Source organism: Cydia amplana, chromosome Z, assembly GCF_948474715.1.
Source record: "Cydia amplana chromosome Z, ilCydAmpl1.1, whole genome shotgun sequence".
NCBI classification, from domain to species: Eukaryota; Metazoa; Arthropoda; class Insecta; order Lepidoptera; family Tortricidae; genus Cydia; species Cydia amplana.
In genome coordinates this window covers 5,101,402-5,236,706 of record NC_086096.1, presented here as the reverse complement: position 1 = coordinate 5,236,706, position 135,305 = coordinate 5,101,402, and the positions used below count along the sequence as shown (strand labels likewise).

At 39.2% G+C, this 135,305-nt stretch overlaps 5 protein-coding genes and 1 long non-coding RNA gene across 7 annotated transcripts; 3 read left to right on the top strand and 3 right to left on the bottom strand.

Annotated features, from left to right (window-relative positions):
* Window positions 1–6,207: 6,207 nt before the first annotated feature.
* Window positions 6,208–7,443, top strand: LOC134660722 (uncharacterized). The gene has a single exon (XM_063516506.1). It carries the CDS (start codon window positions 6,302–6,304, stop codon window positions 7,391–7,393), a length of 1,092 nt encoding a protein of 363 aa, XP_063372576.1. The 5' UTR covers window positions 6,208–6,301; the 3' UTR covers window positions 7,394–7,443.
* An 11,051-nt stretch (window positions 7,444–18,494) lies between these two features.
* Window positions 18,495–33,743, bottom strand: LOC134661152 (nuclear pore complex protein Nup153). Its single transcript, XM_063517100.1, has 7 exons — window positions 33,327–33,743; window positions 30,177–30,386; window positions 28,824–29,118; window positions 28,317–28,673; window positions 22,656–22,818; window positions 18,829–21,613; window positions 18,495–18,694 (listed from the first exon to the last, which is right to left on the bottom strand). Exons 1-7 carry the CDS (start codon window positions 33,390–33,392, stop codon window positions 18,542–18,544), a joined length of 4,029 nt encoding a protein of 1,342 aa, XP_063373170.1. The 5' UTR covers window positions 33,393–33,743; the 3' UTR covers window positions 18,495–18,541.
* A 3,348-nt stretch (window positions 33,744–37,091) lies between these two features.
* LOC134661929 (peptidyl-prolyl cis-trans isomerase-like 1) lies at window positions 37,092–37,840 on the bottom strand. The gene is made up of 2 exons (XM_063518182.1): window positions 37,629–37,840; window positions 37,092–37,553 (listed from the first exon to the last, which is right to left on the bottom strand). Exons 1-2 carry the CDS (start codon window positions 37,697–37,699, stop codon window positions 37,109–37,111), a joined length of 516 nt encoding a protein of 171 aa, XP_063374252.1. The 5' UTR covers window positions 37,700–37,840; the 3' UTR covers window positions 37,092–37,108.
* Window positions 37,841–39,416: 1,576 nt separating this feature from the next.
* On the top strand, window positions 39,417–58,586 carry LOC134660902 (rho GTPase-activating protein 1). Its single transcript, XM_063516771.1, has 9 exons — window positions 39,417–39,763; window positions 39,832–39,957; window positions 45,881–46,002; window positions 48,367–48,521; window positions 52,469–52,786; window positions 53,265–53,500; window positions 55,255–55,455; window positions 57,061–57,167; window positions 58,379–58,586. Exons 1-9 carry the CDS (start codon window positions 39,715–39,717, stop codon window positions 58,547–58,549), a joined length of 1,485 nt encoding a protein of 494 aa, XP_063372841.1. The 5' UTR covers window positions 39,417–39,714; the 3' UTR covers window positions 58,550–58,586.
* Window positions 58,587–80,163: 21,577 nt separating this feature from the next.
* LOC134660880 (PHD finger protein rhinoceros) lies at window positions 80,164–116,233 on the top strand. 2 transcript variants are annotated; one of them, XM_063516724.1, is made up of 6 exons: window positions 80,164–80,508; window positions 81,367–81,689; window positions 96,228–96,422; window positions 98,717–98,933; window positions 108,217–108,406; window positions 108,489–116,233. In XM_063516724.1, the coding sequence occupies exons 2-6, from the start codon at window positions 81,514–81,516 to the stop codon at window positions 115,574–115,576; spliced, it is 7,866 nt and encodes a 2,621-aa protein (XP_063372794.1). In that variant the 5' UTR covers window positions 80,164–80,508; window positions 81,367–81,513; the 3' UTR covers window positions 115,577–116,233. The 2 variants fall into 2 exon arrangements, with proteins under 2 accessions (XP_063372794.1, XP_063372795.1); XM_063516725.1 differs by lacking the exon at window positions 80,164–80,508 and having other exon boundaries at window positions 81,084–81,689.
* A 9,464-nt stretch (window positions 116,234–125,697) lies between these two features.
* On the bottom strand, window positions 125,698–125,990 carry LOC134661887 (uncharacterized). The gene is made up of 2 exons (XR_010097995.1): window positions 125,894–125,990; window positions 125,698–125,807 (listed from the first exon to the last, which is right to left on the bottom strand). It is a non-coding gene; the product is annotated as an uncharacterized LOC134661887 (long non-coding RNA).
* Between the last annotated feature and the right edge of the window lie 9,315 nt (window positions 125,991–135,305).

Genomic DNA, 135,305 nt, shown 5'->3' with positions numbered 1-135,305 from the left:
CCTTAGAGCATTTAGTAACTGGAGACGCCTTGTCTGTCATTTTCTGTATAAAAAAGGCTGCCAATTTTTGCGGGGGAGGGGCCCGTCTAATGTATGGCTAATCGTGGCGATTTGTATTGCACGTCAGATAATCGTCAGTCCATGTAAAAGTGTTTGCACAATTGTGCAAGGTTTTCGGCAAAGGCGACTCCGGTTAGTAAATGCTCTAAGTTGATCCCGTACGTACCTATACGAAATCACCGTAAACGACTGTTACCGATTATCGGTAATTTTTCGGGCTTAACCGTAACCGGTTAGGAACTTTGACCGGTTGTTGCATTCCCTAATATGACAGTGCAATTTTCTATTTCTATGTTCATAAGATTGCAGTAACAAAAAACTTTAGTGAGAAAAAGTATGTACCTATTCGCCCTGTGCTTCAAGTAGTACCTAGTCTAGTTTTAAATGTGAGCCAAATTCGGATTTAAATCACCCGGTTGGTACATATTTACTATTTCACTTTTTTAGCTATGTTATGTTACCCTATTTTGTGTGGTAGATTCCCTACTCATTTGACTCTGGGCCCGATTCGGATTTTGAAATAGACATCTATTAGATATCTTTTAGACATCACCAAGATACGATAACGATATGTTTAAGATCTAACCTGTCAAATTTGACATTTGCGCGATTCTGGAGATACTCTTGAACGATTTCCACAAGATATGACTTAGAGATCCAATTCACATCTAATAGATATCTAACTCTATCTAACGTAAAAGTGACATTGGTTGCCCGAATTGCGCTGCAAAAGAGAACTAGTTGAAATATAGAAATAGAATGGATCTAGTATGTGTCGTCTCTTGTGAATATCTTGAAGTTCGAATACGGCAGTAAGGTACATGAGAGCGTACCTAGGCGACTTCCGGGGCACGTACATTAGGGCGCAGACTGGACACAAGCGGCGTGGCGCGGCTTTATTTTTCCGCTCGTCGCTTGCGTCCCGTCCGCGGCCTAAGTGCCTTAATTTTTCCCAAAACAGCTAATGCATGCCTCTATAAATATCAACTAAATACTTATGAATATAAAGAATACCCGTGTACCAGTGACACACGGACATCCGTTGGGATACAAATCAACGTGTTTATAATAATGGATGCTATTTCAGGCCATACTATTACTTAAAGGTTAGCTTCCTTAAGGAAGAGATCCCTTAACGGGATAAGTTCGCCTTTGTACACATTTACTGTATTCTCTCTGTGTTATGTACATGTTTTGTACAATAAAGTGTTTACTACTACTACTACTACTATTCCAATTGACGGGAAAACCTATGCTGGCGCCATCTGTAAAATACTTCGACCGGGCAACCCCATTCTCTGAAAATATACTTATGTTTAAAACTTTGCTCGTCAGATGATCGGCAATACCACTAGCTATTTGTCGTGGTCTCCTAGAAAGTTGGCGTTTAAGGTGACATTCACACACTTTGTCATGGCAGAGTTAAGTTCTTTCTCCATCTCTTTCTGAATAGGAGCGAACACTCAATATAGTCAGTTGGAAACACAATATATATTCTAACGATGTATGCATGTAGATAATTTTCTACGTGACTCGAGTCGATAACGAGTTAGCAACTTGTTAGTAACTCAAACTGAAATACATTGCTCTGATTTTATTTTTAAAACTTTGCTGTCATGTCATCCCGTTTTGTATTGTTGATTATAGCGAGTTTAAAGCCGTAAGTGATTCTTTAACTCCCTTAGGGCCGGCACAGACGGCCTGCACCCCGACTGCAACTTGTATTGCCGACGTTGCAGTTGGCGTGCAGTTCGCAAACAAATTGCAGTTGGGTTGCAGTCCGTCTGTATCTGCCCTAAGTACTATAAGAGCATTTTCACATCGTCCAATCCGGTATCGAAAAATAGATGCTAGAACATGCCCTAACGCATCAAGCCCTTTTAATTTTTCATTAACGCTTTATTTTCAACAACAAACAAATAAAAAACCGGACAATTGCGAGTCAGACTCGCCCACCGAGGGTTCCGTACAAATTGAGTTTTTTGAAGTGAAAACTTCTTTAGCGGCGCTCTGCACTTTTTGTGATGGGGAAAAAATGTTAAACCCGCGAACCGCGAAGACAGGTCACGTGACCGTAAGATTCGTCAAACGTAAGACGGACACGTGACCTGATCGAAAAACTGTTACAATGTCATTGAGTTTTCACTTCTGCCGGCACTCCCGGAGTGCAACCCGTTGTTTTTTTCTTTTTTTCATTGCATGTTTAAGGAAAGCACTATACCTTTGCGTGAAAAGAGGTTGCCAGCCTCATAACTGTCCAACCTCGCTACGCTCAGCCGTCTACATGTACTCGGCCGGCAACCCCTTACTTCCTGGCCTCTGTAGTTATGTAAAATCAAACGGCAATTTTGATCGTCGACCGTGACTGCATAATATACCTATATTATTTACGCCGTCTGATATTAGAAATCCTATAGTCCTCGGCCGGTAAGAAGTCAATTTTGACAGTTATAAATTGACCCTTATATATATGATACGAAGGCTATCAGTTAAACGGTAGGTCTTAGATTCGTAAATATAAGGGTCAAATTTGACTTCTTACTGGCCGGAGACTATAACATATAGGGCTATTATAGTTAGGTGTAGGTACGCTTCACAGTACCAGTATCATATGCACTGTGGGCTGGTAATACCCGACAGATTTTAACCACGCATTCCTGAGGTCATAAGGAGCACAAAATTTTATATGAGTTTATGTCAAATTCAGCAAACAAATTGTAGATTGTAATAGCCAATAGTCTGAGGCTGAAATGATGCCTTTCACCCGAGTTAAACACTCTACTTTTCATTTCGAATACGAGGAAAGTAAAATGAATGTGTTTTTTTAAAAACATGAGAAAGTAGACATTTTTATAGTAAATCTTGAGGGTATTTTCAATTAACAATTTAGGCAAAAGTATCGTTAGGTATTTATGGAATGGGAAGTTAAATATTAAAATGGAAATTGTATAACGGATCCATTAAACCCAAATTCCACCTGCGTATCGTAAAAAAAATAATATAGTCGTAGGTGGAACGTAAAATGCTCTAGTGCAGAAATGTATAATTTTCTGCACACCTTTTAGAACAACAATGACCCTATTTCAGAGCATGAAAATAACTATCAAAATAACAGACCAAGTCAAAGAGACTTAAATTCGTTCATCGACATAGCAAGTAATAAAAAGCTTGACATGTAAATCTTCAGGTACGTAGAAACTGAGTTTAATTACGGGCAGGAAGCCGGATTACGAGTATGTACCCCAAACGAGGCCCACATATGCCAAAATACATTTAAATCCAAGTGCGCTACCGCAGCAGACTTCATTTTGCAGACCAGAGTAAACTGACCTCGATGGTTCTGGCTCATTATCCTTCGATATTTAAAATGTTGCCTCTGTTTTCAACTAACAGTTGATATGTGAATCGCTGTTTCGATGAGGCTATTAGAGTCGGACCAAGCTGACTCTGCATAGCATAGTGTGGCAATATCATCATTAAATATTATTACGTATCGCGCTTGCATTACACCGCCACGGCTGCTGAAGTGGTGGAGTATGTGCACCAGAAGACCGGTTACACGCTGAGGGTGTTCCCGCTTCGATCGCACCACTACGTGCACTTCAACTCTTTTGTGGTGCGCGTGCCGCGACCGCTGCAGGGGACCATCGAGTGCGCCGACTTCTGGCCGAAGGGTGTCGTGTTTCGGAGGTTCCGGGGCAAACTGCCGAATCCGACACAGGAGCAGCCGATGCAACGGAGCCACGCCGTTTTATCGACTAAATAACTAGTGTTTAGTTTTAAGTTTATAAAATACATATGTATGTTAGTCTGTAAGGTATTTGTAATATGGGCCTTGTTGCCTGAATTAAATTTCTGAATAAAAAATAAATTAATTAATTAATGTCATATTTCGATGAAAATTCGACTCTTGTAAATACATTCTCAACTATATTTTCTGTTAAAGTCGGTACAAAGTTAGCTTAAACGGATTTCAAACCCCTCATCTTCCCCGCCCACTATGGGGACGCATAGGTATTAATCACCTCAAATTACATTGGAAAACCAATTAAACCTGGGATTTGTTATAATACGATAAACAGTTGAATGTGTTTTCAAATGACACTCATCTTCCTCGCGTTGTCCCGGCATTTTGCCACGGCTCATGGGAGCCTGGGGTCCGCTTGGCAACTAATCCCAGTAATTGGCGTGGGCACTAGTTTTACGAAAGCGACTGCCATCTGACCTTCCAACCCAGAGGGTAAACTAGGCCCGTATTGGGATTAGTCCGGTTTCCTCACGATGTTTTCCTTCACCGAAAAGCGACTGGTAAATATCAAATGATATTTCGTACATAAGTTCCTAAAAACTCATTGGTACGAGCCGGGGTTCGAACCCGCGACCTCCGGATTGCAAGTCGCACGCTCTTACCGCTAGGCCACCAGCGCTTCTTGTTTTCAAATGACACTAAAAGAGAAAATCCCACCGGTACCTAGATGTGTAGATTACACTTGCAATCGAGGTCCACCGAATTGAGTTACAACTGTAGGGCGTAGGCGGGGTAGTGTTGTTGTACTTATTAAAGAAATCAATAAAACATACGTAATATATTACATATGCCTGTAGTAGTTAGGTTATAAGTACATACTATAAGACGATCCGAGGCGCTGTTGTGCGTTATATTGTATAGTGCAGTACATCAGAACGGTCAAATAAATATTCACCACTTAGACGGTTAACAGTCCGCAACTGTGGATTTCTCCAGAAACTTCCTACCACGCACAGCTAAACTGTGGAATGAACTGCCGCCTGTGAAAACTTACAAGAAAAGAGCGTAGCACGGCGAGGTCCATGCATTACAACTCCTCAGATGTTGCAAGGACGACTTTTGCCTCCTATAAAAAATTAAGCCTAGTTTATCAAGCAATTATAATAATTAATAAGTTTAATAACGCTACTACGCCGTAGGCGGTAGCCTACGGGTACGCGCAAAAGGATACTTTTATAATATAATATGATACTACATATGCACTGGAGAGTGGCTACTTTAAATGTAGTTAGCACGGCGAACATTTTCAATTTTCAAACAACCATAAACATCCTGCCCCCGACGCAAAAGGGATGTTATAATTATACGTTTGTCTATCGGCGTGCCTGTGAGGATATTGATTTATCTTACATAGGTACCTAGTTAGGATTTCATTTTGAATACTGACTTTTTATAGAGTTTGGTGTGCGTTGGATGATTATCCGCTCTTTAGGATGAAAGGTTATTTAGTATTCAATTTAGGTAATGACTGATAAATGTTGTCTGAATAAGCTTAACTAAAACTTAAGGCCAATTCATGGGCTCGGGCAGTTCATGGTTCGCGCTTTCATTTCTCTCGTACTCGTTCGTAGGTATAATCACCTGCAATAATATGTTACACGGCGAACGCCGCAAAAATATCTGACACGATCTTATATTTGTAGAGTCATAAGAGCGTCACATATTTTTGCGTCCTTCGGAGAGTAACATATTATTGCAAGTGACTGTAGGTACATGTGTTGGCATGAGTGTGTAGTCTCATTAAATAAATTCCTTTAGGTAAACTGAATAGAACTAAATGTAAATGTAAAATTAAAATTACATGTCCATGTAGTTTTACATTGTACACACTACACTACCTACATGACTAAACAGCCATCTCGTGGCGGCTCAGGACCGCTTCGGCCTCAGTTTCATTTCGTCATCTCCATAAATCGTCCACAGTGCCATTGCCTTGTAAGGTACGAACATAGCAGATAACGAATGGGTGCTAATCACTGTACGAATAAGTATAACGAATAAGTATGACGAATACATTATAGGTGAACCAGGATCTATTGAGGGTGCGCCATGTTGTGGAATTTCACTGGAACTAATTTTTTCATACTACACTGAATTGTCACCCTATACATGAGAATAACAGCGCCCTCTTGACAATTATCATATATTACTGGTCAGGCTATACATTCGGGCTTTGCAGTAGTGACAGTTATTCTAGCTTTAAGGGTCTTGTGTACGGAAATATTAGACCTTTAGTTTAGTAAGTATTCTGCTCCTCTTAAATAAAATAAAATCCAAAGATCGCAAGATGGATCTTTGTTGCCCCCAAATCGAAATCATTTTATAAAAAAAGTAAAATGTCAAATTTCAGTGTGTGGTGTGTATGTGTCATTTTCACTTTTAGATAAGTATTTACTTTTATTTGATTACGTATAAAATACACTACATACCAAAATGGTAACTAGTATTAGGGAACAAAAAAGCAATGACCCGAAGACAAGACCTTTCGGATTTGGCTCTTCAGCCCCACGGTTTGGCAAAGTGACCATACACCCTAACCTAGACCCCAGCGGACAGTTCAAAATACAGGAAGAGGCGTACGATCCTTGCCGCTACCACCCTATTCCCATCCATGAGATATACGCCGTAAACAAGAACACAACCGACACCAAAGACGTATGGCGCTTCAAAGCCGAAATGGAAGATTGGAGCAAAAACCTGGGGTACAGAAACCAGAGAATTCTGCAATACCGGCGCTGGATGCAATCCGTGGGTGGGCCGGCATGGTGCCAACCTCAGGACTTGCCCAAATATGAAGCTGCCTGCAAAAACGTGGGCTTTGGTAGAGCCCCGCGCTTTATACCAAAAAAATGCTCCATCCCCCCTCCAGGCATGTACTTCAAAGCCACTCCCTACAAAGCCCCCTACGGCCCTCATTCTACTTTGCCCTCCTTTGAATACGGAGAGCCCTGTCGATTCCCTGATAGAACTCACAATTGGAGCCTTGCTCCTAACCGTTACACTGTCGTCGACAAGGATAGCATCGAACAGAAATCCAAAAAGCTAGTCTCGCTTCGGGGTCCGTACGATCTCTTCACGGGGCCGAGGGACGTCAGTACCATAATAAGTCACTTTAACGGACGAAAATATCCAGCCGCGACGTGGCCAGTTGCTTTGCCGGGATGTTTCGAAAAGTTTAAGAAGACTAGATTAGGGGTGATGAATAAAACAGGGAGAGATAAATCTTACAAAGGGCGAAACGCTTTGGTGGATATCGCAATGGCACCGCGGAGACCGAGCGACCCAGGGCCATTAGACACGAACATCGACAAGCCTAAAGTGTTTAAGCTGAACAAGTGTGGATTCAACAGTTCTTACGACCGCCCGCCTGGCTATCAGCGTGTCATTGTGTGGCCCGGCGTAGGCCGGTACCGGGCTCACCCTGTTAGCTGCGGCATCAAAGGCCAGGGTCACAAACATGTGTTCCTGAGCAAGCAACAACGCACAATTGGCTCTTATTTACCGGAGCCTATGAACACTTTCTAAAAATAGCTACATTCAGTAGCACAAGAACCTACAGATCTACCAACCTCTATTTACTAGAGTACTGGAATAAATAGACTGCTAACGTGGCCAAATATAATATTGTAACCCACCTTTGTTACCATACAAATAATTAGCCAGCTTGGAAGTCACTGTGATCGTTAACCGACACAGAATCGTCCATCTACCAGAGGCAAACCGTGCGCGCTCAATTAATTATAAATTACAATTTATAACCGTCTAATTCAGTTTGTAGGTATGTATTAGATACATTTAATTAATATTTGAAGTGTTACGAGGTTTTAACTCCATCAATTAAATATTATGTCTGATATTAATAAATAATCGCTTTGATTATAATGAATACATTTTGAAATATGATAAAATATGGCCAAATCATCTCTCAAAAAGAAGAGTTGTGTTTGTGGTGGTGTGCGAGTTGGTGACAAGTTCTGAAGGAATCCAATTCCATTCTCTTGTAGTCGGACCACACCACGCTAAGTAATCATGTCTAGTGCTACGTCAAGTTAGTAAAGTGCTTTGGGGTAAATCGAATTCGAAAGGGGGGTAATTTTGAAAATGGCAATGATCTACTAAACTAGAAACACTTTCTACTGTAGCAAAAGTAGGTACGCAAGATGCCATGAAAGCGTTGCAGCGGCGTAAGTGTTGCTAAAGTATGATTATTGATTAAGTGTTTCTAGTTTAGTAGATATGTATGTATTTGCTATTTTCCAAATTACCCCGCTTTCGAATTTACCCCAATGCATTTGACCTTGTAGGAGTTGTAGGAATAGAGTCATCGATTGCGCTAGTTTCCGTCCATGATCTAGTTTTCGTCCAATTGACGGATTAGCAAATATATATTTCTTTTTTTTTATTTGATACTTGCGAAGTATCATTTTTATGTAGATGGATACTTATATTGTTTAGAAATTAAGGATTGCAATAAGTCCATACTTGTGCAGCATGACCATACTAAATATATGGTGTACCGAACTATTTAGCTACTTTGGTTGCTACAAAATATTTGACGCCGACTGTAGGTGGGTTTACGTATATTCAAATTTCGTTAAGTGGACGAAAACTAGCGCGATGACCCTATTTGTGTGCATTCTGACTTCCAAATTTTTGTTTAGTTAGCGTGGTCGGTCTAATTTTTTTTTTCTGTGGGAATATACTTTTGAAAAATGAACTGGACTCCTTACATAGGTAACGCGGATCCACGTTAGTATCTAATTCTAATTAATAATTAATGTTAGTACTCAAAACCTGCGCGGATCCATGTTCCAGCATACGAGAGGTTAATCAAAAACATATCCTAGTAGGAGGTTTATGAAAACAACAGTGATAATTTTGATGGCAGTTTCATTGAGGAACAAATCTAAAGCATTTATAAATCAACGATCGTAATTATCATTTAATTCGTCAACATTAATATCAATCCGCGGAAGTATACAAGTTTAGTTTTGCTCCCCAAGTTTCCATTATTCTTTATTGTAATATTCACTGATAGATCAGTTAAATACAATAACATGTTTTTACATTACATTACTTAGTGACTCAGAGTAGTGCGCATTTGGAGGCCTTTTGATTTAATTTGTTACTTATTTAAAAAAAAAACGATAGTTACTAAGGTCCAAATGCGACTACAAATCGCGAAATGATTCAACTCAACTAACTATATACAGAAATAATTACTAAACAAGCAAAATATCGTAACACTCAATGGAGCACATATATAAACAAACTTATCTCGTTATAAACTTTAATTTTTCTTATGAATTACTTTTTTAATATACAAAATATCGATCCTAACGAGTCTTACACGAGCCTGTTACAATGTTTTGCCTGACCTTGTTCCATGCTGAAGATACTTCTAAAACTTAAAGATACCTACAAAATAGGATGCCTATTACAATGGTAGCCTTCCTACAAGGGGTGTCCTTAGAGCAAAACTACAATAAAGGAGATACATATTTGTTTTTCCTTACTTATTCCAGGAGCGGACAGCCCGTCCGTCTCGGTCGCCGGCCATCCACTCTCGTACGAGCCGTGCGAAGGCCGCCTATACCAACGACTGGGCATTTGGCTACCTCACAGATCCCATTCGCCACTCATTATCCTTACATTATCTTCGAGACCCGCACAAATTACAATTTTCAATTATAAGTACTTAGTTACATCGCCTGCTACCTCACTTGTGATTCTTCAACATTATTCTGAAAGACCAGCTTCCATACATATAATCGTGAATTCGGAATGATAGCTAAATAGAGTTAGAGCTTTACTGTCTCCATCGAAACTGGGTACTTAGATAGTAAACCGTTTAATACAATGGTTGTTTGGTGCGGTGTCCCAGCTTTTGGAAAAGCAGCACGTCTCTTGTCTGAATAAAATACAACCTAAGCGGGCGCCCCTTTGTCAAATTAAAGTAACAATAAGAGACGTTATCATGAGAAAATATCAGACTATATTCTGCTGTTAAATCAATGTATAAAATTAAAATACTAATACAATCACCGTCTTACGTGACACCATCAAGTATGATGCCATTTAGTTCGGTAATTTTACAAAAGTAGTTTGAGTAAAATTATAACTTTATACCTATGGAAGATATCCACTAACAAAATTTACAGAGAAACTTAGAACTAATTAGTTTTACAATAGGTAATTTACGCAAGCTCATATTCCGCATGACATCGCGGGTAACATTATACTTTCATGAAACTAATTTAATTCTCAACAAAAAAAAACGTACTTACCCAAAAAAAGCTAGCTTCTGTAGCACATAATAATTAGAACAGATTAGGCGCAATTAGTGGTACATATTTCTACTTCGCGTTTACACTATAAGGCTATTGATAAGACCAAAAAAAGTTTGCAGCGATTTTGATAGCCCACGCAGTTCAAGTGTTATTTACACATCATAAATTCATAAAAGTTTGACGTTTAAAATGACACTTGCACTGCGTGGGCTATCAAAATCGCTGCAGACTTTTCTCGGTCTGACTCTAGGTACCTATACACCGTGTATGTATGAGCAACTTTATAATGCACAATATCGAAACGAAATTTAATTTCAAGGAGTGAGTGAGTGAGACAACTATTCAAAATTATCAATTCTAAAGTTCTACGAACCGGCTACTTCAGACGATTCGTCTTGTGTTGAACAATTACATTTTTCTACTAGGAAGAATCACTTTGAAAAGTGGCACTGGCATTTTATCCTACATGTAAATTTCAGTCATCGACGTAAAATAATAAATTAACGCATTTAACCAAAATACTTAATCACTATGAATAGTACAATAAGCTTCATAATCGCTTGGCGTCTATGAAGTTGGGCTAATATGTATTACTGGCACTTCACATGGCTGTATTGGCAAATATTAGTGTTGCATCCATCGTTTTGTATGTCAAGATGAAAGAGATTCAACGCGAATATTTGCCATATACAACCATGTGAATTTCATTTCATATCACAACTTAAGACGAACCGTTTGAATATAATGCAGTCTAAACACAAAACTAATCACATTGAAATATGACAATGAGCGGAATTCTATTGTAAGTTTTTAGAAAAATATTCCTTTCTTATTTTGCTAAACAAGTGTACGTCAATTAGCACAATGATTTATTTACCCTCTTATTCATAAAACTTTACGGGCCTGATTTAGTTAAATTGTGTTTTATCATTTTCTTACAAATGCATAAGTCAAAATGACAGATAAGGACCAACGATTATTAGCAAATTGAGGTTTGTAACTTTACGGGTCTGATTTAGTTAAATTGTTTTTATCATTTTCTTACAAATGCATAATTTAAAATGACAGATAAGGACCAACGATTATTAGCAAATTGAGGTTTGTAGCATGTTTATGAATAAGGGGGTTAGTTTATAATACAATATATAAACGAGTAGTCGAGTACATGTAGAGTACGACTGTCGCGAATGAAAATAAATTGCGCTGCTCTGAATAACTGTAAGATATGAATTCATAAATTTTACAAATGTATTGGTTTATATTTTAAGAACGAAAAACAAATAACAATCGACAACAGCACTTTCAGTCTATCACGCAATAAATAGAATCTGACAGCTCACTATTAGAAAAGAAAACCACTGGCTGATTGCTAGTCAAATAAGCAATTGCAAACTTTACACAGGATCTATCTATTAAAGCAGAGACGCTATCGAGATAGATGTTCGTACATTGACCCAAGTGTTGCTATCTCTATTGCTAACTCCAACAAAGTCATACTTAGATGGGTACTAGGGCACTCCGACATTAACGGAAACCCACACCCCTGGTCGGCCCAGGACCGTTCTGTGGAATCAACGGGATGCATATTCTCTGCTCAGCAACTTAGAAAAAACGAGAGCAATCGATTGGTGGAAGTTCGCTAAAGGACAAGAACACTCGAAAGCTGTAATCAAAGGGTTGAACAGCAAAATTGCTAAGGAGTTTCTAGGGCTCAAAAGGCACAAAACTTGCGCGGTGACTAGAATACTGACTGGACACTGTGGTGAACAAGCACATGTTTCAAATTGGCAAGAAACAAGATGCTACATGCAGGTTCTGCCAGGAGTCAGAGGAGACTGCAATGCACATTCTTAGGGCGGCACGTATTGCAACCCTATGAGGTACAGAGCATTACGGCCCAAAGAATCTATAATTTTCTGGATGCAACGGGCATTAGTAATGAACTTTAAAGGGCCGTTAGAATAGATCAATACTTGGTCGACGCAGCACTCAAAGGCCCAGTATACCACCCCAATAATAAATAAATAAAATCTCTATTGCACGCGCATAATTATATTGCTGTCGATGTCACTGTGCGAGTGTGACAGCAATATAATTATGCGCGTGCAATAGATAGCAGCTGGAGGGTCAATGTACAAGAATATATCTGGAAAGCGTCTCTTCTTTATATAGGATGGCCCATAAAATACGTTGGCAACATTTTTTGCGTTTGTGTATCAAAGCTAAAGGAGAATATTTTGAAGACAATACGTTTTGCTTTAAGTAAATGATTTTAAATTCTTATTGACATTTTGTAAAGAATTTATAAGAATATTTTTCTCACTTACACGTCAAGTGAGAAAACATTCTTATAAATTCTTTGTCAATGTACTTTTCGGCTACCCTGTCTGTACATATATTTGACCCCGACCGCCTTGTCACTGACAAACGTGTATTTCGGAAAAATCTAAATTTGGTCAAAAAACTAACTGCTATCGGGCGGCAACAACGCGGCTTTTAACAGTAATATCTTTTTATTTTTTTAAAGCCTCTTAGTGTGTCCCACTGCTGGTCAAAGGCCTCCCCTCTTTTCCTCCACATACATATCATTTAGTAAGTTTTTATCTGATAAGTGCAAGTGCATGTTTCTACACACCTATGTCAAATTTTGCAAAGGAGTATAGGGTTGGTGATCATACTACCTACACTTAATTTTGATACTACATTAAAATCGGTCATTCATTACCAAAACTTGTATGATAACTAGAGATGCAACGGATAGTTGTTTGGCCGGATATCGGATACCGGTATCCGGCCGCCGGATATTCAGCCGGCGGAACTATACCTATATTTTGAGTTTAGCAGGTACGCGTCGTGCAGGTTTCGACCTGTTTCGTAGTGAACGTTCGCGCGGACACATTTCTATACTCTATCCACGTTAACGAGCTAGTACCAGAAAACTCAGACTGCACATGATGAAAACAGCCGCCGTTATCAACCTTTGCATGGTATTTTCTCTACCTGGTCACAAATGCTCACTAATTGTTATGATAACAATAACTTTGAATCATTTATAGTATTTAGTTTTTTTTTTGCAGGCAAAGGAATTGATCATAAACATGCAGTTGGTTAATAAAATTTAACTAAATAGAGTATAAAATAAATATTATAAGCATAAGAAATGTATAAAAATAAATAATCAAAGCGACGGCATGTAAGCCGTGCCGGACAGCGGGGTGCCATTGTTTACGCCCACTGCCCTTTTTTGTCCCTTTCATCTGCATACAAAAGTGCAAAAGAGAGAACGCTATACTAGTTCGTTAACGTGGATAGAGTATAGGATCGTAACGAGTTTTATCATGTCATTACGTAGTAAGTTCGTTTATAGTTACAAGTTCGCGCGCGTATTTTTGTGTAAACAAATAAGTGTATTGTGTGATATTGGTTACTCATTTCTATCTACTGTGTCGCTTATGACCGTGACTGTTTTTTAAATACCATTTTTTGCCCCCAAAATATGTTAATTTTACTATCCGGTATCCGGTTGGATAGTAGGTCACTATCCGGTATCCGGCCGGATACTAAAATAACGGCCGGATAGGTCAGATACCGGATAGTAACCGGATATCCGGTGCATCTCTAATGATAACAGTCCAAGTTGCTTAATTGCAGCCCTTGTTGCCATATGAATTTAGGATGTATTGCGATATATTTGGCCACATAGGCAACTATTAGATTTTGACTGTACTGTACTGTAACTTCTTTAGCGGGATTCCCAACCTGTGAGGTGGGGTCTGCCCATTGCCCAAGAGGACAGAAGAGAGGGTTAAGTTTTATAGTGTAATTATTATATGTACGTTTGTGTCTATGAATGATGTGACGATTTAAAGTGATATCTTTAAGTTCGCCGCCGGCCTACGGCCCTTAAAAGGCCCAAAAACACATTTTGTATGGGAGGTACCCTAAAAAAATATTTTATGTAGTTTTTATTTTACCGTTCTGTCGCCATGCCTGATTTATGTCTGCACTCTGCATGCCAAATTGCAGCTTTCTAGCACTAACGATTACGGAGCAAAGCCGCGGACGGACGGAAAGACGGTCATGGGCGTCATGGCGCAACTATAATTATAGTTGGCTACGGAACCCCAAAAAATAAGTTCACCAAGAGGGGTGAGAAAAAGGCTCGTGTTTTCAAAACGATTTCCTATTCCTTTTATTTGTGTAATGAGCAAAATGAAGGGGGTCATGACAGCATTTCTACTACCAGGCGAGGGTCGACGCAAACAGGTTGGGAACTAACAGCGCTTAAACCGGCAGCGCTACTTACGCCGCCATTTTGAATAAAGGATGCGAGGCAAGATGGCCGCACTACAGACGCTTTATCGGTTGAAACGTAAACCATGTACTGACAGCTATTTATTAATACAATATATTTTCTATGTGCAAACAGTTACAATGTACTCGGAGCGGCTGATACCTTATACGAACGGTGTACTAGAAGGCATTGCAGTTAACATGTTCTATATATCTGTTTTAGTTTTTTAATTCATAAGTTTTGATACAAAATTTGCTTTTACATTTCGAAGCTACGCGTTAGATCGTAATTCTGCTTTCAATAATAATCCGGTAAATTGAAATTACAATTACAGTGCTCAATTCAAGTCGCATGTTAGTCTGTCAAATCTAAATAGCCCATTTTTTAATTCCAAGTCAAATTTAGGAACATGCAATATACATGCATAATTATCTAACTTTACTATGGCACCAAATCAGAAATGGACCTACGACGTGAATAAGTTACGTCAAAATATAAAATAATTAAAAAAAAGTCTGTAGGACAGATACATTTTAAAGTTTCAAAATGAAGGTTTCAGATTTCTACAGATTGATTTAAGAATCGTGACCAGGAGTCAACTTCTGTTGTCAGTGAACATTCTAAAAGAATCATCCTGCATAATGATAGACTGGGCAATAGGGATGTTGACATGAATCGCGAATATATATTATGTTATGTTTTTACCATAGCAGAGAATATTAGAACGCGGAAAATAATATTTTGCAAGTGTAAATCTGCGTAATAAATAAATTAAAAATAATCAAAAGTATTTAAAATAATGCCCAGTATCACGTGACTGCAAACGCCAATCGGAGCGCGTGACGTCATAACATCGGAATCACCATAGACAAGTCGTCAAACCTGACCGTAATCCATACGACACCACCAAAGAGTTTGGATGTTCAAAAACTGTATATATATTTTATTTCGACATTAGACATTTATTACATACAAAAAATATTAATACATGATATAAAGTATATATTTGGTTGTTATTAAATAAATGAAATGTTATATTATTATCGTATTCGATATTTTACTAATTTTTTTTAGTTATTTGGCTGAATAGAACTATCATTACCACGTTGGCTGTGGGAAACAGATTTTTTTTTTAAGTATAACCGGCGACCGCTATTTGTACTCAAAATTTAGTTGTATCAAAATAATTCATCTTAAATTGTAACCAAAGTGTTTTTGTGTGAAATCAGTTATTGTGATTAATTATTGAAATGTATTTATCATCCCTGAATGTAATATGTATACATTGTTTTTTTTGTCATGTTTTTGTTCAATAAACATTAATGTCTGAATAAAATGTATACATATACATAGTGCGCAATTAACAATATCATTCAAGTCAAAATTCGTAAAGCTTTGGATTCCTCCGAAAACGGTGCCGTCATATTACGGCCGCTATATAGCGTTGACTGACGTCACTAGAACGTTGTCTATGTAAACAAGATGGCGCGGTTTCCTAGACGGCGTTACGTTACGTTGATTGTCAACGTAACGTAAGATGACGGCCGTCATGACGGTGTCGATAGTTTCGTGAACGTTTTATTAGATAGCGGTGACGCCATTTTGAATAAATGACACGAGATTTGAATAAATGATTCCGTACTACGATTATTTTCCTCTTCTGATGATATTTCATCCTCCAAGTAAATTATAGATGATCAAGCAAATCTTGTCAGTAGGAAAAGGCGCGGAATTCAAATTTTCTATGGGACGTTATCCCATCGAGCCTACATTTTTCAAATTTGCCGCTTTGACCTTGGTGGATGACGGAGTGTTATGACGCCGTGGTACTTTCCACATGTCGCCACCGTAAAGACGGCCGACTTTTGCTGCCGCTATATGACGGCCGTCATATGACGGCACCGTTTTCGGAGGAATCCAAAGCTTAACTGCAACGTAAGTGTCATGTGACAAATATTTGTTTTATACTCTAGGGTGATTGTTGTTCTTTTACACATAGGCACTGCATAAGACATGTAAAATTTGTTATTCATTATTTTAGCTTATATATTTACGTAATACTTATCTTTTAGAAAGAGAGATAAATTAAATACTACAGCTTTTGATCTGCGCTAGGACTGACATTTTGGCAGCAGTTTGTTTATTTTCGAGTTCGAGACGTCATCAAGATCACGTGACAACTTAGAGCGTTTAAAGGCTCGAAATTTAAACACTAAACTAATTAAGCTCTATTTTGTATTCAAAATCAATGATTTTTTTTTTTGTAATAACTACGTGTCTATCTATAAAATGAATATAGTTCTAAAAAATTGTCAACATCCCTATATAAACTAGGCCTTTCAATTATCTAATTTATCTTTAGATGATTTGACAAACTTCACACGTTTCAAGTATTCGCTTAAGCATTCTGTTACAGTAACACACGTATCACAGTACACGTACACGGCAATGGGGTTGGCAACTGTCAAAGGTTTAAATAGATGGCGCCATCATAGCTTGCCCTTTTTTCTATGAGATTTGGCTTAAAGGGCTGGCATCGAGGGCATTAAAAAACAACATTTTGTCACAATTCTAGGGATTGACAGGGCAAGGTATGATGGCGCCATCGGCTAAATACTTCGACCGGCCAACCCCATTAATACACAAGTTAATACGCTCGATGACGCTCGACGCAAACGAAGATCAATATCTAAAACAATACGGGCAAACCGCTCAAAAGCTCGAATCCAACATCGTCTTTTGTGCAGTTTTGTTACTAAAGGAAACCTTCGTCTAAATAAAATACCTAACATATAATTAAACTAGATAGCGGCAAAGTAAATGACGTCAGTGCCCGGTCGCCACTGGCTCATTCAGTTTGGCCAGATCGGGAACTGACATCACCGTTCCGACGAGTAATTTAGTACAAATCCAAACGGGAATACAGATGTAGTGCATAATTGTTTACCATCGTATTTTTTTGGAAACGTGGTTCTTCGGTCAACCTCAGCATAGTACAAATTTTTTGAAGTGAGCTTGTTCACTTACCTGTATTAACAATGGCATTGTTTTATTACAATGCTATTATCTGCTTTTGTTCTCGTAGGCGCCAACTGGTTTACTTAAAAAATAAGTTACAAGTACATTGCATGTATATTGAATTTTTAACCTTGTCGAATAGGGTTTAAATGGTCTAAAAAGATAATATCATATTCAATCTTTTGTAAAGTCATATCCACCTTAGCCACGACAGGGAAGTAGTCTGGTGCAAAATGCAAAAAAGTTATGTTAGCCATTATTTAGTTAGTGTACTTTGTAGTCAAGAAATAAGAAATAAGAGTCATTAATCTATACTAACATTTCAAGGCGGTATCTGCTTTTGACTACGTGGTAGTTATCCTAATTTGTAGTTTACCACTCAATGGCATTGTATTCTTGAGACTCTTTGAGTAAACTAGCTCAGTTGAAAAGATTTACACTATACCTTTTGTGTACGAGACTGGCTGAAATAGCAAGACACGTCCGTAGTTGTTAAAATTTTCTTACAATTTTGAAGTTAAACATTTCCCGTTTGGTTGTTGTAATTAGTTTTAGCAACGAAGCCGAGCAGTGCCGGCACCGGTCATTAGTATTTGGTAAAAACTCGAGTCTTTTGAGTCAAAATTTGTAGAATACGATTCAGTTTTATGACTGGTTGTCCAATTTCGTTGTCCAATGTCATTGCGTCTCACTCTCTCACTAAGCAAAATGTGAGACGCAATACACATTGGACAAAGAAATTGGACAGGTGGAATACCACCCTAAGACACTTTAAACGCTCGAGTATTTTTATTAGCGTCGAGTCCTTATTCAGTCTTTTTAGTGTAATTTAAAAGAACTCGAGTCCTAATAAAGTCTTCATTCATATTACAGATTTTATTCAACTATAAGTATAAAGAAAATTGTCGCGATTGAATCTAAACCATAATTGTAAGTAATTGCTGTGTCGTCAAGAAATTTAAAAGAACTTAATTTTTGTCTAAAAAACTGACCCGAGTTTGAGGAGTCGAGGTTTTGCCAAGCACTACCGGTCGTTATAACTCAATTAGCCGGGTCCAACGTGCCGGGGGTTCATCGCTGCGAGGTGCGGCGCAGGCCCCGGCGCACGCGCCGCATGCCGGCGCTGGGCGCGCTGCCCATGCTGAACTGGACCTGGGCCGCCTGCCCCCCCGCGGCGCCGAAGTTGTACACGCCCGTCTGCGGCTGCTGGGCCTGCTGCTGTGGCTGTGGATACCACGCTTTGGTTACACTTTGATCTAGTACACATTGACGTACAGATTCTATAAAAATGTTGCTAAATTTCCTTCTTTTACAAAGCCAAAAGAAAAATTGTAAAAAAAATGATGACGAAACCGTACCTGTTGTCCGAACATGAAGGAGGAAGTTTGAGGCGTGCCGAAGTTGAAGGAGGGCGCTGGAGCCGGCACCGACGGCGCCTCGAAGGTGGGTAGCGAGGGGTTCGGCGTGCCGAACGTCGGCGTGGCGCCCACGCTCGGCCGCCCGAACATGCCCAGGGCCGGCGCCTGAGCCGGCTGCGTGGGCGACCCGAACATCCCCGTCGAATTCTGGTTTGGCGTCGAAAATATGGACGGCTGGCTGTTCTGACTTGGCATTCCAAAGATATTAGGCGTGGATTGCACGATAGAGCCAAAAGCGGGCGTCGCCGCGGTCTGAGACGCGCCGAAGGCGGGGGCCGCCGCCGGCTGAGCGGCCGACCCGAACGCGGGTGGCGACGTCGCCAAGTTGCTTCCAAACGCCGGCGTCGTTGTCTGCGTGTTGTTCGTGCCGAATGCCGGCGCTGGGGTCCCGCTGAACGGCGTCGACGATCCGAACGAGAAAGGTTTGGGCGCGCTGTTCGTGCTCGCGTTCGCGTTGAACGGATTCGCCGCGCTGTTGTTTGGCGGAGCCCACGAATTCTCCTTCTGAATTGCGGACCCGAATATGCTAGGTGCGTTTCCGGGCGACAGACCCACCGCTAGCGGATTAACCGATAAACCGTTCCCGCCTAAAGAGCTGCCGGTCAAACTGTTAGTTGCCGACGGTCCGTTGCCTCCGGCCACAGGATTCGGCGCTAAAGGATTTTCCGTCGAAGAACCTCCGAGTGAAAATTTGTTAGCGGCGGTGCTGCTATCCTTCGCCGCGAATGTTGGCGGTTTGAACACGTCAGATTTATTACTACCGAATGTGAAACTAAAGCTCGGCTTTTCGCCCGATTGCGCTTGAGAGCTGCCAAAGCTGAACATGGGCGCTGCGGCCGGAGCGGGCGCGGCGGCGGACGCCGCGGGCGCGTCGCTCTTTGGGAATATGGAGGTCGGGGCCGTCGTCGACGGGTCACTCTTTTGGAAGATTGTATTTATAGGTTTTTCGTCAGTCTTTTGGAACATGGATAAAGCTGAGGAGGCCGAGGCAGTGGTAGTTGGCGCGAAGGACATGGTGGTCGCGGGCGCGGAGGTCGCGGCGGCGCCAAAGAGGCCGATCTTCTCTGCTGATCCGGTCGTCGGGGCCGAAAATGTCAGGATAGGCGCAGGCGTACTCGTGGTAGCCAAACTGAGCGATGCGCTTGGGGCGTCCTTCTTTAGAGTAAACGCTGTACTTAGCAGCTGATTCGTTGTAGACTTGTCTGCCAACGGGGCCGATCCAAACATCATAACTGGCGGCTTAGCAGGCTCATCTGCCTTTTTCGCTTCCTCGGGTTTATTATTCAAAACCGGCTTCTCTTTTTCTTCGGGTTTGTCTTTCTTTTCGGATTCTTTAGAAACTTCAGTTAATTTATTTGTGATCCCGAACATCGGTGCGGGCGTGCCGGTTGGCGCTATTGAGTTATGTTTAGGAACGCCAAAGGTGAAGGTGGCTTTAGGTGTCTCGGCTGCTTTCTCTGCCACCTTGGGGGCGTCAGGCTGATCCTCCGGTTTCTTGGCCGGTATGCCGAAGGAGAACGTTGGCGGCGCCTTCGCTAGCACATTATTGTTAGTTTCTGATTCTTCTGCTTTATCTTTCGTTTCTGCCGACATCTTAGCCAAGTTAGCTTCTTGCACTTTCGGATCAATGCCAAATTTGAAGGTAGTGTTGACGGTTCCGAAGTTGAATTGCTTCTTCTCTGGCTGTTTGGGCGCTCCGGACCGCTCGGCCTCGCAGCAGACGCATTTGGTTTTATCGCTGTCATTCCTAACTAAGCAATGTTCACACTCCCACTTGTTGGCCTGGGATTTTAGCACAACCTTGAATGTGTTGTCGGGTTTGCTTTCTGCACATTTGCTGCAGGTTCCATCGCTATTTTTTGTAGAGAAGCATTTTGAGCACATTACTCCAGATTTCTCCACAGCGGGAACAGTTTGTGTGGCCTGTTTCTTGGGGTTGACCGCGCCGCAGCAGGCGCACTTGTCGGAAGCGTCGTCGTTGCTTGCCCAGCAGTCCTTGCAGGACCACTTGGCGGTGGTGTCCGCCTTGAGAGGCTTAGCGATGTTGTTGACCTGAACCTTCGCACAGTTGACGCACTTGTCGGAGTTGGGTTGGCTGTTGGCGAGTTTGCAGAGCGAGCACTTGGCGGGGCTCGCGGCGGCCGCAGCTCGGTGCTTGTGCCCGCAGCACACGCAAGAGGCCGCGTCTGATTTATTCTTCACCCAGCAGTCTGGGCAGTTCCAATCGGCCGCCGCCGCCTCAGTTTTCTTTTCGCTTTCTTTTGATGCACCTAGAATTATTGAAGGCTCAGAAGTGTTTTCACTAACGAGAGGCTTGTCTATACTTCGCTCTGGGCTACCGAATGTGAATTTGGGAGGCGTTGACGTCGGCTTAGGAGATTCACTAGTTATTCTCACTGGATTAGCGAAATTGTATTTACAGTATTTACTGTTGCTAGTTGTTGTTTCCGACTTACGTTTTTCGACACTGGTCGTTTTAGATGCGAACGTACTAGTGGCGAATGGCGTTGTTAGAGTAGGTTTTTCTATTGAGCTTGATTTAGATGCGACTGGGATGCTGAAATTTGGTAAATTGTTAGGATCAATTTGTAAAACTGCTTTTGGTAGTTCCACGGGAGTGACAGTTTCGGTTTCTAAAGCGTTAGCATCACTCCCATGAATCCTGGTCCGCTTCGTCTTCACTTTAGTCGTAAACTTGCTGTTACCGTCCACCTCCGATTGGTCTCTGTAAACAAATTAAATAGTTAATAAAACAAGTGTGATCGACGGCCAACATTATGTAAGGTAAATACGGGTACACTTAACGCAAGTAGAAAATGTATAAACTCGCAATTAAACACTTATCAGTATGTAAACGGGCCCCAATGTGAAGGCCAGCCACACTTATCCGTAGTCGTAGGCCACACTTATCGGTATGCCACACTTACCCGTATTGACCTTATATAAAATGAATTAACAACACTACTTTTAAAGATCTTTTTAATTAGGATGACCATCCAAAAAATTAGACCAATAAAGACACTGTATGAATATAAATTTCACGAACTACGATCCCGGTACAGTCCGCCAAATGATTAGCTTAGCATTTCTGCATACAAATATGTAACATGCAAGTGTGCTAAGCTTTATTTACGCTAAGATTACGTCTGACATTTACGAACAGACTGTACATATTTCATTAAAAAGCGGCCAAGTGCGAGTCGGACTCGCCCATGAAGGGTTCCGTATTTAGGCGATTTATGACGTATTAAAAAAAAACTACTTACTAGATCTCGTTCAAACCAATTTTCGGTGGAAGTTTACATGGTAATGTACATCATATATTTTTTTTAGTTTTATCATTCACTTATTTTAGAAGTTACAGGGGGGGGGACACACATTTTACCACTTTGGAAGTGTCTCTCGCGCAAACTATTCAGTTTAGAAAAAAATGATATTAGAAACCTCAATATCATTTTTGAAGACCTATCCATAGATACCCCACACGTATGGGTTTGATGAAAAAAAAATTTTGAGTTTCAGTTCTAAGTATGGGGAACCCCAAAAATTTATTGTTTTTTTTCTATTTTTGTGTGAAAATCTTAATGCGGTTCACAGAATACATCTACTTACCAAGTTTCAACAGTATAGTTCTTATAGTTTCGGAGAAAAGTGGCTGTGACATACGGACGGACGGACAGACAGACGGACAGACAGACAGACATGACGAATCTATAAGGGTTCCGTTTTTTGCCATTTGGCTACGGAACCCTAAAAAGGAGCGTTACCTGTTCCTGGCAGCGGTCGGGTAAGGCAAGTAGTCGGGCGAGGAGCTACTGTGCGAGGCGACGAGCTGCCGCGCGGCGTTGGTGCAGTCGTCGAGCCGCGAGCGCTGCTTCAGTCGCAGGATCGACGCTATGCTTGGCACGTGCAACTCTTGCGCTTTGTAGGCTGCGAGAACATACCATTATGGAGAAAACTAGAGATGCACCGGATATCCGGTTAATATCCGGTATCCGGCCTATCCGGCCGTTATTTTAGTATCCGGCCGGATACCGGATAGTGACCTACTATCCGGCCGGATACCGGATAGTAAAATTAACACATTTTGGGGTAAAAAATGGAATCTAAAAAACAGTCACGGTCATAATGCTAACGACACAGTAGATAGAAATGAATACGTAACCAATGTCACACAATACACTTATTTGTTTACACAAAAATACGCGCGCGCACTTGTAACTATAAACGAACTTACTACGTAATGACATGATAAAACACGTTACGATTAGAGCTCCCGATACACGTGTTACACGCTGACACGGGTACCCGTGTTCTTAAGCCCGGCGGTACTAAGAACCCGAACTACACGAACCCGCCCGGATCCAGAAACGTTTACACGGGTACCCGTGTACCCGTGTACACGGGTACACGGGTACACGAAAGAACGGATCTTATTTACCCGCGGGTTCAACCGTTCATTTTCGTGTAGCATAGATTCGTGCTATGAAGAGATACGGTGGAATATAAGAGAGATTAGGAAAGTTCGATTACTTTGCAGTTTAACGTGGTATTGATTGGTAATGTCAATAATAAAGTAGACTTTGTTTCAATAATTCATATGTTTTGTTTTACTCTAATTAAATTAAAATTAACAATAACTTAGGTACCGTTGAGTTCATTTATATAATTATCTTCATTGATGTAGTTTTTTGATGATGAAAGTAAACCTATTCTTTATTGTATTGTCATCTATAGTCATGCTCATTATACATCAGCTGTTATAATTTGAGGATGGTAGGTACATATATGACACCCTGTTAGGGCACTCCATATTTGTTAAGTCTAGGTAGGTACATGCATTTTATACGTATACGTAGGTTGCCCTGAAAGTTTCGGGAATTGGAAAAAATACGCGTTTAAATGAAATAAAAGTACTTTTATTGTTTTTCAAAGTATTCTCCTTTGTGTTTAATGCACTTTTTCATTCTCTGAAACCAGTTTTCAAAACAGTTATTGAACTCTGAACTGGGGGTTGACGAAATGGCCATTTTATAAGCGTGGACTGCTTCTTCCGCGGTCTGAAAACGCTGACCACGCAACCGATTCTTTATTTTCGGGAAAGTAAAAAAATCGTTGGGACTTAGGTCGGGGCTGTACGGAGGATGGTCCAGTAATTCGACTTTTTCGCCCTTCAGATAGTCGTTTGTTTTCTGAGCAGTATGAGGGCTGGCATTATCATGGTGTAGTATAATACGGCGGTTAGGGTTATTTTTTCGCAGTTCAGCAAAAACAATCGGTAAACAAACGCCTATATACCAATCGGCATTGACAGTTCTTCGATCTTCAAGAGCAATAGTCGCCACGTGACCCGATTTGGAGACAAACGTGGCTACCATTTTTTTGATCGTGCTGCGAGAACGAACAACTTTTGTTGGCTTCGGCTCGTCTTCGTAAACCCATACTCGAGATTGGTTTTTGGATTCAGGCTCATATGCGTAAATCCATGACTCGTCACCTGACACAATACTAAAAACGGCAGTTGAGCTTCCTCCATTAAATCTTTTTAGGGTTTTGTGGCACCAATTGACACGGACCGTTTTCTGCTCGTCAGATAACAAGTGAGGAATCCACCGGGAAAACAACTTCCGCACGCCCAACTCTTGCTGTAAAATAACTTGTACCTGACTCATTCCAATGCCTAAAGTCTCCTGAATTTCCCGATATGTAACATGCCTATCTTCTTTTATCAGTTGGCGAACAACATCGATGTTTTGATCGGTAACGGCAGTTTTCGGTCGACCCTCACGTACGTCATCCGCAAGAGACACACGGCCACGTTGAAATTCCGAATACCACCTGTATATTGTCGTCTTCGAAGGTGCTTCACTACTAAAAGCAATAGTCAATCGGTCTCCACATTGTTGTTGTGTTAATCCACTTTTAAAGTCATAATAAATCATTGCTCTAAAACTTTCGCGGGACAGCTCCATTTTCACCAGCGACTCAACGACTTTAAAAAACAATTGAAAATAGAACATTGTTTTTTTTTTCTAAGTGGCCAGTGTTTTCGAATAATGAGACTATGCTTGTAACAAAGAGGTATAACACATGTCAAATATACGTTCCTAAGTATGCAATTCCCGAAACTTTCAGGGCAACCTACGTAGCAATGAAATCTATATTTATAATTTAATATTTAACGACCTAAATGATTATCTAACTAAGACAAAAGTAGATAGTTATGCTTACTGAAACTACCACGAACGGAGTACTAACAAAATGAGATTAAGTATTTTAAATTGCCATATCGTGTGAAAAACAAAATACATTAAATAGATAATAAACAAAGTGCAGAAGTTTCATTCAATAGAACGTGTTGTTTTTACAACGTGCGTTGGTGCTTTTGGTCTTATCTCTTTGTGATAAGCTAGACACATCTGCAAAAAAATACAACAACTAATCTTTCAGGTAGGATTATTCCATTGTTTTGTTGCCGCGCGGCTCTTCAAAGCATTTTACTAGTGACAGAGACAGCAAACAATGAATAATATCTATGCCTAAGATTTAAAAAGTATCTCATAGAACTTTAGTTAGACTCCAGTTCGCCTATTGGTCAGTTGGATACTAAAGTCTATCTACGTTAATCGTACCGTTCTGTTGTTTTATTAATAGTTTTTGTTTTGTTGTTCACTGTTAATTTTTGTTAAAAAAATGAGAAGAATTTGGGTGTGGAACTTTGCCAGATCCGGTGACAAAGCCTATTGCTCTTTGTGCAATGACCGGGCAAATAACGAGTTCTCGTGCCATGGTGGTTCAACAGGAGCCATAGGAAGACATTTCTTATCAATACATCAAAAATCACCCACCATGACGACCCCTGAGTAAGTACATTTCTTCCTACTTCGTATAGTGAAACCAAAAACTGCGTTAAAATTAATGCGATTTTTTTACATTTATAACAGTTATAATTTATTAGAATGTTTAGTATATTTAAATAAACAGTTCTGTAGTATATTTGTAATTAAGGTATTGAAACAATAAGGGTCAGAATAGGAATGAGGATGGGATTTAAAACTACCGTTCTTATTATTGTATGGTATATGATATATAATGAAGTTTTTATCAATCAATAAATCAACTAATGAAATCTTCACATTTTACTTGTAGATACTTTAAGTTTAAAGTAATAAATCAAAATATTATGCACCATAAACACTCACTACATATTACAAATAATTTTGTGATTAATGGGTCTTTTCTATATGGAAACAAGCACTTTACCATTTGTGACAATTTGTAGAAAAACAATTTTTTATATCTTTGAAAATTACTGTTTAATTTAAAATAAGTTTTTGGCAAAATTTTCATTTTTGTTACACGTTTTTATCGCTGACTGTACTTTTCTTACGACAGAGAACTAATACTGATCGAGACAATTCTAAAAACCCCTAACACAATTAGGTTGCGTTGTTTCATCACAGAGTTCCTATGGCCACCTCCTGTCTCCATCATCAGATCAGCTCGATGGTACCATAATATTGCATTGTCACCCGACTTACATATGTATGCAAAATTTCAGCTCAATCGGAAACCGGGAAGTGGATCAAATTTAACTTGCAAGATTCCATTACAATTTAGTTACATACAGGTCGACCTAATAAAAGCGTGTTAAAAATGAGAACCATTGTAAAGCATTTCACAGCCTGTGTCGAATAATAATAGCATTTATGTTTCTTTTTATAATACAATTTGATATTTTAACTAGTACACAAAAATAAATATTTTCATTTCTCTTCACTCTACCAATAACGGTGTCGTTTTTAGCAATTATTTGAAAGCGATATTAAGCGATTAAAATAAGCGGGTCCTGGAGTATTCAAATAAAGAATAAATAAGTTTTTGGCAAAACATTCATTTTTGGTACAAGATTTTATCGCTGACTGTACTTTTCTTTCCACGAGTATATTCTAAAAACCCCAAACACAATTCGGTTGTTATATCACAGAGTTCATATGGCCTCCTCCTGTCTCCATCATCAGTTCAGCTCCATTAATATTGCATTGTCACCCGACTTACACACGTATGGAAATTTTCAGCATCATCGGAAGTGGGTCAAATATAACTTGCGAGTCCGAATTTGAAAATCCGATAAAACTGGTAAACAATCGGGGCTCTTGACCCTGAATCTGTGTTTATTTAAAGCTATACATAACTTTAATCTCCGCTACACGTCAAGAACGGGTTAGACCCGCGTGTATTTAAGATCCGTTTCGCCGTGTACACGGGTACACGGGTACACGGATACACGGATCTTAATTACACGTGTACCCGTCTACACGTGTAGAACGGGTCAGAAAACCGTGTACGTGTAGTACGGAAACGGGTACCGAACACGTGTACACGAAATCCGGACACGACCGCGAGCCCTAGTTACGATCCTAGAAATGTGTCCGCGCGAACGTTCACTACGAAACAGGTCGAAACCTGCACGACGCGGACCTGCAAAACTCAAAATATAGGTATAGTTCCGCCGGCCGAATATCCGGCGGCCGGATACCGGATATTCGGCCAGTGTCCAGGCCGGATATCCGGTATCCGGTATCCAGCCAAACAACTATCCGTTGCATCTCTAGAGAAAACTAACCATCATAAATAGCGGATCAGCCTACGTATTAAACGCATACGCATTATGTAAAAATTATCTACCATTCTCTAATAAGTCTAATAATTTAACATAACCGGCCAAGTGCGAGTCGGACTCGCACATGTAGGGTTCTGTACTTTTAAGCAAAAAACGACAAATAAATCACGTTTGTTGTATGCGAGCCCCACTTAAATATTTATTTTATTTCGTTTTTAGTATTTGTTGTTATAGCGGCAACAGAAATACATCTGTGAAAATTTCAACTGTCTAGCTATCACGGTCCATGAGATACAGCCTGGTGACAGACAGAAGGACTGTGTTAAGCGGGAGACATAAGTTAGAGCATGGTGATGTCGACTTTTTTAAACCATTTAGAAAACAAAACCGTGTTTAATTATTTCTAAATGCAGCATCTTATGGAATAAATTATTTAAACTTATACATATGATTATTTATGTTAGCTTGTGGTAGTTGCGTGTTAACACGGGCAATCAATAATAAATTAATATTGATCGCAGAAATCGAATTAAAACCACAAGGACTGTAGTCAAGAAAAAATATTAGCATTTAGAAATGTGACACTTGCTATTTTTACTTATGCTTGAGGTTACATCAAAATCTTAACAAATTATACACCTAAACCTTCCTCAAGAATCACTCTATTGATAGATGAACACCGCATGAAAATCCGTTTTGTATTTTTTGAGTCTATCGCGAACAAACATACACACAAACAGACAGACGCGACAGGGGAGTTTGTAATGTAAGGTGTAGTGGTAAAATGTTTAGACTAAAAACTTACAATTAGTTTTGTTGTAAGGCGACAACAAGCCGAGTGAGGAGGTCTCGGAGTGGCGCTTCAACACTTCCTGCCTCGTCGGCCTCGTGTAGTGAGGTATCCTCTTAGCGTCCATCAGGGGCGACGAGTACGACTCCAGAAGCTCCAGGATCCGCCTCGCGGACGTACTCATGGTGTTATCACTAGTGCTGGGCGCCTCTTTCACTATGGTGTTCTGTCTCTGTGATATATTCGGCTGGTTTATGTAGGAGGACGCGGCGCCACCGTATGTGGTCTTGCCGGCGTAGAACGGGGAGCCGAGAAGCGTGGGCTTGAACGTTGGCTGCCGTGGGTCCCGGAGGGTGTTGCTGGATGTTTTTGCTGCGGAAAGGACTGTTATTTTAGCGCCATTTAGAAGTACTAAACGAATGAGTAAATCTGTGTAGAGAAAATATTTTAATATATCTTGTCAAACACATAACAGTGGTATTTAAAATTAAATTTTAGCTTCATCGATTCAACGATTCTCACCATAAGCCTTTTGAGTAGCGTCGCTCAACTCCTGCGTCTTATCCCCGAACAGGGATTTCCTCTTTCTGGAAGCACTGAGGCCTATAGAGGCCGCCGTCTTGTTTTGAGTGAAGGTAGCCGTCGAGTCCTTATCCGTCCGGTCCGCGGTCCGGTCGACCGCGGCCTCGTCTGGCCTGATGATGGGTGTGGACACGAAGTTGGTCTCTCGCCGGAACGTGGTCCGACCGGGCGGCGATTGAACTGTGTACTGGGTGGACGACTCTAATGTCTCAATGTTGTTTGTGACGCAACTCGCCTGAAACAAGTATTCAAATAGAATATCGATTTCTTCAGCCATTGTTTACTGTATTGGGGACGCGCGTGATTTTGACGTGATAGTGTTAATTGAAGCTATTTATAACCCTATTTCTCGCACGTCAAGCCAAAGTAGTGAGTTTAAGCTTCCTAATGTTTCGAATTATGAAAAAATGCCTTAGAGCGGTTTCGCACTAAGTCCGATCCGAATCCGTGAAAATATGGTCCGAAGTAGCCGTAGAACTATTTCTATGGTAATTTACGCACTCCGTCATCCGATTTCGGAAAGAAATCAGACGGATCTAGTGCGTAAATTACCATAGAAATATTTCTATGGCTACTTCAACCATATTTTCACGGATTCGGATCGGATTCGACGTAGTGCGAAACCGCTCTTAGGCCTGTTGCACAACCATGATGAAATTATTAAACCAAATTATCTTTCTAATACTGTTAGAAAGTATTGCAACAATTTAAAAACCATTGTGAAATATGAACTCTGCCCTTCAATTAATTAAAATAATTCTGTAAACAGGAACCAACCCACACAAAATCTTCAAAATTCAAATTTTAAACATCATGTTATTTACTAAATTTTTGTTATTGAGGTTGGGTTCCCATTTGCAAAACTACGTCTATTTTTCCTTACTAGGCACCAAAAGAACAAATCATCATGCCAAAAATTACTGTATCACATTATTCGGAGGCTCCGAATCGAAGCAAACATCATCATCGTAAAAACCAAAGGCAGGATAAGCTAAGTGAATCTGCCGCCAGCGAGTTTTAGCTTGTAATTTTTTTCGATGATGTGGCTTTGTATTGGTAACAAGTATGCAACATTTGAGCCCCCAAAAGTTATAGTTTTAAAATAAAAAATAAAAAACGAAATATGATCTTTTTTAATATTTTTTTTTCTAGCCAGCCGATTTTGACGTGCGTCACGTATAATGTGCATATAGTAAAGACAACAAAACTCGTTGGCGGCAGATTCACTTAGCTTATCCTGCCATGGCCTTTGCTTGCGAGTCTCTAGGAAAGAAAACTAGACATGTAACTCACGTCAGCGCTTCCGAACGAGCGTTCTTCTCGCCGCATCCTCTTATTCGGGGGCTGCACCGGGCTCTCCGTGCCCTCATCGTCCGTCGACGAGTCCGTCGCGTCCGCACCGCCCGCCGAACCATTGGAACTCGAGCGAGGGCTGCTGAACCATTTCGTTATAGTAGCTGGCAGCAAACCCGACACCCGTGACGTCACGTTTTTTACGAACGACTGTAAAGACATGGTGAGTGTGAGTGTTTTAAATGAGGACTCATGGAGACGCGCGGCGCTTGGAACAAATCACGGAAAGTGTTATGTCGCATACTAAGCAAGCAAGCCTGGCACAGGTCCATTCGAAAGAGCTGGCGCGAGATTGTACTATGTCAATATTTTCATACACAGTCGGCGCCATCTCTTGTGTATAATATATGCATATCAGGTATCTGGTATATGGCTAAGAAAAAATGTAGAATCCGTCACAATACCGTCCTAGATTTAAGATTTTATTTTTTATGGCTTATAATTATAATATATGTACTTGTATCCAGTACAAAAGTTATAATCCATAAATTCAAGACTTAATTAAGTCTAATACTAATTTGATTTTGTGTGGGTTTTTTCTTAAGTAAATTCTTCAAGTTAATTTTGGACCACATTGAGAGCTTTTGGACTAATTGAACGGTTTTACAGTATATTAATCAAATTTCACCATTTATTGAAGCACATTCGCAAGGCATAAGCACTTCTCATAATCTATTTAAAGGTGCAAAATATGTATCTGGACCCTTACACTAACGTCTTGACAATTAACATGTTTATGGTTATTTATCTATTAGCTTTCATTTACCTGATAGCGACATAAAGATGTTGGAAATATGTACAGCCAGCAGTAGATGTTGCTAAGCGGGTGAGGTGTTCAAAGACCAGAACGCAAATTTATTGTTAACTAAGTCAGACATAAGCTAAATTTCTTCCTCGTATTACTGTGCAATCATACTGTTTTAATATCCCTACTAATAATATAAATGCAAGTGACCCTGTCTGTCTGTCTGTTACCTCTTCACCCTTATACCGCTGAACTGATTTAGATGTAATTTGAGGCCCTGAAAAGGACGTAAGGTATTTTTTATCCATCATCGTCGTTTCAATGTGGACAAAGAATTATACAGAACAACTGAAACAAACAGCAAGACGTAGCCAATTGAATCCTATCGACTTTCAAACCTATTCAATGCAGCAAGAATTGCTGAATATATTTTCTGCCGTTATCCACATGGTTAACTGATAGGTATTGTTTTAAGAACAGATCAGTGTGTGGTGGTCAAAAATTGTGGGTTTAAAACGTCTGTTGCACTGTATACAGCAAAAAAAAATTATCTTGAAAAAAAGCAAAAAGATGACTAATAAAAAATCGGTTAGGTTAGGATCCTTATCATACACAGACAAGAGGTTAAAAGCCTACTATTAAGGGGTCATCCATTAATTACATCACACGTTTATGAGGGGGGGGTCAAGAAAATGTGACATGTTGTGACAGGGGGAGGGGGGAGTCACATACTTTGTGACGTCACTTTAGCTTATTTAAAATACTTAATTCGCTGTACAGTTAAATAACAATTTTTTGGAAAGGAAGTCATTTTTATTCATTTAATTTTCTTTCCTAATCAGTTTTGGGATATAAAATTGCTAATATTTCTTTTTTCAAAAATATTTTGGTAAAATATTAATAATAGGTACAATGTACAACCTACTTCATTCATATGCCGATTTCGTTGAAAAAAATGTGACGTCACACCAGGGGGGAGGGGTCTGCCAAATGTGACCAAGTGTGACAATGAGGGGGGAGGGGTCAAAAAACCTAGAAATTCGTGTGATGTAATTAATGGATGACCCCATTATGCAAGATATCTCATGATACTTTCTTGAGATGAAAGATTCCATACAAACAAAATACAGCTTTCAGTTGTAAAACAAAAATATGTTTCTCCTGACGGTGCAAGAGCCAACATATTCCAGTATGATATTACATTCACACACACACACACTCACTTCACATTCACAGTTGTTCATTACATTTTTATTATATTAATGAACCTATGAATTTCACAAGATGCTCTTTCAGTTACTTATTGGTGTTTACTTCATAGAATCTTGTAAAATGTTGGCTTCATTTAAGCCGAATTAATCTTCAATCCCGAGCTTATTAGGGGAGCCAAGTAAAGTAAATATCCTATAAAAGTTTATAATGGCTTTGCAGATAAATAATAAACATTGCCGAACATTTCATTCTCGAATATAATAGGTTTGATATCTCATAGCAATAGTATGAGCTGTTATTAAATACAGTGTAAACTCCTTATAACATCACACAATATAACGTTTCACTCCCTATAACGTCAACATTTTTGCCTCTAGTTGGTTTACTTTAATATTAATTTCTCTCTATTTAACGAAAACTCTCTATAACGTCAAAAAGTGTCCGATCCCTTGAGTGTCGCTATATAGAGTTTGCACTGTATTTAAAATTTTCCTCAAATTATGGCAATTAACAAGCACTAAAGCTAAGTACCAGCAAAACAAAATATGTTTACTGATGACTCAAACAACCATCCTTAAATGGTAAGAAATGTTGTCATATGGATAAGATGTCTAAAATGCCTAGCAGATGTCAACTAGATCTGCAAGTTACTAAATATACTAGGTTTATAACTTTAAATTGCAGCAAGTAATGAATAATTATAGATTAATTTCTTGCAAACTTAAATCAACCTGTAGGACACACATGTAAATGGTAGTAATACTAGTAACTTTTCTGAGGATCTTATCCAAAACCAGTCATTGCATACCTGATCCATAGTTCGTTTATGGCATTAAAAAGCCTGTTCACAATAATTATAGGCTTATGGAGCACAGCAAGACCAACGAAGCATGGACTTTGGCAAGACCAGAATGTCGCACACACAGAAACTTGAAAATCCACCACTTTTTAGCCTCAAAAAAGTCTCAACGTATTTTATAGTATTTTATCGAACCGTCAACAAATTGTGATCAATCGCCATGCAAAGCGTCACTTCTTAAGATATAAATACACATCTACGCGTGAGGCCGCGATCGGGAAGAACAAATTTTAACGACTATGTCGCGAGAGCGGGAATCGGTGTGACAACTTACATTGTTAGATTCTCCAGACGATGATCGGGACCGCTTTCCCTTGTTCTTCGAAAAAACGCTACTCATTGTGGATTAATTTTTAGACACTTGCTTATAGCTTGCGAAAAACTACTAAATGTGAAATTTTTGGCCAAATAAATTCACAACTAGCAAAAACGTGACAAACATGGCGTCTCAAGAACGTGTCAGAATGGAGCTTGGAGGGATCTTCACAAACATAATATAGATATAACAAATAAACTATCACTGATTTAACGTTAGTCGTTTTCCTCTATCAGATCATCAAAAAAACTATTAAAGTAAAACCATGCATTATATCAACTTGATAAAAATTTTAAATGAATAAAAACGGCGACTTTTCACACTACAATATTCATTTTTTTTTAATTTGCGTTATCACTGTTGCCAGCTATTTCACGCTTTTGTTAGTGATACCAGACGAAAAACTTTTCACACGATTATGTGTAGGTCAGACCAAGAAAAGTCTGCAGCGGATTTGATAGCCCACGCTGTGCACGTATCATGTTAAACGTCAAACTTCTATGAAATTATGACGTATAAATAACACTTGCACTGCGTGGGCTATCAAAATCGCTGCAGACTTTTCTTGGTCTAACTCTAAAACCATGGTAAAGTACTCACGTTACAATCCAGTTTTTTTGTCCAGAAACCAGATTTAGATCCAAATTAATTCAGATATAATTCAATCATTGGCAATTATTGTTCCAAGGTATAATCACCCACCTTATCTTCTCAATACAGTTTTAAAAATATATATAGCTGGTCAACCAAATTTTGTCAGTAAAAAAAGGCGCGAAATTCAAATTTTCTATGGAACGATATCCCTCCGCGCCTACATTTTTCAAATTTCCCGTCTTTTTCTACTGACAAGATCTGCTTGACCAAGTTTAATTCTAAGAAATAAGGTAAACAATCTTGATGTGTCTTTTAATTAAAAAACACTTTTAAAAATAAGTTACGGCAAATATGTAACAATTATGAATCTAAAGCTTTGGTTTCCTCCGAAAGCGGTGCCGTCATATAGCGGCCGTCTCCATACAAATACTACGACATCCATATTTAGCCGTATAATTTAGTATGGAGACGGCCGCTATATGACGGCACCGCTATCCTAGGAAAACCGATCTTAATAAAGCTTTGGTTTCCTCCGATACAAATACTACGACATCCATATTTAGCCGTATTATTTAGTATGGAGACGGCCGCTATATGACGGCACCGCTATCCTAGGAAAACCGATCTTAATACGATCATTTATATTCTTCTGCTTTAATAGTTTTTGATTTATAAAAAGCGTTTTTCAATTAAAAGACATGTCAAGATCGCTTAACTTCTTGCAAGTTCTTTCTAATGCTAAAAAAAACGAACTATAATATATATAGTATAGCCTGACCAGTAATATATGATAATTGTCAAGAGGGCGCTGTTATTCTCATGTATAGGGTGACAATTCAGTGTAGTATGAAAAAATTAGTTCCAGTGAAATTCCGCAACATGGCGCACCCTCAATAGATCCTGGTTCACCAAAAGGATGAGTATAGTTTTTTTTGTTCCTATTTACTGACAAGATTTGGTTGACCCAGTATAGTAACATTTACTGCTTAAGACCTATACAATCAATATCTAAATAGAAATAGTGTTAATTTTATTTTTCAAAATGTCCGGGTTCTATTCCTGAGCCGAGTACACATTTTTTTTAATTGTTATGAATGCAGTTTTTCTTGTTACTAAAATCGATGACATGGTTCCTAAGAAGAGATCGTCGTATGTCATTTAGTTTCAGATTTTCCCATACTGACTGATCTAAATGGGCCACCCTTGGAGGATATAATCAAACGGAGACGCCATGTCTGTAATTTTCTGTACAAAACAGTCTGCCGATTGTTGCGGGGCAGGGGAACGTCAAATGTATGCGTAACGTAAAAATAGCCATGTCAGATAAACGTCAGTCCATACATTGTGTATGACCGTTGGCCGCCTATTTTCGACAGAGGGGAAAGCCTGTTAATGGCTACTCCGTTTAGTTGTATCCTCCAAGGGGCCACCTGTATAATAGAGTTAGACCAAGAAAAGTCTGCAGCGATTTTGATAGCCCACGCAGTGCAAGTGTTATTTATACGTCATAATTTCATAGAAGTTTGACGTTTAACATGACACGTGCACAGCGTGGGCTATCAAATCCGCTGCAGACTTTTCTTGGTCTGACTCTATAGGTATTATAATCGGCTCGGCACTCGCCGAGTCCCGAATGCGTGGTCGTGGGTCGTGGCTTTATACGAACACTGCCAAGGCTGGGTTCACACGCGACGAAATTCCTCACAAACATTCCACAGATTTCCAATAGTGTTTGTTGTACCGCATAGCTGCATCCCTTGCTTGCATTTTCGGGTTTCCTATTACAAGGCCCAGGTTGCGTTTTATAAAGCTCCCTCCAGACCGGGCGAAGCCGCGATTCACGCACGAGTGTGGAGGGAATTAAAGACAAATGTACAAAGGGCCTACCACGAATCACGTTCGACGTTATGCCTCCTTGTCATACTTACGTACGACTTTACAAGTGCGACAGAGAGGCAACACGTCGAACGTGGTTCGCGGTACGCCCTCAATGTTAAGGCCCCCAGTACACAATGGGCCATCGCCGGCCACTTCAAGGGACGCAGCCATGCGGTAGAATGAGATAGCAATATCACTTGCTCCCTCTAACGCATAAACGCGTTTTGTTTTGTTTTGTTTGTTTTGTCGTAATTATAATACTAACTATAGATATAAGTTATTGTAATACCTAACCCTATATATGGACTACATGTTCGAAATAAAAATATTTCATTTCATTCATAAATGCGTCCCTTGGAGTGGCCGGCGATGGCCCATTGTGTACTGGGGCCTTTACAAGCCTTGCCATCGCGAGCTACACGCTACGTTCGTTCCCGATAAGGCGGTTATCACACTGGATGCGATTCGCACCTCGCTGCGAGACAACGCTATTAAGCGCGTATTATAACGACATGCGAAACGCATCCAGTGTCAAGCCCTTGCTACACGGTCGCCGACAAGCCTTCTAACCGTCTGACCTTGGTCTGTCCTTGATCAGTTTTGGTCAAATTTTGTTGGAAACAACTGTCTACACGGTCCGTCCAAACCAAGGCCACGCGGTCTGAGGGGCTTGTCGGCGACCGTGTAGCAAGGGCTTAAATAGTGTGATAACCGTCTATGGTGCATTTTCCTCTTGGTAGCCAAGTGCCTACGAACAGAGAACCCGCTTAGCGGGTCGCTGATAATCAATGTGTTGATAAAATTATGCAGGAAGCAAAAAGGGGTATAAATAATGAGGAAATATAAATTATAAATTGTAAAAATGAGTTTTATTTCATAATTCTTCACTGTTTTTAAGGTTACATACTCATTATTTAAACATACATAGTAAACTGGAGGAATGGGTGTACAGTTTGGTTACAAACAGAGTAATATGTAATGAACATTTTACATTTTGATCTTGTAATAACAGGCTGCCATTACAGCTTTAGGCAACAGAATTCTGGTGCTTAATCACAAACACACACTATTGTATATGACTGTTTGGAAGACATTAAATTATATTTTTCTGATTTACTAGCATTCTTAGTTATGTGCACATGGTGAAGACTGATAGATACTATCTTAAAAAATTACAAAATAAAACAACAGTGAAGAAAATATTAGCACTTAATTGAACACTGCTCAGCACACATTCATACATTGATTAAAAATTCTTCTCTTACTAATTACTTGGGTATATATGCTCTCTCAATCCGCACATCGTCAACCGGACAATCATTCTTATCACACTCAACAAGCCCTATTCGTTTCACTACTGACATGCCACTTTGAACCCGCCCAAATATAGTATGCTTATTATCTAACCATTGAGTTGGTGCCAATGTAACAAAGAACTGTGAGCCATTAGTATCAGGGCCTGCATTAGCCATAGACAATATACCAGCACCGGTGTGTTTCAAGTCGGTGGTTATTTCGTCGTCAAATTGTGGGCCATAGATAGACTGGCCACCTTTTCCAGTGCCTGTGGGATCACCGCCCTGTATCATGAAATCCCGTATCACGCGATGGAACTTTGTGTTGTTGTAATAACCTCGCCTAACCAGCTCCATGAAGTTTCGACAGGTTAATGGAGTATGCTTCCAGTACATTTCTACAACAACAGCACCCATCCTGAAACAACCGATTTATTAATGATAGCCTACTGTTAGAGACTGAAATTTTGATTTTAGGGTTTAGGGGACTTACGATGTTTCCAGCACTGCAACAGGGGGCTGCCACGACTTGTCTGGTATTCCGGCATTTGAATAACCAAGCATGTTTAGAGTCCAACTAAAGTATGTACTAGATTAAGGGCTCTTCCACAACCAGTAATGCGTGGTGATATTTGGATAGCTGCAACAATTTGCTCCGACTACTTATAAGAGAATACACTCCGGGAAAACAAGCTAGCTTGTCGCAGGTTATTTTATTTCCAAGATTCCAAGCACAACGCAGACGCACAACAGCAACAAAAGTTCAGTGTTGCCAGAGCGCTTCCAGCTTTTGTACGTACGTACGTCAAAAAAGGTACGATTTGGGTAAAAAAAGTACGGATTTTTTTTTAGGATAAATTTCTTACAGAAACAATATTTCTGAAGAATCTGGGGGCCTTCCGCGAAATTCTAAATTCGCAACATGCGGGGATCTTTCTCTTTTACTCCAATGAAGGCGTAATTAGAGTGACAGAGACAGATGCCCGCAATTTGTGAACATCGATTTTCGCGGTTATAAGCCCTGTTTGGAAAAAGAAGAGTCGTAAAATAACTTGAATAGTCCTGAGGGCCTACCGCGAACCACCTTCGACGTGTTGCCCGCCTCCCTGTCACACTTACGTACGAATTCATAAGTGGGACAGAGAGGCCACAAGTCAAAAGTGGTTCGCGGTTGGCCCTCAGGGCTATAACCGCGAAAATCAAAGTTCGCAAATTGCGGGCATCTTTGTCTGTCACTCTAATTACGCCTTCATTGGAGTAAAATTTGCTTATTTCGGTTTTCTCGGTAGGCCCTCAGATTCAAAAAGGTTATAGTATTATAAAACAGCATCAGCGTTTGCCTACATTTTGCTATCATTTTACGCTTGCAATTTGCAATAAAAAAAAGAACTAAGTATTTTAAAGTACACAATACAACTCATTTGTTTTAAGTATTTCTCTCAGTAAATACATTTTAACATAAACAAAGTTAAATTGATATACATGAATAATTAATGGCCGACCGAATTTTGACTATATCTGAGTTTTGTTAAGACACAACTGCCGACTGCAACTGCTACTTGTAATTACGTAAGTACCTACATTGTTTGGACGTATATTGTCTATAATTTTAATTTCCTTATAGTACCTACCTACATGTACATGGTACTTTTTTATGTTGGCCATTATTTTGAAATTAGAAATTTTGCCCCGAATTAACCAACATACCGAAATTTTTTTTTAAAAACTATCGTACTTCAAAAGGTACGAATTTAGTACGATGTACGCTGCGTACAAAAAAGGTACGCAAGGATCCAAAATAGTACGCAAAACTGTACTAAAAGGTACGATTTGGCAACACTGCAAAAGTTACAAAAGTCAAGCTGACAACAGTGACATTTCAACTTTTATACAGATTAAAAATAAATTCTTCAAAAAAAGGTTCGTTTACATGCTGATGGGCTACCGCGAACCACGAAAATCGAAGTTCGCAAAATGCGGGCATTTTTCTCTGTCACTCTAACTACACCTTCATTGGAGTAAAAGAGAAAAATCCCCGAAATTCCGAATTTCGGTTTTTGCCGTAGCCCCCCTGAACGTTGAACTTCGGTGCCCTCAGCAAGCCATGTATTGTTTATCTCATTTTAATGTATAAGTGCGTCCTGCACAGTCCTGCCTGAAGAATGGCCGTAGTTGATCCATAGAGTGTAAATACCTCATAACGTAAATTCCGCCGTATAATTTACAATGTTGGCATTTTTGACACAACATATAAATTTGTCCAAAAAATGTGAAGATTGCAAATTCTACAAGCCCCTCTGATTGGACAAGAGTTTGACGTAATGACGTAAATAGGAAAACGAAAAAGAAATGCTAAGTACTTGTGTAGTGAGTGAGTGTTCAATCGGGCGTTAATATTTACTTAACTAATATCTACCCACTTTATAATTGATTTACTGAAATTTAGTAATAACGCGATGCATATCCGTTTCCGTCGTTACACTGCCGTTAGGACAGAGTCTTCTGTCTCGAAATCTGTTTTGCCCTGACTAAAAGTGAAATAAGTAGCGAATAAAATAGGAATTTGTATTTATCTAGCCATGGAGTCCGAGTATCAGCCAAAACTGAGTCCCATGCGAGCATATTCAGGTATGGATTATCCTAGATATTTGTGCGTTTGTAAGGTAAACTTTACTGATTGTTTGCTACGTACGCAGTTATGCACGGAAACACTGCGGAGGCGGACGAGTCCTTCACCAGCCTGTCGGAGTACCACGACTACGAGCCCAGGCTGGAGTTCGACGACTCGGAGCTGACGCAGCCCATACCCAGCGATGATCTAGGTGAGTTGTTTTAAGGTTTAGGTTTAAAGACATTTATTCTCATAAAGACAATACATCACTGACATGAGAACATATTTAAAATACATATTTACATCTATTTTTTCGTCGTCGCAGCATAACAAAATTAAAATAGGTACGTACATATTTATTAGGTTTAACTGAATAACACAGTTAACTACACGTTCAACTCGTTTTATATTATCGGTTTGTCTGCAATGACATGTTTAGCAAGTTCCTTTTTAAACGAGTTAAACGCTTCGAGATGTTTAATATGTGAGGGTAGGTTGTTGTACATGCGCGCACCCTCAAAAGTAATCATTGATTTGCCGTAGTTAGTACGAATCTTCGGTAAGATAAGAAAACTAGCGCGGCGGCTATGTCGAGTGCAGGGGTTCGGAACATTTTTTCTATTTTTAAACGACAAGTTCGTGTGTATTTTTTTATTTAAAGTTTTACGTATAAAAATGCAACTGTTGTATATATATAGTTGTTTAATACTCATTACATTTGTTTCAGTGAAAATTCTTTTTGTAGGTGTTAGGTAGTGATAATTAAACAGCATTTTAATTATTTTATTCTGTAAAATTTGTAGTTCAGCTAATCTGGTTTTTGCAGCACTGCCCCAAATTTCAATAAGGTATAGCAGGTGTGGTTTTACAAGAGCATTGTAAATAGTAAATTTTTGGTTTTTAGGTATATACTTAATAGTGTTATGAAGAGAACCTCGCAGGGTTACCAGTTTCTTTTTTATTTGATCTATATGAAAGTTCCAGGTTAGGTGTGTATCCATGTAAAGGCCGAGATATTTTTCATGAGATTTTTGTTTTAAGGGGATGTCATTTATTGTAAGAGGCGCATGTGTAGGAATGGGTTTGTTTTTGGCTTTAAATATTACGTAGCAAGTTTTGGAAACATTAATAGTCAACAAATTACATTGCAACCATTCGTAAAGGATATCTAGATCATGTTGAGCTCTAGCAATGATATCATGTATAGATGAACCAAAGTAGAATAGACAGGTGTCATCGGCGTAAAGAGTGATGTGGCCATTTAGATCCAGTTCATCCACATTGATGTTAAGGTCACCTTATTCACATTTTTGCGTCAGATGGCGCGCGAAAAGATAAAGAAACAAACACAATATTACCGCTAATCACGCAAGGCAGATTGTATAAAGACACGAGATTTCATATTGCCCATTCTGCTATTTTATTGGCAATGAAATTGCTAAATGTTCTGTACAAATTTATTGTTTTGCCATTTAATCATGCTATGCAAGTGTTGCATCAATTAACACTGTGATGGGAAGTAGCTAAGAGTACCATAACATAACATACAAATACAAGACTGGGAGACAATAACATTCAATTATTAATATTAAGCCCCGTCTACATATCGCGCGGCAAGCTATCGAACATTGCCGCCGCGCAGCCGCGCGAGCCAATGTTCGAAAGTTTGCCGCGCGATATGGAGACGGGGCTTGACATACAAATAAAAGTTTTCTTTATCCATTATGTGAAAAATAATAAAAACAGTTAAATGACGCTAATGGTGGGTGGCCCGTACATTGTGTGAGAAATTTTATATTTACGGTTTGAATTGTTGTCATTTAGAGCACCTTCTACGATATCAACCTCATTCCACCGCATGAAAATGATCTTTCAAGATCTTGCCTAAAAATATTGCTTAATAATTTAATATAGAATTTTGTAAATAAAATACAGTAATAACAAGCAAGACGCCAATAAATCCTGTTTTGATCAAGTATTGAAAGCCTCTAGAAAACTATTCAGAAATCATTTCTGAAAACATTTTTTTTATGCATAGTACCACAGAATCTAGTAACTAGTAAGTTCAATAATACAGCACGGGTAAAATGAAATTAAGGCGCAATGAAACCACAAGCTCAATGGAGATTTATTAGGCAATGCGTAAACAACTGTAGGTACTTAAGTGATACATTGAATTTAGTTATGTCATCAGTTAAATTTGTAGAATGACTCTCAAAGTAGACATAGTATGACACCTGCAGTATAAATAGTGTAATACAGTAATTATAGAAATTGCATGGAACTGTTTAACTTTAAAATACTTTCACATGAACAATAATAATGGGTTACATTGTATGAAAATACCTGTACGCACATGTGACCTATTTACATTGCTGTTGACTATAATTCCAAGTCATGACGGAAAATCTGAGAAGTATTTTTAGAAGGAAAATGCCTAAGTAATTATTACACATAAACATTGTCATTATTATAGAATACATACTGCAAGGATAATTGGGAAGATTCAAATCTTTGAACATGACCATAAAATAATTAATAATTTTGATGCTTTGTTTGATCAATACAATGTGGTCCAAAAATATGTTGACAAATTTTTGCACATGATGATGAATGATGATGTTGATGTTTACATTTGTGTATGAAATTAAAGCAAAGGAATATTTAAGGAATATTTTGAAGAAGACATTGGTTTAGTTCAGCGGTTTTAGTTTTAATTTATTGTCTTCTTGTAGAACATGCGTAAGAAAAATGTTCCTTAATTTTTTTTGGTCAATGTATTTTTTGCGCTATCCTGTACAGTCGCCATAAGATATATCCGTGCAGACAAGGTGCTCACAAATATCTGAGCACACCTCTATTGTCAAGGCGTTAGAGTGCTTGTTCAGATTATTGTGTACACCTTGGCCGCTCCGATATAGTGCCGTGAATTGGAACTAGATAGCATAGCAACCAATTTCCAGCACAAGAGAACGTTTACAATAAAAGTGCAACTCGATCCATTGTGTGGCCACAGATAATGAAGGGCTGATGAAACAGACAGTCCGTCTTGTTCGGACGCTAATTTTGCTTAACTGATTATTATAATTATTACAATTGCGAAAGTACCTCTGTTAGCTCTTAACACTTAAAACGCTGGAGCGATTTGGATGAAATTTGGTATGTAGATAGATTGAATCTTAAGAAAGAACATAGGATACTTTTAAGCATTACTTTTTGAAAAGGGCAGTCAAATTCATTATGGGAGTACATAGGTACTAATCCTGTGTAGGATTCGTCTGTGAAGACGAAGACGTGGGCAGAAGCTAGGATAAAGAAAGGTCATCTCAAAATAAATTCTCTTTTATTATAATTTGAATACCTAAAAATCGTAACCCGTCATAGTCTAGTTACGGTCGTAACCTTTAAAGCTTATTCAAATGACCTTTTCCAATATTTATGCCTACAACGACCGGTCGGTTTCTCTCCTTATGAAAAAATAACTGATAAATATGACAGTCTGTCCTTATCTCATTACCATAGTTAGAACGGGATAGTGCATACCAACGGAAACGGACACCAGTTCCAGCTTCCTGTGTAGAACTTTAGGTACTGATCTCTCGAAGTTGGATTAACCGAAATTAGACTTTAGCATGACGTAATAGAGTCTAGGTCAGGTCGGTGTCTTCGTGGAATGAACTGACTATATTATTGAGTAATCAAGGCACGTTACGCGTTACTGGCTATCTATTGTTGATTTATTTATGTCTGGAGGAACCATTCTCCGTGCCTGGCAGGTTGGAAATGTATTCTTTAAAGACGCTACAGTCGCTGCAGACAATTTTAGGTTCTATGTTTAATGAAGTATGGCTTGTGGAAAGTCACTTGTCTATTTTTGTTTGCAATTATTGTTGTTATAAAGGTTTAGGGATAGGTAGAAAAACAAGAGGTGTGTCTTGGGTTATCGAAAGGATATGAAGCTTAATTTCTGGTATCTTATATACCTAGTTAAACCCAACCAACAAAACCTTTTCGACATTTGCTTCTAGAATGTTTTTGGCGTTTAATGGCGTAGCTTGAAGTAATCTACCCATGGGTGAAGCCGCCTCTGTGCCTCTGCCCTTGTCTTTCAATGTGTATTCCCAAGTTAATAAAAAGGTTGGCTCCCGCGGGGCCCCGTTATGTTCGTTTATTCGTTTATTCATTAAATATGTACAGCAAACTTTTCACTATATCTAATTATACATTTTAATTGAAGCCAGCGTTTAAAGACATAGTGTGCAGTAACAGCCCAAAAAGACCGGGGCCTGTGCTAGGGATAGTTACAATATATGTGACACAAGTTTAGAGAGCGATCGGATAAATAAATTTCCTATACCTAATATAAAATTTACTTAGTCAACGAAAAATGCTTAATTAAACATGCATTACTGGCTATATTTCTTTTATTTTTATTTTATTTTATGTTCGTATATAACATACTATATACGTATACTGGATTTATAATTTTGTAAGTAGCTATATACATTATTTGTTATATAATACACATACATATATATATATTATATGGAAGAATAGAGAAATATGACACGGAGTTACGTAGCTTTGTATTTATTGAGGAAATATTTTTATGTAAAAGTCTTTAAATTCTGTGCGTGGCCAAGGGCAGGGGGCCGCGGCCTACTCTTAGATGCCACTGGACTTTTACAACAATACAAAATTACAAATTAAAACCTAAATGCTTACAAAGATATGGATCGACTGTGCTAGTGCATTATGATTTTGGGTTTTAACTATTAGAGTAACGGTTGGAGTTGGTAACCAAATAGTCGAAATTTTGTTCGTAACATGTTATAATATTGTCTCTATTGTGTGCAAATAGAAAAACTTTTTAAACCAAAACTATTCTGGATTCTTAAATTCAAATGTTTTTTCACACGAGCAATTTATGTAATGATTAATTATACAATTGCCGATCAAAATGGGGTTATTCCAGTAGTTACCAGTAGTAAAAGGTGGGAATAAAATCCCAGTAGTAACAACTTGGAGGTAACTAGTGGGAATAATAAACCGTCAATATGTGCTAGGGATCTATCCGACCGGCAGCGAGAAGCGAGTACATATGTGGCGTTCCATGCCTAAAGGGTTGAGAGGGTTCTTATGCGCTATGTGTATTTTTGCCACCTATTTTCTTTACGAATGCTCCATGAAGACCATGAACAAAGTAATACACTAAATTATTCACAGATTATTTAAATTTGCATATTCATAAGCGCTGGTGGCCTAGCGGTAAGAGCGTGCGACTTGCAATCCGGAGGTCGCGGGTTCGAACCCCGGCTCGTACCAATGAGTTTTTTGGAACTTATGTACGAAATATCATTTGATATTTACCAGTCGCTTTTCGGTGAACGAAAACATCGTGAGGAAACCGGACTAATCCCAATACGGGCCTAGTTTACCCTCTGGGTTGGAAGGTCAGATGGCAGTCGCTTTCGTAAAAACTAGCGCCTACGCCAATTACTGGGATTAGTTGCCAAGCGGACCCCAGGCTCCCATGAGCCGTGGCAAAATGCCGGGATAACGCGAGGAAGATGATGATGATTTAAATTTGCATATTCATACGCTTCTTGCGTGAGAAAATGGTATATCGCTAGACGCTTTCTCGCCCCAGTCGGCTCTCTGGGTGACATTTTCTAGGTGGTATATACAGTCAGCAGCAGAAGTTCTTAACGCGACTTTATACTTTTGAGAATAAGAGCCTTGCCCGCTTAGCAACTATTGCTGCTGACGTACTTACCAGATGTGCGCGCGCACCCGAGCTGCATACATCGCCATTGTTAGTAGCTCGGTACTATTTACAGGGCTAGCGTGTCATATAGTAAGTACATAGACTAGGAATCCTCTAGACTGAGTTTAGAGGAGTTTAGATTGACTCGAAGATGGAGTAAAACTACCGTATAAGTGGCAGAGGGGGTAGCGTTACTATGCTCAGTCTAGAGGATTCCTAGTCTATGCATATAGTAAGTCAAGTGTAAGTCTTCGGCAGTTGTGTAAAAGTCTGTGACAACACTACTGTGTTTACGCAAAAATCAAAGTCTTCGGTCCACTGTTACTTTTTACACTGTGGCCTGACTCTAATTTGTCTTGTCTAGGAGGTCTCCCACCAGAACTATTGGATATACCCGACAACCTTCTACAGCGGTCGGCCAGCGATGGGACCATTGAAGAGAACTTCGAAGAGGAGCTGGCTACCAAACTCGAGGAGATCTACACCGAGGTTAGTTTAAGGCTTCGAGGCTTCTGTGCATATTTATTTATTTATTTATTTGGAAATTTAATTCAGGCAACAAGGCCCATATTACAAATACCTTACAGACTAACATACATATGTATTTTATAAACTTAAAACTAAACACTAGCTATTTAGTCGATAAAACGGCGTGGCTCCGTTGCATCGGCTGCTCCTGTGTCGGATTCGGCAGTTTGCCCCGGAACCTCCGAAACACGACACCCTTCGGCCAGAAGTCGGCGCACTCGATGGTCCCCTGCAGCGGTCGCGCATAGACTAGGAATCCTCTAGACTGAGTTTAGAGCAATTATTTCATGAAACGGATGCTGCCAAATATACGGGGTTGCGGGGGGACGAGGTGAGCGAATCCCGTGCCGTGATTGGTCCGTTCAAAGACACGGCACGGGATTGACTCGAAGATGGAGTAAAACTACCGTATAAGTGGCAGAGGGGGTAGCGTTACTATGCTCAGTCTAGAGCAGTGGTTCCTAACCTGGGGGTAATTACCCCTGTGGGGGTAAAACTGGTATTTTACGAGGGTAATAAGCTAACCTAATATAACAATACAACAAACGTACACGTTTTATACCATTGGGAGGAGGGGTAAAACCAGGTTCCCTAGTTAGTCATAGGGGTAACCGAACTGAAAAGGTTAGGAACCACTGGTCTAGAGGATTCCTAGTCTATGCTTCTGTGTGAGCGAGACAGCGCTATGCACATATTTATAGTCTGCGGAAAGAGAAGAGTCGTGAAATGTATGGGGCCCAATACATTCCACGACTCTTCTCTTTCCGCACAGACTATCGATGTCCCGTTTGCACAGTGGAGCGGAGCGCGGATATGTCAGTGTGACCGAATTCGAGGTTCAATCTTATTTCCGTAAAAAATGTATGCAGTTTTAGTGTATTTGCTAAACAATGATTGCTGTCATTCTCTTACACATTTGCGCAAAATTGATAAAATGGATAGAATATCTTTTTTGGTTTATGTTTTTCATTCAGAATGAATATTGAAAAATAAGATTGAACGAAAGGGTACCTAGTGCCTAGGATAGGCAGACCAAGATAACTCTGCATGGCATATTCAATGGCAAAGTGTGACAATGTCAATTATTTCATATTTGTATAAAAATATGTCGAAAATATGACATTCTTCACTTTGTTCTATTCAAAGCGGTGCCAATTTAACTTAGACATACTTTACGGGCCATGTAATACTTTTAGCTAGTCCGCCAGCGCATACATGTGATGTAATATGTAGATAAGACTATTGATCGTGCAACTGATATGGTGAGGTGAGGTGGTCCGGGTAATCCGGACAGTAACCGTAACTTATATGTACAGTCAGCAGCAGAAGTTGCAAACGGGCGGGGTGTTCAATTACCTTGACACGCTTTTATTCTCTTAACAATAAAGTCGCGTCACGATGATTTTGAACACCTCGCCCGCTTAGCAACTTCTGCTACTGACTGTACTAGTACTGTCAGTAGCAGAAGTTGCTAAGCGGGCGATCTCATTAGTCTACATTATGTAGATACTCGTACAAAATCTCGACTACTTTCACGAATTGAATAAGTAGTCGCTATTGAAATAAGTTTAGATTACCTACGAATAAAATGGTTCTAAACCACAAATTGTATGTAAAGAAAACGCGCCTTAACCTTTTCGATGCCGTGTCAAACACAAAAGCTGTCACTCAGACGCCACGTCATTGAAGTGTCAAAACTGAAGTTGAACTTTATGCACGTACGAGTAGGTCGATGTTGCTCTGTGGTCTGTGACCGATTAATCGGTCTTTGGCGTTGAACCTACGCTGCTCTTGCACATATAGTTTGTCAAAGGACTATCTCATTTCAATAATAGACAGAGAGAATCGTACTATCTTTGTCTTACACTAGTACTAGCACCCAAAAGTTGTATATTTAGTTTATTTTGTTCTTATTTACTGACAAATTGGTTTGACCAACTATATTTTGAGTGTCTTTTAGAAAGACCCAAGTCTCTAACCAGTTTAAGGTCTCCCGTGTGCGTTATTAGTAATAACTTATTACGTTTTATTGCGTGCGAATTACTCGTTCGTAGTTGGTACATAATAGGGTATTTTACTGTATTTAAAATAAATTATTTTTCACCATGCATGAAATAAAGATTAATAGAGAAACGTAGACACAAATTCTATTTTAAAACCCGTATTAAACTAAAGAGTAGGAATTTAATCGTGACGTCACATGCCAGTGTTTCATATAAATTCTACAGTAGCAAAATCGTTTTGACAGTTCGAAAAAAGGAACTGATTTGACTAGTAGTGAAATACCCTATATAATCCTTCTCACAGACTATTGATTGCATACAGATAGCGGCAACGACGCTAGACGACAACTTCACGGACCTCAACGACAGCGGATTGGTGGAAGTGGTTGGGGACGACGCGATCGGACGACGCATCATCGTGGTGTCCGCCTGCCGGCTGCCCTCCAACAAGGAGCTGCCCCCAGACAAGCTACTCAAGTACGACCACAGACAAGACATCCTCTAGACTGAGCATAGTAACGCTACCCCCTCTGCCACTCATACGGTAGTTTTACTCCATCTTCGAGTCAATCCCGTGCCGTGATTGGTCCGTGTCTTTGAACGGACCAATCACGGCACGGGATTCGCTCACCTCGTCCCCCCGCACCCCCGTATTTTTGGCAGCATCGGTTTCATGAAATAATTGCTCTAAACTCAGTCTAGAGGATTCCTAGTCTATGAGTACGACAGACGGCCTAGTTCGAACACCGAATAGAATAGAATAGAATATATTTATTTGCTTGAATACGTAATAATCAGGCTCCTATTTCACCACGGTGACAGGTGCGAAAATTGTCGACATCACTGTTACTGACGTCACAGGCCTCCATAGACTACGGTAACCGCTTACCATCGGACGGGCGGTGTGCTTGTTTGCCACCAACATATTAATTTAAAAAAAACTCCATTATATCGCTAATAAATAAGTACTTGTTTTGCGAAGCTAATGACAATTGTCACAAGAAACACGACAGTTGTCACGAAATTCCGACACAGAACTCATTTCGTGTCAAGAATTACCGAAACTTCTATTAAATCGTGTGACAATTGTCATCATCATAAACTTCGAAAGAGAAATACTTGTTTTTTGCCGATATAATAAAGTTTTTTTAAATAATACAATGATGGTGGCAAACAGGAATACGGCCCGCCCGATGGTAAGCGGTAACCGTAGCCAATGGATGCCTGTGACGTCAGCAACAGTGACATTTGTCGAATTGTCGCACCTGTCGCCGTGGTGAAATAGGGGCCTGATCTTATACTAAAATAGTTAGACACAGTAATCAGTCGACACAACATCAACATGCAAAATATTTACAAAATTGTACATCAAGGTACTAATTCACTAATTTATGACATGGAATCATTAAAACAATGTCAATGAAAATAAAATTAAAGTATAAAAGTATTATGGTTAGAAGTTCGCAAATTGCAGGCATCTTTCTTTGTCACCAGTGGCGTAGCGTGAACTAATCTAGCCGTGGCCGAAATTGCATCTGCGAGGCTCTTTTCTTTCACTGTGCCCTAAGGGTCTCCCCAAACTTATCGACGCGGAATCGGCAATGCCAATAGAAATGAAACTTTATGTCCACGCAATAAGAGCGAAAAAGACGCCGACGCGTCGGCCGTCGACGGCCGAACGGAGCCGAACCGAACCTTACCTGTTTATGCTGTTTACTATCGGCTTTCGCCGAATCCGCGTCGATAAGTATGGGGAGACCCTAAGGGGCCTCGCGCGGCCGCGTGGGCGACGGCCCACTTCGCCCACGCCTAGCTACGTCACTGTCTCATCTTCATCGTCCCGGCATTTTGCCTCGGCTCATGGGAGCCTGGGGTCCGCTTGGCAACTAATCCCAGTAATTGGCGTGGGCACTAGTTTTACGAAAGCGACTGCCATCTGACCTTCCAACCCAGAGGGTAAACTAGGCCCGTATTGGGATTAGTCCGGTTTCCTCACGATGTTTTCCTTCACCGAAAAGCGACTGGTAAATATCAAATGATATTTCGTACATAAGTTCCGAAAAACTCATTGGTACGAGCCGGGGTTCGAACTCGCGACCTCCGGATTGCAAGTCGCACGCTCTTACCGCTAGGCCACCAGCGCTTCTGCTACGCCACTGTCTGTCACTAATAGGGAATATTACGCGAAACTCTGCGTAGGGAGCGCCACTACCACAATTACTCACAATCTGAGGGTCTACCACAAACGAGAGTCGAAATTTTGTTATCTAACCTCTCTATTACTCCTGCGTATACGAGCGATAAAGAGGCAGATAGCTGGGTTTCGATTTTCGCGTGTCCCGGTAGGCCCTTTGTAAATAAACCGCCTTGATGTATCAATGTCATATTTTAATATCTGTGAAAATTTGTCAAAAACAGTTTGTATAAGTTACTCTATGGTTTACGATGGGTGCTAGTGCTGCACTCTGGCGGTAGAACATTGCAGTAATACCCCTTATTACGCCTCAATTGGAGTAAAAGATAAAGATGCTCGCAATTTGCGAACTTCGGCGTTCGCGTTAGTAGGATCTGTACGGTTACCATCAGTTTGTCACTGACATAAACGCCGTCGAGAACGTAATTTACTTTCTATACATCTCGCTCGCACTCGCATATTCGTGCAAACGGGACGTATAGAAAGTAAATTACGTTCTCGACGGCGTTTATGTCAGTGACAAACTGATGGTAACCGTACTGGTCTGGGAATGTCTGTCTGATGTGTAAAGAAAGTTGAATCGGGTGTTGATGAAAGAGACCTGCCGACAACCGACATCCAGATAGCAAATCGAAAAGGGTCTATTGACTTAGCACTTAAATTCATCTCAACAGGGTACCTCTTTTAAATGGCTTCTATTCTTAAATTTTATACAGTGACACCTGTAGACCGGCAATTTAGTGTCAATTAATCAGGTATTCCAATTATGCATATCATACCAAATATTCTGGTTAAACACAAAAAGATTGCCACAATTATAGAGGTTCGTTGACAGAAGTCTGCATTCTGACAAATTTATTTTATGAGGGTGCTTCAGCGAACTTTCTATTTTCGCTGTGGACCATCAGACCTTTGGTTGTAATTATAGAGGTTTCCCAATCTGTCAAGGTCTAAATTATCTACGTTTCAAATTCAATGTAACTAAAAACTATCCTGAGATATTTTGGTTCGTATATTGTTTTTTCATTACTCTAAAAAAAGCGGCCAAGTGCGAGTCGGACTCGCCAATGAAGGGTTCCCTATTTAGGGGATTTATGACGTATTAAAAGAAAACTACTTACTAGATCTCGTTCAAACCAATTTTCGGTGGAAGTTTGCATGGTAATATCATTTATATTTTTAGGGTTCCGTAGCCAAATGGCAAAAAACGGAACCCTTATAGATTCGTCATGTCTGTCTGTCTGTCTGTCCGTCTGTCCGTCTGTCCGTCTGTCCGTCTGTCTGTCCGTCCGTATGTCACAGCCACTTTTCTCCGAAACTATAAGAACTATACTGTTGAAACTTGGTAAGTAGATGTATTCTGTGAACCGCATTAAGATTTTCACACAAAAATAGAAAAAAAAACAATAAATTTTTGGGGTTCCCCATACTTCGAACTGAAACTCAAAAATTTTTTTTTCATCAAACCCATACGTGTGGGGTATCTATGGATAGGTCTTCAAAAATGATATTGAGGTTTCTAATATCATTTTTTTCTAAACTGAATAGTTTGCGCGAGAGACACTTCAAAGTGGTAAAATGTGTGTCCCCCCCCCTGTAACTTCTAAAATAAGAGAATGATAAAACTAAAAAAAATATATGATGTACATTACCATGTAAACTTCCACCGAAAATTGGTTTGAACGAGATCTAGTAAGTAGTTTTTTTTTATACGTCATAAATCGCCTAAATACGGAACCCTTCATGAGCGAGTCCGACTCGCACTTGGCCGCTTTTTTAGTTTTATCATTCTCTTATTTTAGAAGTTACAGGGGTGGGGGGACACATTTTACCACTTTGGAAGTGTCTCTCGCTCAAACTATTCAGTTTAGAAAAAAATGATATTAGACACCTCAATATCATTTTTGAAGACCTATCCATAGATACCCCACACGTATGGGTTTGATGAAAAAAAAATTTTTGAGTTTCAGTTCTCTAAGTATGGGGGGACCCCCAAAATTTATTGTTTTTTTTTCTATTTTTGTGTGAAAATCTTAATGCGGTTCACAGAATACATCTACTTACCAAGTTTCAACAGTTTCTTATAGTTTCGGAAAAAAGTGCCTGTGACATACGGACGGACAGACAGATATGACGAATCCATAAGGGTTCCGTTTTTTGCCATTTGGCTACGGAACCCTAAAAAACCATGCCATAGTCACCATCACACTCAGTTTGTCGATGATTTCAGGTACCTGATGTCCACCCTGGACAAATACGTGGAGCAGGACTACAGCCTGGTGTACCTGCACTGCGGCCTCACGCGGACCAACAAGCCGCCCACATCCTGGCTCTGGAAAGCCTACAAGGCCTTCGACAGGAAATACAAGAAAAACCTTAAAGCCCTGTACCTGGTCCACCCAACTAACTTCATAAGGATAGTCATGCAGATGCTGAAGCCAGCCATAAGCGTGAAGTTTGGGAGGAAGGTCATGTATTTTAACTACCTGCATGAACTGCATCCGCATGTGGATTTGGATAAGCTAAGGATACCTCAGCAGGTTATTGAGTGAGTATTCAATAAAATAATATTTACGAGAATAGGACTTAATTGCGTATAAATTAGGTTGAAAATTCCGACGTTTCTAGAACGGCATTGTCCCCGTGGTCTGGGCGAAGACGAGTCTTAATAAAGTCCCGTTTTCTTAAAAAATTATATGTAACATTCGTGAAAGTTTAAATGAGTGTTAAATAAGAGAATGTTCAATTGTTCATAATCTGCTGCCATCGAGCGAAGATTTAAAATAATTTAAATCCTTGTAATTTAAATAGTACTTGTCGTCTTGCTTTGAGCATTTTATTTATTGACGAAGCATACATATATTTTACTTTTTAAATTTACAAAATAAATCAATTTTTTTGCTGTACTTGTTCTCACTGTACTAAATTTTGACATAACGAGATGAAAGCAGCCGAATTCACTATATAGAATACGTTTAATGCTCTGTGACATTGACATAAGATATACTTTCGCTTGTCTTTCACAGGTACGACCAACAGCTACTCTCCAAGAACCCAAAAGCTGCCGAAGCTGCCAAACTAATATCGGAGAAGCAACCAATAGCGGAACAGACGAACAAGACTCGCAAGGATGGCCTCTCGCCGCCGCCTACGCAACAGTTCGGGGTGTCGCTGCAGTTCATAAAGGAGAACAACTCCAATATGGTGGACGCCATACCGCCGGTGGTGAGGCAGTGTGTCGAGTTCCTGTCGCAGCCGGATGGTGAGTACAATTACTTGGCTGGCGCGATGATCCAAAATGAGTCTTCAACACAAGAGCACGCCGCTTTGCTCGGTCCAGAGCTGTATCACGCCAGCTTTCGCAGACGCCGAGATCACGGAGACACAAAACAGATACAGTACAGAAATCAATCTACATACAAAGTGCGCTCGAGCAACGCACACATAGACACTGCTCACGGACACGATATCTCGGACCGGTTGGGACCAGTGCGAGCGCGAGTGCCATCCGCTTGAGACACGCGTCTGTGAACTTTTTTGTGCAATAATGGAGAAACTAAAAAAAGTTATTATAACTGTTCAGTGGACGGTTGTTTAAATTCAACATTAAACAGTGAATTGTCGTTTTTTAAGCTACCAGTGGTTTCAGAAAGGTAAGTAGGTATCTGCTTGTATTTCGATGGTCGTTTTAACGTTAAACAGAAAAGTTAGGTAGGTAGGTATAGGTAAGCACCCCGCCCCGGCCACAACTAGATACGAGTGCCACTACCACGATAGTTTTTTGTGCATAAATCATAGTTAACAACCCTAGAGCGACCGCCGAGCGTAGGTATGAAAAGTGAAGTACATACATGTGATTGACTTCTGTACTGTATCTGTTTTGTGACGGAGATCTGCCTCCACTCTGTCCGCCCAACGATATTTAGGATGACCAACAGGACGGCGTCCCATTGGTCGAGCCAAGTAGGCCCTTTTGGCTGCCCGATCTTCACCCATCCTTTCGAGGTGGCCAAGCGAACGGAGACGATGCGCTTTGGTTTGGTTTGGTGAGTACAATTGAATTACTTAATCGTCAGTTCTTTGAAAAAATTATAACGCAGTAACTCTGTATGCGTCCATATTTAACACATTTTTATTCTATTGACGGAACAATTTACGAGGTTTTTTTTCCAAAGTTTGTCAAGGAATTGATTTGTCAACCATGAGGATAAGTTCTAGTCCTTACCATTAGCATTAAGAAAGACGAGGCATGTTGCTTCGTGAAAATAAATGGTATGTTTTCGTAAAACCCTTACTAATGTTCTGGCCAAGATTCAAGTTATTTCAGCATATAGTTTTACAATGAGAGTGTATCTTCTATTGTATGACGACAGCTAAGTTCTTATAAAATGCCGTCGTTAATTTTTCTCTGTTTCTAATTTATTAGAAACATTATACAAACATTATGCATACATAGTGCAAACCATTTTATTTAGAAAAAAATTATAACGTTAATATAGCTGGTCAAGCAAATCTAGTCAGTAAAAAAGGCGCGAAATTCAAATTTTCTATGGGACGGTATCCCTTCGCGCCTACATTTTTTCAAATTTGCCGCCTTTTTCTACTGACAACTATAGGGTCAGCTCGGGTTCAAATTAAATACTTTCCTTTGGGTTCCTTGATTTATTGGTTTTACATTTTCATTTCCGCTTCACACAATATCCATCCATGTAGTTTATAGCTAATTCACATGAGATAAATCATAAAACTCTTTAGATTGTCACACCATGATCACCGCGTCGTCTACCTAGTTGTTCTCTGTCCTTTTTTTTTAATAACCTTTTTAGTTCTGACATCTGTCACATTTTCCCGCGCATCGCGCTTTAGTTTTTTTTTTTTAAAGGCCTCCCACTAATAAGGCGCGTTCACATTTACTTACAATTTGATATAAAGATAAAACCATAAAACTAAAATTAACTATGAACGCGATGTTGGAACCTAACACAAGATCTGCTTGAAGTATATGTTATTTTACAGCACTAGAAACTGAGGGTATATTCCGTCGATCGGCGAACATTTCGGTGATTAAAGAGCTTCAGAGACAGTGCAACCGCGGCGAGCCGATATCGTTCAGGAGCGACCCGCACAACGCCGCGGTGCTGCTTAAGACCTTCCTCAGGGACCTGGAGGAGCCATTACTGACCTTCGACCTTTATGAGAAGATCTTGAAGTTCCAATGTAAGTGCCAACAAAAGAAAATAAAAAAATACTTAGTTATAGTTCGTTTTTTTAGGGTTCCGTACCCAAAGGGTAAAAACGGGACCCTATTACTAAGACTCCGCTGTCCGTCCGTCCGTCCGTCCGTCCGTCTGTCACCAGGCTGTATCTCACGAACCGTGATAGCTAGACAGTTGAAATTTTCACAGATGATGTATTTCTGTTGCCGCTATAACAACAAATACTAAAAACAGAATAAAATAAAGATTTAAGTGGGGCTTCCATACAACAAACGTGATTTTTGACCGAAGTTAAGCAACGTCGGGCGGGTTCAGTACTTGGATGGGTGACCGTTTTTTTGCTTGTTTTGCTCTATTTTTTGTTGATGGTGCGGAACCCTCCGTGCGCGAGTCCGACTCGCACTTCGCCGGTTTTTTAGCATTAGGGCTCATTTAGACGGCGCGCGAACTCGTATACAATTTCAGTTACATTGCGGACCATTGAGGTTACATCAATTCAGCCGACCGATCAAATGACGCAATGCAATAATGAAACTCGCATGCGAGTTATCGCACCGCCTAAATGAGCTCTTAGAAATTAGGTAAGCGATTTTGATATGTCGTTTTATTAAAAATCTCCATTTTGTAAAATAAATCACAGCCAAGATGTTAGAAATATAAGTCTTATACGATCTTTTACATTCTTTTGCTTTCATAAGTAATATAAACTAATTTTTTAAAGCGTTTTTCAATATTTTTTAATAAATAGACACGTCAAGATGGTTTACCTTCTTTCTAATGCAAAAAAAACGAACTATAGATAATGCCGAACTATTTTGTTATGTTTAATGTGAGCAATTGTAATGAATGAAAAATATTTTTTTCTACTCCCGTACTTTTATTTGTCATTTAAAGGGTCGTGCACACACCTTTAAAACCCTACCTTATAGTTGTCAAGACAAGTCTTTAGTCTATTCCCCAAAAAAGAATTTGTGCATACACGCAGTATCTTTTTGGCGATTTTACGATACTTCGTGTAATGACCACTTAAAAAATATTGAATGAAATACAGTGTTGCCAATCTTATTTTAAATGTCATCTCTGACAAATAAGTGAACCATAGACATGCTTTTTATTTTTTAATTCTTTCATTCATTAATTCTTTTTCCCGCCCGTACCCTCCATTTTTGCTACTTCTTGAATTAAAAATATTTGTTAAATTTACAATTTAATTTCAAAGTAAGTGCTTGGTCGTAGAAAAAGTATTGTATGCAACGTTGTTTAATTGAGTCAAAAAATACTCGTGGAGTCTTTATTAACCATTTTCGGCTTCGCCTCAAATTGTTACTCACGCCACTCGCCTTTATTGACCTCTCTTAAACAACGGTTGCATAAAATACTATAAAACAGCTGTGAAATCATTATTTTTTGGTCATAAATGAATTGACCAATATTTAATACAAATTTTAGTGTACAACTTATTAATTTACAGTTTGGTTCAAAATATTTATAGTGTACAGATATTTTTGATATGTATTTTACACTATACTCGTCTAGAAAAGGCCCTCTAAAAAGCACGAGAAACATTTTTATAATAATTCAAGTACCTAACCCGTTTATTTCGCAGTGTGGTCGAACCGTGACAAGCCGAGGCATGTGAAAATACTCATCCTAGAATGGCTCCCGCCCGACAACTACAAGCTATTGAAGTACATCATACAATTCTTGTGGAAGGTGAGGCATTTTACCCACAGCAAGAGAGGTTGTCAATAATAACATCAATAAATTGCTCTGATAATCTATCTAATCTAATCTATCTAATACCTTTAAACGAGCAATTCTTGTATATTTATTTATTTATATGTATATATATATTCTGGGGATCTCGGAAACGGCTCTAACGATTTCGATGAAATTTGCTATATGGGGGTTTGGTGCGAAAAATCGATCTAGCTAGGTTTTATCTCTGGGAAAACGCGCATTTTTGAGTTTTTATATGTTTTCTCCCAGATATTTAGCTTAAGATAATATATATGTTACGATTCATAAGTGCTTGTTGCTAGGACATGAATAAAGTATATTTTGACTTTGACTTTGTTAAGAGGCAGGTGCAGTGCACGTCATGGCATAATAAGGAAGTCAAAATAAGAACAGTGATAACAGAGGCAACTAAGCCAAAGTTTATGAAGAGATTCCTTTTGTTCAAATATGTTTACAAAAAAGATACCTATTTACAGTGGTACTAAGAAACTAAACTTATATAACTAGCTTAAATCTAAAATAGGCCCTTGAGGCATTGTACCAAGGATGCCGGCGGCATTTTCTCACTCACTCAAAAAAATTATAACCACTATACTTTTGAGGTTAGAAAAATTTTTATCTTAAAAAAAAACGGAGTATAGCTCTTCCGTAAAGTACGCCAATAGGGAATATTACGCGAAACTCTGCGAAGGGTGCGCCACTCCCACAATAAGTCACAATCTAAGGGTCTACCGCAAACGAAGACAGTCGAAATTGTGCTATCTAACCTCTCTATCACTCTTGCATATTCGAGCGATAAAGATGCAGGTAGCCGAGTTTCGATTTCGCGTTTCCCGGTAGGCCCTTTGTAAACAAACCGCCTTGATGTATCAATGTCAAATTTGATAGTGTGTGAAAACTTGTCATAAAATCAGTTTAAGGTACAGAAATTACGTCATTTCAAATTGGGGGGGGGGGAGGGTCTGGACATCGGATGATGGTAGCGTGACGTAGGAGGAAACGGGGTCATTCGAAGCATGATTTTTGGATGATTTTAAGGTGGGGGGGTCAAAAATCGTCAAAAATAGACGACGTAATTTATGAACAGCCCCTAAGTTACTCTATGGCATACTTGTATCGCTAGTGGTGCACTCTGTTGGCAAAACATTGCAGTAATACTCCCTATTTCTTAACCGTTACTCCAGGTTCAAGACCGGAGTTGCCTCAACAAGATGACTAGCAGCAACTTGGCGGTGGTGTTCGGTCCGAACCTCGCCTGGCCGCCCAACGGGCAGATGTCCCTGCAAGCCATCGCGCCCATCAACGCGTTCACCGACTTCCTGCTCAAGAACCAGGAGACCATATTCATTATTTAAGAGTTCGGGACCTGCTAATGAATTGGTGTTGGAATGTATGGGTTAGTATCAATCTTTAGCGTAAAGTTACTAGAGACAAAACACAACTTCATAGACCGGAGTTGCCTCAACAAGATGACGAGCAGCAACTTGGCGGTGGTGTTCGGTCCGAACCTCGCCTGGCCGCCCAACGGCCAGATGTCCCTGCAAGCCATCGCGCCCATCAACGCATTCACCGACTTCCTACTCAAGAACCAGGAGACTATATTCATTATTTAAGAGTTCGGGACCTGCTAATGAATTGGTGTTGGAATGTATGGGTTAGTATCAATGTTTAGCGTAAAGTTACTAGAGACAAAGCACAACTTCATAGACCGGAGCTGCCTCAACAAGATGACGAGCAGCAACTTGGCGGTGGTGTTCGGTCCGTAGTAGTGCTACAAATATACGGTAGTTTTACCCCAATTTCGAGTCGAAAGTGTTTTTGTGTGACGTCCGTGTCTTTGAACGGACCAATCACGGCACGGGACTCGCTCACCTCGTCCCCCGCACCCCAGTATTTTTGGCAGCATCGGTTTCATGAAATAATTGCTCTCAACTCCGTCTAGAGGATTCCTAGTCTATGGGTTAAAGTTACTAAAAGACAACGCACAACTTGATGGCGTTAGCAATGTTTGTCAAGTCTAACAAAGCCCTTGATAATCGTTTGTACTTAACTGTCATTTTGACATTTGTGTTTGTTAAAAAAGGAAAAAGGGGGCGGGGGGGTCGCTGACGCCTGGCGGAGGCTAGTAATAGAATAGAAGACATGTGACGCCAGTATTTATCCATCCATTTGACTTATTATCCTATACATTTTTTTCAGGTACCTAATAAAACGAGACAGAATTAAGCCACACTGCGGAGTGATAAGGAAGTGCGGGGCTCGTCCGACTAACACTCTAAAGGATATCATGTAAAAATTGGAGAGCGGTTTCGCTGGCAAGTCTACTACATTAACTATCTAGATAAGTGGCAAATTGATCTAGAATTGGACATGCTTAGTACCGCGGCAGCGAATTTACACTACCAATTATTCTAAGTATACGGTATACACTAAAAATGTAAAAATCTCTCGTGTAGCGTCGATCGTTTACGCGAAGCCAAACACATCACGGCGCGTAGCCAACATGCCAATCGTTAACGCTCCGTAGCGTATCGTAGTCATCACACTTTCATATTAGTGCGACAGTGACAGTTGCGTTTCGTTCGCTACGGAGCGAAAACGATTGGCATATATTTCGCTTTTCTTGATTAGTAAAATTAATTCTCAAATTAATACTTAGATGTGTTCCGTACAAAACTTAGTTCACGGAACACATATGGGATCACTTCGGTCTTGCAAATCAGTTATTTACTTTGAGATTGCTTGAAGCGAATTGTTTTACGTAAATATTACAGCTACTCCACATTGTGAAATAAACCATATCCCTGTTTCCCTGTTGTACAGTCAGCAGCAGAAATTGCTAAGCGGGCTGGGTGTTCAAAATGATCTTGACACGACTTTATGATTAAATAAGAGCGTGTCAAGGTAATTCTGAACACCTCGTCCGCTTAGCAACTTCTGCTGCTGACTGTATATAATAAATTAATTATGTACAACGGCAAAGGGTATAAATATCAGTGTCGAAAAAATAAACTACAGGAATGTAATTGATCTGACCTACTGTATAGAATCTTTGGGATACTGAAATATTTCTAAGTTAGATCTAGTGAAATTATCGTCTATTTACAAAGAAACTAAAAAAAACTTGTGTAACTGAACGTTTTATAAATTAATTATAGTGGATTTATGAATATGATCTAATCTAGACTAGCAATTTAATTAGAAAGAAGTTAGGTCAATACGGATAAGTGTGGGCCCGGGGCCCGTTTACACATTGACACAGGGACACGCCATACATCAAAAATCATTTGCGTTTATATGTGTGCGCGGCACGTCTGTACATGCGTCATTGTGTATGTGTGGGTTTTACTGAGAGCACGCCAGAAGTCCGCCAGATTCATGTCGCGGGGCGAGGTAATGCGAGTCGGGGCGGGGCGGTGCGTGGCCGCTCTGTATGATAATACTATTACTTATTCTGTGACATTGATTAGTGTTTACACATTCGTGTGTGTTCATACATTTGCTACTTGCGTTTAGTGGTAAATGTATGAACTCGCACTAAACACTAATTAATGTGTAAACTGGGCCCGGTATCTCATCGCCTCATTAACTTACCCTCATTGACTTTACACTTTACAGTAGGTACTTTTTCCCAATTTTGCCCCTATTTAAACATGTCTTCTATGAAAAGCCTCAAATGTATTGTAAATAAATCTTCCTTAGTCCTTGTTTTACACAGAAGTAAAAAAACCCTGACTGTTTGTGTTTAGTAACTAGATTTCCGTTTGTTTCTAAAAAACCGGTTTAGGGTCCCTTTTTAAATTAATTCATTGTATTATTACATTTATTACTTAATTCTATGGTTTTCGGCTTTATTTAGATAATTAGGAATTCCTTTGCATAATAGGAAAGTGCTCGTGGACTGTTAAAAATGTCACGATGTTGACCGTCGATAGAAGATGGACCAGAAGAGTAGTAGGGAAGTGTATGAAATGGGTTCATTTCACACACATAGGTAGAAATGACGGTATTTGCTTCTATCCAATAATGAAGCTGGTTAAATGGGCTTCCTTTTTTAGACCATTGGACGGTGCACTATGGAACGACGCCATATTTGTCGTAACAATCGTTAAATTTGAGAGGGATAGTCTTGAACATATTACCAAGATCCTTACTAAATTGTATAGATTTTTCTTAGAACAATAAAAAGTTATCGTCGAAAAAGAGAAAATTCTCACGTCAAACAAGTATGGCGTCACCGCTGTGCGGTTGAAACCTTATGCAGATCTGCAGTAGACTAGAAATCTAGATTCGTTAGATCAGTCTGATCAGAGCCCGCTTTATAAAAAGTTATAGTACTGAACTGAAAATTGCACGTCCATGATGCTTTAGATAAAAAAAAGATTACACGAAACGTACGTCTAGTGACGGTGAAAGTGTAGCGACCTGATTCGAACTTTAAGATACGTCTCTTAAAGTTCGAATCGGACCGTAAGTCCATACAGAACGAATTATATATCTCCCAAGGGTATCACCCTTGTATCACCGCGTGAAGCAACATGGTCTGTAAAGATAAAGAGGTATCTGGGCAATTTTATTTGAAGTTGATGCCCGCTATACTTTATTTCTACTCAGAATTATGAGCTCTTTCGATCCTAATAGGTCTCTCATATTCAGTGTTGTGAATAACGCTTATTTTTAGGCTTAAAGACTCGAGCCCTCAAGACTCGTAACGTAAGTCTTGAAGACTCGACTATATTTGAGAATTGTATTTATTTATTTTACGCGTATGGATGTAAGAAATCGTCTTTGGAGCCTCGAGAATCTTAAGGGTTCGCGTCTTTAAGCCTCAAAATGAGCGTTATTGACAACACTACTCATATTAGAATCGGAGAGCTCCTGATTCTGAGTAGAAATAACATAAATAAATATTCCTGAAATTGAGAAACGAAGCGCAGTGTACAACTATAAATCGAATGGCCCACCTCGCTCGAGGCATCGTAACCGAGCAGCAATTGCCTCGCGATTCTCGAGTAGCGACTCGTTGTGTGTGGACTCGTCTAATGATTTTGTAATTAAAAATGTATATTGTCGTTTCACAACCGAGGCGTTTAATACATCGTAATAGTCTTATGACAATGCAATAAGGATTATCATTTAATAATAAGAAATGGATTATGGGTAACGCACTATAAATACTTGAAATAAAGGCTTACATAAAATTGTATATGCAACGCAACGTAATGATTAATCATATCTAGTAACGAAATAGCTATTAACAAAGATTTAACTTATAAAATTATGTAAATATTATTAATTGTAGTGATAAGGTATACTAATATATTATATAATAATCATGATTTGTACCTAAGCGATATCGAATTGTCACTCAAATGAAATTTGTGTGAACATGTTTGTTGATGGTGTGAATCCGAGCAATTTCTTATATGTACATAAGTCAACACATTGCAATTTTTTATCAACATTAATATTTGGGGACATTCTTAATATACTTCACTCTTTTGGCTAATTACAATACCATTCTCAGTCTTTATTTAAAGTTAGCACCTCATAGAAAAAGTCTTAAACTTGGCAATAAAAAGGCAACGCCATCTAGTGAACACACTGGGACTTAAAATGGCGTTACATTGTCCAGTGGTGCCATCGACAGCAAAGAATCGCGACTTTGCACGCCTATAGTGCGCGGCGCGTCATCGTGAACCTTATCGCAATGCACGAAGGTTGATATTGGGCTAACCGTGCGCGTCAGTTGAGGTCTTTGACTGTCAACGAGTTAATGCTTGTTCTTCTCTGGTTTACCACCATACAAGGAAAAAAGGCATTCGAATTTGAATCAACGGTATTAGAAAATAGAGTGGAATTTGTAATGCTTTAAAATCGAACGAAACTAAATAAAAGCAACTCTTTTCCATTTAATTAAGATTTAAATTTCATTGAAGGTAATCTGTACTAGAACCCCAAGAGTTTAGTGTAAAAACGTTATAAGAAAGTGCTCGGTTTCAACAACGCAGTGCCATCCGGGCCGGTCCGGGTCGCGACACGGTATTGGGATCATCACGTGTATGCCAAAGCGATTTATATAGCCGCTTGCGTGACGGCGACATCATGGTGTGATACGGTCTATAAAACAGTCATAATTCTTAAACTACGCTAACATAAGTTCAGGCGGACCAAGTTAAGTCTGCACATTTGCTGTGTGGAAGCGTCATCATAAACTTGACGAAAATATGACCTTTATAATGACATCTGCACACTTTGTTCTGTCAAACTCGGTGCAGAGTTAGCTAGCTATTCCTCTCATCCCTTCTCGCTCATTATTATTGTACCGCTATTAAGGCAACAGCTTCGCAAACAAGCGTAGAGTCAGAGCAAGCCATGTTTTTCAGTCAAGTACAAACAGCGACACTCTTAACTGTCCATTTGTGGACCTTGTGCCTTTTGTAATAAGGTTTACGAACGTTCAGTTAACAGTGTGGGCGATGGTACCACGTCAAGTATGGCACTTCTATAGGATGTATGCATTGTTACTGCCAACTCAGTGCATAGTTAGCGTGGTCAGAGTCTATTCGCGGCACATTAGCCAAGTCTGTTTAAAGGATATATGCCATGATGTCGCCGCAAGGTTAGGGTACGATTCCGTGCTTTAGAGAAAAATGAATCATATAACATCGACTTGCTATAGTCTTACAAAATTGCGTTTATGATTTTTCAACATAGAGCCACTTCAGAGGTATTTGGTACCCATTTTATACAAATAATAAATTAAATACTGTATTAGAGGCACCCCACACTAGCGTCTTTTGAGCGTCGGCGTCTAGTCAGCGGTATGGGAAATGGCGTCGCTGTGTAGTTGCGCCAACGTTGCGTCGAGCAGCGGCCATAGAGTTGACTAGACGCCGACGCTCGGGAGACGCTAGTCGTGTGTTGTGGCCCTTAACGTCAGCTAGCGAGTTCATTGAGATCATTTAAATTGACTATATACTCGCTAAAGTAACATCATTTATCGCAACTATTTTTAGTGTACCGCACAAACTTTGTTCGCGGTACACTTATTTTTTAATTTGACATATAAATGTATGTCTTTGTCAAAAAAATTGCGCTCGGAATTCGTACCTTAAGCGGCGCACCAACGACTTCGTTTTTTCTATAAGATTTTATGAAACTTTTGAAGTTTACTTTTTAAATGTACAGTTAAGATAATATAGTCTTTGTAATATGGTTGAGATTTATAGGTCATACTGAGCACAAATTATTTAAATTGCAATACCGATCCTTCCATACAGTTCCAATATATTATTACAGATACTATGTGTCGCGTACGAACTAAAAATCTCATTCGTGGGCCCGCTAACAACACTAATTTTAAAATAATTAAATGTATACTTAAGTAAGTAAGTAACAAACATATGAGCGTTCTTCATAAACGCTTCTGAAGTCTAACACGCCCTCTATAGGTAATCGTTTGTCCATATCCGTTATTTTGAAATTTCTGTTTGTTAGTAAAGGACAAAATTTTACAAAGGATTGCTAAGTTTTATGATAATGGGGCTAGACTTTACCTTTCAATTACAACTAATAACTCTTTACTCAAATCTTAGAAATTCGATTACGTTGGTGGGCCCATTAACAGGTGGGTCATTTAATTTAATTTCAGTACCATTTCGTACCTTGTCACAGAGACAATTGTATGAGGTCCCTAGCGACTTTCATAATGATTGTCACTGTGACAAGGTACAATATGGCACTGAAATGAAATTATTTGACTGTGTATACTAGAGTTAGCCACGGTATTGATGTGCGCTGATATAAATTTGCTTTACTTAACGCGTGTTGTGTTGTAATTGTAACAAATATCCAACAAACTAAGAAACCGTCTGACAAACCCGTCGTTATATTGTAACATAAATTTAAAACAATTTGTAAAACAAAAACCACTTCGAAAAGGCATCGTTTGAAGAAAAACCGGCCAAGTGCGAGTCGGACTCGCGCACGGAGGGTTCCGCACCATCAACAAAAAATAGAGCAAAACAAGCAAAAAAACGGTCACCCATCCAAGTTCTGACCCCGCCCGACGTTGCTTAACTTCGGTCAAAAATCACGTTTGTTGTATGGGAGCCCCACTTAAATCTTTATTTTATTCTGTTTTTAGTATTTGTTGTTATAGCGGCAACAGAAATACATCATCTGTGAAAATTTCAACTGTCTAGCTATCACGGTTCGTGAGATACAGCCTGGTGACAGACGGACGGACGGACGGACGGACGGACAGCGGAGTCTTAGTAATAGGGTCGCGTTTTTACCCTTTGGGTACGGAACCCTAAAAACAGCAAAGTACGATTTTGCATCGTATCATGATGACCACAAAATAGTTACGAAGTTAAAGCCCCTAGTGTAAATTTCATTCGATAGCGTGACGTGACGTACGCGTTTTCTTTAAGTGCCATTTTGTATGGGATTTTGAGTTTAAAAAACGTCCCGCTTGGCATGCTGTTCAAAATCCCATATAAAAATAGAACACTCGTCACGCTATCGAATGAAATTTACACTAGGGGTACTGCCCTAGTAGCACGGTCGCATTTTTATCGTTTGTCACCATGCCTGTCACGTTCTAACAAGTATGTAAGTGCGAAAGTGACGGGCATAGTGATAGTCGATAAAAATGGAACCATGCTGAGCCCGGCCCTTCCCTTGCCTGCCGTCAAAATACTCGTACTTTGTGTTTTTTTAAGATGTTTGTTTTCAAAGTGGTTTTATATTATTTATATACAATTCTTTGTACACGGCTAAAGCACAAGCCAAATTATACTAAAACAAAATCGATGTAGTAGCATAAAAATATTTGTATAATTAATTAGGATTTGACAAATCGACAATAGTACGGCTAGGCGTGTGAGTATCATCATCTAGTATAGTTTTTCTGCTTCCGTAAATCAACTACATTTAAACGCGCGGTTGTCTTATGCGATAAACGCAGCGTTAAACGCAATGCGTTTGTCGCACACCCATTTTACATCAGATTATCTAATGACACTACGCTTGCTTTACGCGTTGTCATTTTTCCTACATTCCGTTGACGCATACGTTAAACGCTGCGTTTATCGCATAAAACAACCGCCCGCTTAAAATGCTTACAAGTGTGACTTCCAATTTCGCCATTTATACTCGTACAGTCAAAATATTTAACCTTCTTACCATTTCGGACCTTGTCACAGTGACAATCAAATGAACGTCGCTAGAGGGACCTCATACTATTGCCACTGTGACAAGGTACGAAATGGTACTGAAATTAATTAGTCCATGGTCTCCGGTTTTCATCCTATGTACCTACCTATACGCTGCGTAGAGAGTCACGAATTCACAATATTGTCTTCCCATACAACCAGAGTTCAAGCCTTTTGGGTCTATATGCACTTGCGATTGCGAGTATTGCAACCGCGGAGCACATTTTATACCTACAGGGTGTTTTTGTTACTCAGAGGGGTGCGTATGTAGGTCATACTTAACAACTTTTACTATTGCGCCAACCCCGAAATCGCGAAAAAAAAATCGTATGTTCTATAGAAAATATTGACATATAATTCACGGCCACATTGTCGGCCTTGTCCTAGTAGTAGTTGTCCAGTGTGCCCTAAATATTTAATGTACCCCTCAGAGTATGGTCAGCCATAACAAAAAGACCCTGTGACACACACGGACATTGGATCCGCACGCCGCTCTGATGTGCGAGCGGAACATCGCTATATACTTGCATAGCGCTGTCACGCTCACACATCCGTGTGATTACCGCTTAATCGTCTAATTAAAACTGCAAATGCGTACGTGTCTGTAGACCTGACTTGTCCGAATTTAAACTGAAGTTCGAACAAACACCATGTTTTGTTCAATTTATGCTGAGTGTGCAAAATGTATGACCTGGTTAAGTTATATTTATTAATATTTTACGCGTATACTGTTCAACAGATAGTTCAAAGTAGGCTATAAGGTTTGTTTTATTGTATGTATTCGAATCTCTGAAAGTATGTACCTATACCTATAGCATTCCAAAATGACATTGAAAAATATTAAAATCTGCATCGTGGTTTGACCGTGCGCTAAAAAAATATCTAAGTATTCTAAGTCCACATTATGATACGTGCGAGTAAAACCCTAATTATTATACGGCTTAAGTCTTAGAATCGTGTAAGCATTAATTTGGACTTTGGCTACTTTCATATAAAGAACAAAAATGTATAAGTCTAACTATTACTTGAAGCCAAATGTGGATTCAAACCCGTTTGGGCCATTTAGTTAATTTAATTTTGGTAATAAAACCCCGATAGGTTTCCATTAAACTACCGAAAAATCCAATCATGTTTTTGACATGATCTTATGAAGAGTACAGATGAGTTATTTCTTTATCCATAATTCAATGTTTCCATGAGTATGAAAGAGACAAAACCTATTAACTAACATAGACAACTTAAGCTTAGCCAATAAGTCTTAATATGTACTTTTCCTTCCCTTTCCTAACTAACAGATGATAAGTTACGCTCCCTGTCGTCAGAGATAAAAATAAAGACTGTTAATCTGAATGAACATTAATTATAAGTAACCGAAAATGAATTCTTAGAGTTAGACCAAGAAAAGTCTGCAGCGATTTTGATAGCCCATGCAGTGCAAGTGTTATTTACATGTCATAAATTCATAGAAGTTTGACGTTTTAAATGACACACTGCGTGGGCTATCAAAATCGCTTCAGACTTTTCTCGGTTTGACTCTAGTCACATATTTGGTTTGGGATTTTGTCGTCCACATGTATTGCAACGCCATCTGTTATATTTTATTGTCTTTTATCTACTTTTAATTCCTCAACGGACAGCCAAAACTCACTTTGGAAATATAGTCGGTCAGACAACTTTGTCAGAACGCAAAAGGCCCGAAATTGAAGTTTTCTATGCGACGATTGCCCTTCGCGCCTATATTTTTTAAATTAGCCGCTTTTTTCTACTGACGAAAATGCTTGACAGACTATAACTTTAAAGCTCGTATCTCAGTATCGAATCACTTCTGCAATACGAGGTATACTCGAATTCAAACGTAGTAACAAATTCACTTGTAAAATTTTGTTTCCTGACGACTACGTATCTAAAAAGGTACATCCATACTGCAGTTCCTTTTTTAGAGCATCGTTTTTAAGAGTACCTAATTGCTAAATTAGGTAACTATCTGTAGCCACAAAAGATACTGTCTTGCAGTGTTGCTGCACAAAGTTAACTGCAGTCATAGAGAAAAAAATACATAGAGTGCTCACTCCATACATCAGTTTTAGTACCAAAAAGACTATTAGCATCTAGCATCGAGTACCATAAACCGGGGTGACTTTCAAATGCAGGGGCGACTTCGATATTTCAGTTTTTCAGCCGTTACATATTTTTATTCGGATTTTTTAGTAGTAGGTAAACAAGTATGTATAATAATCTAACTTGTTACACGAACAGTTCGAGAAAATAATGAATAATGATAATTTAGTGGCAGTTTTAAAACTATCAAAGTATCCCCAAAATTTCCTAAAGTCACCTCGTTTTACGGTAGCGGAACTATCAGTACTGCTACTTGACAATAGATGTAGCCACCGACCGGAAAGTCTTATGCTGATAGTTCCGCTACTCGATGCTAGATGTAGACACTGAAATTAATAATAAACTGATGTATGGAGTGAGCACTCTATGCATTTTTTTCTCTATGCTGCAGTCAAGTGTGGATGCACCCATGAAATCTGAGGGAGCTAGCATCACCCATTCCAGTTTCCAGTTATATAATAAGAATATGTTTTCATTTTTCTATGAGTTTATGTTTCGTAATGGTGGTTTTATAAACTTTTACAATGATTTTCCTACCACATGATTTTTCATCTATTTTAAAAATGGGTGAATATTTTTATGTTGTAGTCCTGTCCCGTCGGCCGTCAGCCAGAAGAAATGTTATATTAATTTTCTAATATGCGGAAAGGGCTTTTAACTAGTGTCCGACCGAAACTTCGGCCTATTTCGGACAAAAATCTTTCGAACCTTACGGCTGCGCCGAAACTAGGGAATGCAATAACCGGCCAAACTTCATATATTATAATAAAATATGATATTTATAACAACACTCACTCACTTTGTTGTATTGAAATCGGTGCAAAGTTAGCTTAGAGGGACGCTATCAAATCAGCGTCAAACTCATGAATGTTAATTGAATTCCTTAATATTTTTGCATCTGGGACCCATTGGCTTTTATTTTCATGATTTTTTTATGAAACCCTTCGTGCGTAAAAGTTTATAACATCAATATTTTCTGGCCTTTTTATATTAATGATTAATTTAATGAATGAACCATACATGCATTAGATGTAGTTTTATACTTGTAGAATGAAATTGTTTATATCTTTAATATATACCTGTTGATAATAATGCGAAATAATATCGGTAACAATTAATGAATATAGAATTTGTTATAATTTATCCACTTGTTTTATTTTGTGCATACTTATGTCATGGACTAATCTACTAGACCAGGACTGGCGGTCGCCATATTGAGTAGCATACCCCGGAAAAAACATTTTTGTGTATGAAACCTAGATGGCGCTTCCCAGATCCAACAGCTTCACCGCCCCCCCCTCATCCTCACCCCCGAATCCCCACACCGAATCCACACCCCTCAATCCCTCCCCCTTCAAATTTTCCTGTATTCCCTTAATCATTTCATAGTAATTCCATACAAACTTAAACCATGGACATCTCCATAACCAATGGGGTTCCGCGCCATGGCGGTTGGACTGGTGGGTAGCCCTCTCCCCCCTCCCCCGCCAAATTCCCCATCCCAAATTTTTGTTTTTTTAATGCCGTTTTTAAGGGCTCGCATCCTTAAAGCCAAATCTCATAGAAAAAGGGGCAAGCTATGATGGCGCCATCTATGCAAACCTTGACAGGTGCCAACCCCATTCGCGATCTAAATTCTAAAGTATCCGTAATTCTTTGTATTAATATTAATCCGTTACTTTGATGCGACTGTGCCTACTTGTGTACCTAAAATTAAGAGTTAAAAGTAGAAAACGTTCTTTATTATATCCTTTTGTAAGAGAAACTTGCTGTACTTAAAGTCATTAAATTACATTTCTTTTATAAAAGAATAACAACATATATCTCATTTATCTTCATCATCACATAAACGACATTTCACATTCAACAGTTTGCAAACAATTCTCAACAGACACATTGATCATCAGCTTACAAGCATAAGCCACGCTTATTTTTCCTGTTTCTTCCGACACAATTAACGTTAAAGAATCACTAATTTCACTTAAACCCAATGCTGCCCTATGTCTCGTACCGAAGTTGGTAGGCAAATAACTGTGCGAGGCGGGAAGATAGGTACTAGCGGCTGCAATTTTCGCTCTTCTAATAATCACAGCACCATCATGCAAAGCTGTATTCGGTGTAAAAATGTTCATTAACAGCTCCCCGCTTACATCTGCGTCCAAATATATTCCAGTTTCAATAAAATCTTGTAAACTCATCAACCTTTCAATCGTTATCAGCGCGCCAATTTTTTGTTTAGACAAATACCGTAGCGCTTTTTCCACAGATAACAGAAGTTTCGCGTTCACGTTTCTTCGTTTTTTCAGGCGTAGTTTTCTTCCTAAATATTGTAAAGTTCTTCGTATTTCTGGCTGGAAAACGATGACCCCGACGATAGGTCCACAGTTTATAATTATTTCCATTAACCATGTGAAAACGTAGAAATTGGTAATATCGGCCAGTGTTTTGATAAAGAGGATAACCGCTACTCCTTTGATCATTTGTGTTAATTTCGATTCCAGCCTGAGACATACAATGCTGGCTAAAACTGTGGCTATAAATACTTTCAAATGAATTAACTCAAATCTTTGCGCGTAGTCGATATACCTGTGGCAAGTACAATTTAGTTCGAGTACGTTCTTCATTATAAAAAATACAAGGAAGTAAGTAGCACCAATATCACAAGTCAAGCCTTGAACAGAATGGTCTTGTTAGACTCGACAACGCGATTATATATTGCTTCTTTTGTGAGCTGGCAATCTCATCAGTTAACTCAACTTATACAATATTATCTTTCAAAAGTCGTTATCATTTGAATAGTACATTATTTCAGCATTGAAACAGATGTAACAAATAAAATCTTACGCTATGTCTACGCCAATTATTACGTATATTTCATTATTATGTTATAACTTATAAGCTGTATAAGTACCTACATGTTTTATTGTGGCGACATTCTTGTGCGGGGATTTTACACATCATTTGAATAAAGGTGGATTCCCCCATGGGCTTGAAACGCAGACCGTTCATTTAATTCGTCTAAACCATTAGTGGATATCAATCGACAATGCGGCCTTGTAGAATGCCTTTTTCGTTTAAGTTCTGCCTGCGCAATACAATATCGCTAAGGATCCCTAAAAGTGTATCAGGCTTCATTACATCAACTGGCTAAACGGCTAAACTTAGCACCTGGCATGTGCGATCAATTTGCGCACACGCTAGTGCTTCACTACATGGTATAAAACAAAGTCGCTTCCCGCTCTCTGTCTGTCCCTATGTGTGCTTAGATCTTTAACCTTTTGGACGCCAATATCCGATATATACGCACCGCAGGTCCAACGCCAAAGACGTATTAATCGGTCATAGACCACAGAGCAACATAAACCTAGGTGCATATCCATAAAGTTCAATTTCAGTTTTGACACTTCGGTGACGTGCCGTCTGAGAGACAGCTTTTGTGTTTGACACGGCGTCGAAAAGGTTAAAACTACGCAACGGATTTTGATGCGGTTTTTTAGGGTTCCGTACCCAAAGGGTAAAAACGGGACCCTATTACTAAGACTCCGCTGTCCGTCCGTCTGTCCGTCCGTCCGTCTGTCACCAGGCTGTATCTCACGAACCGTGATAGCTAGACAGTTGAAATTTTCACAGATGATGTATTTCTGTTGCCGCTATAACAAGAAATACTAAAAACAGAATAAAATAAAGATTTAAGAGGGGCTCCCATACAACAAACGTGATTTTTGACCGAAGTTAAGCAACGTCGGGCGGGGTCATTACTTGGATGGGTGACCGTTTTTTTGCTTGTTTTGCTCTATTTTTTGTTGATGGTGCGGAACCCTCACGGACTCACGCTTGGCCGGTTTTTTAATAGATAGAGTGATTCAAGAGGAAGAGGTTTATGTATAATATTTTGTTAACCCGTGCGAAGCCGGGGCGGGTCGCTAGTTAAACATAAAGTAACAACAAGTCAAGACGTACATCATGTTACTTGTACCATGTGATATAATAATTCTTGTAAAAAATAATTTCATCTTATGGGATACGCGGACATGTCCGCTGGTCACGCGAAGCTAGCGTCTACATACTATATATTTAAGTAGTTTTGGGGTGCTATACCAATTACCAAAGCAGCCATTAACAAGACAAAAGGCTACTTGATGTGATTTAAGGGTACACCACCGAAGCAGGTGCACAATAAGGAAATATTGGTGGAACGACAAGATGTTATGCCACAAGAGCAGCTTCAAAACAAGGCGTTAGGTAATATGATGTAAACCTAAATAGAGTACAGCCGCTGACCTGGTGACCACCAGGGCGGCGGCAATAAGACGAGAGGTATGATGTACCTAATCCTAGGACGTTGTGCCATCTAGACCCCAAGCTCAAGGGCTTCGGGAACAGAGCTAGGCGGAGAAAATCTTCTAAGTAATTGACTTTTCTATCCTACCTCAGTTAAGCTCACTCAAAACACCCAAATTACCTACTGAATTCATAGAAATAATATCATTCGTGTAAACTAAAGTATAAGCTTTAATAAAGTCTAGTCATAATTACAACTTAAAACTCTAGTTCTAAAATTGTCGTATTTCTGGATTTTGCAATAAAACGTAAAGAGGGTAAATTCATTAGTATACCAAAGGTACTATGCAGATCAGACTATATTTAAGTCTAAAAGGGTAAGTTGCCACCAATCAAAGGTGGTAGGTAAGGTACTTATTTGAGTAAATATTCGGACATGTCATCCATAGGTTATGTTTAAGGGAATCCCCTAATACATATTAACGTTGTCTGCATTGTATGTCTGTATAGCCATACAGCTGCTTGGACTGCTAAACATTTCCTTTACCATTCCTTCCCCGTTTAAATGAATAAACTATTAATAAACCGGACAAGTGCGAGTCGGACTCGCCCACCGAGGGTTCCGTACTTTTTAGTATTTGTTATAGCGGCAACAGAAATACATCACCTGTGAAAATTTCAACTGTCTAGCTATCACGGTTCATGAGTTACAGCCTGGTGACATGACAGACAGACGGACGGATAGACGGACAGCGGAGTCTTAGTAATAGGGTCTAAAAATGAATTAAACGGTTCTGACGAAAATCATCGTATGAAACACTAGCTGTTGCCCGCGACTTCGTACGCGTGGATTTGTATATTGGTGGTTATATATTCTACATTAGCTTAGAACATTATGCAGCAAAAGATCGCAGTAAGACGGTTAATCATTTGTTAATTATTAATATTACAACGCATGATACTTGTCTTTCACAACCTACGAAGCTTCAAGCCCCTAACTGAATAAAATTGTTCTCGATATAATCCCTCTCAACCAGAAGATTTTCATGTCCTCTATTTAATAAAACCTACTACTTAACTACCTATTTCCGAAGTTTGAAGTTCCTAGCTTTAAATAAAATTTGAACCCTATACAAACTTTCAACCCCTTTTTAACCATTTTAGGGGATGAATTTTTACAAACGCTGAAATTACTTTTCTTGTATTTTAATAATATGCCTATATACAAAGTTTACAACGATTAAAGTCCCGCACTCAAATGAATGTTTGACCTCTATACAAATCTTCAACCCCTTTTTCACCACCATGGGGATGAATTATCAAAAACTCTGAAATTAGTTTTCTTCTCTTTTGATGAAATACCTTTTTACGAAGTTTCAAGTTTGTTTGCAACTTTACAAACTTTCAACCCCCTTTCGACCCTTTAAGAGATGAATTTTAAAAACGCTGAATTTACTTTTCTCGTATTTTAATAAAATGCCATTTTACAAAGACTCACAAAAATGTTTGATCTCCATACAAACTTTTTACCCTTTTTCACCACTTTGAGAGATGAATTTTCAAAAACGCTGAAATAAGTTTTCTTCTCTTTTAATAAAATACCCTTTTAAGAAGTCTCGAGTTCCTAGCTTAAAATAAAATTTGAACCCCATAAAAACTTTCAACCCCTTTCTAACCCTTTTAAGGGATGTACTTTTAAAAACGCTGAAATTACTTTTCTTGTATTCTAATAAATGCCTCTGTACAAAAATTCAAGCCCCTCACTCACAAAAATATCTGATCTCCATACAAATTTTCAACCCCTTTTTCACCACCTTGAGATATGAATTTTCAAAAACGCTGAAATAAATTTTTTGCAGTTTTAATTTAATACCTTTTTACGAAGTTTCAAGTTCCTAGCTTAAAATAAAATTTGAAACCCGTACAAACTTTCAACCCCTTTTTAACCCTGTTAGGGGATGAATTTTACAAAACGCTAAAGTTACTTTTCCTGTCTTCTAATAATATCCCCAAATCCAAAGATTCAAGTCCCGCGCTCGAAAAAATGTTTGATATCAATACAAACTTTCAACCCGTTTTTCACCACCTTACAGGATGAATTTTCAAAAACGCTGAAATTAGTTTTCTTGTATTTTAATTTAATAACTTTTAACAAAGTTTCAAGTTCCTAGCTTAAAATAAAATTTGAACGCTATACGAACTTCAACCCCTTTTAAACCCTATTAGAGGATGAATTTTACAAAACGCTGAAATTACTTTTCCTGTCTTCTAATAATATCCCCAAATCCAAAGATTTAAGTCCCGCGCTCGAAAAAATGTTTGATATCAATACAAACTTTCAACCCCTTTTTCACCACCTTACAGGATGAATTTTCAAAAACGCTGAAATTAGTTTTCTTGTATTTTAATTTAACACCTTTTTGCAAAGTTTCAAGTTCCTAGATCAAAATAAAATTTGCACCCCAAGACGAACTTTCATCCCCTTTTTAACCCCTTAGGGGTTGAGTTCCAAAAACGTTGCAACTACTTTTTTTTGTAATCGGCTATTATGCCTTTCTAAGAAATTTCAAAGCATTTGTAATGGATTTAAACTTTCAACCCCTTTTTAACCCTGTTAGGGGATGAATTTTCAAAAACGCTGAAATTACTTTTCCTGTCTTATAATAATATCCCCATATACAAAGTTTCAAGTCCCACACTCACAAAAATATTTGATCTCCATACAAACTTTCAACCCCTTTTTCACCACCTTGGGGGATGAATTTTCAAAAACGATGAAATTAGTTTTCTTGTATTTTAATTTAATACCTTTTTGCAAAGTTTTAAGTTCCTAGATCAAAATAAAATTTGCACCCCAAGACGAACTTTCATCCCCTTTTTAACCCCCTTAGGGGTTGAATTTCCAAAAACGCTGCAATTACTTTTTTTTTGTAATCGGCTATTATGCCTTTCTAAGAAGTTTCAAAGCATTTGTAATGGATTCAAACTTTCAACCCCTTTTTAACCCTGTTAGGGGATGAATTTTCAAAAACGCTGAAATTACTTTTCCTGTCTTATAATAATATCCCCATATGCAAAGTTTCAAGTCCCACACTCACAAAAATATTTGATCACCATACAAACTTTTAACCCCTTTTTCACCACCTTGGGGGATGAATTTTCAAAAACGCTGAAATTAGTTTTCTTGTTTTTTAATATAATACATTTTTACAAAGTTTCAAATTCTTAGCTTAAAATAAAACTTGTTCCCCATACAACCTTTCATCCCCTTTTTAACCCCCTTAGGGGTTGAATTTTTCAAAATCGCTTCTTATCTCTTGTACACTTTATAAATGCAACCTAGTGTGCAAATTTCAACTTTCTATCTTTTGTAGTTTCGGCTCTGCGTTGATGAATCAGTCAGTCAGTCAGTCAGTCAGTCAGTCAGTCAGTCAGTCAGTCAGGACACTTGCATTTATATATATAGATGAAATGTAATGAAATACGTTAATACAATAATAATAAATATCTGGGTGACCGAGCTTCGCTCGGAAAACATATAAAAACTCGAAAATGCGCGTTTTCCCAGAGATAAGACCTAGCTAGATCGATTTCTCGCCCCCGAAAACCCCCATATAGTAAATTTCATCGAAATCGTTAGAGCCGTTTCCGAGATCCCCGAAATATATATATATATATATATATATATAAATAAATAAACAAGAATTGCTCGTTTAAAGGTATTAGATTAGATTAAAAGAATAAGGAAGACCACGACGATTAATATTATAGCCATACAAACCTAATACTCTGCATGGCATTTACTAAGAATAGTATTTTATTGATTGTTTTTATTAGGGTTCCGTAGCCAAATGGCAAAAAACGAAACCCTTATGAATTCGTCATGTCTGTCTGTCTGTCCGTCTGTCTGTCCGTCCGTATGTCACAGCCACTTTTTTCCGAAACTATAAGAACTATACTGTTGAAACTTGGTAAGTACCTAGACATTACTCTGTGAACCGCATTAAGATTTTTACACAAAAATAGAAAAAAATAACACAAAAATTTTGGGTGTTCCCCATACTTAGAACTGAAATTCAGATTTTTTTTTACATCAAACCCATACGTGTGGGGTATTAGATAGGTCTTCAAAAATGATATTGAGGTTTCTAACATCATTTTTTTTAAACTGAATAGTTTGCGCGAGAGACACTTCCAAAGTGGTAAAATGTGTGTCGTCCCCCCCACCCTGTAACTTCTAAAATAAGAGAATGATAAAACTAAAAAAATATATAATGCACATTACCATGCAAACTTCCACCGAAAATTGGTTTGAACGAGATCTAGTAAGTAGTTTTTTTTAATACGTCATAAATCCCTAAATACGGAACCCTTCATGGGCGAGTCCGACTCGCACTTGGCCGCTTTTTTAATATCTTCATTTATAAATCAAGATTTATTCACATGTATGTCAAAAAACATTGTTACAGAATTGAAAAAAAATACTAAAAATTATAGAAATTATTCAAGAGCGTGGGCCATGCTTAGTTTTTATGACTTAGGAGGTAAACAAGCAGACAAATCGCCTGATGGTAAGCGATTACCGCTGCCCATGGACACTTGTAACACCATGGGGCTTGTAAGTGTATTTTTTTTCCTTATTTTCTCGTAATGCATGTTAATTATAAGTTGTAAATTTTATTTGAAAAGATGTGTCCCGCCGAGTTTGTTGCCGGTCCCATATTGGGATACCCTCCTCCAATTGAGGGTGGATTTAAATCTTCTCGGGGCAGAGGTGTAGGCGGGCTATTGGAGCCGGTGTAGCTTTATTTGACGTTCATAAGCGCATTGTAATTATGCCTACATGAATAAACTATCTTTTATCTTATCTTTAAGTGCGTTTACGGCATTTAAGATAGGAATACGCTCTTTTCTTTAAGTTTTGAGGTTCTTGAAATTCATCAACCATCAGCATCACACATTCGTTCATTCATTTTCCAACAAGAAAAGCTTTACCAATATATACTTTTATATTATAATATATTGTTAGGCAGAAAAATACATTTTTGAAAACCAAATCATTTTTGAACGCGGCCCATTTATATATATCTGTGGAAAACAGTCAAACATCGAAAAAAGTGGCGCGAAAGTAACTCACACCAGTGGGGCTCTGGGGTTCGTTGTCTCAGGGAACGAGACTATGATTTTCACGTTTCACGATATGCCTAGGAATTTCATGATCTAGTGGATATTACGATAATATAATAACTTATACTAAATCTATGATTACGATCGGCCGGCGGCATAAATAATGTACCTAATTTATTTGTTAGTGCCATCTAGTGAGTTCTCTGAGAGGGTTCAAAACGTTCAAAAGACAAGTAACGATTACTATTTCACATACTGGAGCATTACTGGAGTACTTAAATCAAATCATTCATTGAGTCATTTCAGTCATTTGTGTCCCACAAAATTACTAAAATGAAATAAACCATGTTTTTTCTAATGAGGTTAGAAAAATTTAAACCTACACAAAGCCTACACACTTAATTATACTAATTAATATAAATAAGTTTTAGGCAAAAATTTCATTTTTGGTGCAAGCTTTTATCGCTGACTAAGCATACTTTTCTTTCCACAGGCGTCTAATAGGCACCTACTCATTGAGACAATTCTAACAACTCCAATCACAATTAGTTTGCGTTACAACTAAACAAGTGTTATCACATGGTTATCAGTGTTATCACTGAGTTATTCCCATTTCCACCTCCTGTCTCCATCATCAGATCAGCTCATGTCATCATAATATTGCGTTGTCATCCGACTTACATAATAGGTATACCTATGCAAAATTTCAGCTCAATCAGGAAGTTGGGCGAAATAACTAACAGGGCAAGTTAAATAAAAGCTTGCAATAAATAATAATAATATTAGTGATGGTTTTGTACTTATCTAATTTAAAACAGCTACTTCTAAATATTTATACGATACATTTAAAACATACATGCAAACATTATACTCATTGTGCCAAATATAGATAAAATAAAAAGCACAATATGTAGATGTATGACCTGTGTATGGTCAGTCTGTAGATTATTCTTTGACAAATTTCTCCATTCCGTCAAAATGGCGCCAACACCTACGGCTTGCCATGAAGTTAGCAAAGAAACCATTAGTTCCTATTTTAGCCACCCGCATGAATAACTTTGCGGCACTATACTTTCACGGTGATTCAACGGATAACGTTAATTATTTATATGTGTGTGTTTGGATTACGCACACATGCTTCGAGATTTGTACACAGACGCATGACGTCATCGATCGGGCGGCCGGTGTGAAAGTCGCGCATTCACGAACAGACATGCACGAGAATTTTTATCGCTGAATTTTTAAATCGCAAATCTTGGATTTTTAATCTTTTCATGTTACTGATTTTTGACACTATGTGACTATGACTGTTTAAATAAATTATAAATATCCCTCCCTTAAAAAAATAGTTTTAGCAACAGTTTGACGCGAATGACGCGGCAAATGATGATCCCTATGACAGTCTATTTTTGTATGGAGTAACTGTCAATGTCATATGTTTGTAGACTTTTTTTGGTATTTTAACACTTTTTTTTATTTAGTAATTTCACAATTGAGTAGGTAATAAGAAATCGATAAAAACCTGTTGTGTCTAAAAATTACTGTTGTCTACGTTGCTGTATTAATCTTCTAATCTGGTGCTTTATTTCAAGCATTCAAATACCCTATTCTGAATCCTAAATGACGTAGTCACTGCACAACTAGTGACTACGTTGTCACTATAGAATAGATAGGTGTAGAACGCTTCACACTCCTTAACTACTTAAAGTTCCCGTTTGCCAGAATCTTCCTTTCACAAAATATCCATAGGTATTCCGCATTCACGTATTTTTTTGCGATATCTAGGTGATTTCACGAAGATTTTGTATACCAGACGAAATTTTGCGAATTGGAAATTTTTGGTATTGAAGTATTTACATCCTTTAACCGATCAAATCTTCTTCTTTTATTTTTAATTTTTTATCTTATCCATATAGTTTTAGGATGACGTGTAAGTAATGCTGTATTTTTCCACTCTTGTCCAACCATGAATGACGCGCTTTAATAAACCGTTGTTTTTACGTATATTGAAGCAAAGTGGAGCAATCATTGCCATACCAAAATATGTTTTCAATATTGTATCCAATGGTTTTTCATGATAAGTAATTCTTTTACAAAAACTTTTAAGGGTTTGAAAGAATATAAATTAAAATATATATTTTGGAATATTCAAAACGTACAGTAAAAAAATGGTATAGAGATTAAAAGCTGTTTATTTAAGCTGGCAACTTTTTATTTTTTTAATGCACAATAGCGCCAACTAGTGGCCAATTTCCGTAACTTCTTATTGATATCTCTTGCTCTAAGTTCATGTTGTAATATACTCTCGCTAAAATTTGTGCTATTTGCTGACAAACCCCATGTTTATTGAATATGTGCTCGTGTTTGGTTTGTTTTCCATTATAACGTAGTGAAAATCTTGTCTCAATGTATAAGTTATGCGGCAAGTTCCTTTCAAAACCAATGACATTAGATGAACTCGATGTGCGTTTTGGCCATTTTACTTGGCTTGCGTTGGTGATTCGTACATAGTCACGTGACCAAAGAGGTTTTTGGATCAATGGCGCCAAATGACTATTACAGAAAATGTACGTAGAATTGCAAGTTATTATAAGATATTAAGTTTACAGCAAGATATGTACGATCGATTCGGACCATGCATCATAGATATTCATATGGTATCATGACGAACAATATGATGCGTAGGACCAGTCACGTCAATCAGGGTACAAAACAGTGCTGCTATCTATGTTGTCAATTTTGTTATGTAGACTATCTAATGGAGTCTGGCCGTGGGATAAATATTTACGCTTATAAGTTTAGAATGGAGTATATGGAATTTGTTGTTGCGTTATGTGAGTGTGTTTGACATGTCGGGCCTCAGTGCGCATGAGTAGTGAGCTCGGTCGGTGGACGTCCGCGTCCAGTGTTTACCGAGGCTCAGCAGCGACCACCGCGGCCCCGCCATACATCTTCGTGAAATGTGAAACGTCAAATACAACTCTTGTCCATTTTCACACAATTTACACAAGAAATGCAGCCTGCGGGTCAGTTTTAATGCATAACACGCTGAACACATTCGCCCAAAATCGTCCCCCCCCCCTCTATACTTTCGATGTCTATACACGGATCGTCATAATTGGTATTGTAATAGTAGTTTCGTTATATCGTGTAAGCTTTATAGCTAACAAATAGCGATGGGGTGCTTTTTTAACGTGTCAGCTCGTGTTAAACAGTGATTTCGTGAACGGAAACCTTAGGAAATCGTCAATTCATAGAGGCATTGTTTTGTTGTTAGATACATTGTGCAAGTGACCTGTCAAAGTTGTCATTGCAGTGCATGAGTAGTAATATGGGGATATTTCTTTCTCTGCAGTGCTAAAATCGGCTCATTTCGCGTAAACTTGTGTTACAAATGTGTGAAAGTAGTGTGTTGTTCATTTCAGGTGGCACCGGCTGTTGTTGTGTTGTGTCGAACTAAAATGCCATCATGTAGAGAACGCTGTGACTTTCTATACAATGCTACTGCCTCGCTCCAAGTGTAAAGCAACAAGTGGCTCGTGAACATGTAGCTTGTGAATGCCTCAAGCAAGATGTCGTTGAGAGGCACCAAGCGCGCTTCAGGGCCGCGCGGGGAGGAGGCCGGCGCGTCGAAGCGCCGCAGGACGGAGCCCGAGGACGCTCTCTGGCAGCTCCGGCCTGTCAGCGACCTCAAGATGTCATCCATATACAATAGAAGTGCCTCCGAGGCACCTGCCGAACTATTCAGGTTTGTACTTACAATTATGCTTATTAACCTAAATTAATCACCTTCAAAGGCAAAACTGCCCAAACATCCTATTAAGCAAATATTATGATTTGATAATTATACATGTCCTGTTCTGAACGCTAGTCATTTAGTGGGCAAAGCCAACATATTTGTTGTTGTATGTAAATCAAAAATTTAAGTGAGGTTCATAACCATGTTCATGCTATGGGTTGGAAAGGGTTGGAAGGGAAAGGGTTGGAATCATTACAGATTACTTTTCCTCCAATATTCCTTTTACTACGTACACATGAATTGTATCATAAATAACTCTAATACAGACTTGCTTCCATCACTTTCCATCATGTTTTGTATTCTATACACTCAAAATTTGCAAATATAGCTGGTATTTTTGCATTCATTCACATATCATTTATTTTGGCCCATAATGTCAGGTTTAACCTCTAAGATCCCACAGTCCTAATACTAGTACATATTATCTCCAATAAAATTTAAATCATTATTAAATGCAATAAAGTTGCATTTGTTTTGTTTCATTTGATTTTAAAACGGAACAACCTTCAAGTTTTACTATTTATCTTGTATTATAAATCCTCCCATTCCAATAGGAAACATGCACAGAATAATGAATTGCCTCTTTCTTAGTATTTGACTTAAAATTTACACTGTTTCCAGAAAATCTATTAATTGCAATATAAATAGAGTTCAACTGCTTTGCTTTAAATTAAATTATTTTGCTCTGCTACTAAATTCGAATATACACCACAGTTTGGTTAACCTGAATTGTACATAATTTCCAAATTAATAAATTAGATTTGCAAGTAACAATCTCATCTTATGCCATCGAACTATTTTGCAACATACCAAAGATTACATGGAGTACAAATCAATCAATCAAACTTTTATTGATAAAATAGAAGTATTTTACATGTCAATACATTATTTCCATTACAACAAATTCAAATTAAGCATCAAGCAAATTATAATCTATTTTTAATTATTAATGTCTATCTAATTTAAAAAAAATATTTTAATTATCAAGAAGATTAACAGTAATTAGGTATAACTTATTTCTATCACATGTAGTCAAAATTAAATCTAAATTTAAATCTAAAATAAATAAATAAAAATATTACATTAACAACTTTAAATCTAAAATAAATAAATAACAATCTTACATTAACAACTTATAATTAAATTATAGTTACAAGTAAAATACCGTCAGTTGTTCTGCAATAATCAGTTACAGTTACAATATAAGATACTGGATCTTATGCCATCCAACTATATTTCAATATACCAAAGTATACAAAAATACCATCATTCACTCTGTTAATTGACAATTTGTAACTCATATTGCACAGATTTGGTCCATGTATAGCCAATTAACAGTGTTTCTGTTAGTACTACGATTGTTCAGTCAAAGATAGGTGAAGTGCTTCTTAGAATTGTAAAAATTAAATACAAGCTCAGGCAAAAAGTATCTCTTTGTCAGTCGCTTAGCTCCTGATGTGTGTGCGAAGACCCTTTACACATAGATTTTCATACATTGAACCGCATGTTGCTATCTCTGTTGCACACACATAATAAATTATATTGCTGTTAAGCTCACACAGTGACATTGACAAATGGCGTAACAGACAGGAAAGCAATATCATTATGGGCAATAGACATAGCAACAGTCAGGTCAATGTATGTAAATGTAAGACGGAAAGCATCTCTGCTTTACTCAAAATTTGTCCTTTATACCCAAAGAACAAGACATAATGTAGAAAATAAGGTTGATTGAATATTTACCAATAGGAAAAGTAGTTCTCGTATAATTTCCATAGCTGGTCATCTCTTGTGGTGGATGTGGCTCCTATTTTTACTATATAACCAGTGCTAAAAGGCAAGTTAGTGTTAAACATACTAGATTGTTCATTATCTGGTTATTACCTGTGTGGTAATAATATTTTCGGAAACCATATTGTTAACTTCCTGGATCGAAATCATTACCAAATCAATAGAGTTAATTTTGGGTAAGCGCTTACCAAATCAAAAACCCTTATGGGGAAACTTTATCGAGTGTTTTAGAACACAATCAAGTTATTTAAAACACTGTAGCCTAGACATTGTGTGAGAGACGCGAAATGGGTAACCCTATTAAATGGTAAGTGGTACCTTAAAGCTATCTACCCAATGCAGTATGGACACAGCATAAGTGAAAGGCTAACACAATGATAGGGTTACCCTATCAGAAAGATTAATCTAATGAAGGGGTTTTCCGATCCCTGTATGGAATACATTAGTTATTTGACAGTTTGTCAAATGGTATGAGAGAAGAGGCCAAAAAAGTTATATTTTTACCACTTATGACTTTCTATGTTATGTACTGATCAATAATGCTGTTAACTTTGTGCCTGATACTGATAGTTACATAAAAAAATATAATTATTGACTAATAATCCTCTTTGATAAATACATAACCAATATAAATAACTACTACAGATACAGATCTATACTATACAACGAAACCGATACTAAAATTTGTTTAGACACCACAAGATGCAATTATGTAGTCGCCCTTAAAATAGCTTGAAAACTAATATCAAGTTGTTGTATCTCAATATCTTGCAGTACTGAGATACGAGGTTTCTAAGATTACCAGATTCGATAGTGAGTTCTGATTGTTAACTAGACAAAGATTTTTAACTTTTATAAGTCTAAGTTCCTAATAATATGTGGCTTTCCATAACCGAAGGGTCTTTATGCTTCATGTGCAATAAGAACCTTTTTATCAGAATTTCTGTAGGAATTTAAATTTAAAAAGTACCTTATTGCACTTCAAGGTTATTGGGGGTGTTGTGGGCCTTTGGATGCCACTTCCGTTGAATCCAGGAAATTATATAAATACCTCATAGGGTTCCAGTATGTGTCGCCCTAGGTAGGTACTTCTTTTGGACATTAGTGGTCCGCAGGAACAGAGAATGTGCATAGCAGTCTCCTCTGACTCCTGGCAGAACCTGCATGACGCATCTTGTTTTTTCCCTATTTGGAACATGTGTTTGTTCAACTTGCAGTGTCCAGTCAAAATTCTAGTCCTTCACTTCAAGGTTAAGGACCCTTCTGTATGCAAAGCCACATATAGTTACATATGCATTGGTTAGAGGGAGCTAGTATCAGTCACATTTCAGCGTCAGGTGTTAATTGCTGTATTATCTAAGTCTGACATTTTATCTTAGACCTGCATAGGTATGACCTAATTTGGAAACTAGACTCGAGAACATGACATAGCACTCCGTTAGTTATTGTTATCTTTTGAGCACTGTCAACTGTTAAATAACTAATGCGGAGCATCGCCGCCAGGTGGCGCCACAGTAAACTTATGAAACTTTACAAGGCAAAGCAAAATTCGACCTTCTGTCAATGACACAAGGATCATCAACGTATTTTTTTATACATAATGGTTTAACCTCCTAAGTCTCCGCGTACAAATTTTTGTACATATTCAAAAAAATATTTTGAACTTTCATAAATCATAAATCATTTATTTTGCGTGATAAACTAGTTAAACATACAAAAGTAACATGATAAAGGTTAGAAATTCATAATTACACATTGTTTACCACGAACGCATCCACTTGCGGTGGCAATTTCATTGAGTAACTAAGGGTTCCAAATTCAAAAACAAAACAAATGCTTCTGGGTCTTAGGAGGTTAAAATTATTCAATGTTAGTATATGTAGTATTATTTCAGACCATGCACGAAATAAAGCACCAGATAATTATTATATTAGCAAATCGTTTTGACTGTTCTAAAAAAGAAACTGATGTGACTAGTACGATAATACCCTATTAATTTGAATACACAATAGTCCAGTTTTATGAAACAGAAACATTTATTATCTTTCTTAGGTAGTTTTAAACCGCATTGTGTTTGAAATATCATTGACATTTATCTTGGCTGTTTCGCGCTAGGGCGGCGCCACTGACGCGCACGCAGCATTAGTCGGCCTAAGTCGCAAACCTCGGAACTCCTCCGGGGGAGTTAAGAGGTTTGTGACTATAAGTATGGTAGCAATTACTAATTTCCTTGAAATGGAGTTACGAGGTTTGCGACTTAGGCCGACTTATGGATGTTGGACAAGAAATATTTATCTCCAATTTTGACTAGTCACATAGAAATAACCTATCTATGAGGTGATGACAGAATCGCAAAAATCCTTTCTGCTATGAATTCATTTAGTAAACGTGACCACGATTTGTTGAAAAAGTTCCGTTAGCTTAATTTTGTACGTTACGTTAGCTTTATTTGTTTTGTTGTTGGAATTGGTTGTTCCAAGGGCTTCCGAGTTAAAAACAGCCACGTTATGTCTGCAATAAGGATTACGGGTTATCAGTTATTTTCGTCAGAATTTGATCAAATTTGGGGGATATATAGAGTTAACTAGTGCCTACTTTAATTCTTGGGATTAGTTGTCAAGCGGATCCAGGCTCCCATGCGCCGTGGCAAAATGCCGGGATAACGCGAGGAAGATGACGATGATAGAGTTCGGGATATTATGTACAATATAAATAACTTTTCTCCTAAAAAACCTTCATCTGATTTACGAAAACGTATGGTATTTTCGTAACTCAATGAAATATTACATAAACTGAAATAAATAAAATATTATATACATAAATGATAATATTTTCTGAAAATAATTTAATTAGTTCTTACTTCTAATAGTAAATATTACATAATATTTATTCGCGCCAAGTTTTGATTTCGTGTTTACCATCGACGATCTCTTCACATAAGCCAAATCTTAACAAAATCTAACGACAATAAATGTGCCATCTTCATCTGCCATTAAAACCATTTTGGGACATAGAACACTGAAATAATATAAAAATATGGCATACTTTGAATGATTCGATGATATTCCCCTAAGTGTATGTATGCAAATGTGCGCCTTATCCCATTGAGTTAAGCTTACGCATTTGTATGACCTACTGTCGCCTATTTTACTATAAATTTAGCATGCTACGTATAATATTAATTTTATTGTATTGCTATAAAAACTGATGTTGTGTTGTTTCTATTATACAGCTTGTGTCGTACTAAATATGTTTGAGACTCGAATTAATCATTATCTACATGAGAAATATATGTTACATTTTTGTCATACAGTCAGTCATGAAACATAAATTTGAAAATGTATTTGTATACATGTGTATTCTCTTTATATCACTGGTTTGAAACAATGTAGCAATAATTTAAGTCTACAGACATATTTTGGAGGTGAACAACATTTCTTTTTAGATATGAACTTAAAAAGCTTTGGGAGAGTTTAAAGTAGTGTGTTTAAATTGTTTTCAAATGTATAAAAAATATGGAAATGTTGATTACTGTTCTAGATATAATTAAATATGCTGCCTGGCGATGGTTTTAACATTATGCAAAGCATTTTTTTTAAGAATATAAAATATTGACATACAGTTTAAATAAAAATTCATATTTTCACTATTAGTAACATCGAACTTATTATAGAATGTATAGTGTGTTGGCTCAAGCGAATTTATTGCGTTAATTTTAGTTATTATGAGTACTATCAATAATTGCTTAGTCCTTAGTTCTTGGCATTTGCTGATATGCGTAACGAAGCTATAACTGAAGTGAATTTAGCTACAGAGAAAACCGTAACACCCCCACCCCCACTGTATAGAAGTTTGTATGTGAAGTTAAATTTCTTTGCGGTTTGTAAAGTAAATAAATAAATGTAAGTATAGCTACATTATTTACCGTAAAGTGCAATTTTATATAAATATATGAAAATATCCCAGAGGCGATTTCGAGTTTCCCGGTAGCCCATTGTAAACAAACCGCCTTGATGTATCAATGTCGTATTTGATTGTCTGTGAAAACTTGTCATAATACAGTTTAAGGTACAGTATGTATAAGTTACTCTATGGTATGCTAACGTCGCTAGTGCTGCACTATGGCGGCAAAACATTGCAGTAATACTCCCTATAGTGGCCCAATAATTTTCATACATTTCATACCTTTCCATTCCGTTGCCGTCATAAAAAGTCGACGAATAATGGTAACGTAATGGATATAAAAATCTTTGGAAACCTTTTTTTACTCTATTAGGATTCAAAGAGCTCCTGATTCTGAGTAGAAATAACAGAAACATTTACGATTTAAAATAGTTGAGTGTATTTAAATTTAAATTTAAATGTTAGAGAGGTCTACACGGGTATTAGTTCGTGGTTCCTGCGTTGCGCTCCCTAGCACAGTCGCCATCACATATATCGGAGCGGCTAAGACGCTCACAAATATCTGAACACGCCTCTATCGTCAGGGCGTTAGAGTGCGTGTTCAGATATTGTGAACACCTTGGCCGCTCCGATATATCTGATGGCGACTGTACAACTAACGTTGATAGGTAAATGGTCCACTTGACACCTCTGATGGACCACTGTGATGCACAAGTCTATAGGAGTTTGAGTTATATAAACGTCTTACGCTTAGCTCCTTGCGGGATATGTTGTCTCTTACATAAATCACAGTATACCTACTCAATTGTCTACTGAAAGTATACCTACAGCTATGCTACAAGCTCATAAGTTGCCAAATAAATTCAAGTAAGGAAATCTTCATTTTACCAGTCAACAAATGAAACTAGCGAATCTGTTACAGAATAGAATAGAACGAGAAAGCTCGTATCTCAGTACTGAAATGAATCCTAAATGAAAGCTTCCTTTATTTCCTATGAAACTTGCCTGAAAATTTCGGGAACTTATCGAACTTTTTTGATGTGCGTGTATTCAAAACGGGTTGACCGATTTCAGTAGTTGTGGTTTTCTGCAGTGTATGCAGTCACTCTATATAAGGTTCTTAGAAAAGTGTAATTTAGTTAGCTAATTTATGTTTTAAGTATAATTTTCCTTCGGTGTTTTAAACTTCTTGTACTTAGCGTATTTTTGTACTATTTAAGTGTTATTTATAACAAGTATATTAACAGTTGCCTCTCGTTTTTACTGGAAGCTTCTTCTCTTACTTTCTAAGCCCACACACACCTCGCTTAATTAAATATTAGCCATGGGAAAAGCTTTTTCTGCTATTCACGTTTCTAGCGTGGTAGTCAAGATTAATTTAATTAATTAAAAATTGCATTTGTGTCTACTAATAGCATTTACTTCTAATAATAGCATTTTCTTTGCCAATAATTTAAATATAAATACATGTTGTTGTTTACCTGTCGATGTATTTCTTTTTGGTTCATAAGTTTATTTTGAAGGTGCCTTTGTGTAATTATCATTAAAAGAATTCGTAAAAGTTCTATTCAATACAACCCTTTGTTGCTTTACGCGGTTATTTAAAAATAAATATGTTTTCGTACATTCAACACCAGACTTTAAAGGCTTCGTCACACAGGCACGTTTTTCGGGCGGGGCGTGACGAAGCCTTAATTCAGAGGGGAAAGTGCTAAATCCGACCGTTCAGCGAGTGCTCCAATGCCTCCAATATATGACCAATTGCCCCAATTGAAAATACACTTTAATGCCTTGACAATACAGGCCGTGACCGCGATATACACTTTGATCACTAGTGCGGCTCACCAAGATGTCTCATTAGATCCTCGGAAGTGATCAAATTGGATATCCATAACATATCCAGCACGATCTCTTGGGTGATTTAAGTGTAGAAATATATTTTGATCAGATGTGAGTCCACTAACATTACCTAGAGGATCGTGCTGGATATATCGTCCAAAGGGAGATCTAATAAGGCATTTATCCAACAATCACCTTGGTGATTGAGTTCTGAGCTGGTTGTTTGTACATACCATACTGAGTCGGGGCCATTTCGTGGCTTATATGTTAATTTGTGTTACATGTTGTTTTGTTCTTTTATTTTGCCACGAATAAACGTTCTCTATTCTATTATAAAATAGCTTATAATAAATAGCTATAAATTACCACAAACCACCAGATATTATATAGAAAATCGCGCATACATTAATGTTGAGTTGGTTCGCTTAGCTATTTCTGTAGCCGACTGTACCCAGCCGCTGCTCAATCGCTTTCCCGCGCCGGTGCACCACTACGGACGCATTACGCACTTGTGTACGTGCAAATCATAACATTGGTGACGTCAATAATACAAATCCCGGCCGTATCGAACTAGGGTCCCCGTTAAAGCAATTGCAATTCATTTCGCCTGCTGCACGGCCTGTGTGCATTTCCTGTGACCAGCGATGTGGTCCCCGCCGCTCCCCCCACCCCGGATGCGCTGCGCACCCCCCTATTACCCACCTGTTATTTTCACTATTTAATCACTAGTGTTTATCAACTTTTCAGCTCCGCTGAATGTGGTCGTTCCTTGTGATTTGAATCATGTATTCGGAGATCTTACCACGCCGCTGTGAAGCAGTATGTACTCGTATATGTATTTTTGACGTTTATGCGAAAAGTTTGTGCTCTCACATCATTTTCGGTTTCATTGGGGTCGCGAACTCTTTGGATGAAACTTCGCTGGGTTCTATTGCGTACTGAAAAGATTATAGAGATTGAGCAGTTTAGCTTGTTACATGTACACGTGGGCGTTTCAGATATGATTTTGGAAGGCGTAATAGAAACTTATGGGATACCGATACCACTGAAATAAAGCTCTATCAATTGTGGGAAACTTTTTTAATAGTAGTCTGCAAGGATTTAATTTTATTATTGTGACATTATAAATGAAAATGTCGACTCGTGGAATATACGAGTATGTAAAACGACTCGTGACCTAATTTCAATATATCATTCAAACAGATCATAAAATTAGGGGCAGGGTATTTCATTTTACAATTAAATTATTTTAATATTTACAAATTACTGGAGATAGTATTTAAATACCTCGTACGTAACTATATGAAATTTATAAATCACATTAATGGACATGTTTGACTTTTAATATTATATTGTCACAGTATTACATATTCACACTGGATTCACGGGTTATTAACCAGTTAATGTTTTTCTTTGTCTTATCTGTTAACGAATTTTTTCTACTCCCGTACTTTTATTTGTCATTTAAAAGGTCGTACACACACCTTTAAACCCCTACGTTATAGTTGTCAAGACAAGTCTTTAGTCTATTCCCCAAAAAAGTATTTGTGCATACACGCGGTATCTTTTTGGTACTTTTACGATACTTCGTGTAATCACCACTTAAAAAATATTGTATGAAATACATTGTTGCCAACCTAATTTTAATTGTCATCTCTGACAGATGAGTACTAAGTGCATTGCTGCCAATTTACAAAATATTCATTAGGTTCTATAGCAGAAACGCGCAGAAGTCAGAAACGCGCACGTGACACCCGTAATATAGCAAGATCCATAGACTACGAACACCGCTTAGCGTTCTTGTTAGTCTCCATAGGCTACTGTGGCCAAAATCGAGAAAAATCTGTCCATTATTGTAATTTAACAAAGAGCAAGTACCAGGGCCTCATGAGTTACAAGGTGTCGCTGACCAGCCGGCCGTGGGGCGCGGGGCGCGGTGGCCGGGTCGCGTATCTAGCTGTATACTTTTGGTTGGTTTACACCTACATATATTGTCCTATATGATTCCACTTGTTTAAAGTATTATTTTTGTTGAATGAAAAATATTTGTTAAATTTACAATTTTTTTTTCAAAGTAAGTGCTATAGATTAGGACCGGTTTTTTGCAAATGTGACTAAAACGCAAAGGGATATCTTAATGGTGGGTCATTTTGGACAACTTTTTCTTGCACCTGTAACACTTTGAACGCTTTACGTCATAAACAAAAACATCACTCACACGCCAAGGTCACGGGCGCAAGTGAGTTAATGTAAACCTTACAATGTGAAGGTAACTTTGACAGCGTACGCCATAACACATGTGTTCATGGCGCTGTGGACACTAGTTATGACGCCTCTAGGTGTTCTTGGCGTTCAAAAAGTTAACAGTCATACAAAGTTCCTTCTTATTTCTTACGTTCACAAATTAGGGCCACCCCACATCTAGCGTCTTTCGAGCGTCGGCGTCTACAACTCTATGGCCGCTGGTCGACGCAACGTAGACGCAACTGCGCAGCGACGTCATTTTCCATAGCGCTGACCAGACGCCGACGCTCGAAAGACGCTAGATGTGGGGTGGCCCTTACCAAGTTATTGATTGTACATGCACGCTTTAAAACATTCATCCTTTCCGGCTTATTTCAAGTTCACAAATATAATGACAGTGACCTAGATGCATTTCATATGCAACCTTCCTCCATAACACACATTTAAACAGTACCAATGCATTACATTGTTGTCTGTTCCACTCTTAGGATCGATTTGATGATGGTAACCTTCGAAGGGCCGCTCAAATGCATAACGCAAAATCAGTCCTACGATTTGTTTTTAGTTAAAATTTCTTAAATGCCTATCAGTCATATTCTTGCAAATACAACAGCAAGTGTGGTGGGTTTTGCTAACAAATTTTACGATTGGTGTAGCAAGTGCCATTGGTAAATTAATGTTCGTATCGCTACGCCGTAGGCGCGTAGCGATTAGAGGTGTAGAGATGGTAGCTTGCCTTGTGGCCTAAATCGAAAACTTAAAAGTTGACATTCTGCCGTATTCGAACTTCAAGATATTCACAAGAGACGACACGTACTAGATCCATTCTAGATACGTTATAGTTTAGATTTCAACTAGGTCTCTTTTGCAGCGCAATTCGGGCAACCAATGTCACTTTTATGATAGATCGTGTTAGATATCTATTAGATGTGAATTAGACCTCCAAGTAATATCTTGTCTAAATCCTTCAAGAGTATCTCCAGAATCGCGGAAATGTCAAATTTGACAGGTTAGATCTTAAACATATCGTTATCGTATCTTGGCGATGTCTAATGATATCTAATAGATGTTTATTACAAAATCCGAATCGGGCCCATTAACACTAACTCTACGTTAACGCATTCACCGCTGAGCTACGGCCGTAGAGCTACGTCCTAACCGATAACATGGGTTTCCCGGTATGTAGAGGAAATGCTTCGTAGAGGCAAAACGACAACGTGTCGTGATTAGCAGACGTAAGTGGACGACGAAGGCACTTGGTCGCTAATACTCTATACAAACGTATATATTAGAAGGAAAAAAACATTCAAACATTTGTCGACTCGTGAGACCCGACAAATTTCCCGCCAACTCTCGACTAAAGTCTATTTTTTTATTCGGTAGACTAAAATGACATTTCATAGTATGTACATAAAATGTCATTTCATACTATGAAATGTCATTTTAGTCTACCGAATAAAAAAATAGACTTCAGGTGTCACATGATATCATCGTTCACTTTGTATTTGCAATATATATGCTCTCAGCTTAAACGCGTTTAATGTAAACTATTTTAAACTTGGAGGGAGTGCATTTTCTCAGAAAATATAAGACGATACAATATAATGTTATTGCTTGCCTGATAAAATTGTGGCGCTTTTTTGCGTTATTATAATAAAGTAAATTCAATATTATTGTTTACTTTCAAAACACAGATCACAGTACAATAGTTACTTACCACATAATGCCGTCTACTTTACCTGTCAAACTTTTAGGCACGATATATGTTTTCTTAGACTATAATATTCCTTATCAATCCGGGAGTCCGTTGCTAGGGTCCGTCTAAGCTAACTTTGTACCGATTTGAATAAAGTGAGGAGCTTTCTATAGAAATTTGACATTAATGATGACATGGCCACACTTTGTCATTGCAATTTCCATGCAGAGTTATCTTGGCCCGACTCTACATGGGAAACCGGTCGTTCCGGGTTAAGCCGTGGAGGCAGAATATGTCGCATTAAACAAATGTATAATATAACTTTTTGCTTCTAGCACTACGCCTAATAATTTGATTATTGATGTATTGTGCCTATTTTCGCTTGTGTCCGCCTGCCCGGTAAACGCGAAGGATGACAGCGCCAATTCTGGAGTCTTATCGATTATTATGTTCCGACTGAAGCTCAAAGTTAAGGGGTCTAATTATAAAACGTCATATTTTGATAGAAATTTGGTATTAATGGTGACATTGCGACACTTTGTCATTACAAATTCCGTGCAAAGTTAGCTTGGCCCGATCCTAAATTTTGCCAGTATCAATCAAACACTTAGTCGGCCCATAAGATCTGTCTAACCTAACCTCTGCACATTTAGGTTCTGTTTCCCTCCGGAGTGTCCATGTCTATGAGGAACACTCAGCCCTAGTAGCACGGTCGCATTTTTATCGTTTATCACCATGCCTGTCACGTTCTAACAAGTATGTAAGTGCGAAAGTGACGGGCATAGTGATAGTCGATAAAAATGGAACCGTGCTGAGCCCGCTGGAGTACATAAAACTAAGAATAAATATTTCTATATGAATTTGAGCATAAGCGACCGCGTCACGCGCCCCCACTGCTGTGTACGATCTATTCCTTATTCTGTGGTACGATTTCTGCTATAAAATGACCCCACAAACACATCAGCAACCACAGTGAAATCGGTACAAGTCTGTACGTGATGAACACTCATTTTCACGCGTTACGTTAAGCCCATTGTAACCCAACTGTTCGTGTGGACGGCACTTTTTAATGCAATAGCGCTTTTTTTTTCTGAATAGAAAATTTCATTTATGAAGCTTTCATAGGGACTTAGTAACAAAAATAGTGCTTGTAGGTACGTAGTTGAACTATATCCGTGGTTCTGACATGTGTGAACTGGGTGGCAGTGTAGGGCTTGTATAGGTATGTACATAATGACTAGATTATCAAGTGTATTTGAACAGTAAAAATTATCGGCTACTTCTGAAATATTGTAATCATCCGTGTACGATAAATTATGTGTATTCGGGATAAAGAAGCACAATGGGCCTGTGCAGTGCATGTGCATGTTGTCCTGGTGTTTGGCCACGAGTCCGACATATCCGTCCTAGTTCTCCGGCTAGGCGGAAAGCCTAAATGCATCAATCCACGTTAAAAAAAAAGGTTTGTTACAGCAACAGTTACAATAGCAACTAACGATGCTGCATAAAACAAAAGTCCACTTTAGCGGCTCGCCTGCGTAAATAGAATCCGTAGAACCCGGTTCATCAGCCAGACTAATGAATATAATTAGCTATCCGGTGGCGAATGCACTAGTCCCAAAACGCACTATTAGTCAATACACTCTAATTTCGAAAGCCCCTCTTCTCATAAGAAACTAGGCCCAAAATACCATATTTCCAAAAAGGCTCATTCTCGATTTACACGAGAACCATTGAGAACTAGTCCCAAAATACACCTTTCCCAAAATACCCCAAATTGTGTTCACCTGTGCGTGGCGTAATACTTTATTCTCATAATGCGTAGGTCTCAAAACACTCTAGTTCCAAAATACCCTATTTTTTTGGAATGTCTCTTTGTGACTGCTTTCAGCCGTAATCATTACCCGTTTGATGCCTAAAATATTTTTTTCAAAAATAGGATTTACGTATTTAATTATTATTTTGAGCTATACAGGGTGTAATCGTTAAGTGTTGCTCGGCGATAGTTCCGTAAATATAGCAGATATCAGAAAATTTCAAATTGATATCGAAAGTGCATATAGTGAAAGTGAAGGGCAATATACACACGAGTGTTTTAATGCCTGTGTTGATAAAGCAGTGTATGGAACTATCATAATTAGGTGGGCGAGAAACTACCCTCATTTATGGCATTATTGCCAATAATGCCATAAATGAGGGTAGTTTCTTACACTTAACGATTACACCCTGTATAGCTCAAAATAATAATTAAATAAATCCTATTTTTGAAAAAAAAATTTTAGGCATCAAACGGGTAAAATGATTACGGCTGAAAGCAGTCACAAAGAGACATTCCAAAAAAATAGGGTATTTTGGAACTAGAGTGTTTTGAGACCTACGCATTATGAGAATAAAGTATTACGCCACGCACAGGTGAACACAATTTGGGGTATTTTGGGAAAGGTGTATTTTGGGACTAGTTCTCAATGGTTCTCGTGTAAATCGAGAATGAGCCTTTTTGGAAATATGGTATTTTGGGCCTAGTTTCTTATGAGAAGAGGGGCTTTCGAAATTAGAGTGTATTGACTAATAGTGCGTTTTGGGACTAGTGCATTCGCCACCGGATAGTCCATAGATACCCCACACGTATGGGTTTGATGAAAAAAAAATTTTTGAGTTTCAGTTCGAAGTATGGGGAACCCCAAAAATTTATTGTTTTTTTTCTATTTTTGTGTGAAAATCTTAATGCGGTTCACAGAATACATCTACTTACCAAGTTTCAACAGTATAGTTCTTATAGTTTCGGAGAAAAGTGGCTGTGACATACGGACGGACAGACAGACGGACAGACGGACAGACAGACAGACATGACGAATCTATAAGGGTTCCGTTTTTTGCCATTTGGCTACGGAACCCTAAAAACGCTCGATCAAAACGTTCGTCATCAAAAAAAAAAGAATTGCACATTTAAAGTTTTTAGGCACCGTTCCGTCTACATATCTGCCCAATCTTAACCCCACCCTTACGCTTTACAGGAAGGATTTGATCAGCGCAATGAAGCTGCCGGACTCTGAGCCGCTCACCGCCTCGGAGTACTGGGTGATCACGGACACGTGGAAACAGGACTGGGAGCGGGGCGTCCAGGTGCCGGTCAACCCGGACTCGCTGCCGGCGCCTAAGGTCCGGATCACCGAGAATCCGAAGCCGCCGGACTTCCAGGAGTTTAAATTGTGAGTACCGCGATTTTTACGGGTCTTAAGACACGGGTGCCTGGCCAAGTGACGAATCTTTTATAGAAAACTGATGTGTGTGGCTACAGTCCAATATCAACCTTCCTGCATTCCGTCGAGGTTCACGATGACACACACAATGCACACTATCTGTTGTTAAAATGATGACGTGACTTAATTTTCGTCGCATCTTACGTCCCGATACTTTTTCACTATTCGGTTGGCGTTTGTCGATAAACGAATGTCATGACGAGATCTAGCGTACTGGCGCGTTAGCAAATCACCCGAGAGCCATTTGCGAAAAAATGGCCAAAAAAATAACTTCTTCAAATACCTATATAGACACTAAATAACTAATAAGAGTACTTTGTAACAAATCACAAAAACACAAGTGTCGCGATAAAGCTCCCACCTTTTTCAGATATCATCACTTCACTGATCAAGTGATCAGTTGATCACTAATTAGAGGTTCAGCTCTTAATTCTGAGACTAGATCGTTTCACATTACACAGTTTGTTATTGCATCTCGCCACCCCCTCCTTTGATGCCCCTCCCCGTGCATAAAGAGGGGCACGCCCTCTGTTCAGGATTACACTGTTTATTTATCCTAGAAACTGGTTTTCAATACAGCCTCTATGTTTCAAACGCGCTTTTATTATTTATCGATCCTATTTTTCCAATAATCGAGATGAAACATCGATAAACCCTTCCAAATAAATTAGAGAAGTATAATTTGATATTTGTGAGCGTGTTTCAATTGAGGTTACCTCCTTATGGAATATGGAACGTTACTAGATCTAATAAGTTACTATTTTCATGGTTTTTTCCTTGTCATAAAAATTTAGATGAAAAAAAAGCGGCCAAGTGCGAGTCGGACTCGCCCATGAAGGGTTCCGTATTTAGGCGATTTATGACGTATTAAAAAAAAACTACTTGCTAGATCTCGTTCAAACCAATTTTCGGTGGAAGTTTACATGGTAATGTACATCATATATTTTTTTTAGTTTTATCATTCTCTTATTTTAGAAGTTAGGGGGGGGGGGGGGGGGACACACATTTTACCACTTTGGAAGTGTCTCTCGCGCAAACTATTCAGTTTAGAAAAAAATGATATTAGGAACCTCAATATCATTTTTGAAGACCTATCCATAGATCACACGCATGGGTTTGATGAAAAAAAAAATTTGAGTTTCAGTTCGAAGTATGGGGAACCCCAAAAATTAATTGTTTTTTTTCTATTTTTGTGTGAAAATCTTAATGCGGTTCACAGAATACATCTACTTACCAAGTTTCAACAGTATAGTTCTTATAGTTTCGGAGAAAAGTGGCTGTGACATACGGACGGACAGACAGACGGACAGACGGACAGACGGACAGACAGACAGACAGACAGACAGACATGACGAATCTATAAGGGTTCCGTTTTTTTCCATTTGGCTACGGAACCCTAAAAATGCTTAAATTGCTAAATATATTCCCAATTGCTGGCATTTTACTCTCTCTTATTCCGAATAACACATTTAAGGGGAAAATAATGTTATTATCGCATTCAGTGCTGTACATATACAGTCAGCATCAAATAAATAGCGACTGCCAAAATCACCAAATATATCGTAACACACCTTTGTTACTATAGAAATAAGGATGTTTCGATATATTTAGCCACTTAGTCCGTCACTATCTATTTGTTGCTATATCATAGTCCATAACGTTAACTGACTTCTTAAACCTAATTTCTACTAACGTCAGTAAAGACTGTTGCTGTTAGTACTGCAATAATATCGTTTGGTTCCAGGATTTTTCCCATTTGCATTGCGTTTCTCGAGACGGCACATCAGCATTGATATTGCGTACTTTTTCAATTATTGCTCCTGATGCTTGAGAATCTAACAAATGCAACTATTCAACATATTTCACTCCGTTTTCTTACAATAAGATTTCTTTTCTTCACCCTGTTAGAGTTTTTCTTATCTCTATTGATAGTCGCTGCTTAGTAATAGATTCTACAGATCGTAGAGATTTAGGGCAAAGAATTAGCGTTTAAAATGTTCGTTAATTATTAGGTGTCTTAAATATTTTTTACTGGTGTTTTTTGAGTTTAGTTAGTACCATGAGTTGGGTCACTTCTGTATACGAGATTAGCTCAGGACTCCGGAGGACTCCTCAGGAGTACTAGAAGAGAGGCCTATGCTCAGCAGTGGGCGTTAAAGGGCTGATGATGATGATGAGTTGGATGGGTAAAGTCGCTAAATACCCCGGTGATTACAATTTCTAAGTAACTTCTCCGTTCACAGGCCTAAAGACAAGTACATCCACTTGAGCCGCGACGCGACGTACGCGCCAGACAAGCACACGATCACCACCGCACTCGCCCGCGCGGAGGCGGCGTGCTCGTACGACCTGGACGCGACCGACACCGCATGGCTCAAGCTGCTGAACGCGGAGCGGGCGCGCGCAGGCGCCGGGCCCATCACGGAAGACCAGCTAGAGAAGGTCATCGAGGAGTTGGAGGTTAGTTGTTGTTGTTCTGTCACACAGGACGTCGATAAAGGACCCTACGGCGCGAAGGCACGTCACGCGAGTGGCACGGCAATCATATCGGAAATTTATAGTAAGGTAGTCTTTTTTTTTATTGACAGAACATGATACGAGAACCGTAGTAGGAGGTACGATCTTTCGAGAACCATAACGTCAAATGCGCTAGTTAATAATGTATATTTTCAATCTCGTTATTTGCGGTCGTCGGCATGTCCGTGCGATCAAAGTGAAATGAGTAGTTTCACTGCTTGCGACAGACAAAGTTATACTGGCAATCCTCAATATATTTTTGAAATATATTGTTATACGTAGGTTTCTCGATTTGTAATTGTCGCTGTTTGAATTAATGCCTAGCTTATTTTGTAATATTACAAAGCAAAATCAATGAAAAAAGTGTAACAACATAAGTACATACACCAATCAATACCTTTATAGTTAGGCGCAAAATACGCAGTCATTTAAATTTAAATGGCTAGGATACTTTATAATATTTCTTATAGATTACATATTTACTTAGACAACATTGGTGTAACTATTAATTTGATGATTAAAAATATCCTACTTGCATAGCGCCAGGTGACAAGCAAAACTCACTAATTACTAAAAAATATTTAAACAAAAATCAACTCTATTTTAATACTAATATGGTACACTATGGCTATGAACTTGTGGTGGTAACAGAACCTTACTTCTGTCCATTCGCTTTGACACGATGCACCCCGGTGTTTGGTAACCGACTATTACGATCGTGCTTTGCAATTTCCAGTCGGTTTCAAATACTGCCCGCTTGGCCTTTTGTAGGCAAGGCAGAATAAATGGGTGCCCGAAGGGTGGGAGGTTGGGGGGATAGACGGAAATACACGAATAATATTCGACTAATCCATTACGAACTAGTTTGCCAGGTTGGAGTATTGCTTTATTTATATTACTCGTATTTATAGGTAGTAGGACTAGTAGGACGGTTGAAATTAGAGTAAGGGCGATTGTGCACTACAATGAATTTTACTGTCCGGCAGTCCGAGTTTTTACGGTCCGATATGGCACGCCATTAAATGTATATAGTAGCTTGTGCACTAGACGTAATTTTACCGTCCGACATTTTACTTTTCCCCATTCCGGACAGTTTTTTTCCGGTCCGAGATGACAGCCATGAAAAACGTGTTTATGCTTGTGCACTGCGTCTGGAATTAGTATAATTCATGACTTGGCCGAGCGAGGGCGGGCCTCTCTTTTAGTAAAAAGACGGACAAGTGCACAAGCCAATCATCCGTTTTTTTTCATGACACTGCGCCGCACCTGCGAGTAAAAAGACGGACAAGTGCACAAGCCATCATCCATTTTTTTCATGCCATATCGGACCATGAAAACTCGGACTGCCGGACAGTAAAATTCATTGTAATGCACAATCGCCCTAAAATGGAATTATATCCCGATTTTTTCAGATGATATGTTAGTGGGAGATTTTCTTCAGCCAATCACAAACTCAGGAATTTTGCAAAAATAAATAAAATAACCTTCAGTATAGTAGTTATCTAAGGTTTCTAAATTTTACCCTAATATTAGATATGTTTATCAAAGTCACGATTTGACCTCGTGAGTCCTGGCGTATTTGTACAAGTACAAATTCAATTCGAGTTTTGAACTCTTGTAGGAATAGAAGAGAGTTCGAAATTGATAAGCACAAAAATTGACTTTTTTTTTTTTTTTTTTATACCACATAGGTGGCAAACAAGCATACGGGCCGCCTGATGGTAAGCAGTGACTCGGGCTTTACGATTATTGTACTCGTAGCATAGAGAAATATAGTAAGACTCTAGTGCTCACTCCATACATCAGTTAGACTATTAATTTCAGTGCCTACATCTAGCATCGAGTAGCGGAACTATCAGTACTGCTACTTGACAATAAATGTAGCAGTACTGATAGTTCCGCTACTCGATGCTAGATGCTAATAGTCTTTTTGGTACTAAAACTGATGTATGGATTGAGCAATCTATGTATTTTTTTCTCTATGACTCGTAGCAATGTTTTAATTCGATCGCTAAATTAGAATGTGGTGACTGGTCAGTGGTCACCCAGCTTAGCTGAGATTCAGCAATTGTAGGACGCAATCGAGTGGAGGAGACGGGTAAAACGGGACGTCTCGCCGGTGTATCTAGGTCGCAAGGTTATCCGGTTATATCCAGACAAATCGCCGAATATACCTGAAGCAATACTATATAAGGCCTGCTTGATACGTGTGGGACATTAAACTAGTTCCTATGGGGGCTGCAGTCTTTGACAAACAAATATATTATTACTATAGAACCTAGTCACCAAATTTCACGAGAATTGGTTGAGAAATGGCGACCTTTAGAGAAGAATAGCCAGACAGACGTAGAAATTTTTACCTTATGACCTTCGCCCGCGCTTGCTAAATTATTATCAAAATCGTAACAAATAAAATCGCTCCCCATTTTCAGGAACAATTATTTGTGTGAGAACAATTGACTATGTACTTATGTATAAACCCTGAATAATGAACACACATCTATTTTAAACCATTCCAAGCGCAAACAAAACATAAAAACAAGATTGGAATAATAAACACTTTACGTTTAGGAAACCTCCATTAGGGCCCACAAAATAACAAGGGAATCTCGAAAACAAAGCATTTTAATAAGCTTTTCTACCACGTCTAGACTATCTAAAATAGACTATAGAAAATCGAAATGGTCAAACACTGAATAAGGGTCCATTTAGACGATGCGAGAACTCGCATGCGAGTTTCATTACATTGCGGGTTTTGATCGGTCGTTACTTTGTGCATTCCAGTTCTAAGTTATTCAACTTTACATTTAATTTTTAACAAACCCAAAGAGCAGGTACTTTAACGTAGTTATGAGAGAGCCATATCCCTGTTTACGTCCTTTGGATACCTATGGTGTTATCCTCCAGTCATATTATGTAACATGTGCGCTTAAATTCTTTCCAATCCAATCCAAACTAATCAGATTGTCAGTTGTGACCTTTTACAAGAAGCAGATGCAACTCATCTTATTTGTTTGCTACTGGCGATAGTGGCGATGCCTGGTGACGTGCGATTTTGGGGGGAATGCGGGTGACGGTGGGGGCTGGGCTCCTGGGAGCGTAGCGGGCGGTTATTTATAGACTTTTCTGTTTGTTTAATTTAAATTATTCGTAGTATTGTCTTCGGTTACCGTGATAATTACTCATGAAATAAAACTATTAAAACGGATTATATTGCGTATATTGAATTTAAATTATTCGATTACTTACCACAGATTTATCCTCGTGCTCGTACATTAGTATGTACACTCAGTTTCGATTTAAAGTCAACCTTAATTAAAAACAAAGTATTTCGTAGCATTTCGTTTGTCTCGTAAAATTTTCGAACAAATGAAATTCAACCTAATTGAAAATACAACAAGGTTCTAACTTCCTTGGCTATAATTTTGTATGGTGAGCGGCACGAGGTTAAGCGAAGAGTCACCTATTTTAGCACTGCCGCTGCACTAAAAGCATTTAAACTTTAATTTTAGAAATTATATGAGCTACAGATTGTAAAAAAAGCTGCATTTCTTACTGGGGTCAGGCGTGGCTCACTCCGCGATTTGGTCGCGTCGCTACAAGTACCTAGAAGTACATGCGGCCCACACCAATTTTGGTTTCTAGCCATAGTAATAAGCTTGTAGCAAGTGTAATTGGTATTGGTGTAATTGGTATACTGTAACCGTTCTTGTGGTATTAAATAAATAATAAATTAAATAAATAATAGTAATTGCTATGCACCGCTACGGAACGGACGCTTGTTCGCGCGTGCGCCACCTAGCGGTCATATCTGTCGTAATATACGCGTTTTGTTAGAGAGTGAATCTTCTGTACCTGGTACTATTATTTATTCTGTGCTGGGGTCAAATATAATAACTTAATCAAATTATCGAAATCGAGAAATAAACACTTACTACTGCAAATCCTATTCTCAGTTTTGTTTTTCACTAAGTAAATGGTTATAAATAAATTTCATTTCAACACTTGAACCCGCCAAACAGGAAAAGTACCTATGAAAAATACACCAACGCAATGAAAAAGTATTCCTAACACAGCTCCCTGTACGGCTACCATCAGTTTGGCACTGACATAAACGCCGTCGAGAACGTTATTTACTTTCTATACGTCTCGCTCGTACTCGCATATTAGTGCAAACGAGATGTATAGAAAGTAAATTACGTTAGCGTAAATGTCAGTTTTGACACTGTTAGTGACTCATGGTACGGGCTCTGCTTTAAATGCTTAGTTTTAATAACATCGTGGGCTTAAATTGCAGCCCACTTTTACAGTTTGCACATACTTATAGGAATATGAGATTCTTGTACGTTGCCCGGCAATGAACGAACGCTCTGGAAAATATTACCTGTGATGGAATCCTTTTAAGTTTCAATTTTATTTTCAATATTATGTTGCGCCAGTTCGTCGCTTGTGTGACCTTTACAGGATAAGAGAAAACTAGCACACCCACGCTCTGTGACGGTGGTACTAATGGCTTTTACATAAACAATAGGTGTCGGGTATTGTATATTAGTCCTTTAGGTGCATTTAGATAATGGATAATAATAATGAAACTGTTTGGAAAAGTTTGGCATTAAAGCGTATTTCTTCTAAAATGAAAATAGTTTCAGTCCTGTCGCTCTCGGCGTTGCTTCGAGCAGTTAGTATATTTGCTAGGTGGCACGTTTTGTAAGTCGATGCGATGCGAAAGGTATTCTCCCACGGGGTCTAGAAAAATATTAGAAAATTGCATTTTCTGCCTCAGTCTCTTACGCGTCGCCTCTCACACTTGCCGCGCTCGAAGATAATTTTAGCGTCTCAAGTCGATTCATGTATTTATTTTCTTGCAATAATATTTTACAGCGTGCAAGACATACAAGTTGGTTTTATTTAAAAAACAGTGTTTATCTGTACGTGGCGGCAAACGACCCTTTGTTTTCTTGATCTTCCATTTTCTTAAATAGCGTAAAATTTATTTGAAATTAAGTTATAATTTTACTAATTAAAAATAAAATTATCTAAAGTAAACTATTAAATTAAATTCATTAAAAACTTTAATATTATGAAATCCTATATCGAGATTCAGCAGTTTCTTAAAAATACATATATTATATATTAAGCTAGATTGTTATTGATTTAGGCAATTTAGGTCGTTGGGTACCAAAGCGAGCCATTTCTGGGAAATCCCTGGCCGGTTGCATCCGGACTTACGTACTTAAGCCGTAGTGGCGATCGATGGGATTCCCCAGTATGTTCTAGTTCGTAAGGTTGGTATGGTATTCCAGCTGTCCAATTTCTTGGTCCAATGTGCATCGCGTAACACTCTCTCACTGAGCAAAATGTGAGACGCAAGTACACATTGGACAAATACAAATGGACAGGTGGAATACCACCCTAAGTCGCAGGCCGCTCGGGAAGTTTGGACACACTATTTGATTTCAGTGCCTTGTGCAACAGGTTGAGAAAGCCGGCCGCTGTCCTTTGTTTTTAAGTTATATTTCAGCGGTTCGCGTTGTGATAATGTAACTTGTGTGTTTTGTTTTGATTAATTTTGATTTTTGACACGTTAACTTTTACGTCTATATAAACATAGTCCCCATTTTCCTCCCTTGATATTGTCATTATGGAAAAAAAAATTACACTATTTATTGCGTAACTGTGGTTAAATTACATCAAATTGCTCAACACAATTTCGGATTTTAAGTAAATTCTTAGCCAAGATATATTTAAACAGGCTGTCATAAATCATATCAAATATATTATTTGCCTTGTTATTTTTGTTCCCGCGTCATTGTCGTCATCAAACTGCAGTTCATCTTCGCTTTTGGAATTTTTCATGTCTTTTATTCGTACTTTTGGCTACCTCGTTAAATAAATAAATAAAATAACAAGTACATATGGAGTACGACCCGCCCCGGCTTCGCACGGGTTAACAAATTATACATAAACCATCCTCTTGAATCACTCTATCTGTAAAAAAAAACAGCATTAAAATCCGTTGCGTAGTTTTAAAGATCTAAGCATACATAAGGACAGACAGACAGCGGGAAGTGACTTTGTTTTATACTATGTATTGATATACTATGTAGTGATGGACACTCGGAGCTGCGTAGGGCACTGCGATCTAATGATAGTGTTTAGTCGTTTTTGTTGGGTCTTTGCTCAATATCTACTTACTCAATCTCATATCTGCAACAATCATTTGATGGAAATGTCGCTTTTCTTTCATTCGGAATACGGCTGTTTTTGTCATCAAATGAGTGTTGCAGATACGAGGTTGAGTAAGTATAGCGGCGATATGTCACTGTCTTCAATAAAAAATTACCAACTTGTACTAAACTGCGCTCTGTGTATGTTGAAAGCCTTTTACATATTTATATGAAAGTGCATTAAAGAGCCAGTCGCGTCTCATTACACTCTGCACTGCGCAGATAAAATTTCATAAACATTTTATAATTTTATTAGCTCCTCGGGGCCTTTTTGTTGGTAGTGCATTTTACTTGGACAATGTATCTTGAGTAATAAGCTGGTCCATAGCTATGTTACTATCGTTATTGTCTTGCAAAAATGGCATGCGTTGCATTTTTTACGGACTAATAACGTAACAATTTGAGATTTTCACGGCACGCATTTTTCAGGGCACGAAACATATCGCCAATAGCGATTAAAAATTCAAGTGAGTGAAACCGTTGTCGTCTAAACAGTTTAAACGATTTTTGTATTGTTTTAATGCAGTTAGGTCCATCCATATAGACCAAGAAAAACAGAATTATCCAATCATCATCTTCCTCGCGTTGTCCCGGCATATTGCCACGGCTCATGGGAGCCTGGGGTCCGCTTGGCAACTAATCCCAGTAATTGGCGTGGGCACTAGTTTATCCAATCTCATATGTATATAAATGTAACGCATGTAGCGTAGGCTACTTGTGCTACACCGTAGCCCGTAGCGGCTGCAGGATATACTCGTATGCAGTAAAACAAACATATAATGATAGTATCGCAAATATACAAACATACATATAATTACGCATATATCACGCCTATTTATCGCAAATATGTATTTACAAATACAATATACACATATGTATATTTCAAATTACTATGCACCGTACATTCTATTATGTACGTCGGGCACAACCTGAGTGAAGTTCTGCAAAAGTTTTAACCACGCGTGTTTCGTTCATTGCTTCACTTTCGTTGCATGCAGAGGCATTTGCGGTGAAAGAGTAAAAGTTGGTGCGAACTCTTTTGGTTCATTGAGATTGGTACTGTGCGTGCGAGGCACAAGAGGGAGCATTCGGACTTGTAAAATACTATTTGCACAAGGTATATCTCAGTGCATCGTACATACATATTAGTGCAAGTGCGAATATTGCGAACTAATATAAAACTATATTGGAATCATATGATAGTAATCTGAATAGGCTCCTAGTAATAGGTGGGTGGCGAAGCTAGTTCAAAATAGGGGCGTCGCGTCTCCCATCATTTACACGCAGTGCGCGGAGAGCGGGCGTGCCGTGCAGCCTCCGCCAACTGTTATCCTTCTTTTAAATTTACGGCCCTTATTAACATTAAAATTGTTTTTTTAACTGTATTATGTAACACTTTAAAAATATTTTTTGTAACGATGATAAACAAAACGCGTTGAAAAAGTTGTTGAGCTTGTGTTTCGGGGAAATTTAATAAATGCGTTTGTATGGTTTGTCAAAAGTTTTATAATAACGCCATTTATTTTATTATGAACAAACACATAAAAATTAATAATAAACATTACAATAAGGGCCTTAAAATGAAAATTAAAAACTAAACTTAAAAATAGATTATAAAAAGAAAATCTGACCCAAATCGCCGTCTATTGGCAGCGTGTTAATGTATTAATGTTTATTTAATATATTTTTTCTATTTTTAGTGTGTTATGCTATAGATCCGCGGTGGTTTTATTGGCTTTTGTTATAAAATTTGATACGCATGGACTAAAAGTATTTAACAAATCAATTATTTGGCCACTACTGCCACTAGAGCCTGTTCATTCAGTGCCATCATTCAAACTACTTATCATAAAAAATAATATCTTTTTTATACTCGTTACTATTTAATTCTTAAATGCTCAAAACGGTTAATTTGTATCCTATATTTCGCTGTTTGATTATCTAACTCCCGATCGTATGAATTGATATCGGTAAATATTGCAAGAACAGATGTGTGGTCCCCGTGAATATGGAGGAATTATTGCACGCACTAAAGAGGTGCCGGCCCCGTTACAGGTAGATTACTTATAAATTATTACAAGCTTTTATTTAACTTGCAATATTATGATACCTATGTATGTTTGTTATGTTTGTACGAGTCAAATCTTGCAAGTTAAATTTGACCCACTTCCTGACTTCCAATGAAGCTGAAAATTTGCGAACATATGTAAGTCTGGTGACAATGCAATAGGTACCATCGAGCTGATCTGATGATTGAGACAGGAGGTGGCCATAGGAACTCTGTGAAAAAACAAGGCAACCTAATTGTGTTTGTGTTTTTAGAATTGTCTCGATGAGTATTAGTTGCCTGTGGAATGAAAAGTATTATACAGTCGGCGATAAAAGTTTGTACCAAAAATGAAATTTTTATTTTTTCTGTACCGGCCCTTAGAGTCGGACCAAGCTAATTGTTTCCGATGTCACTTCCTTACTTTGTTCTTGGTCAAGTGGGTGCAAAGTTACCTTGGCTGGACTCTCACATACGTACATATGCGTACAGTCGCCATCACTGCCATGTCTCTACTGATGTTAGAGGCAAGTTTCGAAAATTGCGAAATGTTCACTTAGATTTTTTTTTGGGAATTTCTAATGTTTTTGTATGGGATCGGAAATATTACAATCCCAAATGAAAGCTTCCTTTGTTTCCTGAAATTTCCGAGAAATATTCCAACTTTTTTAAACATCTCTAGCCGTGTCACATATAATTCCACAGATTAGGTACAACTGCCTGCCTGTTCACGGTCCACTCCAAATTTTCAAGCATTTGAGTATTCCGTCCAACGGTATAAGCGCAGCCGTCTCGTCGTTGTTCTCTCTTGAATCATATTGTTTCTATTGCTGTATCAATATATAAATAAATATATATATAATATTGATGGAGTTGTTAGACTGTGGTATGATATTTCGAAATTATGTTTGATGTAAATATTTCATTGACTGATGTATTTTTTTCTCCTTAGGTCCGGACGTGGGATAAAATTCAAGCCATCATGAAGTCGGAGGAGGGCCTGGGCATAGAGTACGACGAGAACGTAATCTGCGACGTGTGCCGCTCGCCCGACTCTGAGGATGGCAACGAGATGGTCTTCTGCGACTCGTGCAACATCTGCGTCCACCAGGCCTGCTACGGCATCACTGTCATACCCGACGGTAACTATGCACTCAAGTCCCGCCTACTCCGCCGTCTTAGATACCCGGGCAAGTTTATTCAAACCGAATGCTCAATTTTCAGGTCAGTGGCTGTGCCGGCCGTGTGGCGACGGCGTTCGGCCCACGTGCGTGCTCTGCCCCAACCTCGGCGGCGCCATGAAGTGCACGCCCACCGGCCACAAGTGGGCCCACGTCAGCTGCGTCCTCTGGATCCCCGAAGTGTCTATAGGTTGTGCTGAAAAAATGGAACCTATCACAAAAATCTCCTCGATACCGGCGTCGCGCTGGTCGCTCGTGTGTGTACTATGTCGCGAACGAAAAGGTGCGTGTATACAGTGCTCTGTAAAGACTTGTAAGACTGCTTATCACGTTACTTGTGCATTTAAACATGGACTAGAAATGCGTGCAATAATAGAGGACGAGAACGCAGATGACGGTGTGAAGCTGCGCTCATACTGTCAGAAGCATAGTGTTAATTCGAAGAAGGAGAAGTGTCCGGGCTCCGGCTCCGACGAGGAGGAGGTGAAACGCAAGCGGCGGAAGGACATGACGTCGGAGGAGAAAAACCAGGCGCGTGCCGCGAGGCTACAGGAGATAGAAGGCGAGTTCGACAAGCACGTCAGCGTCAAGGACGTGAGCACGCACCTGCTCGACGTCGACCAGGACGCCATCAACTACATATACAACTACTGGAAGATGAAGCGCCGCGCCGGCCGCAACCGGCCGCTGCTGCCGCCCAAGTCGGACGACAGCGAGCTCCTCACGCACCGCCAGGAGCAGGCCGACCTCGACAAGATGAAGATGTTCGTGCAGCTCAGGCAGGACCTCGAGCGTGTGCGGAACCTTTGCTACATGGTCAGCCGCCGCGAGAAACTGTCGCGCTCATTCTTCCGCATGCGCGAACAGACTTTCCACAAACAAGTTGCGGTTCTATCCGCGGACCCGACCATTAGCGGGCCCGACTTAGCCGCTATTATCGAGGCCAACCACGGCCCCTCTATTTACGACAGGTTGTATTCCCATCCCAATGCTCCCGACCATAAGAACGATTTCGAAGAAATGCTAGCTCGTATCGCTCCACCCGAGTCCGGCGATGAAAAGAAGAAGGATCGCAACGGCATGGTTAAAGGCGCGAAATCGTCTAATCCGTACAAGAAACATTACGTAAATGGGTCGCGGCGAAGCGGCAGCATGTACAGCGGGCTATCTAGTGAAGAGAGTGCTCCCGAAATCTCACGATCAACGCGATTCCGCGGACGGGCAATCGGCTCGAGCACGGACGACGACAAGAAAGCCTCTGGATCACCAAAGAAAAAGGTGTCGTCAGGCAAAGGTAAGGGTAAAAGATCGCCCAAGAAGATCGAAAGGAAGAAGAAAAAGGTGCCACAGTCCAAAGCGCTGGTTGAGAGCAGCAGCGAGGATGAAGCGCTTCAATCCAGGATAAAGAAAGACCGGTCACGTAGCAAAACGCTCCAACACCTTGAAAAGGAAATGGCAGAGGCGGTGAAGTCGGGAGCTTCGGCCACCGACAGCGACGAGCTCATGCCCATCCGGACCACCAGGCAACAGAACAGCAAGTTTCCTGATAACATTTACTCTGACAGCAGTGAGGACTCCTCCGGCAAAACAGATCTCAAATCCGGTAAGGTCAAAGCTGAAAAGTCCAAACCAGACAAGTCACCAGACAACGACTCTCAACAACCCCTTCCTAGAACGAAGGCGGCAATGAAAGAATTCATTCCAACCCAACCTGAAAAGAAGAGTCCTACTAAAATTGCCGAGAAACCAGCTCCAAAGAAAAGAGGCAGAAAGCCATCTAACAAAGGGGAAAAGAAGACTACTCCGATCAAAAGTAATGATTCTGATGATGAAGCTAAGAATAAGGAAAATATCAAATTCTCAAAACAAGCAAGCAAGGATCCTTCTGATCTTATTGTTCCACAAAGACAGGCTGCCAAGAAAGCTTCTGAGAATATGCGCTCCACCACCGGCGGCAAAAAAGAAGAGGGAGTTGCTGAAAAACCAAGCAGCGGTGACGATACTAAACCATCTAAACCAAAAATACCTATTAAGTCCAAGGGCAAAGAACCACCTAAAGAAATCCCTGCCAAGGTCGGGCGCAAGAAGTCTTCGAAGGACGTTGAAAAAGAAACTATAGCATACGTTCCTCAAAGGCAAGCTGCCAAGAAAGCAGCCGCGCATATCAAGGGTCTGGGCACGAAGGCGCCTGTCGCCGAAACATCTGACACTGATAAGAAGAAAGAGGGTGAAAAGTCTGACTCTGCGAAGCTCACTCCTAAGAAAGAAGAAGGTAAAACCTCGAAGGCTCCCCAGAAGGAAAGCTCCAGTTCTTCATCAAACTCGAGCAGCAGTAGCTATTCCTCATCATCAAGCTCCGAAGAGGAACCCGAGAAGCCGGGCCTCAAACCGACGGCGAAAGCGCGAGAAATCAAACCCGCCATCCGGCAGCCATCCATGTTCTCACCGCCGGGCACTAGACCGAACTTGGACTTGCCCTTTCTCGACAAGGTGTCAAGACCATTGTCTTCAACTAGTGCCTCGAGTGATTCTGAAAGCTCTCAAGGGTCGCGATTCTCCGGTTCCGGCAGCCCCTCTCCCAAGCGACCTCGCCGACGACGAAAGGGAAAGAGCCTCTCCACCGATACGTCCCCTCGCAAGGCCCCTGACAAGAAGCTTAAAACTTCCGAACGGGGGTCCGAGTGCAGGGTATCATCACCGGCTCCTCAAGGAGAGGAACCAAGCCGAGCCGACGACGCGCGGGCCGCCACACGTGCTCGGACCAGAAGCATTACTACAAGCGGAAATATGCCTAATAAGCCTGATGCCCGACAGAGAAAACCATCTAAAGACGACAACGGATATGCCTCTGGCTCCAATAAAACTCCCAAAGAGGGCAGCCAGCCCCGTGAGCTTCCAACTCCGGAGCGGAAAACGGACGAGGAGGTGAAACCCGAAATCAAAGACGAGCCCGTCGTCGAAGCGAAACCCGTCAAGGGTTCCCCGCCCAAGCCCAGGACACGCGTCTCCGTCGACGATAAAGACAAGATCAAGTCGCCAGTTGCGGACCCGATCTCATCCAAACCCAGTCCTAGGAAGAGTGCAGAGTTGAGACATAAGAGTATTCCTAACAGACGCACGAGTGTTAAAGAGGTGTCGAAAGATGTGACGATACATGAACCGCCGCGCGAGTCGGCCAAAAGGAAGATACTTAGCAGGCATGACGACGAGAACGCGACCGAAGCGCGCACCGCCAGTAGTCGCTCCCCGCTCAAGAAACCAGAAATTACAGAAAAGCCCAAAGCGGTTGACAAAAAGAGCCCAAGGACAGTAAATGATTTCCATGCCAATGACAGGTACACAGAGAATGAAAAACACTGGCTTGACAAAGCTGCCAGCCCCCTGCCGCCTGTAGAGAAATTGGGCAGCCATGACAAGTATATGACTGAAGATAAGCTACTCGACTCTGATGCGGCTGACAAGAACAGCATAAAAATGATCGCAAAAATACAGGCTAACTTGAACGAAAACATGATGATCAAGTCACCAAAGACACCCATGGACGCCCGAACGTTTAACATAGAACCTATAGATGTGGATAACCCGGTACCGCGGAACATGAGGAAGCGATCCACGCTGGAGGAGAAGAAGTTTATAGCCCAAGATGCCAGCCACCTGCAGGGCGTCGAGATTTCTAAGAGTGCAAAGATACCGTCGGTCAACCCCTGCCGTTCCATGTTCTCTCCGCAAGGCAAAGACAACGAGCTCGAACGGTTCGAATTTGACATGTTGGGTATCGACGACGGCTTCAACAACGATGAGATGATCAAACCTTTTACTTACCCAGAGTTTATATTCAAGGAGGAGAAGGAGCAAGGCGTCCAGGAAACCCGGAACCTGGTCGATAGACTGCGAATGCAACTGAGCAGCAAGAAGGCCGAGGCTCAAGACGAACAGCCACTTCACGATGACAAAGAAATCAGAGATGACGATATCAGGAGCCCACGTAAAGGCCCCGAAACTCCGCCGCCTAACAAAAACGCGGCCAACGATATTCAAGAACCCAAACTTTCGTCAAATGACTTGGAACCTGTCAACCACGAGCCGCATCCGGACGAGCTCTCGCGCAGAAATAGCATACATGACAACAAAGACTGCCAGCCCATACCCATGACAAGCAATGAAAAATGGCGCAACTTGCCCCTGCAGCACAACGAAGTTGAGCTACCTAACGATAGAAAATACGACCGGTACAACGAAGACTCAAAAGAGCTGGCGACCGTTCAGTCCGACATACAATCCGTCTCTGAGGTGGGCGACAACGTATCACTTTCCAAGCAAAGCGACGATTCGCAATCACTGTCTGTTGTCGATCATTCCATTGCGAGCAACGACACGATGGCCCTGGTTCACGATAACTATGATAACAACAACTCGCAGCTTCATTCCGACTGCGCTACCATCTCATCACCTTATGTGAGCCAAGAGAAATGGAGGGAGAACAAAATAATCTCGAGGCGGTCGTCCGCTTCGAGCACGTCATCCGAAGGATCAATCTGCTCGCAGAAACCAGAGGACTTGAAACACGTGAATAGTTGCGATGCGCACATCACAAGTCACATGCTGCCAGAGCTCGAGCGATACCCGCCTTTGCCAGCGTACGGTTGCCCCGTAGAGCCTGCCATGCCGTTGAATCAGTATTCGTCGTACCCACAAGACGCGTCACCATTCCTCAGTTCCATGGGTTCCCTGCCGTTGTTCGGTGCCGGGGCGTGTGCTTCTGCTCAACTCACTTTACCCTCACCTGGGCCCGGTCTTTACCCACCTCCCGGCCTGTCCTACGCCAGTACTCCCCTCATGCAACCTTTATCTAAACCGGCCTTCCCAACGCTTTGCGCAGCGTTCACATCTTCGTCGCAAAATATTGCGCTGACTACAGCTATGATTGCACCACCGACGCCGAAACCTCTCGACTCGCCTCGCGACGACGCTGAGCCCGTCGATCCGCGCTCCACGAGTCCTAGCACTATACACGTCGTCACGAGCCCTAGTGCCGACTCGACCGAAACCACCAGCAAAGCTCCCACTAAATTATCCAACGACAGCAACGAGACCATGCTCAGTCTGCATGCGCAAGAATCCAAGTCTCCTATTCCACCTAAAGCCCCGAAATCTAACAAGTTCTCAGGGAAGTCTCCCGGCAAAAGCCCTATATCACCCAAACAGAGTGAAGCGCCCAAAGGTAATAAACGAGCGAGCAACAGGAACAACCGAAGCCAGAGAGGCCGAGGGCGGTCAAAGAGCCGCGGCCAAGGCGCGCCCGGCTATGACTACTCGGGCAACTCTATACAAAGCAAACTCGTCGGCACAGTCTACGACTTCAACGAAGAAATTGCGAATGACGGCGTAGATCTTAAAGCGTTACGAGAAAGGCGGAAATCAATCGACGTAAGAGACGATAGAAAGTCGGAGGCTTCGTACAAGGACGCGTCGCAGTCGCCTCAGGTTTCAAGTCCGCAGGCCGCGAAGAAGACGCCGAGCGCCGAGGACAAGAGCGTGAAACCGCCGACGCCCGAGCCGCCCGACCCGCCCCGTGCGCCAGGCCTCAAGTCCGCGGAGCGCGGGCCAGGCTTCTCGCAGGTGCACCCCGTCCTGCCCGGGCCCGTCGACATGCGCACCTACAACCCCTCGTTCGAGGGCACCGCGCCGCCGGTCGCCGACGCCTATCACAGCCATCTGTTGGCTTTCGCCAGCGGCACCGCCGACCAGCAGCTGCCCGACATAGACGAGGACCTCGAGAAACAGCTGCACTCCGAGCTCATGGCCAGCAAGCCGCGCCCCGGCTCTCCTGCACCGGCTCAACTCGCTCAGCCCGCGAAAGATACCTATACGCCTAACTTGCCCAAAGTGTCGCTATCGGACTCCAGGAACCAACTCAAAGTGAAAATCAAAGGGCCGTTCCTGGACGCGAACTACTCTAGCTCGGTGACGCCGGTGGCACCTCAGCCGCCGCCGCCCGCGCTCGACCCTGGCGCCGGCATGGCGGCGGCCGGCGGGCCGTCCTCCATGATGACCGGCTCCACCAATCTACGCCGCATGCGGAAGAAGGAGTTGCTCCGCCAGTACTGGACGCAGGACATGAACATGGACGACCCGGCGGCGGGCGTGTCGCTGGTAGCCGTCCCGCCGCCGGCCGCGCCGCCTCCCATCGCCCGCGCCGTCATCACCATCCCCAAAGCCGTCGCTTCCATGACCAGCATACCCACCCGGGACGATTACAAGTCTGACGCGCCCGTGGAAAAGAAGAAGCGAAAGACCACGAGCGGCCTCTCGAGGGAGCTGCGGCACTTGGAAGTGAGCATGAACGACGACGTGGACCCCTCCGACGACACCAAATTATCGACTTTGGCCGTCCCCGTTGTCTCCACGCCGGCGCACAAGCGGCGCGGCCGCGTCACCAAGCCGCCGCGGCCCGCAAGCTCGCCGGTCGCGCCTAAAATCAAAATAAAGATCGGCTCCAACATAGTCCAGCAGGTGGAGGAGCCCGTCGGCTTCCAGTTCCGGCCGCCCAAGAAGCGTCTGCACACCTCCGTCCCTGCCACGCCCAATTTCATGGATTTGCGCCGCGAGAGCATGAAGTACCGTCGCATGGTCATGGCAGACTTCGAGGAGGACGAGAAAACCAAGAAGGTGAAACCCAGCAAGGCCGAGAAGAGGAAGCGCAAAAAGGACAAGAAATCGGAAAAGGAGAAGTTACAAGTGGTGAACAGTGAGAGTGAAAGTGGTGCCAAGTTGATCATAAAGATTAAGCGCACTAAAGAGGAGGAAGCGGCCGCGGGCGGCGCGGCAGCGGCGGCGGCGGCGGCGCCCGAGCCGCCCGTGGACCCGTTCGAGTACGACCCCACCGCGCCCGACCCGCTCGCTATCGACCCGCCCTCGGAAGCTTCCTCCGGTATGCGTAATAAAATACGGACCGCTAAAGTGACGCCTATTCGGTTAAAACTGGCGCGGAGCTCGCAGGGCTCGGGGTACGTGATGAAGGACTTGGAGGGTGCGTCCACCTCCGCCGACGCCACGCCGCCCGCGCCCGCGACCGCGGCCGCCGCGCAGCCGCTGTCGCTTACTGTCAATAAACACTGTGAAGTGAGATGATATAAAAAAAAGAACGCGCGTTAAGCAGTGATAGCGACACTTTCTCGAGCGTGAATTTCTGTACAGAAAATTTTAACTATAGTGTCTGTATATTTTTAAATATTACGTCATCTTTATAACTATTTATTTGTATAAATGGAAAGCTCAATGATTAACTTAAAGTTACTCTAAGATTTATAATAGTTTTGTGCATTGTGTGATGCACAAGTAAATCTTAATATAGTACATAGCTTATATATTTTTGTTAATGTTACTGTTTTACTTTGTGCCTCTTACGGAATCTCATTAATTTTGTCATATGTGTAATTAATTAAAATATTGAAATTATATATTACATATATTTTTCAAAATTGCATAGTTATCACAAATACACATCACACGGTTATTCAGTCTATATACATTTATTAATATGGCTGATGTGATTGACTTTTCACTCAAAATTTTATTTATTAGAGGCAAACCACATTATTATTATAAGTTTTAGAACAATTTTATGTATTATTGAACAGTAAAGCGATTCAATTTCCGAAAGAGCCAAAGTAAATCGTGATGTAGGTGCTACAACTCGGGTTTCAGTTAGATCACGCGCCGGCCTAATAGTTGCACGGTTTAAAACCTTTCATTTAGCTGCTGGTGATATGCCATTCAGGAGCAGGCTCAACCGCATCTTTCCGTACTAATTTAACCGATTATTATCGATAGATGAAGGTGATGATGATAGGTTTTGCCTTCGTGGATAGCACTATCTCTCACACGATCTTTTGCTTCGATAATTAGATAAATTGAAAGAATTTTAACTAGAAAATAATTCTAAATAAATAAGTAAAAAACTCAACATGCTTAGTATTAAACGATATTCTAAAGATATGTAACATAACGCAGAAATCATGTAGATGACAGTATTCCATGATTCCGTGTCTGTCAGCACCTTCAGAGTTAGCACGGACCATTTTCATTGCGGTCCTCTTCAAAAGAGAATCGGTACACTAGGTTGTTACCGCCCTTTTGCACTGTATTTTAAATAATAAATGGTAAACCCGGAGACTGATAACTGAACGTATTTTAATAGTACATTATTGTCGAGGTTCGGAAGTAGCTACTTGCTGGCTGAGGATTCGTTTTAAACGGACGACCTTGGGAGTCCGTTTAATTGAATCCGAAGCCAGCAAGTAGCCTTCCAGCCGAGTCATATATAGTGCTTTTCTCAAAAATGGTGGAAGAAATAGAAATTATTTACCTGAGCAACGGTCTAATTATCACAGAAAAAAGTAAACCATTGAAAATATTTGCTTTGCCGCCTTTAAAAAAAAGAAGTGTATTTTTCTGCTGAAAATACGCCAACCTATTTGAGACACCTAAATAGTCGCGGTACCAACATTATAATAATAAGTGCTGATCCTCTGTTTGGCTGTTTAATTGGACCTATGCCTTCATTTGATATGGCCATTTCAACTTTTAAAAAGTTTTGAACTCGTTAAATAATGGAATTTGTATGCAACATTGCAGTCCCGAAATCGAGACTGCAATGTTTTTAACTTTTTAATTTTTTGACTGACCATAAACTACGCACTTCGCGACCAAATTTTTAACCGGCAACGTCGACTTTGCCGTCCATTTTTGAGAAAATACTTTTTGAATAATGTATTTTATGTTTGTGTTATATAAAATTAATTTTACGTATTTATTATTACTATTTAATTGTACGCAAATTAAATCTCAGAATAAGATTTCTTTAACTGTCCGCGTTTGATCATTTTGTAAATAATCATTATTTGGAATAAGTATATTAACTTTTACACATGAGTCGTATTTATTAGTATAATTAATTTTGATTATAGTCAAGTGATTAGCCAATCTCATCGCCAGCCTTTATTTATTTGGATAGCGTTTCGCACATGTTTTACATAATTTCATCAATTAACCTATAGGCCCGGTTTTCACCAAAGAATAAAAAGAAGTTACTCTTTGAACGCGGGCATTATTGAAACACGGTTCTATAAAAGTAAAATAAACTGGCTCACTATTACACTGTTATACTATACGGAATCATAAATCAAGTATATTTGGGCGTTTTCTAAAATAGATATCGAAAACCTGATTCTCACAGATCCTGGTGTTTTTGGGTTCTTTCAACTCAGAATCACTAGCATATTCAATTCTGATGATAATATAAAATGTCCCAAAATTTTGTATGAACATTGTACGTTCCACTACGTCACGCACATACAAGTGAAACAATTTTTCATACTAAAACATGACGTAATGGAATGGAGATTTTGGGACATCTTTTTTTTTAATGGCGGGATGGCGAATGCTGTCGATTCTGAGTAGAATGAGCCCAAGAACGTCCAGATTTGAAAGAATCGGGTTTTTAATATTTATTTTAGAAAACGGCCTATTACTTATATGAATAAATAAGGGGCACGAACGGTTGATATTTGCAACACACTTGGCTCACAGGGTGCAGGCGCCGAGATTTAGTAAAAGAAGTGTTGCGCTGGGAGCTACACTGAGCTGTCGTATGCAGAATAATCGCAACCAACGGCCGCAGTACGGTCGCATTTTTATCACCTGTCACCATGCCTGACACGTTCTAACAAGTATGTAAGTGCGAAAGTGACAGGCGTAGTGACAGGCAATAAGGAACCATGCTGCCGCCGCTGTACCTCTCGCGTCGAATGATGGTCCCTATGACAAGTTCATTATCATATGGAGTCACGTCAGAGTACGTCAAATGTTTGTAGATTGTTTATGAAGTGTAGCACACTAATTTATTTAGACATGTACTATATAAGTACTAAAACTTCGGTACTATTTTTTAAATTAACCCTATAAGTAGTTCGTTTTTATTAGCAATAGAAAAATACTACGCAATCATGACGTGTCTTTTAATTAAAAAAAAATGCTTTTTTTAAATCAGCAACAAGGCCATAACTGTTAAAAAAACAAGAACGTAAATATTTGTATATGATTCATAATTGTTACATATTTGCCGTGTCTTATTTTTCAAAATTATTTTTCAATAAAAAGACAAATCAATATTGTTTACCTTTTTTTCAAAACGAACTATACCCAAAAGAATCTTGAAGGAACTGTCATAGGGATCATCTTTCGCCATGAAAGGTATAAGTAGCCTAAGCCTTTTCAAAATAAACCACGCTAAATACCGTAACTTTGTAAAAGTGAGCCGTTCTTTCAGTTTGACGCTCGGTGCGGTCCCGTTGAACAATGAGAGCAATAAGATTTCATTTGTTACAATGTTAGGCGCCGGATAGTCGGGAACTCACCTCGCGATGTGTTATGAAACTTATTAAATTATTTCCTTAATGGTTTAGCTCGAAGCTTTTTCTTCAGTGTTCGTTAGTGGTTCTTAAGTGCTAACAACATGTTTTTTAGTGTACCGCACAAATTTTAAACGGTACACTTATGGGATCACATCGGTCTTGCAAATCAGTTAAATCTGTTTTTTTCCGAAACCGTTTGACGTAGATAGCTAAAATTTGGAACAGTTATAGCAATTGCCAGCAATGACATTATTAATAAGTCAAAACCGCTTACTTATTATTTTAGGGGAAAATTTGGGTGTTGGAAGGGGTCAGCTGAAATTATTTTTTAACTTGACGTCCCGAGTCGGGGTGGCCGAGAGAAGCACGTAGGATTTTAACTCTTAATTTATATTTCCATCTGGTAAAGGCTCTCTTGATGCGGTGGGAAAATTGAAAGCGATATAAGCGCCTCCATATAGAGAAATATGAACTATTGAGGGTACGATTTTTCAAACTTTAGGATTTGAAACTGTTAAACGACTAATTTGGCCGTCAGGTGCCGCAAAAGTTGTTCACGTACCCGATCATCGTAAAATTTAAAATGTTGTTAGCACTTAAAATACCTTTGGCGGGCACTCACTCTCACATATATTATAATTTTTGTGTCTTTTCAATTAATCTGTATTTGACTGAACAGTATGTTTATTTGGTTGGAACTGTCAGGAGCAGGTTTTGTGCAATATTTGGCAATACTCAATCGCATAGTCAACGTTGTATGCCTATAAACTCGTGTTAGGTTTAGGAACGTATGGTTAAGTGTTTGCCAGTCTTATTATGTTCCGGAGAGAATCAGCATTTACACGATAAGGCGTTTTGACAGTGAAATATATGGGTCTGTAGGGTCAAAGGTTTTAGCTTGGTAAAAAGCCTGGTAGCTGGATTATCAAACATTTATTAAGACATATAATATTTAAAACCTTCGCGTTTTGCACACATGAAAACCTGTGTCGAAACGTCGGTATATAAAGGTAATTGAATAAATTTCGCGTTAGACCCGTCTATAAATGTGAGTTAATATTTATTAAGACAACCTTGACAGTACAGTTCTATGTAGTTTACTCCGTCTTAACTACGCCGCATTAAATACTAAGTACTCTGCAATGTTACTTATTATAAATAATATCTGGGAGACCGAGCTTTGCTCGAAAAACATATAAAAACTCAAAATTGCGCGTTTCCCAGAGGTAAGACCTCGTTAGATCGATTTTTCGCCCCCGAAAACCTCCATATAGCAAATTTCATCGAAATCGTTGCAGCGGTTTCCGAGATCCTCAATATTATATACAGGATGGATTTTCTTTTTGGGTTAGTGAGGGCAGCTATCAGATCCCGTACAGCTACGCGAAATTGGTCTTAGAAGACCTTCCCTTGATTTCAAATTGATAGAGATTGCCGGTTACAGATTTTGAAAAAAACATACAGGTTGCGAAAAAAAGGTCATTTTTGACAAACTATTTTTTTGATGCCAATCGATTCCATTCCTATTGAGGATCAAAAGCTTGTATGGAACCAAGCAAAATTCCGGCTAGCCACAAATAGAGGAAAACTATTCCCATACAATTTGTATGAAAATTAAAACTTATTTTGCACATGCTATTTTTGTATGCCAATTGATTATGTACGAATATCAAATGATATTTCATACATAAGTTCCGTGAAACTCATTGGTACGAGCCGGGGTTTGAACCCGCATGGAACCTATTCCCTATAGGAAAACTATTCCCATACAATTTGTATGAAAATTAAAACTATTATTTTGCACATGCTATTTTTGTATGCCAATTGATTATGTACGAATATCAAATGATATTTCGTACTTAAGTTCCGTGAAACTCATTGGTACGAACCGGGGTTTGAACCCGCATGGAACCCGCGACCTCCGGATTGCAAGTCGCACGCTGTTACCGCTACGCCACTAGCGCTTGGGCCTCAACTTATCGTACTGTACTGTACGGTACGGTAATGTACTAAAAAGCCTTATTAAGTTATTATATGTGTTGCCATTCGCTCCGAAATACAATAACACTGGTTGTTTCGTTCTATGAGAATAAGTGATGATTTGTCTGTGTAGGTATGTCTGCGGTGAGACACCTAGATGTACATTTCTTTCGATAATATTTCGTGTCGGTATCGTTTTAGGTCTTAAGGTCCTAATTGATTATATTCCAAGTTGGTTGATACGAATCTACTTATGAGCAAAATTCCTTAAGCTGTGTTACAAAGTCATCGTTTCTATGCTTTCATGGGTTTCAGTATTTCAGTGCACATTCTCATTCAGCTCTATAATAACGTTAACGCATTCGCTATATCTTACATAATTCGGTGTTATACATTGTTTTTAAATAATTTTTATACTCGCTACGCTCGTGGTTCATTTTTGGAATCTTTCGCTTGCTTGGGTATCAATATTACTACAACCTAATATACTGAAACATAATATACGATGAATTCCTATCTCCGAATATGCAAAATAATCGGTATGTCAATTTCAATAAACAATTACCATATTAATATTCATTTCCGTACAGAAAAAAACAATGATAATTTGTTAGCTATCTAAAGTTTATAAAAAAAAGCGTGTTGTTAAAAATTATTCATACCTACCAGGGATGTTGCGGATGCAGATTTTTTGACATCCGCGGACGCGGATGCGGATGCGGATATTTAAAGGCTCACATCCGCGGATGCGGATGCGGATGTCAAGATTAGGTACTTAGAAAACGTCAAATATTACCTTTTTAGTATTTTTTTATTAAAAAAAAACGAAACGTTTAGTATTTGAGCAAGAATATAGGTGCGTTATATTTAAGAAACAGTAACTTGGCCGACTTTTCTGGATCTAGACGATTTCGTTATAGGTAATGACGAAATTACCTAGCACTTACGCCGCCGCTAAGACGTTCCTGTACCGACTTTTTCGACATCCGCATCCGCATAAGCTCAGCATCGATTTTATGCGGATGCGGATGCAGATGCGGATGTTGAAAATAATGCGGAAGTTCCGCGGTTGCGGATGCGGATGCGGATGTTCGCAACATCCCTGATACCTACCTACGTTTAGAACTTGTTTATTCGACAATTTTACATACATGACAAAAATCCTCTTCCGATTATCATTATTTGGTAATGTAATCAGACTTACCGTTGCTCGGCCATTATAAATTGTTTTTACAGTACATATGGTCCTATTCTCCCGCACTAGTGCGTAAAATAGCACTTTTCGTGCGATGTCAATAGTTTAAAGGGCCATATGTACTGTAAAACGTTGTACGATACACGTGCGAATAGGTAATTCTCAACTCGTGTCGATTTAAAACAACTCCCTTTTCCGCACTTGTATCGTAAATAACTATTTTTTTTTCTTAAAACACCACTAGAAAAAATTGGATGTCGACGCCGCTAGATTCATATGAAATTGTTTGCAGGCTTCAGTTATTTTCATAAATTAAATATTCCTTTAATTCAGGCCCCTGGCCCATAAAAGGTTGTTGGTAACTCCTTACGACAAAATAAAATACACTTAACTGTACCCCTAGTGTAAACATACTGCGATAGCGTGACGTGACGTACGCGTTTGCATTAAGTTTAATTTTGTATGGGATTTTTAGTTTCCAAATTGTCCCGCTTGGCGCGCTGTTCAAATCCCATACAAAATGAGACTTAACGCAAATGCGTCACATAAAATCCAATTTACAATTTATATTCTGAAGAATTATCTATGATATGTTGGAATTATCTGAAGTATCGTGCAATATAAACATAATAGGTACTTTTATGCGGTGCCTTAAATTTAGAGGTCACATTATATTATAATATAGCAGCGGGAAAAGCGTCTCTTTCGAATCTATATGGCTCGAGAAGGACGGAAACAAATCTAGCACGCTAATAATCTTGCTAAAATTATGTTACCATACGTTAGAAGAGGATACATTTTTATAATAAATTAGGTAATTAGACAATATAAGGTTATCATTCATAGTAATTTGTGTAAATAATAAATAGATGGCGTAGGTATCCAATACAGTTGAAAGATTTTCTCAGAACGAATATATCCGACTCAATATTGCACACATTCAACGTCAACACGTCATTAAATAACTGTACATATAATTAGCTGGCCAAAGCCTAACCAATGTCTAGTTCTTTTCCGATTTGAACCGCAAAACAAAATAATTAATTTATCCTCCTAAGGCCCAAGGTCCTACCCATAGTACTTATTAACTTTCTTATTCAGACCCAGCTCCTACAACAATTGTGTAGTCATAGCGTACCATGGTCCTACCAGTAGGACTTAATAGAAAACCCATTTCAAATTTTGCGCTTATCGAAGTTGGCGTGTACGAACTACGAACTTCTAAAGGACTGTTTTGTTTTGTCTGTGAGCCCTTTAACAAGTTCGTAAAAAAAAACAAAGTGCTGTACAAGGTGTTGTATAAGTACAATAACATTAAAAATAGTTATTTGTACAACAAGAGATCAAAGTTTGATATTTCTTTGAGTGCTTATTTTGAGTCCCGTGCAAGCGAAAGATTCTATACTAATCTAATTTAGAATCTTGAGCGTAGTAAGGGACTCAAAAGCGCACGAGATGTAAATAACTTTGATCTCGTGTAGTTCACAAAACTTTTCACCTCAGCAGTGAGAACATATTAGAGAACCCGAAAAATGTATTCCTTCTTCATCACTTACCTATTCACTCATGTTTTCTTAAGATATACCAACAATTAAGTTTTCACCTCAGCAGCTCGAACAAGGGTACTTTGCTACTTAAAAACAGTGAGCAAAATTGCATTTTGCTCACTGAGTGAGCAAACTCGCATTTTGCTCATTTTGTCTCACTCAGTGAGCAAAATGCGATTTTGCTCACTGTTTTTAAGTAGCAAAGTACCCTTGTTCGAGCTGCTGAGGTGAAAAAGTCTTTTAAGTACTTGGGTCTGAATGAGTAGAAAACAATAGTACTACTGGTAGGACTATGGGCCATACTGACTACATACTCAATTTTTCGTTGGGCCTTAGGAGGTTATACGTATCCCATTTCAACAGTTTTCAAAATAGTAGGTAGATTGTGTCACAAGGGAGTAAAATTACATATTTACGACGAAAGCGTACATTAAATCCTAAACGAAGCGAAGGATTCTATAATAGAATCCCGAGAGTAGCGAGTGATTCTAAAGTAGAGTCCTGAGCGTAGTGAGGTATTCAAGTGTGTTACGCCCAAGATGGAAATAATTTTTTCACCATGTGACACTGCTTTTCACATCACCTATGAGGTAATTATGATGTTTAAAAATATTATTTAAGCTAAAAATATGATGTGCAAAAAATTTCAAAAGATTGTTCTAGAACAGAAAAGTGTTACTTTGATCCCTCCAGCAGGGAAGAAAAAGCCCTTTTTCGAATTGGTGATGTGAAAAACTTATTTTCTCACGTTATTTTCGCTAAAATATGCTTTAAGTTCGCTATTTAAGTAACTAAAAAGACAACGACTAGTTTTACTAACAAATCATATAGTTTCTTTCATTAGTGAATTTTGTTTGGATTCGTTTTACAAAATGTCCCTACTTTTATTGTTATACTCGTGCAAGCTAAGCTTGTTAAAAAACATGCAAAATAAAATATAACATTCTGTCTGCGTGCACAGGGTGTTGCCTGTGTACTTTGATAACAGACGTGGGCAGATACAACTTTTTAATTGGGATATTTGATTGGGAATTGCGAGCCCGTGGGGTTTGACCCTTTGTGTTGCCATTAGGAGGAAGTTCCATGTAACCAAAAGCCCTTTGTACAGTTAATAACACACAGGAATACTTTTATGCACATATTCCTAGTTATGTAATGTTGATAGTTGTTACCGACATAGTTAACTCCAGAATACATGATACTTTTTGTTTAGTCACGGACCGATCGGTATTTTTTCCGTTCTTGAACAGTGTTCTTTCACACTGAAGTTGTGTATAAAATCATTATTTATTTAAAATGTGTTGTTGATAAACAAAACAGTGTGCAAAAGTTTAATAGAATGGTTCCCTGATTTATTTGTCAAACCTTTAAAAAAACAATTGGCGTACTCTACATATATGATTTTAATTAATGTTTGTTATTGTCTTTATATATTAATGAAATCCTTTAATCAATAAATCTAGCCTATTGGCCGTTATAGCTTAGTAATTGACTATTTGTACACGGTGATTTGACACTTAATTGGAGACTATAGTCTTAAGTCTAGGTAGGTTAAATCGTAAATTTTAAGAGTTCTACGGTCGCCTATGGCTAACTACCTAACTAAACCCCAAAATTAGAGCTTAATCGACACATAGACATTTCGAGACTTTTTGTAAAAAGATTATCGTAAAATATTATAAATATAATATATAATATAATATATATTATGTATTTAATCATAGGCGACATCCGCACGGCTCTCGGGTAATCCTAGAAACATTAATTCAATTATAGATAGAAATGTCCATATAATAATTAAATTATTCTTAATTAACACATTTCCGGGATCTCAATTTAAGTGAGTATCATTATAAAAACAAAATAAATTATTGTTGATTTTTAAAATTTATTTCGTCTTACGAACCCTTAAATCGGATTTATATGTCAGAATTACAAACAAGTTAGGTAGAGAATAATAGAAGACGTTGTGTTGTTCAAACAATAGCTAAGAGAATTACAATAATGTTGTTATTTTTAAAATGAAGAATGGAGTCTCCTGCACCCCACTGACTAATCGACTAGTCTCATCGACACACTAGTCCATGTACATAGTTAGTTGTTTGTTTTGTGTCATTGGTGTTTGATATTAAATTCTTGAGTACGAAACTGCAGGCAAAATCACGCTAAGGATGTCTTCCGTCGAACAGCGGGGCCAGTACGGCGCCGTGTTCTCGATTCGTAACCTAACAGCGGGGCCAGTACGGCGCCGTGTTCTCGATTCGTAACCTAACAGCGGGGCCAGTACGGCGCCGTGTTCTCGATTCGTAACCGAACCGGTACGATGATGTGCAGTTTCGCAATTCGTCCCATTCGTAGCGCTCACCGCCGTAGCCTCTCGTGCCACATCGCTAGTTTACAAGACTGGTACCTATACTGAGTGCATTGGAAAATCAGGATCTCGTTGTACGGATCTCGGGGTGACTTATACCTAATACCTATTGGCTTTTTAAAAACAATGTGCTCGGTAAACGAAACTCTTTGTCCTTCGTCAATTAAAGACGGGGGAGATTTATTTAAACCGCGACGTAGCACTTGATCCTACGGCGTTCGTGCATCGACTCAAACGAGTCGAGGATGAAAAATTCGACCTACTTGTCTGGATCTCAATACCGACTGGGACTTTTATGAATACTTAGCAGTGTTGGCCGAAAGTTAATGCAAATTGAAAATGCTGGCCATTAACCATTATAAATTGAATCGTAAACTATAATCGTCCGATACGGTTTAAGGTTCAATTTATAATGGTTAATGGCCAACATTTTCAATTCGCATTAACTTTCGGCCAACACTGATACTTAGTGACTTTGATTCTACGGCCGTTCGAGTCGGCGCACTGCGAATAGTAATTAATAATAGAGATAATTTAATTAATGTATTTTAATAAATTCCCATCTGTGTCTGATCGTGTTTGGAGTGTTTCTCTTGAGCCGCTAATACTATTCTTCATGCACCAGCACTGGAAAGCGGTCGGCTAGTTGTCGTACGGTCAGCATCCTTCAGCAGCCGTCGTCGATCAATGATCTTTTTGTCTAAAAACTCGATTTATCTCTGTTCGATGGACGTATTCTTCGTGTGGTCTCACTGTCCCTCCGGATCCACTTACCCTTGCTTTAGAATAAAACGAATATTTATACACAATTTTATAGTTCACAAATTTAATTATCTAGTGACGTGTTTGGAAACAAATAAAGTTTTGAAGTTTATGTTTCCGGCTCCAGAACCCAGTAAATTTTATTCGATAGCGTGAAGTGCGTTCGCGTTTGCGTTATGTTTATTTTTGTATGGGATTTTGAACAGCGCGCCAAGCGGGACGATTAGGAAACTCAAAATCCTATACAAAATGACACAAACGGGTACGTCACGTCACACTACCGAATGAAATGTACACTAGGGCTCGTATTTATTCTGCCATTGAAATAGTTTAGGTAAATGTTCGTGTATATGTAGTTAGTTGGACGTAATTGGAACCGAATGCAAATAGCGACCTCCCCGGGCCCCGTTGCCCCGCCGGGCCGGACTGTCCGTACAGCTCTCATTGTAAGCCAACCCCACGGTTTGTTTATTATCTACGCCGGCGTTCATTATACTATTTCACCCTTTTTCTACGCACAATTCGACATTATCTATACGACATCACATACGGAAATTATATTTATATCAATCATTACCTTGTTACTGTGATTTGTTTTAAATTAGATTTTAAATTAGAATCGGTTTTTAAACGGAACATCATCCGGTTGTGTTTCCGTGAAATTACATGGTTTTTTTAATACATATTTTTTTACAAAATCAATGAATATTTAAATGTTTTGAGAGGATAGAATTCATTCTAGGTGATTTATAGCATGGCGTTATTTAGATTTCGTGCTTTGAGCGCATGATTTTATATTGAGTATTCTTATTTACTGAGTGTTGAATATTATAAAAGTGTTGTATGGAATTGTAATTTACTTTGTAAGTGATGTTGATAAGAATGTGTGTTGTTGATATGTTTATGTATAAAATAGTTGTAGGAAGCGTGGTGGCGTGGCCGGCGGCGGGCAGCTCCGCTCGGCTAGTCTCCGCGTCCGCTAGGGACGGACTCTGTTCTGCTAGACTAGGCATAGGATCAAGCTTCCACATTGATTGTTCAGTAGCTCTCAGTGTTGGTTAGTGGTATATTTATTATAAAGGGAGTACATCTATTACGCTATGTATGGTACCGTTAGACTACGTGCCACTGACGCAGAGGTTATCTATGTTAGATGTAAAGCTATGGCTGACCGTTTCGTACCAGTCATTAGGTTAAATGATTCAATACATATATTATTTATATTGTAGCCGATACACCTAATTAGTTTATAAGTATTTAACTTTAAGAGATTCACTTCTTATACCATTATCTGTATAAGTATTATGATCAACAATATTTCCATTGTTTTAATTAAATTTAGAATATTAGTGGTTAAGTTTAAGATAACTAACTTGTACAAATGACTTGTGTACAGTAATGTAAGTGAAATAATGGTACGGGCGAAGGCTAGGCTCGGCCCGCGCGGCCGCTGTAAATAGTGTACAAGTGGTCTTGTAATATAACAAGTGTTTTCAATGTGCACATAGTCGCCTCATTCTATAATAAATTTTTTAGATCAATTACTCTTTCCTTTTAATTTTTTCTGTCCAATGTTATTATTTCCCGCCACCTTCCCGCGAGGCCGTTTGGGTTTGACGGCTTTGGTCGTCCTCCTAAATCCCCGAAAAGTTACTATAATGATGTCATCATTTTTCTGGAGCATCATATAAATATTTAACTAATACCTGCGGGCGCATCATGCTCCCGTTTTTATGGCCTGTCACGATGCCCGTCACTTTCGCACTTACATACTTGTTAGAACGTGACAGGCATGGCGACAAGCGAAAAAATTGCGACCGTGCTACCGCTACTGGTATTCTAAACAGTGGTGTCCGGATAATAAGTAAATACATGTGAACCAAAGCCCACGCCTGAACGACCTCGAATTATCTTTGGCTCGTAGCGAATTTGTTGTATTCCATGATAAATGTATGTTTAGACTAACAACACTACTACTGTGCATTGTTTAAGTCAATTAAAATTAAGTATAGATACTATCGTTTTTATTGGGGTGGAAATATTTATTTTATTCTGTTTTTAGTACAATTTGTTGTTATAGCGGCAACAGAAATACATCATCTGTGAAAATTTCAACTGCCTGGTGACAGACAGACAGACGGACAGTAAATTTTAGTAATGGGGTCCGTTTTTACCCATTGAGTACGAACCCTAAAAATGTATTAGATTAGGGGTCCCTAAACGGTGCTTCCGTTCCGTAGCATTAGGTATCTTCGAGGCTTCGGAAACCACTTACAGATGTAGTGCATAAATAATCCTTTGCCATCGTATTTTCTAGGAAACATTCGCATTTCTCAGGCTACTACTTTCAGTCAACAGCCAAGAGTGGTCAATGTGGTCCTGGCCCGCGAATTTATATTATTGGCATAAAAATATGTTATCGAAAGCATTTTGTATGAAGGCTAGTCTAGCAAGTTCTTCTCTTCTTCAGTCGGTCCCTCAATACTGAGGATCGTGACATCATGTCTTTCTGTTGAAGACCAGTCTAGTAAGTTACATATATAAATTAATTATTCTTATGTGTGTAAAATCGTCGCGCCGTATAAAGCAGAAAATTGTTCTCGAGAAAAACAAAGTTGATTAATCATTTGGTCAGATCCTTATCACACACAGACGAGAGGTTTAATAAATTATTACTTATACGTCATGTTAAGTCATACAAAAACAATCAATAGTAGCGATAATGCTAACCACTAACCGTTATCATATTATCTCTTGATAACGGCTAATAAGAGAATCAAATAAGGAACAGAAAAGTCAGTAAATATTCTATTATCGAATAAGAATGACAATTCGTGTTGTGCGATGGGTTCAAAACGGGCGAGTTACTACGAGAAGAAGTACGGCGAAAGGCGGCCTAAACCAAAAGTGCTGGTAAGTAGTAACTATCGACGAATATATATCTCACGACAAAAGAGTGGATTAACGCTTTGGGGTAATCAGACCCGATACTTGACCGAACTCACGCAGCATTCTTGCGATTAAATATCGTGAACGACGTGAACACCCACTGTTTACGTCAGTTATAAAAGAATCGAGCGTTGTTTTTTTTTATGTGGCGGTGGAAAACTTATTATTATCGGCGTTACTTGTTATCCTTTCGTGGGTGAATCAACTTTTTCTTGTCACTCGTTGCCATGGTAACGTTCTCCTGGGTCACTCTTAAAACCTGATTTTTAGGCATTTAAATTTACCAAACACGCTTTTTTTGTGATATTTGTAAACCCTTTCCATTGAGGGTCGTCTATCAAGCGTGTCAGAAGAAGGTGGTGTACAATGTCTTATAACAAACTATGCTACTATTGTCTCTTGGCTGACCGGACAGAATAACAACAAGAAATAGTTGATCCACCCTCGTATACATTTTTGGCTGTTCAAAGCTTAACTTAATAATATCTGGGAGACCGAGCTTTGCTCGGTAAACATATAAAAACTCAAAAATTAGCGTTTTCCCAGAGATAAGACCTAGCTAGATCGATTTTTTGCCCCCAAAAACCCCCATATATCAAATTTCATCGAAATCGTTAGAGCCGTTTCCGAGATCGCCGAAATATATATATATAAATAAATAAACAAACAAGAATTGCTCGTTTAAAGGTATAAGATTGATGAATTTAGGGATGCATTTATCAATATTAATTAAGGCGCCAATAATGCTAAGTTATTCAGCAATTTAAACAAAATCATGAAACTTATTAATCATATACTACCTATGCGCATGAAAAAACCATTTTCACCGCACCAGCTCGTAAAGGCTCTATTGATCGTTCAAAAAAAAGCGGCCAAGTGCGAGTCGGACTCGCCCATGAAGGGTTCCGTATTTAGGCGATTTATGACGTATAAAAAAAAACTACTTACTAGATCTCGTTCAAACCAATTTTCGGTGGAAGTTTACATGGTAATGTACATCATATATTTTTTTTAGTTTTATCATTCTGTTATTTTAGAAGTTACGGGGGGGGGGGGACCACACACACATTTTACCACTTTGGAAGTGTCTCTCGCGCAAACTATTCAGTTTAGAAAAAAATGATATTACAAACTTCAATATCATTTTTGAAGACCTATCCATAGATACCCCACACGTATGGGTTTGATGAAAAAAAAAAATTTTGAGTTTCAGTTCGAAGTATGGGGAACCCCAAAAATTTTTTTTTTTCTATTTTTGTGTGAAAATCTTAATGCGGTTCACAGAATACATCTACTTACCAAGTTTCAACAGTATAGTTCTTATAGTTTCGGAGAAAAGTGGCTGTGACATACGGACGGACAGACAGACGGACAGACAGACAGACATGACGAATCTATAAGGGTTCCGTTTTTTGCCATTTGGCTACGGAACCCTAAAAAGATGAGAAAGTTTAACTTTACTTTGCCAGAGTGGCAATTTGGTGCAAATTTGGACTAATTGGACTTGCTTCCTTGTTGACTGGTAGAATTGACTTTTAAATGATGATTTTGCATGATAAATATTTAATAATGTTCATTTGGTTATTACTGAATTTGATTTTGTTTGATGTTTTACGGTTAGTATTTTTCTCGCGTTCAATTCAATTCATTCAATTTTGTGTTTCACTCGGTGCCAAAATTTGTTTAACCCTCGTGCCTTGAAACCCTCGCAACCATTAAGATTCCACTTTTGGTGTATTTCGCTTGCTCGGGTATCAATGCATTGATATTAACATTGCAATGTCAGCACGAACGGTTAAACGACAACTTTGCCCCACTGTAAAACAAACAACTATTATACCTAAACTAGTTCAGTGCTTCCAAGAGCTAATGAAATATACTTTTCTCAAAAATGGACGGCAAAGTCGACGTTGCCGGTTAAAAAATAGGTCGCGAAGTGCGTAGTTTATGGTCATTCAAAAAATTAAAAAGTTAAAAACATTGCAGTCTCGATTTCGGGACTGCAATGTCGCATACAAATTCCATTATTTAACGAGTTCAAAACTTTTTAAAACTTCAAATGGCCATATCAAATGAAGGCATAGGTCTCTTAAACAGCCAAACAGATGATCAGCACTTATTATTATAAAGCCTATAACAGACTATCGCACCGCACCGCGACCTTGGAGCGTCGCACCCATAAGTGAGAGCGAGAAACAGATATCTCTCTCTCGCTCTCACTTATGGGTGCGACGCTCCAAGGTCGCGGTGCGGTGCGATAGTCTGTTACAGGCTTAATGTTGGTACCGCGACTATTTAGGTGTCTCAAACAGGTTGGCGTATTTTCAGCAGAAAAATACACTTCTTTTTTTTTTTAAAGGCGGCGAGCTAATTTTTTTAATGGTTGTATTTTTTTCTGTGAAAATTAATGGAAAATTAGAACGTTGCTTCTGTAAGTTCTGTAAAATATTTCTATTTCTTGCACCATTTTTGAGAAAAGCACTATATATGACTCGGCTGGAAGGCTACTTGCTGGCTTCGGATTCAATTAAACGGACTCCCAAGGTCGTCCGTTTAAAACGAATCCTCAGCCTGCAAGTAGCTACTTCCGAACCTCGACAATAATGTACTATTGTCACCTAGTGACTTTATTAAAGGAAACTAGTCAGTGCGCTGACTTTATTACCTACCTAGGTACTTTGAACCCGATCGGAGGTGCAGTTTAAATATGTAATTCTACAATACGGTTATATACCTATTGCATTTATAATAAACAAACCAAAAATATGGCAAAATTGTATTGAGATGACATCAGCGTACCTACCCATCGAGTTTGAAAATATTACAGGCCCGGGAGACTTGAACTGTAATAGGTACTTACTAATTTCTGTTAAATGTCCCATGATTGGTGCCTTTAGCATATGCCTACATGAAGCCTCTGGCTCGGGTTTATCGAACTGACGCTTTCAAAGCATTCACAAAGGCATATCGTATATCAGAGGTGAAAAGGCTTCTTTACTCGTACGTCTGGCTAGTAAGGCCCTTAGTGCTTGTCAGACAACATTGTAGTCTCATACAGTATAAAATTACTGTGATAGACAGACGCACGAGTGATCCTATAAGGGTTCTGTTTTCTCCTTTTGAGGTTCCGTACCTAAAAAACATAAATTCCACTCTAAAATTAAGGTAAGTTATCAAGGGAATGGAATGCTCTGTAAGTCATTATATGTAATAGGGCGTTAACGCTGCAGGCTTTAGGTTAATTCCCGTTCATGTCGTCTCGGATATGGGTGAATATGGTATATGCATTCAGCGTAATGCCCTGCGGGCTCAGCACGGTTCCATTTTTATCGACTATCACTATACCCGTCACTTTCGCACTTACATACTTGTTAGAACGTGACAGGCATGGTGATAAACGATAAAAATGCGACCGTGCTACTAGGGCTGAACACAAATATATGACATGACAAGCGCGAAAATGGTGGCGCGAATTTGGTACCCATATTGCTAGAGTAAGAAAAAAAAACAACACTTTGTATATATTTTGGACTAATCCATTCAGCCATTTTCAATTTAGAGCAGTTCGAAGTCAACTGTGGATTGTGAAAATTTTGAACTTCTTCTTCTTCTACCTAAGCCTTTTCCCATTATCTGGGGTCGGCTCTCCTTGTCCTGTACGATTGTGAAAATTTTGAACGTTTACTAATAATTTAGACCAAGTATTGAAAATGGTACAGTATGTTATATATTTGTGATCTACTCACAAAGCCCTTTCATTTGGTATCCCACATGGTATGATTAAACGAAAATAAAAAAAAGTTTGTACTGGCGACTTTATGACGTCACAGCAACTACCCCCACCACTTTCGCGCTTGTCATCTCATATATTTGTGTTCAGGGCATTACACTGAATGCATCGATCGATACCATATTCACCATATCCTGGCGTTTTTTTTGTTGTCCCCTACACTTTTTTTCAAATTTGGGATTTTTTTATGTTATTTCTACTCAGAATCACGAGCTCTTTCTATCCTAATAGGAGAAAAAAAGTGTCCCAAAATTTCCATACATTTTTCGATCTTTCCATTCCGCGACCGCCATACAAAGTCTATGAAAAATGGTGACGTAATGGAAATAAAAACCTTAGGACACTTTTTTTCTCTCCTATTAGGATAGAAAGATCTCGTGATTCTGAGTAGAAATATTTAAAAAAAAAAGTGTAGGGGACAACAAAAAAAAACGCCCATCCGAGACGACATGAGCGAAAATCGATTTCTAGAAGACTTTTCCTTCGTTAGACACTCTACTATTAAGTAACATCGTTAGGTACCTACCGAGACAGCGCATTACACTTGCATTATTGACGCGTGCCAGTTACTTGGACAAAAATATATGGAGATAACTTGAAAAAGGAATATTTTCCTAGTGTTTTATTTTTTAAATACGGATAATTTGTCCGCATGTGGTTATCAAGCTTAGTCAAGGTCTTGTCAATATAATCACAGAAAAAGTGCCATTAACAATATAGGTAGGTACCTACAGTTGTGTGCAATACAGGGTGGTCCAAACCTTGACGTCCAAAAATTTTTTTTAGATTCCTCTAGTCGTGGGCTATCAGAATATACCCCATGTATATTAGCCGATTTTTTGTAGTTTTCGAGTTATGAATTTTTCAAGTTTTTTTTGGTGAAAATTTTGGGGGTGAAGTAATTTACTCATAAAAAAAAACTATTAGATTTTTTAAGATGATTCTTCTTGTAACATACTCCTTAATAAATGACGTAATTATTAAAAAAAAATCAGCGTCCTCACGTTGATACAAGTTGTAAAAAAACATGACAGAAATAATTTTTTTACACTCAGGCATGTCAAGCTTAGATTTTGCGCTTAAATAAAAAAAAATATTAGCTGTTACAAGGACTTCTGCTGATTTTAAAAACTGATAGACCATAAGTGTTTTACAAAAAGGTAAAAAAAAGTGACACTTAATAGTCGAAATTTGACAGAATCGGCACTCAAAGGAGCTGAGGTCGAAAGTTCCCAAATTAGTGAATCACAAAAAAATACGGTTTTATTATTCCACAGAAAACACAGAAATGACCACGATGCATCAATGTTGTGAGATGCGATAAGCGAATCATCATTTGGGTAAGCTTAATCATTATCTTAACTGGACCGGTGTCGCGGCGGGTTGTTATCTACAAAGGGTTCATTTTTACCTGCTCCCACCCCGCCGACTACTGACTCCATCTCACGACTCCTCTTCATCACACTATTGTTTAATAAGTTCACCTCTTTACACACCCACACACACAAATCCCCACACACACACCCACACACACACGCACGCACACACACGCACACCCACCCACACACACACACACACGCACACACACAAACGCACGCGCACACACGCGCACACTTTAATGCGTGTGCGTGTGCGTGTGTGTGTGTGGGTGGGTGTGCGTGTGCGTGTGCGCGTGTGTGTGTGGGTGTGTGTGTGTGGGTCTGTGTGTGGGGATTTGTGTGTGTGGGTGTGTAAAGAGGTGAACTTATTAAACAATAGTGTGATGGAGAGGAGTCGTGAGATGGAGTCAGTAGTCGGCGGGGTGGGAGCAGGTAAAAATGAACCCTTTGTAGATAACAACCCGCCGCGACA

Coding starts and splice junctions, on each gene's coding strand:
- LOC134661152 (XM_063517100.1), bottom strand. CDS start 33,392: ATGAGTAGCGTTTTTTCGAAGAACAAGGGAAAGCGGTCCCGATCATCG. Junction 30,387..33,326: donor CGTCTGGAGAATCTAACAAT/GTAAGTTGTCAC, acceptor ATGTCTTTACAG/TCGTTCGTAAAAAACGTGAC. Junction 28,674..28,823: donor CGCTACTCAAAAGGCTTATG/GTGAGAATCGTT, acceptor TCCTTTCCGCAG/CAAAAACATCCAGCAACACC.
- LOC134660902 (XM_063516771.1), top strand. CDS start 39,715: ATGGAGTCCGAGTATCAGCCAAAACTGAGTCCCATGCGAGCATATTCA. Junction 39,764..39,831: donor TCCCATGCGAGCATATTCAG/GTATGGATTATC, acceptor CTACGTACGCAG/TTATGCACGGAAACACTGCG. Junction 52,787..53,264: donor ATACCTCAGCAGGTTATTGA/GTGAGTATTCAA, acceptor TGTCTTTCACAG/GTACGACCAACAGCTACTCT.
- LOC134660880 (XM_063516724.1), top strand. CDS start 81,514: ATGTCGTTGAGAGGCACCAAGCGCGCTTCAGGGCCGCGCGGGGAGGAG. Junction 98,934..108,216: donor AGGTCATCGAGGAGTTGGAG/GTTAGTTGTTGT, acceptor TTTTCTCCTTAG/GTCCGGACGTGGGATAAAAT. Junction 108,407..108,488: donor CATCACTGTCATACCCGACG/GTAACTATGCAC, acceptor CTCAATTTTCAG/GTCAGTGGCTGTGCCGGCCG.
- LOC134661929 (XM_063518182.1), bottom strand. CDS start 37,699: ATGCTTGGTTATTCAAATGCCGGAATACCAGACAAGTCGTGGCAGCCC. Junction 37,554..37,628: donor GTTGCAGTGCTGGAAACATC/GTAAGTCCCCTA, acceptor CGGTTGTTTCAG/GATGGGTGCTGTTGTTGTAG.
- LOC134660722 (XM_063516506.1), top strand. CDS start 6,302: ATGGTAACTAGTATTAGGGAACAAAAAAGCAATGACCCGAAGACAAGA.